Source organism: Eulemur rufifrons, chromosome 30, assembly GCF_041146395.1.
Source record: "Eulemur rufifrons isolate Redbay chromosome 30, OSU_ERuf_1, whole genome shotgun sequence".
Lineage (NCBI taxonomy): Eukaryota > Metazoa > Chordata > Mammalia > Primates > Lemuridae > Eulemur > Eulemur rufifrons.
In genome coordinates this window covers 123,239,671-123,383,849 of record NC_091012.1, presented here as the reverse complement: position 1 = coordinate 123,383,849, position 144,179 = coordinate 123,239,671, and positions in this window count along the sequence as shown.

Sequence of the window (144,179 nt, the reverse complement as noted above, 5' to 3'; positions counted from 1 at the left end):
CCCTCCCCCCACCCCCCACCTCAGTCTGATATCCGATTGGTGTCGTTCCCAGATGTGTATTTAGGTGATGATCAGGGAAACCAATTTTCTGGTGAGTACATGTGATGCTTGTTTTTCCATTCTTGGGATACTTCACTTAATATAATGGGTTCCAACTCTCTCCAGGAGAACCATAGAGATGTCGTGTCTCCATTATTTCTTATAGCTGAGTAATATATGGTATACATATACCACAGTTTACTAATCCATTCATGTATTAATGGGCATTTGGGTTGTTTCCACATCTATGCAATTGTGAATTGTGCTGCTATAAACATTCGGGTACATGTGTCTTTGTTATAGAATGGCCTTTTTTCCTTTGGGTATATGTCCAATAATGGGATTGCTGGATCAAATGGTAGGTCTACTTGAATCTGTTTAAGATATCTCCATAATGCTTTCCACAGGGGTTGCACTAGTTTGCAGTCCCACCAGCAGTGTATGAGTGTTCCTGTATCTCCACATCCACGCCAACATGTGTTGTTTTGGGATTTTTTGATAAAGGCCATTCTCACTGGAGTTACGTGATATCTCATTGTGGTTTTGATTTGCATTTCCCTAATGATTAGGGATGTTGAGCATTTTTTCATATGTTTGTTAGCCATTCTTATATCTTCTTTTGAGAAATTTCTATTCATGTCATTTGCCCACTTTTTGATAGGGTTGTTTGATTTTTTCTTGCTGATTTTCCTGAGTTCTAAATAGATTCTTGTTATCAGTCCTTTATCTGATGTATAGTATGCAAAAATTTTTTCCCGTTCTGTAGGTGGTCTGTTTATTCTCGTGACTGTTTCTTGGCTGTGCAGAAGCTTTTTAATTTAATCATGTCCCATTCATTTATTTTTGTTGTTGCTGTGATTGCCTTAGGGGTCTTCTTCATAAATTCTTTGCCTAGGCCAATGTCTATAAGAGTCTTTCCTACATTTTCTTCTAGAATTCTAATTGTTTCACACCTAAGGTTTAAGTCTGTTATCCACCGTGAGTTGATTTTTATGAGAGGTGAAAGCTGTGGGTCCTGTTTCAGTCTTCTACATGTGGCAATTTTCCCAGCACCATTTATTGAATAGGTATTCTTGTCCTCAGAGTATGTTCTTGCCTGCTTTGTCAAAGATTAGGTGTCTATATAAGGATGGCTTTATATTTGGATTTTCTGTTGTGTTCCACTGGTCTGTGTCCCTGCACTTGTGCCAGTACCAGGCTGTTTTAAGAACCACTGCCTTGTAGTATAGTTTGAAGTCTGGCAAATTAATACCTCCCATTTTGTTTTTATTGCTTAAAATTGCTTTTGCTATATGGGGTCTTCTCTGATTCCATACAAAGTGTATAATTATTTTCTGTACGTCTGTGAAAAATGATGTTGGTAGTTTAATAGGGATTGCATTGAATCTGTAGATCACTTTGGGTAGTATAGACGTTTTAACAATGTTGATTCTTCCGATCCATGAGCATGGTATAGTTTTCCACCTATTTGCAAGTTCTGCTATTTTTTTTCTCAGTGCTTCATAGTTTTCCTTATAGAGGTCCTTTACCTCTTTAGTTAGATATATTCCTAGATATTTTATTTTCTTTGTTGCTATTTTGAAGGGTATTGAGTCTTTAATTTGGTTCTCCAATTGACTGTTATTGGCATATATAAATGCCTCTGATTTGTGTATATTGATTTTGTAGCCTGAGACTTTGCTATATTCGTTAATCAATTCCAGGAGTCTCATGGTTGAATCCTGGGGGTTTTCTAGATATAACATCATATCATCAGCAAAAAGTGAGAGTTTGATCTCTTCCTTCCCTATTTGGACTCCCTTGATTCTGCTCTCTTGCCTGATAGCTCTCGCAAGGACTTCCAATACTATGTTGAAAAGTAATGGGGACAGTGGCAGCCCTGTCTGGTTCCAGTTCTAAGTGGGAATGCTTTCAATTTTTCCCCATTCAGAATGATGTTGGTTGTGGGTTTGTCATATATGGCTTGTATCATTTTTAGGTAGGTTCCATCTATGCCTATTTTGTTAAGTGTTCTTATCATAAAAGGGTGTTGAATTTTGTCAAATGCTTTTTCTGCATCTAATGAGAGGATCATATGGTTTTTGTTTTTGCTTCTATTTATGTGGTGAATTACATTTATAGATTTACGTATGTTGAACCACCCCTGCATTTCTGGGATGAGGCCCACTTGGTCATGGTGGATTATTTTTTTGATAATCACTTGGATTCGATTTGCTAGTATTTTATTGAGAATTTTTACATCTATATTCATAAGAGAAATTGGTCTGTAGTTCTCTATTTTTGTTGCATCTTTTCCTGGTTTTGGTATCAATGTTATATTGGCGTGGTAGAACGTGTTGGGGAGAATTCCATCATTCTCGATATTGGAGAATAGTTTATGTAGGATGGGCACCAGTTCTTCTTTGTATGTATGGTAAAATTCGGGTGTGAACCCATCTGGACCAGGGCTTTTCTTTTGGGGAAGGTTTTTTATTGCTGTTTTGATTTCAGTTCTTGATATTGGTCTATTCAGGTACTCTATTTCTTCCTGGTTGAGCCTGGGAAAGCTATGTGTTTCTAAAAATTTGTCCATTTCCTCCGCATTCTCCAGTTTGTGTTCATAAAGATATTTGTAGAATTCATAGATGATATCATGTATCTCTGTGGCATCAGTTGTGATTTCTCCTTTCATGTTTCTAATGGAGGTTATTAGAGATTTTACTTTTGTGCTCTTGGTTAGTCTAGCCAGAGGTGTGTCTATTTTGTTTATCTTTTCAAAGAACCAACTTTTTGTTTTATTAATTTCCCTTATGGTTTCTTTGTTGTCCTTTTAATTTAATTCTGATTTATTCTTAGTAATTTCTCACCTTCTGCTGGGTTTGGGGTCATTCTGTTCTTCTTTCTCCAGCTCTTTGAATCTATTCATTAGGTTGTCTATTTGTAAGTTTTCTGTCTTTTTGATATAGGCATTTATGGATATGAATTTTCCTCTCAGGACTGCTTTCGCTGTGTCCTATTGATTTTGATAAGTTGTATCTCCATTGTCATTTAATTCAAAGAAACTTTTGATTTCTGTCTTGATTTTTTCCTTTATAGAATAATTGTTCAGGAGAGAGTTGTTTAGCTTCCATGACTTTGAGTAGGAATGAGGGTTTCTGTTTGGGTTCATTATTACTTTTATTCCGCTGTGATATGAGAAGATGCATGGTATAATTTCTATTTTTTTGAATTTTTTAAGACGTACTTTATGTCCTAGGATATGGCCCATCTTAGAGAATGTCCTGTGAGCTGATGAGAAGAATGTATATTCTGTGGACTTTGGGTAGAATGTCCTGTAGATGTCAGTCAGGCCCATGTGCTCTAGCATTGTATTTAAGTCCATTATGTCTTTGTTTATTTTCTGTTTAGAGGATCTGTCCTGTGCTGTCAGTGGGGTGTTAAAGTCTCCAGCTATTACAGTATTGTTATCTATCATTTGGTTCAGATCAAGTAGGGTTTGCTTTATGAATCTGGGTGCACCTAAGTTGGGTGCACATATATTGAGTATAGTCATGTGTTCTTGTTGAATTGTGCCTTTAACCAGTATATAGTAACCATCTTTGTCTTTTATTACTTTTGTTGGTTTGAAAGCTAAGTTATTGGAAATTAAGACTGCCACACCAGCTTTCTTTTGGCTACCGTTTGCTTGAAATATCGATTTCCATCCTTTTATTTTCAGTCTAAATGCATCTTTTGCAGGTTAGGTGACTTTTCTGAAGACAGCAGATACTTGGTTTGTGTTTTTTTTTTATCCATTTGGCCAGTCTATGTCTCTTGAGTGGGGAATTCAAGCCATTCACATTTATTGAGAGAACTGATAAGTGGGACAGATTTCTCTTCAGCTTGTTGGGTAGAACTTCATTGCTATGTTTTCTCTCTTGAGCCATTGTGGTATCTGGGATTTGGTCTTTAGCTCTTGAGTAGTTTTACATTCATGGGTCTTTCTTGTGCTGATCCGTGTGTAACTCTCTTTTGAGTACTTCTTGGAGGGCTGGTCTTGTCTTGGTGAATTCCCTCAACCTTTGTTTATCTGAGAATGTCTTGATTTCTCCTTCATATAGAAAACTTAGCTTAGCTGGGTACAAGATTCTTGGCTGGGCATTATTCTGTTTCAGAAGAGTGAGAATGGGGCCCCAACCTCTTCTTGCTTGTAAGGTTTCAGTTGAGAAATTTGGTGTAATTCTAATGGGCTTTCCTTTGTATGTTACTTTTTTATTTCTCCTTACAGCTCGAAGAAGGGACTCTTTAGTGGATATTTTGGTCAGTCTGATGACTACGTGGTGTGGTGTTTTCCTATTTGCTATGAATCTCCCAGGGGTCCTTTGAGCTCCTTGAACCTGTATGTCTAGAGTTTTAGCAAGGCCTAGAAAATTTTCCTCAATTATGTCTTCAAATAGCTTGTCCAACCCTTGCTTATTATCTTCTTCACCCTCAGGAATGCCAATAACTCTCATGTTAGGTTTCTTCACATAATCCCACATTTCTTGAAGACTCTGATCATTTCTCTTATTTCTTTGTTCTATCTCTGTGACTGACTTACTTAGTTGGAAAGAGTTATCTTGAATCTCTGAGATTCTTTCCTCTGTTTGATCTACCCTGCTCTTGAGACTTTCCACAGTGTTTTGTAGCTCTCTGAGTAAATTCTTCATTTCTAGGAGTTCAGTTTGGTTTATCTTCAATATTTCAATTTCTTTAGTGAATTTTTCTTCCAAATTCTGTATTTTGTGTGTGTGTGTTTTCTTTGTGTTGGTTATCCATTATTTATTGTATATTATTCAGTTTGTTTATAATCCATAATTGAAATTCTTCCTGTAACATGTTGGTATTTTGAGTCTGGTTTGTGTCAATTGGTTGAGAGCTGGTATTTCTCTTTGGGGGTGAGATTTCCGTTTGATTCTTTGTGCTCCCCATGTTTCTTTGCTGGGCTCTTCCCATCTAGATTTATCGTTAGATCTTTTCTTACAGTTTTAGTCTGGTTAACAGCACACTTTGTACTCTTGTCTTAGGCTGTCAAGCAGTCTAGGTATGTTGCTTCCTTTGTCAAGAGGGGGAGACTGTTGTGTATTGTTTAGAGTTTTTTCTACCTCAGTTAGGGGGCTGCTTCTGGTGGGTCCAGCCCTAGAGGATTGGAGTGATCCAAGACCACTTTGGCGAGTTAAGACACTGTGTTGTGGTCTTTCAGTAATCAGGCAGGGTCCACACTAGTTGCAGGCAGAAATTCTCTCTGTTTGTTTGTTTGTTTTGTTTTGTTTTGTTTTTTTCCTTTGGTTCTTCCTCTATAGGGGAGGTTTCTGTCTCTTTCTGCAGGAAAGATACTAGCTACGGGGAGTGGACGGTGCCCTCGCTCGCTCAGCGCCCCAGCTGCTGCAGCTCCGATGGGCAAAAGTCTGCCCTCGCCCAATGTCCCCAGGGACCAGGCTCCACACTCTTGTGTCTGGAGAAGTACTCAGTGTTTATACAAGGGCGGGGTCCCTATAGAGGGTCTGTGGACCAGGGAGAGGAGGGAGCCGCCCAGGGAGCTTCTTGGCACCCTTTGGCTCCGCAGTGGCTAGGCTGTGGGCCCTAAGATGGTGACCGCGTGCCCGCAGATCGCCGATCCTGGGGGTGACTGCTCAGGGTCCGGCAGGTACCAGAGCCGGGGGCCTGGCGAGTTCCGAAGCCCACTGTGGCTCCCCAGCTAGAAGGCAAAAAAAGAGAAAAAAGAAGAAAAAGAAAAAAAAGAAAAAAAAATGTCAAGGCAAGGCAAGGCAAGGCAGGGCAGGGCAGAGCAAAAAAAAAAAGAAGAAAGAAAGAAAAAAATAAAAAAATAAAAAAGAAATAAATAAAAATAAAATAAATAAAATCTGTAGTTCAGCGATCCTTTGTTTTTTTACGCCTTAGAGCAGCTCTGTCCCTCCTCGCCGAGGGCGGCCCTGGCTGAGATTCCCCCAGGGTCCAAGCTGTTTTCCCGGTAATGTCTCCTGCCCACCGTGTTTATGTAAATCCCGCGCTCTTGGCGTGGGTTCAGAGATTTGCGGAGCGAGCTGCCCAGGGAGCCGCGGCACCTTATGGCTCTGCAACGGCTGCGCTGTGGATTTCAAGATGATGCCCGCGTGCCCGCAGAACACCGGCACTGGTGGGGATTAACGTTCTGGGTTCGGCAAACACCAGAGCCGGGGCCTGGCAAGCAATGACGCTCACCGGGGGTCACCAGCTGGAGAACCGCCAAAAAAAGAAGCAAGGAGATACAAAGAAATCCATTGTTCGGGGACCCTTTGCAGCTTTCCACCTTGGCGCAGCTTCGTCCCTCCTCGCTAAGTGTGGTCTCAGCTGAGATCCCCCAGGGTCTAAGCTGTTTTCCCAAAAATGCCTCCTGTCCGCAAAGCCCCACGTCTCCCGCGGTGATTCTGCACCGGCTTCAGGCAGGCCTCTAATTACGTGGGTGTGGAGGTCAGTGGGGAGAACAAGCCACTTTCCTAAGCAGCTGCCCCCGCCCCACTCGATGGTGAGGCGGGTGTAGCCATCCCGCACTCTGCTGTCTATTGTCTATCCCGCACTCTCCAGAATTTTGTGATCCTATTTCCTGTTCACCTCAAACTTTTCTTGCTCTGTGTGTCCCACGTTGATTCTCTGTGGATTCACACTGCTGTTCTTGTGGGGGAGCGGTCCTCTAGCATTGTGGTAGGTCCAGATCCATGCCTTCCTCTCTGGGAGCACGAATCCAGGCATTCACCACCACTCTGCCATCACCGCTCTCCCAACCAAATTTGAATTCTGATTTTCCTCCCAAATCTATTTTTATTTTAGGTCAACTTACTTCAGTGATCTACTCAGTTGTGCAAGCTAGAAACTCAGAGTCATACTTCATACTTCCCTATCTATGAATTCCATATGCAATCCTTCACCAAGTCCTCTTGATTTTATTTTCCCAGTGTCTGTTGAGTACTTTTGGTTTTCTTCATCCCAGACAGCAATTGGTTTCTCTCCAAATTGTTCTTCACATTGAAACTATTCATTTTTTTCAAATATCATTTTTTTCAAAAGTGATAGATATTTGATCTCTCTGCCTAAAACTCTTCAATAATTTTTTAATTCTTTTAAGAGAAAGACAATTTTTTTTTTTTACCGTGATCTATAAGCTCTATATGGTATGGCTTCTACATACCTCTCTAGTCTCATTTTCACTTGTTTTTCCCATGATCTCAGGGATCTAGCCACATGGTCCTTTCTTCTGTCAAATGATTTTGCATATGATGTTCTCCCTGCCTGCGACATTCTTCCCTCCCTTATTTCCATAGTTAATTCCTTCCCATATTTGAATCTCTGCTTTTGTCATTCTCTCAGGGAAGCCATTCCCAGGGGAGTCATTTCCTTGTCTCTTCTCAGGAGCCTATTTTTCTTGGCCTTGTATGCTTTTTTTTTTTTCTCAGAATTTCTAGATCTTGGATCATTCTTGCTACATATCACCACCTTCACTGATCTTCTTTTCATATGTGAAGAAATTTAGGTTGGCTCTACCTAATATCTCTAAGCTAAGCTGGCACACATTCTGACATTTTTTAGAGATGAGATCTTGTTCTGTTGCCCATGCTGGCCTTGAACTCCCAGACTTGAGTGATCTTCCCATCTCAACCTCCCAAGTAGTTGGAACTACAGGCCTGCCACTGTGCCCAATTTCTCCAGCCATTTTTAATAGAGTTGTTAGGCATGCTGAAGCCCAAAATGATGGGGATAAAATGTCATTTGTTCTTAGCAAATTAAAGATCCTAGAGCTGCACAATGTGTCCTTCTTAAATGATAAGGTGGTGTTGGAAAGATATGGCATTATCATGAATAGTTATATAAAACATCTATTTCTAAAAGATGGATGAGACATGTGTATGGTTAAACACTAACTGGTGAGGATCTTGTTAAGAGGAAGAGATGAACATATAGAGGAAGATATTCAATTGGGGTAATGTTCTTGAAAATGAGGAAGGGGATAATATTCAAGATGCAGGTGGCATGGTTGGCTTTTCATGTTAAAACATTAGGAAAGGAAAAGGACCATGTGTAGTTGTGGTAGGTGCTAGAATGCTCATATTTTTTTGATAACCTCAGCATTTTATGTGAATTATCAGGCATGGTCATCTGTTAAACTGGAAGGAATGTTGGCGATCAGAAGCTTAAGGAAGATGGAGACAGTTGAAAAAACCTTTCCTGAGCATAGGAGTTTAGCAGAGAAACATAAGAGGATTTTTAGTAAGGGTGTAGGTTTCCACTGAGGTTGTCATTGGGAATTTATTAAAGTACAGTTTGCCCCATTGTGTGACCCTCTTCTGCAGTGAGCTGGTGCAGGCTTGGAGAAAACAAAGCATCTAGTCTATTCAGATCGGGAGTTTACGTAGATGGGTGTAAAAAAATTGCCTAAGTGTTTTTGAAATGCTGATTGTGGATTCTATGCTGGCCAAAAGGAAGATGAAAAAAGTAGGAGGGCTTATTGATTGGGAGAAAGTAGAAAGGTCAATGGCTTTGTCTTCCTAATGAGGTCAAGTACAACAACTAAAAATTATTTCATTTCCCATCAATGTTTAGAAATGTTTCCACTGTTTATCTAAAATTTAAAAAATTATTTGTTGCAAATCTCTTATCAACATACTGTGATTTAGTTTCCCATCTGTGGAGAATGTTACAGGAAGTGATAATTTAATTCAATAATGTTTTATCCAATTCTAGATGTAAAGAACCTCTAAAAAGGTTCTTTGTAGAAATGTCTTTTCTTACTGACTAATTTTGCTTGCCTTATACTAGAAAAAACAAAATTAAACAGTCAAGGGCCCAACAACAAACAAATGGCAAATTATAAAGGAAGGTAATTTTAAGAGGGTTTATTTAGAAAGGGGCTATTTACAAAAGTGTGTCTGGGTGTAGAGAAACTACAAGGGAAATTTCTAGTAACAGCTGAGCTTTTACCATCTAAAGTATAAAAGGATGAAGGGAGGATACAGTTCTATCCACAAGGAGAGGCAGTCCTATTGAGATGCAACCTTGGGAAGTGCCATTATCTTTGGTTAAGGGATATGATCAGGCCATGGTAAAAATACCTTAACTTCACTTTCCTTCTTCTTTCCAATCTCCAACTGGCTGAAATCAACTAAAAGGGAATCCTGTTGATGTGATACATACAAGCTAGCTCTTCGAGGCATAGAACATGGTGGTGAAAGGTGGAGCATGGATCTAGATGGCCAAATGAAAGATATCTGGTACATGGAGGAAGGGAACTAAACTTTTAGTTATTTTTTGTAAGTCAAATCCTGTTTTAAACACTTATGCTTTAATCTCTTCATTCATGCATTCAAAGCTTGCTGTCTATGTGTAGATACTTTGTTAAGGACTGGGTATATAAAGATGCAATAGACATGAGTCCCACCTTTGAGATGCAATATGTACTTATAGAGATAGATATAGGGAATGTATCTATATATATAACTATTATATTATGTTTATTACTATTTATTATGTTTACCATTGTTTGATATCTAAAGTCCTATGGTAGACTGAAGAATAGAGGACATAATTTTTTTCCTGTATGTGTTTAATTGTGTATATGTATGTGTGTGTGTGTGTGTGAAGGTTGCCTGAGGGGAAGGAATGTGATTTCTATCAATCACACATATTACTATCTGACTAATTTAATTAAAACATCACTTTCATTATATCATTCTCTTTTATAAGAATTCCCAAAAGCTTCTTCCTGCTTTTCAAAGGCTTCCATCCTTTGGTCCCATCCTGACTTTCCAATTGTATTTCCCAGCACCCTTTATTTGAGATCAGCAGATCTCCCTATCCCTCCTGGCATCTTGCAATAATTTCTATGATGATTATGTACTGTTGATCTCCTCTCCTCCCCAACTTAAGTACCTTTTAACCTTCTGTTTCTTGTCATTCAAAATTGTGCTCAAATCCTCCCTTCTGCAGTTAAGTCTTTCTAAATGTTTTAACTCATAATCAAGCCTTTGCTCAACTTTGCTGGCCCTAATAGCCTGTTCCACAGTGAAATTAATTATTCTTTAGATGTCTTACATGTGCTAATTTTCCTTCCACAGGTATACTATGCACATTTCTATCACTTACTGTGTACCTCCTCTAGCACTTAGGAAAGTGATGAGTGAAAAATACTTGATTGAGAGTCTTATGTGAAGGTACTAGGCCAAATGTGCCATTGCTATTGGAAAACTAACTTAAAGAAGATGCTCTGCCAATTGAGGGGCCTCATTTTTAAAAGACAAAGCAGTATATTATTTGTTTGAATTATTTATTCATAATTTCTGTTTTATTGATGTGATATGGTCATTATATCTAAATAGATACTCAATAATGACTTTTAGCTGTAGTCTGTGTAAACATAGCTAACTTCCAGTTTTGGATATAATATATTACCAGTGTGGAGTATCATCAACCCAAAATCTAATCAGCTCACATTTCCTTTTGCTAGTGTTATTGGATTCTATATGAAATACTCTCAAAATTCCTTTCTATTACTCTCATATTTTGAATCTCTGTGTGTGAGGTCTATCACCCAAGGCTCCATTAAAAGAACCAATGTGACTACTTCCTCTGTGCAGGCCTGGTTTGCATCCTTCTGTCCTACTATTGGAGACTTTAGCTCCATGTTGAAGTTGCTCCTCTCCCACATATATTTTCTTATTTTCTTTTAGGTCTTCCAATTCATTATTCCTTTGTTATTCTTTTCGACAGAATTAGAAAGAACTAAAAGTTCAATAGTAGAAGATTGCTTACAAAAAATATGTGACATCTATAGGATTTAATAATGTATATTAGAATGTTTCATAATACTGAAAATACTTATGCTAAGAGAAAAACATCAGATGACAAAACAGTATGCATAATATAGACTAAATTATATAAAATATTATAAAATACATATTCCTTCATAAAATATAAAAATAATATTTACAAAATATAATTAGTGGGTAATAAGTGTTTTTAGCAGACATTAATGCTTTTCAGAAAATATTCCTGACTCTCTGCTCTCTGGATATATGGTAGGATTGTACTTCTTGATTTCCTTTGACAGTAAGTGTGACAATGTGACTTGTTTGGGCCTATGAAATGTGAGTGGAATATGTGTTATTCCAAGTGGCACTTTAAGAGAAAATTTGAGATTTTCCTTGCCTTTCTACTGCTACTATAGTTGGGGAAGTACTTGTTCACATGATGCCTCTATTAGCCAAGTTTCTGAATGACCAATAAGCAGAAACACTCCTGCTGATGCAGGTTGGACATGTGGCATATGTAGACATGTAAAAATAACCTTTTGTTTTGCTAAACTACAGAGTTTTGGGGTGTTATTTGTTAGGGCTGCATAACCTAGCCCATCTTGAGTAATTGAATATCCATTTTTTCAATTTTTGGAAGATGCAGATAAGCAAGAAAGAGAAAAGGAAAACCACTTGTGCCAGCACACTGTAGGTGTGCAATGCATTTTTCATGCAGTTTTCTTTTTGCATAAGCTATGGCAACTTATCTGATTTTTTTAAATACTGAAAATAATTGTGATTTTTTCACAAGCAGTAAGAAAAACAAAGTCTTATATGGAGAACCCTATTCCTTTTATTTTATTATACTTGTCCCTTACTAATATTGATGCATCTTCAGGAATACTGTTACTTAGGGTTGACTCTAAGCTAAATCAAAGGGTAAGAGGTTTGTTGCACCCTGAGCCTCTCCATTCTGTTTCCTTCATCTACTTCTTCCTTTACTTGCATTATACTTACTTACTTAAGGCTATCCTTAAAAAAAGCTATTATGTCCTCTTTAGGAGGGGATAAGTACATTTGATGCTTTTCTAACTAAGTACTCTTCATGCCTGTTTCAATTATTGTGCTTAATTATATCTATTTTCCTTAGAATACTACCCAATTCCTAAAATATTTCATAATAAAATGAAAGGTTAAAAAACATTGCTTGAACAGTTCTCTTCTTGTGTGCACATACAGTACATTAATATAGGAAATGATAAACTTTGTGAGGCTTTGAAATAATCATTTGTGAATATTAACTTAGCTCATTTGAGCAGTGAGCTCTCAAAGATCAGTATTAATTTATTTTGAGATATATGTAGGAGGCAAATAGTTTGCAAAAACCATTCTATATCATAACTAATTGCTCTGAAAGAACAGTGAGAGAGTTTTAGTGTTTATTACATTAATATTTTCTTTTATTTTGCTTTTCTCTAACTCTTTCACCAACCTATTTCCCTTCATACATTATAATACATAAGTTTATGCACCCAGTACCCTGAAGACTAACATCAGTTGTAAAAGTGTGGCATGGCATTTTACAAAAATTGCAAAAAACATATTATGCAAATTCTCCTTACCATCTCAAACATTAAAAGAACGAAGAATAATATCTTTCTTTATAAATTCATTTTGTACTGTCAGAGCCAAGACTCATGTGACCTTGCAGCTCACAATTAGGTTTGCAAAAGAACTAGTTTTGACAGTCAACTCCATAAAAGAAAGGAAAAAACAATTCTAAAAGTGAAAAACAGGCTGTTAGACTGGGGCACGTGAGGAGGAGATGACTCTTCCTTTGCAAGCTAAACTCATCATTACAGAATGACACCTTTCCAGACTTAAATTTTAAAACCTAGAAAAAATAATAAGGTGAAGTTGCCGAACAAAGATCAGGCTTTCATGCAAATGTCTTTCATAATTAAGGGGAGGGTGCTAAATGTGCAATATTCCTTCTAAGCAGAATTGTTTCTAAATTCAGGGGTATGTTCACACTATAGTCTATGAGGCAACAGCTGTTCTTAAGAGAACGCTGTCAATGTTGATAAGTTACTTTTAAAACTAAATCTGTTTGCTGAGCTCATGTTGTTTGGAAAACTATAAAGAACGAAATTTTAATGCATTTTTTTCTTTTGAAAAAGGGAAAAAAGTCCTATCAATTGCAAGCAAAAGCAGAATTCTAAAAGCCCACAACCTAGTGAGAGCCTAGGGTAAGCTCATTTATATGAGGGAGGGAGAAAAACACAAAGCAGATTGGAATTCTGAGTCCCTAATCTGTGGGTAACAATTTTAAACTCTGAAAATGCGCTGATTGCATTCTTTTAGTCCTTCTTTTGGAGTGGCTTAGTGTAGGACTGAGAGCTATTTTGAATAGCTGCCCTTTTGTTTGTTTTCCAGGACATACTATTTATTATGGGTCTATTTGTTGTTTGTGATATGCTGGCCAAAGCAGCCTTGGACATCACTCTTCTCTTTATTTCATGTGGTACTTTGGGCATTGTTTAACCACTAGGGTAAAACAAAGCATGTAGTCTAGTATCAAATGGGACTATACAACTTTGGCCTTAGGAAAAAAAATTGATGTGAGAAACTATTTTCTATCTTTAGTATGATAACCTCTTAATTCCACTCAGCTCCGTAATTGTTTATAATCCTTTTTATTTCAACATATTAAGGGGGTACAATCTAATCATCAGGGAAATGCAAATCAAAACCACAATGAGATATCACTTAACCCCAGTGAGAATGGCCTTTATCAAAAAAACCCAAAACAACACATGTTGGCGTGGGTGTGGAGAGACAGGAACACTAATACACTGCTGGTGGGACTGCAAACTAGTGCAACCTCTGTGGAAAGCATTATGGAGGTATCTTAAACAGATTCAAGTAGACCTGCCATTTGACCCAGCAATCCCATTACTGGGCATATACCCAAAGGAAAAAAGGTCATTCTGTAACAAAGGCACGTGTACCCAAATGTTTATAGCAGCACAATTCACAATAGCAAAGATGTGGAAACAACCCAAATGCCCATCAATACATGATTGGATTAGTAAACTGTGGTATATGTATACCATGGAATACTACTCAGCTATAAGGAATGATGAAGATACAACATCTCTATGGTTCTCCTGGAGAGAGTTGGAACCCATTATATTAAGTGAAGTATCCCAAGAATGGAAAAACAAGCATCACATGTACTCACCAGAAAATTGGTTTCCTTGATCATCACCTAAATACAAATCTGGGAACGACACCAATTGGACATCAGACTGAGGTGGGGGGTGGGGGAGGGGATGGGGGTATGCCTACACAATGAGTGCATCGCGCACCGTTTGGGGAGTGGTAACACTTGAAGGTGCTGACTCGGGAAAGGGGGGGTGGGGAAAAAAAATATGATACTATTGTTTTTAACTTGCACTGTTCACTTAATAATTTATCATGAATATTTCCCATATTATTTCATATCATTGTACAAGAAATAATGTATACATTATGAGGAAAAAATAAATAAATAAAAAAAAAAATAATAATAAAAAAAAAAAAAATGTTTTAGGTTACGTGGATCACTTTTTTAATGCTTGAGTCCTGGGTATAGGTGTGCCCGTCACCCAAATAATGTTCGTAGAACCCATTAGGTAGTTTTTATCCCTCTTTACTCCACTTTCCTCCCTGCTGGCTGAATTCCACTGAGATTTACCTCCATCTGTGCATGTGTGGTGTTTGTTTTCCCATTATTGAGGTACTTCACTTAAAAGACTAGTCTCCAGTTCCATCCAGATTGTTGCAAAAGATATTAATTCATTTTTATGCCTGAGTAGTACTCCATGATATACATATCACATTTTGTTAATCCACTGATGAATTAATAGGCACTTGGGTTGATTGCTCATCTTTGTAATTGTGAATTGTGTTATGATAAACAATTGGGTACAGGTGTCTTTTTGATGAAAAGTCTTCTTTTCCTTTGGGTAAATACCCAATAGTGGGATTTCTGGATCAAATGGTATATCTACTGTTATTTCTCTGAGTATTTGGTGCTCTGAGTAGTTAGTGCAGGGCATGTCTGGTCATGGCAAATTCCCTCAGTGTTTGCTTGTCTGGAAAGGACTTAATTTCTCCATCGATTGTTAAACTTTGTTTTACAGGATACAGAATTCTAGGCTGGCAGTTGTTCTGTTTAAGTTGGTTGAAGATGGGGCCCCAATCCCTTCTGGCTTGCAAGGTATCTGTTGAGAAGTCTGCTGTTAGCCTGATGAGTTTTCCTTTGTAGGTTATTTGATGCTTTCGTCTTGCTGCTTGCAGAATTTTCTCCTTCGTTTTGACTTTGACTAGGTTGATTACTATGTCTTGGAGAGGACCTATTTGCTTGAATCTTCTCAGTGATGTTCATCTTGTATCTGTATGTCTGAATTTCTGGTGATATCAGGGAAGTTTTCCTTAGTAATTTCCTCAAATAGGTTTTCCATGCTTGTAGCTCTTTCTTCTTCTCCCTCAGAGATACCTATAATTCGAATGTTAGTTCGCTTCACATAGTCCCGTATCTCTCTCAGTGATTGCTCAGTGTCTTTTATACTCTTTTCTGCCTCTTTGAATGACTGAGTTATCTTGAGACCTTTGTCTTCAAGCTCTGAGATTCTTTCTTCTCCTTGGTTTAGCACATTATTAAAGCTTTCTGCTGTGTTTTGAAATTCCCTAAATGACTCTTTCATTTCTTTAAGTTCTATTATCATTATTATTATTAATATATCCTTTCTTATGTTGTCTAGATCTCTAGAGACTTTTTCATTGATTTCCTGAAATATTTTTTTTTTTTGGTTTCTTTTTGTTGGTTTTCAACTTTCCCTTCAATTCCATTCATTTTATTTGTCATCCACATTCTGAGTTCCACTTTTCTCATCTCAGCAACTTCCTGGTCAGTGGGGTCCACTACTGTAACTCCATTGTGTTCCCTTGGGGGAGTTGAACTATTTTGTTTTTTCACGTTGCCAATTCTTTTGCTGGTTTCTTCTCATCTGGCTCCTCTTCTCTTGGCTCTGGGTTATTAGGATTACAGGGCATCTGTTCTCCTTTGGTGGGGACTCTCTCAAACCAAGTCCAGGAGCGATTGCTGCTCAACTCTGGGAGGTCGTAAGTGAAGTGTTGGACCTTGGGGAGGTTCTGCTGGCTTAGGAATAGTGATGGGGACTTGGAAGTGGGGCTTTGGGGTTCAGGAACGACTCTGGAGTCTCAGGGGTGGAGTTGCAGGTCCTTTGGGGGCCCTGGAACTACAGGGGCAGAGCCTCAGACTTGGGCACAGCTAGAGGTTCATAGCTGGCTCTGGGGATTTCAGGGGCACAGCCACCCATATGGGGGACTGTTCCACCAGTGTGGGGACTGCTGATGCTTAGTCACACAGGCAGGGATTTGTCTCCTTGGCTCAGGGTCTATGTAGGTGGGCCAGAGATGCTGGTTGGCCAGGGTTCTCCACTCACACCTAGGACCCACTGTGGAAGTCGCCCCAGGCTTTCCAAGCAGTGTCTGTGGTGTCTGGGGCTCCCCTTCTGTTTGGCTCCCACACCAGGGAGGAGGCGTGCTCAGCTCCTAGTCACAGGACATGACACAGGGGAACATCTGTTCCATCCCTGGCCTGGCAGGGATGATGAAAAAGCTACTGCTGGAAGGCAGGGTCCTGAGTGGACCCTGCTCCATGTACCAGAATGCTCAGGATGGCGTTGGTTGGAGAAACCTGGGATTGGCAGGCACCAGATCTCTTCTGCACCTACTCTCCAGTGGAATGTCTCTTCACAGACTCTGAGCAGCTCCCTGATCATCCCAGAGGTCTGCAGTAGAAGAGGGAGATGCCACACAGATCAAATTGCCTATAAGTTTTGTTTCTCTCCTAAAAAGCAGCAAGCCCTTGGGTTGCTTCTATCCTGCTGTCTTCACCTCTTTCCAGCAGTGTGAATTGTATCTCTGCTTAATCTCTGAGATGGTGTCTGATGCTTGTGAGTAAGAATGAGCCACACCTTATTTGATTGAGTTGGTAGATACTGTAATGAGCTATAGAGTTGTTCCGCCTGTCAGTGGTGGATGCTTGCAGAAGAGAGCCAACTGCAGAGATTTTCTTTTGTGTCTGTGATAAGCTCTAGTCCCTCAAGTGGAGCACTTGAATGCCCCCAGCTTTGGGAGCAGCCCTATAACTCCCAAGGGGTTGCTTGATCCCCACCACAGCAGAGGTGAGTGGAGGAGCAAGGCTGGGCATGGTTAGGTTGTGTAAGCCTGGAAGACTTTGCAAAACCTTGGCAGGGCTCAGAAGTCATTTTCCCAGCTGCTAGGGAAAGCCACTGGGAGGAGGGTCAAGGCAGGCTCTCCAGACGGTTGTTCATGGGAAAGTGGGCCTTAACTCCCCGACTGGCTGTCTGAGCTCCGCCCCTCTTGCATTACCCCTGTCCCCCAGTGTCTAGTTGCAAAAGGGTGCACCTGAACATGCCTCACTTGGTTGCTCTGACACTGTCGGAGGACACTGTCGGATCTTCCCCTCCGGAGGACCACCCTGGTCTAACAGCCTGGCTTTCTTGTGAGGGGATGAGTGCTTCCCCAGATAGCCATGTCTCAGACCCCCACAGTATTCTCCCATTAGTTCTGCCCACGTGGGCTCCCTTGCTTCCCAAGTCCAATTTCCAAACCTCCCCCCCGTGTCCCCCAGCAACCTGCTCATGTCCAGGGGGCACGAGATCTGGCCTGCGTGTCTGACCTGATGGTGTGCATCTCTGAGAAACACCAGTGGGCATGGGGCTCCCATATCAGGTACCCTGGGTCCACTGCAGGTCTTCAAAGGGAAAGGTGTGGGCCGCACTCTCTGTGGAAACCTCACCAAGGTGTGCCAGCTGGGGAGACGCAGGCACTTGCCCAATTCTTGGCTCAAACTGGTCTCCTGGTTGCAGTGGATGGGGGAGGGGCAAGGAAGCACAAGAGTCTGAATGGAAGGAAGGCAGCTGTCTGCCCTCTTGCATCACTCTCCTTGGAGGAGAACCCCACACAGAATGTCCAAGCTCTGGGATCATGCTAGTTCTCCCTACAATTCCGTGGTCACCACAGTGCTTGGGCTCATGGGGGTGGAAAAGCTTCCAAGTAACTTGGTAGCCCACTGATCAATGAAAGAGTGTGGGAGGGAGAAAGGAACCCCCCTCACCCCTTCATTGGGCTCCAGCCTCTCTGTGTTTGATCCTTGCCCATATTTTTTTTTCCTTTATCCTCTTCCTTCCCTGCTTCACAATTTTTCTCCGTGAGGTCCCAGGCAGCCTCCGGCATTTCTCTCTGTGACCTACACCTGACCTGAGTCCCCTCTCCCCTCTTCTTTATCTAAAACCCTTCCTTCCCTCTGGAAAGTCTGACAAACAATGTCTCTAGTCATCCATCTTGCCCCCCTCCCCGGTTATAATCTTATCCAGGGACTCAATACCAGGTCCAAGAGACTCAGTCAGCCACTTTCTGATTTCTTCTAATTTTTGTTTTCTTTACAAACTAACCATTTCCTTGCCTCATAAGCTTGAAGGACTTTGACAGTTATAGAATCAGAGTGTTTGAGAGTATTTTAAAGGTTTCCTAGTCCAACTTCTGTGAAATACAAAGTTCTCTCTCCTATATCTGACTAATGACCTAGTCCCTACTTGAACATTACTTTTGGGGGTGGTTTTATTTGTTAGAAAAATCTCTCTTCTATTAAGTAAAAATAGTTTTGTTTATGAATTTTACCCACCGGTTATAGTTTTTCCCTGTGGACTGCTAAATAACCTCACTTGGTTGCATAGTTACGGGTGTGAACACAGATTTTAACACAGTGAGGATATCAAGAACTCAACTAGAATTCAGCATTGGAGAGTTGTAGCTTTTTTTTTTTTAAGAAACAATTGAGGTTATTCATCTTGAACACAGTAAGGATTGAGGGGGACATGATCAATTTCGTGTATTTATCAAATATTTGAATGGCTATCATGTGAAAAAGTAATTAAGCTTTTTGAATATGGCTCCAAAAGACAGAATTGGATCCAGTGGCTGGAATTAGATATAGGCAGATTCTGGGTTAATCAAGTGATGAAAATAGAATGACTACTTTAGGACATGGCCTGTTCTACATTAGGAGAGCACTTAAGATTAGATAGTTGGATTTGGTGACCTTTAAGGAGTTATTAAATTTTGATAAGTCTGGTATTTAACAGGAAAGTAAAATAAACAATAATATATTTGGAAGATATAGAATACTGTATGGTTATTGGAATAGGAGGGGTATAGAGACGAGAGCATAATGAAGAACTGTTAGATGAGGCTAAAAGGAGAGAAGAATCAAAGTAATTTGGGGAATTTAGGATAGATTATCTGGTTTTCACATGAAAGGTTATGGAACAATATTTTTTTTAAAGTCAACTTTATTGTTATATAATTTACATACAATAAATAGACTAATTTTAAGTTTACATTTTGATGAGTTTTGACAGACTTGTGTACTTATATAATCATCACCATAATCAAGATATAGGAAATTTCCATATCTGCCCCTAAAAAATCTTCTTTGTGTACCTTGCTTTTCAGGTCTCACTTTGGGCCCTGTCTGGTCGTCTTTTACCCAGCATTACGTTTTTAAGATTTGCACATACTGCTTTTTGTATCAGTAGTTCATTCCTTATTATTATTGAGTAATATCCCATTGCATGTATATACTGCAATTTGTTTTTTCATTCAAATGGACATTTAGGTTGTTTCAAGTTTTTGGTTATTACAAATAAAGCTGCTATGAGCATTCATGTCCAAGTCTTGTTGTGGACATATGTTTTCACTTCTCTTAGGTAAGTAAATACCTGGAAGTGGAATATCTGAGTCATAGAAAAGAGTAGGTTTAACATTATAAGAAAATGCCAAACTATCTTCAAAAGTGTTTTTACCAGTTTATATTCCTACTAGTAGTATATAAAAGTGCTAGCTCTTCTACATCCTTGCCAACACTTGTTATGGTCAGTCTTCTTCATTTCAGCCATCTAATGTGAGTACAGTAGTATCGTTGTGGTTTTAGCTTAACATTTCCCCAATGGATAATGATGTGCATCTTTTCATGTACTTATTGGCCATTTACATGTCTTATTTCATGATGTTATACCAATCTTTTTCTAATATAGCTAGCACAGAACAAACATTGTAGTGATACGGTACTTTTATTATCTAGAGCAGAATCAGCAAACTTTTTCTATAAAGGAGCAGATAGTAAATATTTCCAGATTTTAGGCCCATACAGTCTCTGTCTCAATTACTCAACTCTGCCATTGTAGTATGAAAGCAGCCATGGACAATGCACTCCTGTGTTCCAATACAGTTTGATTTACAAAAAACATATGGTGGGTCAGATTTAGCTGATCCCTGATCTAGAGAATAAGTCTATTTTAGAGGAAGTAGTGCCTCTGCTTATAATATCACCTTCAGTAGTTAGAGACAGCCTTGAGGGAAAATGCTACTCTGAACTTAAATCTGCCAAACAAATGAGAATTGGTAATGGTGAGAGCTAAGAAAAGGAGGGCTGAGCATTTTCAGGATGACCTTTATATATCTTGAATAGTTTTTTTTAAAGTGTTAGATATTTATAAATGCAGCTTTTATGAGAAGCCATAAGAGTTAGCATCAATACCGCAAAGTCCTTCTGGGTTGGTCCTAGGAGAAAAGTTCAGGGGCATGTGGGTAGCTTTGCCTTTTATCACTCCACTGCCACTTTGTAATATAGTGAAAGGGGATTTTTTTGCTGCAGCTTTCAGGTAATATGCATTAGAACTTTGTCTCAGTAGTGAGAAGTTGCTATTACCCTCTTGGTGATTCATTTGCAGCATGTATTGCAAACTGAAAATCTTGCTAATGGTGAGTTTGGGCCCAAAATATTCATCCCAAGAAGAATTTAGTCAAGTCTAAATCAGGGTTGGATAGGAGAAGAAACATTTTCTCTTGAAAGGAGGAAGATCTATTTGGTTTTCATTATCTTTCAGGAGATAGACCATATTTTTCCTATTTGATGTCTAATAGCTTTTCCTCTTATCCATTTACTAGTTTCACATTTATTTGAGCAAATACAAAGTTGAGGTAGAGTAACTAATAATGTAAACAGTGAAAAAGGAGATATATAGTCATATAAACAGATTTTATGACAAGCTTAAATTACCCTTTTAAAAATGGAAACCAACAAATTGTATCTACTCAGACATTTTCAACATCCCGAAATTTTTCCATTGGCCACATGCCTACCTATTTGGCCATCCTTTCATCCTGCCTGCCATGTTCACCATTTTCTTCTATAAGATTAAGAGAATGCTTTTATTTGCTGGCAGAAAATGCTTTCAGATACTCCTCTTTCCTTCCGCTTGAAACTACAAAGTTCCCTGACAATTCTCAGTTTAAAACTACCTGTCAAATACCATGTGACCAGCACTGTACCCAAATCTGTGGGGGTATATGAAGATAAAATAACACTTTATTTCTGTTTACCCAGTGTTTGAAATCTAACTAGCAGTGAAACAGAGGGTGTTAGTCATTAATTTTGTTATATACATTGATTGATTTATTTCCTTTAGGCTTGTTGTAATTTTCTTTGCCTATAAAGATGTTAATTTGGAAGTTTTGTGTCCAACTCATTTCTATCATGGTAAATTTTCTTTTTTTTTCAATTACCAGTGAAGGGTATTGACCATCTTCAAGGTGGAAACATATCTTACACAGCTTTATTTACCAAGTGCGTGGCTCACAGTATATATATCTCAAGATGTATTTCTTGAATTAAGTTGAATTTGCAGAAGTGTCAATGAAAAACATAGGCTTGTTTTGGATAAATTAATTGGGTTTAGAATACTGTTTAACTAATTTATTGGGCAAAAGAGGGAAAGTATATATTTTTAAAAAACGTTTTTTGTGTGCAATTAAATCCCATGGTTAAAGCATTTTCGGAATTGCTACTTAATTAAAATATTTTGAATGATTTAGGGAGTTAGGAGAGAGTAGCCAAAGTACTAAATGCAGAAATAGTAAATATAGATACTGATAAAATATAGAGAAATTGTTATAATTTAGTCAGAAAAAATTATTTAGTCAGATGGAGGAAAAGAGGGTGAGAAAAAATGAAAAACTTCCTCATCTATGTTGTCCAGTTGCCAGTTTTAAGTACCAGACCCAGAAGCAAACAGCCTCTGCTTGCATGACTACTGTGGATGGATCAGGACATCTCAGTGAGCATTCTTAGTAAGACTTCTTTAAATTTACTTCACCTCACCTTCAGGACTCTGACATTTTCCTTTGATTTTTACCATGTTGACTCCGAACATTTCAGATTATAGAATTTCTACACATTGTCTGTGGAGTCTAGGTTAAAAAATATATAATAGGTCACTTCAAGCTTATAGGTGTATATATTTACCCTTTCAAGGGATTAATAACTCATAAAATGCAAGCATCTCTTTCCCCTCCCATCTCTCCCACTCCCCCAACTCCTCACTGCCTGACTTCACCAATGTTATGAGGGTAGGAAAGAGGCTTTGTCCTTCCTCCTCCTTTTTTATTACCATCCTCATTATTCATATCTGTAATCATAAGTCAGAGGAGAAGGTATATATTTTGCCTTATAAATTTATCTATTCATTTTATCTTTCAAGTTCCTGGTTTAACATTGGCATTTCAATACAGTCCATCTTGCATTGGAGGTGTAGAACATGGGAAGCTTTGTTCATTATATTTTTCTCTTCCAACTCAATGTGGGAGGTCAGTGTGGGTATAATGCAGAATGCATAAACACAGGTATAGAAATGTACAGAATAATATTAGCAATTCTACAGACATGAGATTTCCATGCCTTTGTAGCATAACGTCCTTGAAATTGTCATTGAGTTTTGAGTAACCTTTCAGAATGAGATTCTGCTGCCAATGAAACATAATTGGTTTTATGTCTTTATTCTACTTTATTAAAATGAATATAAATAATCTCTTCTAATGCCTTGCCCTTTCTTCCAATGAATATACTTGACATGGGTGAAAAGGGTAAGGAAAAATACCCTTATTTGCTTTTTGATAAATACAAAAATAAATCTTTATGATGAAGCTCCTTTGAATAAGGATGGCACAGATATCAAATTATTATATCTAATTTTCCAATTCAACTACATTATTATTAATATATATGCACAGAAAATTATTTTGAGATGTATAGTCAAAAATACATTTCAGAAGTGGAGATGCATTTATATTAATAGATGTTTAAGTGATTTGGATTGTGGAAGATTGTTTTGGGGAGCTATAACGCAAAATTTTTATTTCTTTATTAACAATGCAGATATTTAATAAAGTATGACTGGGTAGATTGTAATGTCTGAAAGTACATTAAAGACATTTTTCTGGGTAAAAATATGATTTTTCTTTGACAGTTTATTAGTTTCAGGGTTTCATATGTGTTGTTTAGATGAAGCAATGGAATTGTTTTCAACTTGACTTAAAACATTACAATGCTCAGAGAGCATAAACTTGACTTATGTATTAGAAATCTTATCCAATTGCAATAAGGGGGTATGGTGGTCACAACTCTGAAATCAAGATGAATGAAAGCTGAAATAATCTGGAAAACAGAAGTGAGTAGTGAGTGGATACCAAGGGGCCAGAAGGCATGAACTCCACTCTGACATCCAAGAAAGCTGGAGTGGATAGATTTATGTGCAGAGTCAGGGAAGGCATCTTGAAACCCAGTACTATATTGTACCTATTAAAGGACCCTGAGCAAGCTCCAGACCAGCAATCCCTCTAACTTTATTATACATACGAGTCACCTAGGGATCTGGTTTAAAATGCAGATTCTGATTCACTAGGTCTGGGATGGAGCTTGAGGGGATGAGTTTCTAACCAGCTCCCAGATGCTGCTGATGCTGCTGGTCCTCACACCAACTATGGGCAGCTAAGGCCCTTTGAGCATTTTCCAAACCCTCAGGGAAGAGGTCTCTAGGCATTGAAAGAACCAGCAAGCATTTGGGTTCTTAAGCCATAGTTGCATTTCCTGGCTGAGGAGAAACACTTCTCCCTTCTTAGGCACCTTTATAACTGCTGAAAGAGAACAGAAGCAATGACAAAAATGCTAACAACTCCTGCAGTGGCAGCACTGGGCTTCCTCACAGGCTGATTAACAACAATAACAGCAACAACAACAGCAGCTAATGTTTATATGGGACTTACTGGCTAAGCATTCTGCTAAGTGCTTTCTATGGGTGTGTCATTTTAATTCTCACACCCACCCTGTGAAAGAGGTACCATTATTATCTACAGTTTACAGATGAGGAAATGAACTTAGATGTTAAGTAATGTGTCAAGATCACATACAACTACTCAGGATTCAAACCATGATTATATTAGGTCATTAAATATGATATATCTGATTTCAAATCCACAGTGAAGTTTGTTATACCTCAAACAAGAAGCAGCACAACTAATGAAAGTATGCACCTAAATAGTCAACACAGTGTTGCCATATTAATGGTAGCTTGTTTATGCCAGCAGCAAAGAAGCCTGGAGGGAGAGCGAGTGGTGATGAAATCACAAAAGGTGTTTTCTACAGCTTGTTGAGAATTGAATATTTTTCCTTGCAAGAAGTGGTCCAAAGCCTGGAAGAAGTGGTAGTCAGTGGGTACAAGGTCTGGTGAATATGGTGGATGACAGAGAGTTTCCAAGTCCAGCTTGTGTAGTTTGAGCAGCATTGTTTGTGTGACATGTGGTCAAGCACTGTCTAGCAAGAGGATTGGCCTGTCCCTATTGATTAATCTAGGCTGCTTAATCACAGCATCCTCATCATTTCATCCAATTGGTTGCAGTAGACATTAGCTGTGATGGATTGACCAGGTTTTATGAACCTGTAGTGGATAATACCAGCGCTGGACCACCAAACAGACACCATTAGCGATTTTTTTTATGAATATTCAGTTTTGGACTGTGTTTTGGGACTTCGTTTTTATTCAACCATTGTGCTGAACACTTGCAATTGTCAAAAAGAATCCATTTTACATCACATGTAACAATATGGTGTATAAAAGAAATGGTTCACCTTTATGTTGTGACAGCAAAGAAAGGCAAGCTTCGAGATGATTTCTCTTCTGATGCTCATTTAATTCATGTAGAACCCATCTATCCAGCTTCTTTACCTTGCCCATTTGTTTCAGATGGTCCAATATTGTTGGATTAGTAACACAAACCTTGCTGCTAATTCACGCACAGGTTAAGAAGGATTTGTTTTCACTGCAGCTTTCAGCTCATCACTATCCACCTTGGTCTCAGGTTCCCTACGTGGCCCAATTTCAAGATTCAAATCACCAGATTGAAATTTCTCGAATGATCTACATACTGTGTGTTCATTAGCCACATCCTTCCCAAATACTTCGTTGATATTTTGTGCTGTCTGTGCTTCATTGGTTCCATGATGGAACTCACATTCAAAAATAACATGAATTTTTGACTTATGCATGGCTTCACAAAAATTGCTTTAAAACATTTTTGAAAGATAATCACAAGCCAAAATGTGCATTTGAAAGACTGAGGATGTACCTTCACAATAAACATAAAACAAGAGTGTCAAAGAGAAATGTCAGAGATACCAACTGTCAAACTTAGTATTTAAGGAAATTGGACATTTCACATTTAATAACCTAATATGACTACAGAATCTATGCTTTCACTCATTTTATAAGTTCTACTATGTTCCAGGAACATTGAATTAAACCCAACATTTGAGAGAAGAAAAGGGGTGTTATTGGAAATGGAGAAACTGAGGTCCGGAGACAGAAAATGGCTTAACCACAGTTGAGTTATATGAGCAGAGATTCAAATTTAAGCTGTCTGGCTTGAAAGCAGAGGGAGGTTGGGGTAGTAGAAGTGAAAAAAACTCCAGTAGCCACAAGAGAGTGTTTATGAGTAATTTGAGACCCTCATGAAGGAGAGTGCCTTTAGAACTTATAGTCCAAATAGCATTATTTTGGGGGCGCTCAAAAACCAAACACATTTTGTTATCCAAGCCCTTGCTTTTCTCCCCAGTGTTGGTATGGCCTTGGAAAACAATGTTTTACAGTATTATCTAAAAAAGAATTACATATTTGAACAGCTATATATAGAATTTAATAATTCCATTTACAGCTTACTTTATCAACTGAAAATTTAACATTAACAAGTATTCTAGGGAATACTATGCTTGAAAAACCAGATGAACTTTTGGTGTCTTTTTCAGGTGTTGTGTTGCTTTTTATTGTGGCAGTTAAAAGGCACCTGAAGAAGTGAGACTGGCCAAGCAGAAGCAAGTGCCTGAGATAATGTGTGAGTAGACACTGTTATGGGCTGCCAACACATGCATAAAAGCACAGGGAAGAATTACAATGGAGCATAACAGATCTGTGTGTGGTGAGAGGGGATGCCTTAAGGTGATAAGTCAAGTGTGGATCATGTGGGGGTAGTTGTAGGTTGGTGGAGAATACCAAGAAGAAAGTTGAGTTCAATTGTGCATTGCATCGTTGTCACTGCTTCTGCTTTCACCTTGGTGATGGCAGTGTGGGTCCTTCCTCATGAGACATACTTTTTTATGATCTACCTTCTATGTATTACTTATGCTATCTATACTAGAACCCAGAATAATCACAGAAGTCCTATCACTTTTAAGGGCATTTCAAAGGACCTATTATAAATTCAAGAATATACCAATGAAAAAAATTATAAAATGTTTGGTACAAAGGAAGTATAAATTAAATAGAGATATAGATTCCCAAAGCAACACTTAGACAGCAGAGCTATGTTTTCATTAATTCTTAGGGATGGCTGCTGAACACTTAAAAGCTCCTTTCCAAATTTGAGGATTTATGATTTTATGGTATGTCTATTTTAAAAATCAGTTGTATTTCTGTAGAGCCATACATTGTGTTACTCTATTACCAAATATTTTATGCTGCTTTATCAAGTGGGTTATGTGTTGGCAAGTGTAAATAGCACTGAATCTGAGCATTCCAACAAAGCATAAAAACTTATGTATTTATAAAACTCAGTAGTGGGTGAGAGGAAGCCCTAATTCTTATTGTGGACTCATTAATTAATCTAGGTATCAGAATTACTCTTTTATGGGAATCATTTATTTTTACAAAATTAGGCAGGTAAAGAGAGGAAACATCTTTTTTGGGGGGAGAGTGTAGGTTGTACTTTGTTCTAAATGTAGAACTTGTGAGATATAATCCCAATGGGGAATTGAGTTTATAGGCAAAATTTTGAAACTAGCCACGGTTGTTTAACCTTGTTAACAGATATGAACCTAAGGACTGAAGGGCTGGCTTTTGTTGTTGCTGTTGTTGTTGTTGTTGTTGTGTGTGTGTACATGCACGTGCACATGCAGAATTTCAGAGCACAGTATTTTTCTGTAAAAATAACCTGCGATTTTACTAGAACCGAGCCTAGCCTTCAATATTGGTGTTATCTTTCCCTGTGCTTGGCACTAGAAGACTTCCCAATGCCAGAGTACACCTCTAGGGAGGGATACTTGTGCATACCTGCACTTCTGCCTCAACTGGGCCTGGTGAATCATCTTTGGAATAGCAATTGACCAATGTTAGTCAATGAGTTTTCTGGCATCATCATGGTTCTGTTGAAGAGTGATTCTGCAACTTGCTGGAAATTTTTAATCAGGTTTATTCTTTGGCTATGGCTGTAGAAATGTAGGCATTTCAGGCATTGGTTTGGATCCATGAGGCCTCATGATAGTGGAACTGGTTGTCTGGGAGATCCTAGTTCTGGCTGGACCATAACAAGTTCAATGGGAACTGAACCAGTTTGGGGAATGAAGCAAGTCTAACAGCTGTTTGACTTCCCATGTTCAGCTAGCTGTGAAGCTTCCAATTTACCTGGCAGTGTGTGTTGAATAAATAGGACAAATTTGCCCAAAATTTTAATCTCTGAGTTAAAATTCCCAGAGAAATAGTTAGCTTTCCAGAAATCCTCTCCAAGTTGTAATAAACCACCTGCCTCTGTAGGCATAATACGCAACACAACTACTCACATTTAATTTAATTTAATCACTTACTCTAGCCTCCTCTCAGAACTCCATATACAGGTGAAGTGGTCATCTTCTTAGTTGTTAAGGCATCAGCGTTAGGTCTCTTGAGTTATATTTATTTATCTTCAGGAAAAGTGGCTATGATAAACTCATTTGAGGATGAATAGAAAGGAAGATATCAAAGCTCTACTTAGAGTATATTTGATACAAGAAATCATTTGAGGGACTATGAGATTGAGTACACAGATCACTAACTGGTTTTAAGGAAACCCAAGTTTTATATAATGTAACAGAGGTTTAATATTCAAACAGAAATTGAAAGAAATTAGGCAGACTGGAAGGAAAATTTTGGTTTGCCTCGTTATCTGTCAGGGATCTGACATCATTTAAGCAGAATGTCCTGATTGCCAGATATCTGCATAATATATATTTTTCTATTATTCCTTCTGTTTTTCCAGTTAGTGATTTTAGATGCTATAAAATCATGTCATTTGCAGCAACATGGATAGAACTGGAGGTCATTATGTTAAGTGAAATAAGCCAGGCACAGAAAGACAGATGCCACATATTCTCACTCAAATGTGGGAGCTAAAAAGACTCATCTCATGGAGATAGAGAATATAATGATATTTCTTGTTTCTTAAATTGACTTTTGGCCCTTCATTGTTAGTCTTTTTTGTGTACTAATTTAAAGGAGATATGAGAGGTTAGTACACACAAAAAGGATCAGCAAATTTGAAATGTTATGGTTCAAAAGTACACTCAGTCATACTGTACAGAATGGTAGATCAGAAAGGTGATTGCTCCCCCCCTCCTTTTCCCGGAGCCCTAAAAGACAGACATTAAAACCCTCTCTCCTGCTGTTCCTTGTGGGAGAAATGTCTGTGGATTTTCATAAATATGGGCCAAAATACACTATTTTGAGGCAACTTTGAGCCATCACATGGTTGTCTCTTGAATTGATTGAGATTTGTATTTTATGATGCAGTGGATATGATATTTTCAAGTACAGTTTCTATGCATACAATATTATGACTATTTTGCTGTAGTTCATCTTATTTCTCTTTAAGACCCTAATCTTTACAGTGGGAGAAAACTTAAATGTAGTACATTCTGGAAAAGCAATTATTTAAGGTTTAAATGCACTTAATTAAGAATTTCTCCCCTTTTCATCTTTCTTTTTGAGATCACAGCTAAGTTCCAAAATTTATTAACATTATGGCTCTGGGTGGTAAAGGGGGGTTACTTGGGAGTGGATGACAGTGGATGGGGAAGTGGCACCAGGCCCCAGCTATGGTCATGTGACCTACAGTGGTACCTATTGAGGTGGAGTGTGTTGTCTGTCCTTCTCATTGGCATAAAGCAAGGTGTCTGTGTTCCCGCTAGTGCTCTGGGTCTCATTAATGCCACATGGGAAGATATTTGGCTTCTCCCCAGGATGGTGGGAGGGAGGAGCCATAGGGTTGCAAGGCTGATTCAGGCCTATTGCACATCATGCAATGGTGGGTCAGGGAGCTCTTGCAACCAGCTCCCTTCTTTTTCCAGCTCTTAAAACCTTGTCTCTGGGTTTTATTATACTCTGCACTCACGGGGACTGGTTATCTTTTGACAATCACTCTTGCAGGGTAATTGTAGCCTCACATCTTGTATGTTTTACAACCTCAAGTCATGAGAGCATGGGGGTCATGTGGTTAAAGATGGGGTGCAAGTGTGTAGAGATGTTCATGAGCATATTGATTAATGCTTAAAAAGTTAATCCAATTATACATAGGAGGTTATCTAGTGGAGTCAAAGAGGTCTTAGCTGCCGCAGGGAAGGATCCTATTACCAGAAATAAAAACAAGTAGATTGGAATACATGTGTGGATACAGAGGATATCATGTGGAGGTGGGTCTTGACTTAGACGTTGGGCTGGAAGACAAGGGTCAGGTTTATATAGGTAAGGTGGAGTGGCTGAGTACTCCGTGCAAGAACGAAAAACAGATTAAATGAAAGACTGCAAATTGAGACTGAACGTTTGTATTACTTCTAAGTATGAAATGCACAAACTCATACACATATGTGTTATATCTATGTGCACATACATATATACACACATATATCTATAATACATCTATACACATATTTATATTTTTGCTATTGTAAATGGAATTTTTGCCCATTGTACTTTATAGCTGGTTACTACTAGTATGCAGGGAAAGTACTAATTTTTTATACGTATATAATATAAATGATAGCTTACTCAACTCTCTTTTCATTTTTAATTTTTTGGAGTTTTCTGGGTAGACAGTTCTGTAAATAATTATAGATTTGTCTCTTTTCCCTAGTTTACTTAAAATTATTTTGTTTTTTATTTTATCAAAAATAGGTGTTAACACTGTTGACTTAGTAATTATGTGGATATGCATGTAGTTCTTGTGGAAGAGAGTCTTTATAGTAAGGAATTCTTGAATTCCTGAAATTAACTTTATTTTTGAGGATCTTCCTTTTAAAAATGTATATTTTAAGTAAGGGTATATTTTAAATTAAATTTGCTAAAAATTTGCTGGGAATTTTTATTGACTATATTAATACTAGTTTGTTAGGGTGTGTTTTTGTGTCTGTGTATATGCATGTACTACTTTTTCAATTTTTTGGAATCAGAAATGTGTTTGATTTATAAAGTAAATTGAGAAGTTTTACTTCCTTTTTTCTGATTGAATATAGTTGATAAAATATAGAAAATACTTATCCCTTGTAATATTGAATGAACATAGCTGCACAATCATCTGATATTGGGCTAGGTTTTTGAAGTAATTATTTGATTGTTTCAATTGCTTTAAATTTTTTGTTTCATAAGATCTCCTTTATTGTTCTTTTCAAAGAACATATTTTTTGTTTTACTGATTATCTATTTTCTTAGTTACCATTATCAATTCCTTTCCTCTTTCATGGGCATTTTGTTGTTCTATTTCTTGTTTTTGTTAAAAAAAATATTTTTTTTTATTGAAAATGTGCTCTACATACAAAATGGAATAATATTCAGCCACAAAAAAGAATAAAATCATGTCATTTACAGCAACACGGATGGAACTGGAGGTCATTATGTTAAGCAAAATAAGCTAGGCACAGAAAGACAGATGCCACTTGTTCTCACTCATATGTAGGAGTTAAATAAAATTGATTTCATGGAGATAAAGAGTAGAATGATATTTTTTGTTTCTTTAGTGGACTTTTGGCTCATTGTTTTTAATCTTTTTTGTATAACAATATGTGTATATTTTTCTAAATTTGACTTTGGTTGCCTTTCATAGTGTAATGTGTGCTTTATTCACATTAGCCTTTTCTAGATAAAGAGATAGTAATTTATTTTGATCTTTTCTTTAACCTAAGTTATTTAGAAGAGTGTTTTAAATTTCTGAATGTATAAACCTCTATATCCTTTGTTTTGTAAATTTCTTTTTTATGCTTAAATTTGTGTTTTATTTATTTATTTGTTTTTTAAATGTAGAGGTACAAGTATTTCTTGTTACGTGGATAAATTGTATCATGCTGAGGTCAGGGCTTTCAGTGTACCTGCACCAGAATAGTGTACGTTGTACTCGATAGGTAAATTTTCAGCCCTCCTCCCCACTTTCCTTCCTTCTTAGTTTACAATGTTCATTACTGCTCTTTATGACTATATATATATCCTTTATCTACCACTTATTAGTGAGAACATATGGAATCTGATTTTCCATTCCTTAGATACTTCACTTAAGATAATGGTCTGCAGTTCCATTCAAGTTGCTTTGGAAGACATTATTTCATTCCTTTTTATGGCTGAGCAGTACTCCGTGGTATGTATTTATAAAAAATACCACATTTTCTTTATCCACTCATCAGTTGATGGGCAGTTATGTTGATTCCATATCTTTGCAATTGTGAATTGTGCTGCAATAAACATTCAGGTACAGGTGTCTTATTTATAAAATGATTTCTTTTCCTTTGTGTAGATACCCAGTATTGGGATTGCTGGATCCAATAGTAGGTCTACTTTTATTTTGAGTAATCTCCATACTGTTTTCCATAGCACTTGTGCTAGTTTACATTCCCACTAACAGCATAGAAGAATCCCACTTGATCATAGTGGATTACTTTTTTGATGTGCTGTTGAATTCAGTTTGCTAGTATTTTGCTAAGGATTTTTGTATCTATGTTCATAAGGGATATTGGCCTGTAGTGGGTTTTTTTTTTTATTGTGGTGTCTTTTCCTGGCTTTTGTGTAAGGGTAATACTGGCTTGATAGAATGAGTTAGGGAAGATTCCCTCCTTCTCAATGTTATGGAACAGTTTCAGTACTATGGGTGCCAATTCTTCTTTGTTATTTTGCTAAAATTTGGATATGAATCTATTTGGTCCAGGGCTTTATTTTGTTGGGAGAGTTTTTATTACTGTTTCAATCTTGTTCCTCATTATTGATCTGTTCAGGATTTCTATTTCTTTCTGATTCAAAATTGGGAGTTCATCTGTTTCAAAAATTTTATTCATTTTCTCTAGATTTTCTAGTTTATGTGCATAGATGTTTTCATAGTAGTCATGGATGATATTTTTCATTTCTGTGGTATCAGTTGTAATATCTCCTTTTTTATTTCTGATTGCACTTATTTGGGTCTTTTCTATTTCTGGTTAATATAGCTAGAGGTCTATAAATTTCATTTATCATTTGAATGAACCATCCTTTTTTTCATTGATCCTTTATATTGTTTATTTAGTTTACAGTTTGTTTAGTTCTGTTCTGAGCTTTGTTCTTTCTTTTCTTCTGCTAGCTTTGGGTTTGGTTTGTTATTGTTTTTTCTAGTTCCTTGAGGTGTGACATTAGGTTGTTAATTTGTAATCTTCCTGTCTTTTTGATGTAAGCATTTAAGGCTGTGAACTTCCCTCTTAATACTGCTTTTGCTGTATCCCATAGATTTGTGGATGCTTGTGTCATGATTCTTGTTCAACTTGAAAAATCTTTTGATTTCCATCTTAATTTCATCATTGACCCAAGGATCATTCTGCAGCAAGTTGTGTAATTTCATGACTTTGTGTAGATTTGAGAGTTCTTCTTGGAGTTGATTTCTGGTTTTAGTCTATTATAATTCTTATATTTGTTCATTTTGCATAATACCATATTTCTCTCAGTGATTATTCATTCTTCTTTGTTCTTTTTTCTACATTTTTTACTGACTGGGTAACTTCAAAATCCTTGTGTCCAAGCTTTGAAATGCTTTCTTCTGCTTGGTCTAGCCTGTTGTTACAGCTTTGTGCTATATTTTGAAATATATGGAATGACTCCTTCATTTATTTTATTTTTTTTATTTTATTTATTATTATTTTTTTTGAGACAGAATCTCGCTCTGTTGCCCGGGCTAGAGTGAGTGCCGTGGAGTCAGCCTAGCTCACAGCAACCTCAAACTCCTGGGCTCAAGCAATCCTACTGCCTCAGCCTCCCGAGTAGCTGGGACTACAGGCATGTGCCACCATGCCCGACTAATTTTTTCTATATATATTTTTAGTTGGCCAGATAATTTCTTTCTATTTTTAGTAGAGATGGGGTCTTGCTCTTGCTCAGGCTGGTCTCAAACTCCTGACCTTGAGCAATCCACCCACCTCAGCCTCCCAGAGTGCTAGGATTACAGGCATGAGCCACTGCGCCCGGCCTCTTCATTTATTTTAGTTCTGTTATATGTTTTCTATCTCTTTAATGAATTTTTCATTCATGTCCTGAATTATTTCTTTGGTTTCTTTGGGATGGTTTTTCTACCATCTCCTCAATTCCATTCATCTTACTTGCCACTCGTAATCTGAATTCCATATCTGTCATTTCAACCATTTCCTTTTGGTTGGAGCTCATTGCTCTAGAACTATTGTGATCCTTTGGGTGTGCTGAGACAGTCTGTTTTTTTCGTGTTGCCTGCATTGTTATGCTGTTTCCTTCTCATTTGGGGCCTCTTCTTTCAGCTAAAAGAGATAACAGATATGGTACACCTGTTTCTCTCTGCTGGGACTTCTGCTGCTTGGTGAAGATAGAGATGGGTCCCTGGATGGAATGCTTGGGTCCTACTCCAGAAGTTTGACAAAGCAGGAGAGGGGCAGATGCACTGTGAATCTTTAATGCTGCTGCTTTGCTGTTTCTCTTCTGCTCCCCTGTGGTTGTCACTGGGCTGCTGTGGTCGGCCTGGCTCCTGATGCCAGGTGTGCATGCAAGGTGGGGCTGGCTGGCAAGATGGGGCATGCACATGGGATGGAGGAGATCTGCTAGGTGAGGTATGGACACATGCAGGCCTGAGCAGCTGAGACGCCAAGTGTGTAGGCAGGGTAAGGTGTGCATAGGGTGCAGCACAGGGCATAGTGGGCCTGTGGGGTAGAGCAAGTCCACGGGGCATGGGGCAGAGTGGTCCCCCAGTGCAGAACTCAGGGTGGAGCAGGACCCCAGGATACAGTGGACCCCTGGGGAGGGGCAACTACATGAGATGGAGCAGGTCTGTGGGGTGTGATACTCATGCATGTGGGCCAGGGTGGCTGCAGTGTAGGGCATGTAGACAGGCAGGACACATGCAGGGTATGGCATCCAGGGTGCCTGTGTAGGATGACATGGGTCTGTGGTGTGCAGTCTTCCGAGATCCAATGGTGGTGGCTGCACTGGCTTTTGTCCTGCTCGGGGCCTGTCAGCCAGTAGTGGTAGCGGCGGTTGTCCAGCTGCCCTGACAGTGGGCAGTGGGCACTGAGGGATACAGATTCATGCTCTTTCTGGGTCCTATGGTAAGTGTGGTTTAGCGGGATCACCCAGGCCACAGCAGCAGGTGCCAGGCCTCTGGTCTCCTTCTCTGCCCAGGGTCCCCAGTGGTGGTGGTGGTGGCAGGGGTGCATGCCACTCTCCCATGTGAGTGTGGGGACTCCCTGCTCCCTTCCCACCTGGTGGGGGCAAGGAGGAGGCAGCAGTCACAGATCTGACCCATGGGCAAATGTAGCATTCCAGGGTTGGGATGTTACAATGCCACCAGCTGCAGTACTCAGGGCTTGCAAGCCAGTTGTCTCTTCTCTCTAGAGCAATGCAGTTGCACAGCATCCAGTCAGTCTGAAGGCCTGCTGCAGTGGAGGGGCCCTCCCATTTCTCCAGTTGCAGTATTCTCAGAGGAAGTGTGGAGTCTGGGCTTCTCTCCTCTGTCCCTTTCCCATGTCTGGGCACCTTCCCTAATTACCTCTGGTCCTGCTGAGCAGCTCATCCCACTTCTATCTTTTTCATTTCACTCCTGCCTCCTCTCCGTGAATTCTCAGTGCTCTCACTCAGGTGATGAATTCAAAGATGTATATCTATTTGCCAGTTTCAGTCTTCCCCATGAGAGTGGCATTGTGCAGGCTGATTCTACTCTGCCATCTTGGCCCCCTCCCTGTTTTGTAAATTTTTTGTTCTACTGCTTGCTGTGAGTGAATGAATCCTGCATAGTTTCTATTTTTGTAAGGCTATAGTGAATTTTTGGTGAAACAAAAAAAAATTTATAAACATTCCCTGTTAATTTGACAATTTGTTTCTATTTTGATTAAACATTTTGTGTATCTGTCAAGTCACTTACCTATTCAAAATAATTAATAAGCAATGTCTATCACTTACATAAATGGAACTAGTCTCGAATGTATTTTCAGATAAAAGCTCAGCTACCTGTGATATTTTCCCACAGGCCATGCTCCATGAATTCATAAATTCCAGTTTTGTTTACCGTAAGCAACCAAGACAGACCAAGTGTAGCCTGTGAAAAGCATTCTAAACTCTATTAGCAAATACCATCAAAACACAAGGAAATTTATTCAGATTCTTCAGTTTTCTCCACAGAAAAAGGGCACTGGGATACAGACGAGCTATTAATATCTTGCTTCCTAAATGTTAAGAAACAATTCTAAATAAGCAAATGCTATTAAAATCTGGCAATGAAATTCTAGATTCTTTTAAAATGAATTAAAAGCAGGAATAAAAGAGGGAGAAAGACTAGAGATACTAATTCATTCTCAATAATGATAGAAAAAAACAGGTTAAAATATCTCTTACTTCTAATCTCATCATTTCTCTTATACCCTGCTCTCCCATCACCATGGCCTACTTTTTATTTATTTCTCAAACATGTCAAGTTTCTTCTCTACCTTACCCTTTGCATTGACTGATCCTTCTACCTGCAACATTCTTCTCCCAAGTCTTCAGGTATCTAATTATTTTTCTTGTAAATGACAATGTAGTATAGGGAATAAAACTGTAGACTCTGAAGCTAAACTGGAGGGGTTCAAAATCCACTTCAACCACTGGGGTGATGTAGGTTATCTATGCCTCAGTTTTGCCACCTGTAAAATGAGGATAATAATCCTACCTCCTAGAGTTGTGAAAATTAAATGAGTCAGCCCATAGTATGTGATGCATGATAACTATTAATCATTATTGTCATTCATGTCTTAGTTATTTGTTCACTATCTGTCTCATTCACTGTGTAATTTAAATATTCAAAGAATATTTATATCTCTATGAATTATTATTTTTTTCAATTTAGAAGATAACTAACCTCATTGTTGGCACTGCCCACCAAATTAATTAGATGTTGATGTATATAGTACCCACTTTCATTATTCTGAGAGTGAAAAACATTCTAAAACAAGTTAATGATATTATTGCAAAATGCTACATCAGCATATTCCCGATTGCACTTAAGGGTGTGTTCAATTATTTTCTTTGGGGTTGAATGTCAACATTAATATGCTTTTACCTCAAGCTTTATTTTTATTCTTAGTGGCAATGTTCCTTAACAAAAGACATATTTTATAGGTTATTGTAAGCTTCATTACATTCCACTCTGGCTGCTCTTTATAATTTGGATCAACATTTATTGACCAACATAGTCCAATTGACTCATTTGGATTCAGTCAATATGATCAAACTTCTGTTTATCTCAATGGAAGTCAATAAATTTATATTCTGACATTAATGACTTATTAGATTGAAAGCTTTATGAAGCAATGCAAGGCAATATCTTGTTAGCTACATTAGTTCTGTCATTCATTTGACTTGGAGGTTCTGGCCCCGGGTAAGTAGAAGGTTGAAGCAGACTTTAGTGAAGTTTTAATAATCAAATTGAACTCAAAGATATTCTGGTAGGGCTTTTTACATTGAGCATTGCAAGCCACAGAATGGATAAGTATCCACAGACTAGCATTTTAAAATAGTGGGAGATACACATACATTTTGGGAATACTGACAGAATAAAGGTATTTGCACTCAATTATATTTTTGTGGCTTTTTGTTTGCTCCCAATATTTTTTAATAAGAATTTTTAATTTTCTTCCTCTTGAATTGACCTCCTTTATGAATCGTTTAGGTTTATGGTTGCAAATATACATTCTTCTCGGCAGAGTTTTGTGATTTGAATAGTTATATGCATTCGATATTAATAAAGAGTTGGTCTTTATTAGGTTTCTCCACCTCTGCATCCCAGAACACTGCTTTGTGTATTGTATTTGTCAAGATCCTGAAAGACAAACTATCACAAGAGTTAGACACTTCTCTGTAATTCTTTTTTTATCACATTATGTTTATACCTTATTTTTCAACTTTTTATATGATTTGAAATAGAATCTAGACATTTCACTAGCTTTGATTCGGAGTGGGGATTTGAGGAGAATGATGTTACAGTTAACAAATAGTGTTTCTTTCAGTGTTTTTGGATTTAGGAAAGAAAACAAATAATACTGGAATCAAACTAGAAATGTAAATAAGGCCACCATATGAACTTGGAATAAATCCATAAAGTTCTGCCTTCCATTAGACCAGTAGTTCGCAACCAGGGGCAATTTTACTTCCCCAATGGACATTTAATAATGTCTGGAGACATTTTTGGTTAATACAACTGGTGTGCAGGGTGCTACTGTCATCTTGTGGGTAGAGGCCACTAAACACAGGACAGCCCTCTACCACAAAGAGTTATCCGGGCTCAAACTGGCAATAGTGCTGAACTGAGAAACTCTGCTGTAGAGGAGGCACTGCACCTTTGGCTTTAGTTCTAGTCATTCTGAAAGAGAATCCAAGATTCATTTTCCAGCTAACTCACATTATGCAACTCTGTTTTTAAATTCCAATCTCTCTGTGTCAGAAGCACAGCAGTAAGTCTGCTTCTCTGTATGAGGGAAATTGTTTTCTACTAACTGATGACCTCAGCTTAGCAGTTTCTTTTCCAGCACATCAAAGCTCACAGTCAGACTTGCTGCAGCAAGTGTACTTTTGAGTGGCTTTATGACATATAAAGACCCTCTTTGGCATTCATACTGTGCTGCTCTATTGTTTACAAGCTAGCAGTAAATTATTTATGGATATTGCCAGAGATAGGATTCACTCACTCTCCCCTTTTTTAACCCCAAAGCTATATTTTATCTGGTAGCAAGATTTTATGTGGAAGCTAGTGTGTGTGTGTGTGTGTGTGTGTGTGTGTGTGTTATGTCCTCTTTCCATTTATGTGATGTCCTCTTTGCATTTATGTGATAGGTTTTATGGTACTAGTCCCATCGACTTTTTATTACTTTAAACCTGTTTTGGAAATTATTATTAACTACATCATGGACTCAACAAATAGTTTTTTTTTCCAGAATTCCCATTTTAGCATAATTTCAGGAAGGCTCTTCCTGAATAAGTTTAGAGGAATACTGTGAGAAAACCTCCTTATGGATCTAAAGCAAAGCAAAAGATCTTTAGGTCATTTTGGAGAATTGATCTATAACTGGATTTAGCATGTGTGAGAGTGTGTGTGCATATGTGTGTATGGTCAGTTGATCACTAAAGGAATTATTGTAGGATGTGCAGTTATTTTTGCCAGCATCAATGTACTTCAGCTTTTTAAATATGCAGAATATTATTTCTGGTTGAGTTTACATTGACATATTTCCAATCACTCCCTCTGATTTTGGGACATATTTTCTTATTTTTCATCTCTCCCCACATCCACAAGTGGTAATGTTTTGTTCTTAAATTTGCCAGACATTTATAAGATTGCCTATTTTCTAAAAAACAGTAATACTGAAAGTATGTGTAGAAGGGAATACTAATCAGAACACACAGCTCAGATCAGCCCCACAGCTCTCTCTAGTACAACTTTGCTTTTATTGGGACTGATAAATTATCACTTATAAATTTAAAAAGTGAATTATTAATTAATTAACAAGGGACAAACTGTTGGATGTTGATAAGAATGTCCTTCCGAGTGGATTTCACTGGTAGACAGAAACTTCATGCCAGTAATTTAGACTCTAAGGAAACTCTAAGATCTTGTTTGAAATAAAGGACAAAAGATGAAATCTACTTAGAATCAAGTCATTAGTCCATGGGTATGATAAAACTATTGGCAACAAGGAATAAAAGAACTAAAGAAAAGTTAAATATGATAATATTATTTTTAATTGATTTCTTTGTTTTATAGAGGCATCATATTAGGGACTTGAGATTTCCTAGTTTAGAGGTGGGGTTAGTTAAAAGCATATCATGATTATGAGTTTCTGGTGTAGAGAGGTTTATGGCGTTTATGACAATGGTTAGCCAATCTGACATATTGGATCCTGTAAGAATCTTGGTCCTTGCATGCAGCTAGATTTTATAGGTTATACCTTCTTCTTGATGAGAAAGTAAAATTGGTAGGTAAAGACTTTAGAAAGAAAGCACAGTCTCATGAAAATTGCATTTACAAATTTACATGAATTGGTCAATATATAAGGTTGGTTTATATATGATTATAGGGCTCTAGGTCTGAGGCCTTCAAAAAAAAGGAAAAATAAACAAAGCAAATGACATGAAAAGGAAAAGAAAGAAAACCAATACAGTAACAATAACAAAAATTCAAGTTTAATATTTCAATATATTTAACAACATTGGGTTCTTTCCATACCTTGGCTGTTGTGTATCATGCTGCAGTAAACACAGGAGTTCAGATGTCTTTATGAGGTGGTGATTTTATTTCCTTTGGGCATATATCCAGGAGAGGAATTGCTGGGTCATATAGTAGTTCTATTTTTAATTTCTTTAGGAACCTCCATACTGTTTTCCATAATGGCTGCACCAATATATATTCCCACCAACAGTGTACAAGGATTCTCTCTTCTTCACACCCTTACCAACATTTGTTATTAATCTTTTTAAAAAGTCAAATATACAGAGAGAATAAAACAGTGGATACCAGGGTCAGGAGAAGGAAATGGGTGTCAGAGGATACAAAGTTGAAGATATGTAAGATGAACAAATCTAGAGATCTAATGTAGGACATGAGGATTATAGCTCATAAAATTGTACTGCATTGTAGATTTCTGCTAAATAAGTAGATTTTAGCTGCTCTAGTCACACACACACAAAAGGGATAACTATGTGAGATGATGGATATGTTAATTTGCTTCATTATAGTAGCCGTTCTACTGTCTATATGTATTCCATAACATCATGTTGTATACCTTGATTATATGCAATAAAACAATTTAAAAAATTTCCTTTGGATGAAAAAGTATACAGTTACCTGAAGGAACATGGATAAACCCTGTAATTTCCCACTCATTTCTTAAGGTAATTCAGTTCACCATAACAATTCCTTTATCTTTGATAAGGATAAACCATCTTTAATTTGTTAAATGATATTTAAAATCATTTTATATAATCCTGTCATATTTAAATGACTTTAGTTATTTGAATGGGTTCTATAAAATATAAAATTGTAATTTACTTTGTGACAGATAATTATTTCTTCTGTCCTTGCAAGGATTTATAAGATTTTCCTATGCTGTAAAAATAGTAACTAACAAATTGTTGCTCAATTGATTTTGAGAAATTGATCTTTTAAATAACTTATGCAGGAAAATTATATTTCAGATTACTGATACTACCTGTTACTGAGTTGTATTAGAATCAATGGTTCTTTATTTATTTTGAGTCCCATATCATCATACCCCTTGAAAATTTGATAAAATATAAGATTCTCTTTCCAGAAAATAAAATCATGCACCCATAAAATTTTCCAAAAATTTTAATGGGTTCAAGGACCCCCCAATGTCCATCAAAGCATTTTAGTTTAAGAAATCCAGCCCAAGACCATGAGACATTGGTGGGTAGGAATTTTGTTTTTTTTTTTTCTTCATTTTTCCCCATCTTCTCTGAATCTCTGGTATTTAGTAAACAGTTATAATCCATAAATGTTTGTTGAATGACAGAATAAAAGGGTGCTTCATTTATCAGTATGGTTGGGGTCTGAGTTGGATACTTTATATCTTTCCCCAGTTTTCTTTCTGTGCATTCTCCTTATTTCATTTTCAGCATTGGCATGTTATTTGTTGGAAAACGTTTTCCATTCTGTAAAATTTATGGCAGATCAAAGAGCAGAAGTGTTAGATCCAACATTTACGAGCTGTGTGTCATGGACCATTTACTTAGCCATTTTGAGCCTCAGTTTCTTCAACTTCATCAGGCATTGGGAATCCCTTTGGCTCCTATAAGCTCTCTCAACTACCTGTCCACAGAAAATGAATTTTCCCATCAAACCATGTTTTGCACTTATGAAATTGAGTTACTCTTCTCTTTCTTATTTGGTCTCATACAGAAATATATATTAATAGAATTGCTAAAGAGCTTCTCATTTATCACAAATCCCTCATATTTTTTGATAGGCAGGGTTGGTGTGTTTTAAGAAAAGCTGTACTATACTCATTCCATTTGAAACCTATATATCTATACACACACACACACACACACACACTTTGGGATTTTTGTGTTAATTTTTATTCTTAATGGTATATAATAGTTGTATATCTTTATAGGGTACATGTGATGTTTTGATGCAAGCATACAATGTACCAAGATAATGGGATATCCATCACCTCAGGCATTTAATATTTCTTTGTGTTAGGAACATTCCAGTTCCACTCTTTTAGTTATTTAAAAGTATACCCTAACTTATTGTTGATTGTAGTCACTTTGTTGTTCTATCAAATATTGTTCATTCTATTTAACTAAAGTTTTGTACTCATTAACCATCCCCACTTTATCCTCTGCTCCCCACTACCCCTCCCAGCCTCTGGTAACCATCATTCTACTCTCTGTCTATATGAGATTAATTGTTTTTAATATTTAGCTCCCACATATGAATGAGAACTTGTGAGATTTGTCTTTCTGTGCTTGGCTTATTTCACTTAACATAATGTTCTCCAGTTCCATCTATGGTGCTGCAAATGGCAGGATTTCATTCTTTTCTTGGCTATATAATATTCCACTGTGTGCATGTACCACAACTTCTTTATCCATTCATCCATTGATGGACAACTAGGTTGATTCCAAATCTTGCCTGCTGTGAATGGTGCTGCAATAAACATGAGAGTGTAGATATCTTTTTGATATACTGATTTCCTGAATTTTAGATATATACTCAGCGGTGGGATCGCTGGGTTATACAGTAGTTCTATTTTTCATTTTTGGGGGAAACTCCATTCTGTTCTCCATAGTGGTTGCACTAATTTGCATTCTCACCAACAGTGTATGAGGGTTCCCCTTTCTCCACATCCTACCCAGCATTCGTTACTGCCTGTCTTTTTTATAAAGGCCATTTTAACTGGGGTGAGAGGATATCTCATTGCAGTTTTCATTTGCATTTCTCTTATGACTAATGATGTTGAGCATTTTCTCATATACCTGTTGGCCATTTGTATGTTTTCTTTTGAGGAATGTCTATTCAGATTCTTTGCCCATTTTTAAATCAGATTATTTGATTTTTTTCTATCAATTTGTTGGAGCTCCTTATATATTCTAGTTGTTAATCCCTTGTCAGATAGGTAGTTTGTAAATATTTTCTCCCATTCTGTGAATTGTCTCTTCATTTGTTTCCTTTACCATGCAGATGCCTTTTAGCTTGATGTTATCTCATTTGTTCAATTTTGTTTTGGTTGCTTGTGTTTTGAGGGTATTACTCAAGTCCTTGCCCAGAGCAATGTCCTAGAGCATTTTCCCTATGTTTTCTTTTAGTAGTTTCATAGTTTCAGGTCTTAGATTTAAGTCTTTAATCCATTTTGATTTTTGTTATGGCAAGAGATAAGGGTTTAGTTTCATTCTTCTGCATATAGATATCCAGTTTTCCCAGCACTATTTATCGAAGAGATTGTCCTTTCCTCACTATGTGTTATTGGCATCTTTGTCGAAGATAAGTTCACTATAGATGCGTGGATTTCTTTCTTGGTTCTCTAATCTGTTCTTTTGGTCTATGTGTCTGTGTTTATGCCAGTACCATACTGTTTTGGTTACTACAGCTCTGAAGTATAATTTAAAGTCAGGTAATGTGATTCCTCCAGTTTTTTTTTTTTTTTTTTTCTTTTTGTTCATGATGGCTTAGGCTATTCTGGATATTTTATGGTTCTATATAAATTTCAGGATTATTTTTTCTATTTCTTTGAAGAATGTCATTGATATTTTGATAAGGAGATATGTGGCCTTTACAAAATTAAAGCGCTAATTTTGACTAAGAAGTTTGGTTTCCTATAAATTAAATTATTCTTATTTATCTTTAAACGTGTTTATTTTACAGTGATTCTCAACTCTGGCATGTATCAGAGTCACATTATGTGCTCTTGAAAAATGTAGATATATATGACCATTTTTCATCTGTTCTTTAAAAGTTCCCTAGATGAATCTAATTACGTTCTTGTGAATTATTATAGGTTTCTTACATACTTTATTCTCTCTCCCGCCCCCCTCTCCCCACCCCCGGTTTTCTAATCTCTCCAATAGCCAGATAGAAATGAGAGTGAAACTAATAATTCAACGGTAGCTTCACCACCACCTCTATTTACTACTAGCGTATAATATGCGTTAATGTCTCCTATTTTATTTGTTAGTGCTCTTTCAAATTCAGCCTCCACAGGTGATGAAGAGCTCGCAATTATTTTTTTTTGCTTCTAATGGTGATGTTGAGCTATGAGCAGCATTCATATTCAGATGTGATTGGCTTTCTGTGGAAACCTGTGGATATATTCAACATTTCATATCTACTTGCTCATGCAAATTCTTTATCTGCCTGATAAACTAAACATTAAGAGCACATTCTTGATAGGAGATTCAGGGAACATTTTTTTTTTTTAGGTAAAGAATGGGCTTTTTTATACTTTATTGTTCTCAGGAAACAGGGGATTGACCAACAGAGGGTCTCTTGATTTGCAGAAATTACTGCACATCAATGATAAGGTGCAGGCAGAATCATGGGTGACCTCTGACTGTCAAGGGAAGAAGAAAAAGTCCAGTGGTTAGTCTTTCCAGGATCTCAGGGGATGTCAACCTGACTCACAATGACTTTGTTGTGATTGTCAACAAAAGGAGAAGGCCAAGGAGGAATGTGAAGAGGCTGTGCCAGGACCATGCCAACAGCTGTATGGTGAGCAATGATGATGAGATGATGAGAAATTGTCCAGGGACAGAGACATATATGTGACCATCCACACTCCCAGAAATGCCATGGATGAGGGACATATAGGACTCAGGCTTTATGGTACAGTCAGTTGTCTGATTTGCATGGAGGAATACTCAAAGATTGTGCAGAGTATACGTTTCATTGTTTCTACAGAATGTAGCCACGTCTTCTGTAGCCAGTACCTTCGTGCTTCCCTTAAGAATTGTCCAGCTTCCCTAATACTTGTCCAACTTGTAGGAAGACAGATCAACCACAAACAGTACACTCCATTTATTAATATATATGAAGTGTTCAGAACTGTTCAGGAGCAACAGATGGACAGCTAGCCAGCCTGGCTGGGTTCTCCACAGGGTACCTCCCTCCATTTTCCTGAGCTCAAAAAGACTATTTAAAAACCAACATCTGATGTGTAAATTGCTCCTTTGTTTCCAATCCCCTCTTAGCTCCTTTTGTTATCTCCAGTTTGATGCTATGGAGCTGGACCCAGGGACCTCCTAGGCCAGGCTCTCTGTTTCTGTTCATCTAGGGTAGGAGAAAGGGAGTCAGGCACACTGGAATTGAAAATCATGGTTCCAGTCTGTTTCTGGAACCTGCACGATTGCCAAGAAATTTTCCCTGTTTGGAGCATTTGCCTCAGCTCTCCCGGGCATGCCTCTTTTCATCCCAAGTGTCTACCAGTTGACCAGTCAACCTGCTACACACTGACCAAACCAGACACAATACACCCATCTTGGGGATCCCAGTATCTTCATGTCTTGGAGCTGGTTTGATCCGCAGGTGCTGCTGCCAATGCACACTAGAGAGGAAGCACCTTCACAAGCCGCCAAGGAGAATCGCCTTTTTGATTCTTAAAAGACTGTGGTTAAGCTTCAGATATTTAAGGATGAGATTCTTGTGCTCAAAATATTGCTTGTTCTCTTATTTGTTAAGGTGGCTAAAATATAAAAGCAGTAGACTCAATGAAGAAAAACACCATACGTCTCTATAATATAAGAGCTAGAAAAGTATTAACCTGCTCTCTATATAGAGCAGACTTCGTGATGCCAGTTGAAAATAGAATTAAGCATATGATGAAAGGCTTTAAATGAATCTTTTGGATAAAGATATTTTTATTATTTTCTTTGCCCTACTTGGCAAGATTATATTTGGTTTATTGTTTTTTATTTTCATTTTGCTTATTATCATTTATGTTGTAGACACATAAGTAAATAATTTATTATCATAATTATTTTCAAAGTATAAGTTATTTTTAAACCTTTTTATTGAGGAATTTTTTTAAACATGCACAAAAATAGAATAATGTAATAAAATCCAATATAACTTCCTTCACCAATTTCCAATATTTTGCCATTTTTCATTTATTCTCTTCTTTTCCAGAGGTATTTTAAATTTTAGGTATTGTGTAATTTTGTCCTTGAATACCTCAGTATATTTCTGTTACACTAATTGATTGCTAAATAACAAACCACCCCAGTACCTAGTGCATGATTCTGTGATTTGGCCTGGGATTAGCTATGTGGCTTATCTCAGCTCCATGTGATGTTATCTGAGCTTACTCATGCATTACTCAACTAAACTCGGACTGGGGGATTCAAAATGGCCCCACTCAAATGTCTGGCATTTGGTGCTAGCTATAGGCTGGAGCACCTTCATTTTTCTCTGTATGGCCTCTCACCCTCCAATAAGCTAAACCTGGCTTTTTCACAGCAAGGTGGTCTCAGGGTTCCAAGAGAGAGAAAAGAGGATTCATAAGCTTTATCCTTGGAAGTCACACATCGCCACGTCCTGTTCCATTCTATTGGTCACAGCAAGTCACAGGGCCAGCCCAAGTCAGGGGGAGCGAAATATACTCTACCTCTGGATGGCAGGAGGAGCCAAGTTCCATTGCACAGAGGCATGTGGGGGATGGAAGGAATTGTTGTTGCCATTTTTACAAGCATATCTAACTTATCTTTTGGTTTTTAATATCATATCATCATCATGACACTAACACAGTTAACAAATTTAATAACACTTCCTTTTTAAAATTATTTTTTAAAGGTTTTCTAACATTTTAATTTACATGCAGTAAGTTTGTGAATTTTGTGTGTGTGCACACTTCTCTTTTTATGTTCCACTTTTTGTGTGTGGTTTTGATTTGCATTTCCCTGATGAATAATGATGTTCAGCACTTTTTCACATACTTCTTAGTCATTTGTATATCTTGTATGTGAGTGTTGTCTGGAGCCTTGGTCCATGGGGGTCAGCTTGGCATTATGGCAGGCCTAGAGCCAGGGTCCATGTGTGTGTGTGTATGCGTGTGTGTGTGTTTGTATGTACACTTCTATGAGATTTGACAAATGCATAGGATTCTCTAACAACCTCCATGATTAGAATACAGAACAGTTCTCTCAGCACCAAAAATTCCCTTGTGCTGCTCGCTTGTGACCAAACCCTCCTCCCATTCCTAGCCCCTGGAAACCACTGATCTGTTATCAGTCTCTATAGCTTTGCTGTCTCCAGAATGTCATATAAATAGATCCATATAGAATGTAATTTTTTGAGTCTGTTTTTTCACTTAGCATAATGCATTTGAGATTCATCAATATTGTGTGTGAATCAATAATGTGTTCCTTTTCTATTTTTTGGTGAGCAGTATTACATTGCAAGAATATACTAGAATTTATTTTTCATTCATCTTTTCCATTCATCAGATGAATGACATTTGGGTTTCATAGTTTTAGGAGAGTATAAATAATGCTTCAATAAATATTTATATACAGGTTTTTATGTGAACATACATTTTAATTTCTCTAGAGTAAATACGTAGGTGTTGGGTAATATAGTAGGTGTATATTTAACTTTTTAAGAAATTGCCAAACTATTTCCAGAGTGGCTGTACCATTTTACATTCCCACAATTTATGAGATATGTAATTTCTCCTCATTTTCATCTGCACTTCATATTGTCAGGCTTTTGTATTTTTATTTTAGCCATCCTCATAGGTGTATAGTAGTCTCTTCTTGTAATTCTAATTTGCATTTTGCTAATGACTAATGATGCTAAGCATCTTTTGATATGTTTATTTGCATTTCATATATCTTCTTTGGTGAAATATCTGTTCAAACCTTTTGCCCATTTAAAAAAAATTGAGTTGTCTATCTCCTTATTGTTGAATTTTTATATATTCTATTTAATGTATGTAATTCTTCATTGGATAAGTGATATGCACATATTTTCTCTCAGACTGTAGCTTGCCTTTTTCATCTCATTATATTGTCTTTTAAAGAGCAAAACAGAGAGTAGAAAGGTGGCTACCAGTGGGTAAGGGGTGGGAGGAGGGATGGAGGAAGTTGATCAAAAGGTACAAAGTCTCAGTTATACTGGAGGAATAAGTTTTAGTGATCTGTTGAAGTGCATGGTGAGCACAGTTAATAATGATGTGTTGTATATTTCAAAATTGCTAAAAGAATAAATTTTTAGCATTCTCACCACAAACAAAATAAGTCGGTGAGGTGATAAATATGCTGATTAGCTTGACTGAATCTTTCTACAATGTTTACATACGTCAAAAAATCATATTGTACCCCCAAAATCTACATAATTGTCAACTAATAATACTTTTTATAAAGAGCAATAGTTTTCAATTTTGAGAAAGTCCAATTTATCTCTTTTTTTTCTTTTATGGATCAGAACTCTTTGTCTAACCCAAGATCATAAAGATTTTCTCCTCTGTTTTCTTCTGAAAGTTTTATAATTTTAAAATTTACATTTGTGCCTAAGATCCATTTTGAGTTGAGTTTGTATAAAGTTTGAGGCATAGGTCAAAGTTTTTTTTTTGAAATTGCATGACCATTTCTTTTTACAGTTTTTTTAAAAAATTTATTTTTAATTTTTATGGATACATAATAGTCATGTATACTTAAGGGGTACATGTGATATTTTGTTGCAAACATGTAGTGTGTAATAATCAAATCTGGAAGCATAATGGTAACCAAAATATATAAAAAACTCAACTCCATAACAAAAAAATATCTGACTAAAAATGGGCAAAAGATATGAATAGACATTTCTCAAAAGAAAACATATTAGGTCATTAAATATGATATGTCTGATTTCAAATCAACAATGAAGTTTGTTATATCTCAAACAAGAAGCAGCACAATTAATGAAAGTATGCGCCTAAACAGTCGACACAGTGTTGCCATCTTAATAGTAGCTTGTTTATGCCAGCAGCAAAGAAGCCTGGAGAGCGAGTGGTGATGAAATCACAAAAGGTGTTTTCTACAGCTTGTTGAGAATTGAATATTTTTCCTTGCAAGAAGTGGTCCAAAGCCTGGAAGAAGTGGTAGTCAGTGGGTACAAGGTCTGGTGAATATGGTGGATGACAGAGAGTTTCCAAGTCCAGCTTGTGTAGTTTGAGCAGCATTGTTTGTGTGACATGTGGTCAAGCACTGTCTTGCAAGAGGATTGGCCTGTCTCTATTGGTCAATCTCGGCTGCTTAATCACAAGCATCCTCATCATTTCATCTAATTGGTTGCAGTAGACATGGGCTGTGATGGATTGACCAGGTTTTATGAACCTGTAGTGGATAATACCAGCGCTGGACCACCAAACAGACACCATTAGCTTTTTTTATGAATATTCAGTTTTGGGACTTCGTTTTTATTCAACCATTGTGCTGAACACTTGCAATTGTCAAAAAGAATCCATTTTACATCACATGTAACAATATGGTGTATAAAAGAAATGGTTCACCTTTATGTTGTGACAGCAAAGAAAGGCAAGCTTCGAGATGATTTCTCTTCTGATGCTCATTTAATTCATGCAGAACCCATTTATCCAGCTTCTTTACTATGCCAATTTGTTTCAGATGGTCCAATATTGTTGGAATAGTAACACAAACCTTGCTGCTAATTCATGCATAGGTTAAGAAGGATTTGCTTCCACTACAGCTTTTAGCTCATCATTATCCACCTTGGTCACAGGTCACCCATGTGGCTCACTTTGAGAAGTAAAATTACCAGAAAGGAACCTCTCAAACCATCTATGTACTGTGTGTGTTCTTTAGCCACATCCTTCCCATACACTTAGTTGATATTTTGAGCTGTGTGGACTGCATTGGTTCCATGATGGAACTCACATTTGAAAATAACACGAATTTTTGACTTATCCATGGTTTCACAAAATTGTGCTTAAAAATGTGAAAGATAATCACAAGCCAAAATGTGCATTTGAAAGACTGAAGATGTACCTTCACAATAGGAAATAAAACAAGAAGTGTCAAAATGAAATGTCAGAGATATTAACTATCAAACTTAGTACTTAAGGAAATTGGGCATTTCATACTTAATGACCTAACACATGGCCAATAGGTATATGAAAAAATGCTCAACACCACTATTCATCATGGAAATGCAAATCAAAACCACAATCCTCTCACCTCAGCGACATTTCTTGAAAAGACTATCCTTTCTTCAAAGACTGACTTTGAAACTTATCAATTGCCAATAGTATTTGTGTGGGTCTATTTCTGTGCTAAGTTGTTTGATTGATCTATGTGTCAGTCCTTTCACCAATACCATACTCTTGATTATGGTAGCTTTATGGTAAGTTTTAAAATAAAGTAGTGTGTATCCTCCAACTTTATTCTTCTAATAGTAATTTCTTAGTATAATTTAATATTCACTGTATATTGTTTTTCCCAAATGTCTCAAAGTTATCTTTGTCTAGTTGGTTTGTTTGAATCAGGATCTAAATAAGTTCCACATATTGAATTTTTTTTGCATGTTTTGTTTTCTTTCCTCTTTAAAAATTTAATACATTTAGGAAGTACAAGTTGAATTCCTTTACATGTATGCATTGTATAGTGGTGAAATCTGGGCTTTTGGTGTACCTATCACTTAAGTAGTGTACATTGTTCCCCACAAGTAATTTTATCCCTCCCCTCTCCCTGTGAGTCTCCAATGTCCATTTTACCACTTATGTGCCCTTGTGAGTCACCAGTGTCCATTATACTACTCTGTGTGCCCTTGTGTAGCCATAGTTTAGCTCCTGCTTATAAGTGAGAACATGGGGCATTTAATTTTCTGTTCCTGAGTTACTTCATTTTGGATAATGGCCTCCAGTTCTATTCAAGTTGCTGAAAAAGACATTTCATTCTTTCCAATTGCTGAGTCGTACTCTATGGTATGTGTACACACATCTTCATTATCCACTCATCAGTTGATGGGCACTTAGGTTGATTCCGTATCTTTGTAATTGTCAATTCACAAATTGAATTTGGTTGTTTGTGTCGAGCCTCTTCTATAATGGTGCCCCCCTTTTGTCCCCTTCCTCCCACCCCCTCCTTTCCATGCCATAAGAAACCTGGTCATTTGTCCAGTAGAGTGTCCCACATTCTGGTTTGGGCTGATTTTTTCCCCAGTGTCATTTAAATTGTTCTTGTACCCTTTATATATCTTGTGATCAGATGATTAGATCTTGATTGGATTTGGGTTTAAATTTGAGGTAGGCAACTTTGTAGGCTACTTTCTAAGTATTATGTCAAGGACATAATATTTTGGTTTTCCTACTTTAAAGTGCTGCTATATTTGATCAATGGGTTCAAGAATTTTCTCTTTCATCTAATCATTATAAAGTTCCCCATCAACTTTTTATCTAATGGCGTTAGTAGCCATTGATGCTGTTTCTCTAGACCCATTATTTTATTAATGGCTGCATAATGGTAGTATTCTGATTTTAGAATTTATTTTGCATTAATTAGCCAGAAGGCTTTTATATAGAAAGACTTTCACTCATCAACTGCTTAGTTACCCTGAAATATATTTAGCATAAGAAAGACAGGATAAACATTTGATTCTTTCCTTTATTTATGAATTTTCAGAGTAATAAGTTGGTGCCCTGGCAACTTCTAATTGTGAATAATAATTATTTTTAGTATCCTTATGAATTTATGGATTTGTATGCACTTGATATATTTAAATCCATTGAACTTGTTATTTTTTTTTTTGATGCTCAAATTGTCTCATCTTAGTTCATTGGAAGTTTCTTCACCATGACATTAACTCATTAGTTTTCAATAGCTTTCTTGCTTTCTGGCACAGTAATGTCCTAAGCCCATCTTGAGCATTTCCTGTCCTATTCCTGAATTCAGCCATTTTCCCAAGGAATCCTCGGACCCTTTAATGGAAGACAGAATTTGGAGGCCACATTTTGGGGACTATGGCAAAATATATAGACTTTGAATGTTGGTTGTTTGGTAGTTTTACACTTTTAATCCTAAAGCACCATAACACTCTCAAAGGTTATAATCATAATCTCTTCATGATGTATTGCTAAGACCCAGTTGAAAAGCCTTGCCCAGTGGTAGGAATTTACCAGCCCGAAGTCTATGATGGCTACCTTGAATTTCTATAACCCTTTGTTAGTCTACCTGTGATTTGAACATTTGGGGGAACAAATTCACTGAAGGAGTTCTTTGAGGCAACAATTCACTACAATGTAAATGCAGGCGACCCTGTCAACAGGGCTAAAATATCCTTATGTTATAAGGACCACTTTTAACTGTATATCAAGGATTGGTTTGTGTCAGGTCACCAACTTACCTTTCAACAGTGTCATGTCTACTTTCCTGTCATATTTGCTCACTGGAAATTGAGAGAAAAAGACATGCCCCGGGATTAAATCTGCTGTGAGTATACAAATTTTTATTAAGCTAGACAACAGTGTGAATGTGAAGACTTTACAGTGACAATTTTTGTATGGAACTAGCAAGACATCTAGATTTAATTACCTTGAATAAAGTTATGCTCCACTTTGCATAAATGTGTTTATTCCCCTATTTGCATTTAGAAATGACCTTTCACTCAGTACTGATGCCAGCTGCAATGCAGAAAGCACTCTATAACTTAGTGATCCTGTGACAATATTCACAGGTACTGTATATTGCCTCAGTCTGTCTACTTTCTCATTTTCAAGAAATGAGAAAGGTCAAAGATTGGTGCATTCTATGATTTAAAATTCAAATGAGAAACTTTCTCTTGCTACATGAACCCAATCATTATCTATGATCAGTTATGTCCTTTGCCCACTTGATTTTTTTCTTAGTATTTTATCATTTGTGCAGGATGTTAGAATAAATGAAAAATGTATATGAGAAGGTTCCCCAGCATTATACTCTCTTTTTCTGTATCTATATCATGTCTACATCTATAGCTATATCTGTATCTACATCTACCTTTCTTTTTTTTTTTTTTTTTTTTTTTTTGAGACAGAGTCTCACTCTGTTGCCCGGGCTAGAGTGAGTGCCGTGGCGTCAGTCTAGCTCACAGCAACCTCAAACTCCTGGGCTCAAGCGATCCTACTGCCTCAGCCTCCCGAGTAGCTGGGACTACAGGCATGCGCCACCAGGCCCGGCTAATACATCTACCTTTCTATTTAGCTAACTAGATTAGTAAGAATTTGGTGAGGTCTTCAGTATGTTTCTTTTTCATTGTTGCTAGCACTTATCAACCAACATTGTACAGTACTAATATTTTCTTCTAAGCCATTTATAGATAGTATAGAAAATAACTATTTACAGCCATTTGAATGCTGACATATATAAGTACTTGATGTTGAAATAGACACATGATGTAAAAATATTTGCCTAAATAAAGACTTGTATAGTATACTCTCCATCCAATTCTCCATCATAAAACTTAATCACTGGCCTATGCCCCTTTAACTTAAATAAGTTTTTATACTCATGGTTACATGGTGACGTCAACCAAGTAGTTTTGTAGGAAGAACAGAGCATATCCGTTTATTGTGCATCTTGGTGTCAAAGGCCTTTATAAATATTTTGGCTCTACATATTCCAACCAAATAAAATGCACTGCAGTTAAGGCTGTAAAAACAGCTCCATTGACTTAGCCTTTATACCGCATGACAGTCCATTGTATAGCACGGGGGCACAGCATTCCCCTTGTCTTTGCATTTTATTTATGAATTTTACATGAAATCATTACCATTTTTGTATTCAGTACTTCTGCAGTGGCGGAAGCAGGAATCTAAACAGGCTGTTACATCTCAAAGACACATTCATTAGGCCTGAATTATGAGTTCAGCACATCCTGAAAATAGGAACTGCTCAGAACCTCCTCGCAGCTGTCGTTTTGCTTCTCTCTTACAACTGCCATCGCCCTGCACAAAATGACGACTCCATTCCACACCCACCAGATGTTTTTGCCCCCGTTTTATGGTGTCAGCCTTGAATACAGAAATCTTGGGTTTTATCAAAACCAAAATAGGCTGCTTTTAAGGAAGATGAAGGAAAGAAAAGACAAGGTTGTTGACATTAGTGTAAAGGTTCTAGAAAAATCTTGTCTACTGGCTTTAATCATTCTTCAGATGGTAGAAAAACATGAGTATTTTATATTGTATAAATTAATTTAAGAGATCTGACTAATATTTTTAAAAGATGGTGGCTTATACCTACAAATATCACTATTTTTCATTCTAAAGAGAAGGTGATAAATACTACCACCAATCCTTTTTGGAACCAATCAATTAAAATAATCTTCATTATTAATTTTTATTATAATAGTAATATACAGAGTATAGCGTCATCATACAACATTATGAGAATCTCATTATTCAATAGGGATACCTCTTGGAAGATGCCAATTATATATCTATTTAGGTCACCTATATTGCATAAGCTTTATCAAATCTTTTATATGTAAAGTGTGCTGAGGGCAAAAATGGAATAAATGAGTTCAAGGTTCCATAAAAATGGGAAAACAAGCAAAAATAGTAAGGAAATTAGAATTAAAATCTAGCCCTCATGGCTCCTTATTCATCCATGTTCAGTTTTGCTAATATAATTAACACATATTCAGTTAGTGTTTATTATTTGTCAGACACTCTGGTAGATATTGGAGATAATTATATTACGATGTGATGAAAGTAAGGATAGAGGAATGAAAATGAGTCTTTATCATATGTCTGATGTATTCCAAATACATTTTTATGTAGCCTACTTTATTTAACCCTTATTAAAGGTAATATATGAAGGAGGAATTTACATCCTAAGGCTACGAATGAGGATATTAGCTTGAAGATGATTAACTGACTTTTTCAATGTTGCAGAGCAAAAATATGGCAGAACACATTCTCTCCAGATCTGTCTGTTTCTAGGAAATGATGCTATTTCATCTGAGCAATGTCATGAAGAATAAATAAGAGTTTGCCAAGTACAGAAAGAATGAAGGACACTCTAGCTCAAGAATCATAGGAATGAAAGAATAGTATTATTTCTGGAAATTGCCAGGAGTTCAGGAAGGCTTGAGTCCAGGGTGAATGAAGGGAAATAGGGAGATAAAGCCTAATTCTTTGGCTCACAACTTAGAAAGTATTTTAATAACAATCAATTTTATTCAGAAAAATCATATTGAATAAAGTGCATCAATTTTAAAGGTACAGTTGCTTGAGTTTTGACAAATGTATACATTTGTGTAACCATCATAACAATCAAGATGCAGAACATTTTAATTATTCAAGAAAGTTCCCTTTAGCATCTTTGCAGTCAATACCTCCACCTCATCCCTGGCCCCAGTAGTTACTGATCTGCTTTTTATCACTGTATATATATATGTATATGTATATGTGTATATATATATATATATTAGCTTTACCTCTTATAGAATTTTACATAAATGTAATTGTATGGCATGTATTCTTTTTTGTCTGACTTATTTTGCTTAGCATAATGAATTTCAATCATGTTGTGTCAGTTGTTCATCATTTTTATTCCTGAGTAGAGTTCCATTGTATGAATGTACTACAAACTGCTTATATATTCAATTGTTGATAGAAATTTGGGCTTTTTCCAGTTTTTGACCATTATAAATAAAACTTCTATTAACGGTTGCATAGAAATCTTTGGGTGGACACGTTTACATTTTTCTTGGATAAATCCGTAGTTATGTTTGCGTGGTATATATTTTTCATCCTTTTACTTTTAAACAATCCGTGTCTTTAAAGTGAGTTCCTTATATAAAGCACATACATAGTTAGATCTTGCATTTTTAAATCCAGTCTGACAATCTGTGCCTTTTAATTGGAATATTCAGATCAGTTTTTTAAATTTAATTCTAGATTTGGCTGGGTTTAAATCTGCCGTCTTGCTATTTGTATCCATTTGTCCCATCTGTTCTTTGTCCTTTCCCTCCACTTTTTCTATTTTATTTTAGATAAATTCAACATGTTTTTGTTTTCCATTTTATTTCCTCAATTGGTTTGTTAGTTATAACTTTTTGGTTTGTTTTCTTAGAGGTTGTTCTAGGGCAGCTGTCCCCAACCTTTTTGGCACCAAGGACTATTTTCATAGAAGACAATTTTTCCATTGACTAGGAAGTGGGGGATGGTTTTGGGATGATTTAAGTGCATTATATTTACTGTGTACTTTATTTCTATTATTATTAAATTGTGATATATAATGAAATAATTATATAACTCACCATAGGTTGGGGATCCCTGCTCTAGGGTATGTAGTATACATTTCAATTCATCAATTTATCACAGTCTACCTTCAAATAATATTATACCATCTTGCAAATAATGTAAGACCCTTATGATACTATATTTTGATTTCCTCTAGTGTCCTTTGTGCTATTGTTGTTAAACATTTTATTGTGTTTTATATGTGTTTAAAATCCTACAGCAAATACATTATTATCACTGTTTTTCTGGTCATTTTCTCACATAAAATGAGAAAAAATCATTTATATTTGCCATAATTTTCCATTTTCAATAGTCTTCATTTCTTTGTGTAGGTTGTTAACTTCAATAAGTGACTGAAAACGAGAGAATCATACTCAATTGAGGTTTATTAAGCCAAGATTTTAAGGACATGCCTGGGAAAAGCACAGCCCACAAAGTATATGTTGTGGACTGGGCTATCCATAGAAAATGTTGAAAACTTCACATTTAAAGGAAAAAGAGGGTCACAGGAAAAAGGGAGGGGTGAAGGAGGTGAGCAGTGAAGCAACTGATGGTATTCTCCTGAAGTTCTATTTGGTGCTCAGTAAAACTGTGTTAAGATAAAATGAACATTTTAAAAGGGGGTAGAGGAAATAGTCTATGTTGTGAATCTTCTCAGAGTGGGTAGAAGAGTGGATTCCTTGGTTTGCATCTGTGGAAATAAACTTGTAATCAATATTTAAGAGTTTATTTAGGCTACAGTCCTAAGGTTATAATTGACGTGCACTCATTTATAGGGGCTGTATATCTTGAAGGTTTTTTTTAGAGCTGAAGAAAATAAGAAATATTTTAACCCAAAATATATTTCTTTGATATATTTTGAGATGGCTGCGGGCACACAGGAGTAAAGGTGTAAGGCGATCTAGGTGGGGAGGCTGGGGGAGAAATGTGCGTCTGTAGAGAATATCTGTTAAATGCAGCCAGGCCCCGCCTATTTGACCTAGGACAGGTTTGTTGAGAGTCTGACACCCTTAAAGGTCTGAATAAAAACATTTCCAGGAGGGCTGTTATTCTGAGGCTTATCTGCATAACAAGACCACCTTGCCAGCCAGGCTTCTTTTCTCCCTCCCTCCCATACCCTGTCTACCAAACAAACAAACAAACAAACAAAAAAACCTGTTCAGTCATTTTCTAAGCCCCTTCATTTCTCAAAAGAGGACCCCTGTACTTCACTGGGGGGAGGTTGGCGGTGCTTGTGTGACTCAGTTCTCAGGCTCAGTTCTCCCTTTTGGAACAATGAATTTGAGGGGGGTGCTGAGATTTTTATTTTTCCTTTACAAGGTCCAAGTTCATCTGTTATCATTTTCCTTCTGTCTGGAATGCTTACTTAACATTTTCTATAGTATAGGTCTGTTGGCAATGAAGTGTTTCAACTTTTGTCCAACAAAAAATATGTTTATTTCACTTTTGTTATAATTTTTTTTATTTTACTTTTTAAATTGACAAATAATTGTACATATTCATGGGGTACATAATCATAATGATGTTTCCATACATATAATTATGATCAGATCAGGGTAATTAGTATATCCATCATCTCAAACATTTATCATTTCTTTCTGTTGGGAACATTCAATGTCTTCTTTCTAGCTATTTGAAACTTTATAATATATTATTGTTAGCTATAGTCATCCTACAGTGCTATAGAGCACTAGAATTTATTCTTCCCTATCTAGCTGTGATTTTGTATCCTTTAATGAATCCCTCCCCATCATCTTTATTTTTGAATGGTATTTTCATAGTGCACAGATTTCAAGATTGACATTTTTTTCTTCAACATTTACAAAATGTTCAATTTTCTTATGCCTTGCATAATTTCAGATGAGAAGTCTGTGATATTTTATATCTTTGTTCCTTTGTATATGTCTTTCTTTTTCAGCTGCTTTTATTTTTTTCTCAGCTGCTTTTATGATTTTTTCTTTATTAATATTTTTCATAAATTTATAAGATGCCTTGCTGTGATTTTCCTTGTGCTTTTTATTGGATTTGTTAAGCTTCTTGGACCTGTGGGTTTATATTTTTCATCAAGTGGAAAATTTCTGACCATCATTATTTCAGATATTATCTCTGAATCACCCTTCCTCCACATTCTTTCTGGGACTATAATTACATATGTTAGACATTGCTTTATATTGTGCCTCAGAGTACCAAAGCTAGGTTTATTTTTCAGTATTTTTTTTGTTTTGTGCTTCATTTTGTATAGTTCCTATTGCCAGGTCTTCATGTTTACTGATCTTTTATTCTGTAGGATATAATTTGCTGTTAATCGTCTCCAGTGAAATTTTCATTTCAAATATTGCATTTTTCATCTTCTGAAGTTTCATCTTGTTCATTGTTGTATCTTCTATTTCTCTTTTCATTGTGTTCAAGCTTTCTTTCAAATTCTTGAGCATGCAATACCTGTTTTAAAATCTTTATCTGTTAATTTCATCATCTATGTCATTTCTAGGTCTTATTTTGACTTATTTTTCTCATTGTTATGGGTTATATTTATCTGTTTATTCACATGTCTGTTAATTTTCTATTGATTCCTGACATTTTAAAATTTTTTTGTTAAGTGTTGGACTTGTTCTGGTAGCCAGTTTAGGTATTTGCAGATCAGCTTGATCCTTTCAAGGTACATTTTTAAGCTTTTCTTTGGGGAGGTCTATAGTAGTCTTTATTCTGGGATTAGCTTAGCCTCATGAAGAAGGCATACCCTTTTGGGGTTTATACCAAATACTTCATGCATTTAACAAGATTTCTCCCCTCAGGCTGGTGGATAATTGAACAATTTTCAGCCTCGTGTGAGTCCCCTAGTTATTGCTCTTTGCCTAGCAATTGTGCTTTGCCTGGCTTCTGGGAGTTTCAGATAAAGATTCAAAAGGACAAACAAAATGATTTATGGAGGATGTTCTCTGTTCTTTATGCTGTGGTACTCTGGACTCCAAAATTCTAGCCACTTCAGACTCCCTGACTTTCATTTTTGTTTCTTCAAGTCAGTGAGACTGTCAAGCATTGTTTGGTTCCCTCTCCCTTTTCCACGATTCAGAAATTTCCTCCTGATAAAGAGCTAAATCAGGATGGAGCTCATCATATTTATTTTCCTTCCCTCAGGGATTACAGTCTTGTGATGCCTGTTGTCTAATGTCATAAAGCAGTTATTTCATATTTTTCTAGTTTTCAAATTGTTTGAGGTGAAAGTGTACTTCTCATGGAAGATATTCCTTCTTAGGTAGAATCAGAAATCCATGAAGTGATTTTAAAATAGAAGATCAATGTATGTATTAAAATGACAAAGTTCTGAATGATAATAAATTGGCATAACTAAACCATAAAAATTGCTTGAACTTTTGATTTTGGAATTATGGGATAGTAAATCAGACCAACTTTATAACTGAGGAAAACTAGAAAAAAGTACTAATCAATGAAAAAAGCTTCTTATGAACATTGAAGAGGTAACAAGAGAGTGAGGAGTTATGAGGCTAAGATGAGTGAAAGTAAAAACTCAAAATGTGCCTTTGTACTGAAAGCATTGACTAATGTGGAAGAATTAGCTCTTAAATTGAGTGTAGCTTTTATGGTCTTGCAGAAGGATCAAAATATAAGTCAGTAGTTGATAGAAAATGAGCAAAAGACTTAATAGGTAGTTCAGAAAGAGAAAATTCTATTAGACATATGCAAACCTGGCCTACTACCTTGGTGATTAGAAAAAGGCAAATTAAAGCTACGAAGAGATACTTGTATATACCTACTAAAATGGCAAAAAGTAAAATGCATAGTTGTATTAAATGTTGGCAAAAATAATGAGCAATGGTACACTCATACTTCACTGGTGGAAATATAGTTTGCATATAACCACTTTGGAAAATTTTTTTATTTAGCAACTGAATATATGCATGGTCTATGATCTAGTAAATTCACTCATATGTATGTACTTAGAGAAACGTGTACATATTCTTCAGGGTACATGTATAAAAATGTTCATAATAGTGTTATTTATAATGGCAAAACAATAATAATAATAGTAACCCTGAAAACAGCTAACATCTATCAACAGGAAAATGAATATGGACTCTGGGGTAGAATCATACAGTAGAACACTGTGTAGCCACAGATATGTACAGATACATTAAATATCTTGAATGAATATTAAAAATATATTAAAAAGAAGTAAGATCAAGAGAATTACATACAGTTTGATTCCATTTACATAAAAGTATACAATAGACAAAACTAAACCATATTGTATAGGGTTACATATATACATGGTAAAACTATTAAAACAAACCCAAGACTTATGACTACAATACAAGGATATTTACTACCTTTAGGGGAAAAGGGTATTCTCTTTTTTTGAATAAGAGGGGGCACGTGGTAAATTTCTGGGATCCTTGAAATGTTTTATTTCTTGATCTGGGTGGTGGTTGTAAATGTTCCATCTATAATTATTCATAAAATTATATGTTGTGCACTTTTGTGTACATATATTATTTTCATAATAACAAAAAGTTTTTTAAAATGGTATTGGTATCAGTCTAGGCCAACTCTTTCCAATAAAAATATAATATGAGTCCCAAATGTGAGCCACTTACGTAATTTTAAATTTTCTAGTAGCCATTTAAAAGCATAAAAAGAAACAAATGAAATTAATTTTAATAATATGTTTACTTTACCAAATATATCTAAAATATCATTATTTTCACATACAATCAGCCTAAAAATGCTGACATATTTTACATTCTTTTTATCATACTGAGTCTTTGAAATCCAATGTGTATTTTGTACTTATGGCATATATCAATTTTCACTAGCCATAATTCAAATGCTCAATAGTCACATGTGACTAATGGCTACTGTACTGAACAGTACAGGTCTAGATGTGGGAGGCAGTTAGCTATGTGTGCTGTAGCAAAGGCAAAAGGATTTATAAACTGTGCCTAGTTTATAATTTGGGCACAGTAGCCACTAGTTTAAGAACTGAGGGTGGATCATGGTTTGGTGGATAGATTAATTGATCATAAACTCTGGCAATCAATTGAGTAGCTGAATCTAGGACTAAAGTTTAGGTAAAGAGAAATTAACCTGAAGCTATAAAATGGAAGAAAAAAAACAGAGAAAGTCACATAGCCTGGACTCAAATTCAACTCTGTCACATAGGAGAGTTCACATAGGGAAGTTTACTTATTCTTCTCATTTGTAAAATGGGTTGACAATACCTATCTTATGGGATTATTATAAGAATTAAGTGAGATAGTGATTGTAAAATAAGTAACACAGAATCTGAAAAATAATATGCCTTTAATCCATCCACTTGACAAATACATTTTGAGCACCTAATCTGTGCTAGGTGCTGCTTTAGATGGTGAAGGTACAGAATTCAATGAACATTAGTTTTTGTTTTCATAACAAAAATAATCAAGCAAATAAAAATTTAAGGCAAATCTCTACATTCCATCTCACTTTCTGCAATTTTCCTATTGAGCTGGTAGAGAATGAGGACATTTAGAAGCCTTATTAAAGGAGGTAATTAAAAACACCTTGCTGGAATTAAAAAGTGTGGAGACAAGCCTTTTATTTCCTGACTGGATCTAAGCCTTCATTAAAGTAAATGTGTAAGACATAATAGAGATTTTAGGAGACAAAAGTTATGGAAAAATATTTTTAATATCATTTCATTATGTAGTGAAATTATTATTTTAACTGTATGCCTGCTAAATGTTTTTCATGAAAAATCAAAACACCTCATGCAAAAGTCAGTACCTGTGTTTTCTTCAGGAAATATTCATTTATATTTCACTCATGTTTACCCAACATTTCATCCTTCCGTTTTAGAGAATTATTAGTCATTAGCTCTTCAAATATTGCTTCTTGGGGGTGGAGCAAGACGGCCAAATAGATAGCTCCAGCAATCATCCCTCCACATGAACAACAAATTCTACTGTACACGCACAGTAACACTTCAGAAGAACAAAAAATCAGGTGAGCAATGACAGCACCTGGTTTTAACATTATATCAAGGAAAGAGGAATGAAGAGAGCAGAAAAGACTTCCTTGCATTGCCTACACCATCCCTCTCCTATGCCTGAGCAGTGCCATCCCAGAATGCCAAATAGAGAGAGAATCTGTGTGCCTGGGGGAAGGAGGGTAAAGTGATTGTGGGACTTTGCATTGGAACTCATGGCTGCCCTGTAACAGGGGAACACAGCACAGGGCAGAATTCTGCCAGTGAACACAGAGGGAGCATTTAGAAAAGTCTTGCCAGAGGGAAATCCTCTGCCCCCAAACCCAAGTTCTGGCTAGCTCCACCACTGGCTGACAAAAAGCAGCCTGGGGCCTGGAATAAATTCATATGGCAGTCAGGCTACAAAACATGCAGTCCTTGGGCAATTTCTGTGGCTGTGTTGGCTTATAGCCAGTGGACTTGGGGTGAATGTGAAACTGCCCTTCAATAATGGGGCGTAAGGCAAGAACTGTGGTAAGGGCCAGGCTAAAAATAATGCACAGGCCTAGCTAAAAATAATAATAATAATTAGTAACTGTTCCCCTATAATTGCCACTCCAGAGCCAAACAGCTGGTGGTCATAAAGATTCCTACCTTCTCCCCATAGCTGCTGTCCATAAAGATTCTTAACTTTCTCCGTAGATAACATCACCTTTTTGAAACCTAAACATAGTTTTTAAGATACCTTCTAGGCAGATAAATGTTTAACTTTATAAGAAACTGCCAAACAATTTTTCAAAGTGGTTGTGCCATTTTATATTCTCATATGTGAGTGTTGAATGGCCTTTTTCTGACCTATCTTACAATTCATGAATCCTCCCTCATCGTGTGTTTAAACTCATCAATCGAGTATTGAGTTCTTAATGGGTGTGTATGTGTGTGTGCATATGTGTGCTTGTGTGTGTGTGCATATGGGATTGAAGTTTTTACCAAAAGACTTATAATTTATGTAAAAGTGGGAGGAGCTGAGGGAAGTGAAGCTCTGAAAGAGAAATCAGAGGATTAGAGAAATTCACTAACCATGACAGTCTGAAGCATAATCATGAAAAGGTCAAGATTTGTGGTAAAATCTAAGAAGCCATGGATGTTTGACTGCTGAACTGGTATCACAAACAAGAAGAGGTCTGTGGAAGCTGGTGCCACTGTGAGGTTGAATCTTGGCCAATGTTGGTCAGTTGGGTCAGAATCTGGGAAATGTAAGCTGGAAGTCATGTTTGTTTGTCACCCTGCAGGTCTACTGCAATCTTCTGCGAGTACTGTCTGTTGCTTCTCTTCCATCTTCCAAATATCACCAAATATCACCTTGTCCAAATCTAACCTTCCCTATTAGAAGAGATTTCTGAGAAGTGTGCTTAACCACATGAAATGAAGAGTCAAGAAGCAAAGTCGTGTTTTTCTGGTTTAGGCTTTCTTTTTAATTTGTTTCAGATCTCCTCTGCCATTTTTTTCACACATACTGTGTTTCCAGATGTCTGTTGAAATTTATCATTCTGTTTTATCTTGGTTAATCTGATTGGGCAAAAGTTTTTCACCGTTTTCCTATTTGATTACAGGTTTGTTTGAAACTTTTTGATATATTTTATGCCTATTTATATTTCTTTTATGAATTACTAATTTATTTTCTTTGTCCATTCTTCTATTAAAGTGTTTACTCTAAAAATTGATTTACAGGAGTTATCTATATAAGAATGATTTTCCCCCTTGGTCTATTATATATATTGCAAATATTTTTCCCAGATTATCATTTGCCCTTTATGTTTACTTATCTGTTAATGTTTTTCATAAAGAATTCTAAATTTTTAGATAGTCAGATCTGAATACTTTTCCATTATGACTTCTAACTTGGGGCTCATTCTTAGAAAGGCCCTTCCCTAATCCCCAAGATTATGTAAAAATGCATGTCACTCCTTTAAAATACTTTTTAAAATGTTTGTAACCATTTTAGAAATATTTCTGCTAAAGTTTCAACCCAAAGAGGAATTTTCTGTTATTTAATTGAATTCAACAGGCATTTATTAAGTGCCTACTGGATACTAGATATTTTGATAGGGATATATAAGTGAATAAATTTCCTAGCCTTGAGAAATTCATAATCTAGTGGGGGGTTCCAGACATGTAAACCATCACCATATGGGACTTGATAAAACTGTGCTAGAACTGTTACAGGAACACAGAATTTGGAGACGATTTTACTGGAGGCCTGAAAAGGCTGTTCAGCCACTAACATTTACTTACTTAGTTTTAATTGATTAATTGATTATTTTAATTGAGGAAAAATTGTATAGTGTAGAAACTAGGAGAACATGATGTTTGGGATATGTACATGTATAACTTGAAATAGTTATTTTTTTTTTTGTGGTGAGAACACTTAAAAGCTACTCTGAGTGATTTTCAATTGTTATTAACAATAGTCACAGTAGCACATTAATTAACGGCATATGTAGAAATCTTTCACAAGGTAAAAATGTGCTCATGATAACACAATATATAGAATCATAAAATAATCACTCTTACCAACCAGCACCAAACTAAATAATTCACAGGATACAGGAAAGCATTAGGCACAGGTTAAACATTCTGTTTCTGGAGGATACCAAAACAGTTCCAGCCTCCAAACATGTACTTTCTTCTTTCATTAGCCAGTTTTTGATTCTGGGTTAATACATATGTATTGGGCAATGTACGTAGAAACACTGCCCACAGAAAGAACCCAGTTGAGTATGGAACATTTTTATATTTTTATTCCATTAATTACATAGCTTATTTGACTACCCCTCATCTCCGGGTAGCCATGCTTCACAAACACACAAATTCCAGGTTTATTTACATTTTCAAAATCTGGTAGTAAATATCATTAGCATGTTTACAAGGCGGTCTGGTCAAAGTCATTCATTCACCCAGTAGGTAGAGAATAAGTTAAGGGCCTGGTTTTAAACCATTTTTCCTCCAGGGCTTTTTCTCTCAGTTCTTTTACATCATTTCTTCAGTGGCTCCCTCATTGACTATATATGATTTGGAGCTAGAAAGATTACAATTTGTTTCTGTAATATAAAATTTTACATTTGAAAGCCTTTCCCTAGAGGTAGCTTTGATGGTTAATTTTTGAATTGCTCAATTATTGATATTTTACTGTCCTTGTTCAGTGTTTTTCTTTTTCTAAGCATGTTATCTGAGAGCCTAATAGACTGTAGGCACTACGTTAAGTATTTTTCATAAGTCATTTCAGTATAAAATTATATATTCAACATTTGCAATCTTTAAGATAATAAGTTATTAAAATAAAATCTTCAGAGAATGAAAATAGGTGGCGATAACTTTGACTTGATATTATGAATAGAACTGGCTTTTCTTTTGAGCGCATCTATTATAGGCAATAATAGTGAAATTGGAAACATGATAAGAATATTATCTTTTTGCATTTACCTAACACTTTTAAGAAATAAAACTCAAATTGGCTTCTATCAGTTATCTATTACTGTGTAACAAACCACCCCAAAATTTAGTGGCTTAAGACAACCACCATTAATTAGGCTCATGATGGTGTGGGCTGGCAATCTGGGCAAGGCTCAGCTGTGTAATTCTTTCTTTCTTTCTTTTTTTTTTTTTGGTCGTAGCTGTGATTACTCATTCATCTGCATTCAGATGCAGGTTAGCAAGGTAGCCCTGCTTCTTGGGTTGGCTGGCTGTCAGCCATGGTGATATGGGACAGCTGGGCTATGTGTGAGGTGGACGTGATAACCACTCCACACAGAAACACATGCTAACTGGGCTATGTGTCTCTCATTATCCAGCAGCTTAGCCCAGGCTTTTTCACATGGCAGAAGTTTCTAAGAGAAGGAAGATAATCTTAATCTGGAAACATTTTTCAAATCCCCCAAGGACCAAAGCAAGTCATATGGCCCCTCCTGAGTCAGTGTAGGAGGGGGACTTCCCAAAAGTATGGGTATAGGGAGATGTGAACAAATTGTGGGCCATTATTGTAATAATCTACCATTAAATCGTACTTTTGTTTTGAGAGTATTTTCTGAGTTTTTCCAGGGTCTCAAATTAATATCTCATCTATTTCATCTCATTTCCTCATCTCCTTTTCACTCTTGCTCTCGCTGTTACACACACACACACACACACACACAGCCCATACCCTTCCTGTCTCCTAAAAGAATTAAAATATCCTTGATGAAGAATGTATAGGCCAGTAGTATGCTTCAGAATGAAGGCAGTTTTTTTCACTTCTTGTCCTATCCTAGCTCTCCGAAACACCAGTAGGTAGGTATTGGAGACTATGCAACTAGATTGCTATTAAAAATAAAATCCTTAAATTAGCTTTTTAAAGGGAACAAACACTGACTGTGGACTAGATGTCAACAAAGAACTGCTGAACACAGCAGCTCAAGCAGTGAGACACTGCCGGAAAAGAGCAGCATACCAAATTGCCTTGCCAACCTTGCTTCAATAGCTGTTCAACAGGGTTCCCAGGCAGCTTTCAAGTCTTAGTTTCTATTTGTGCTTTGCTTCAGTGTTAACTTCCAATTTAGGCTTTTAAAATGGAAACTCAATCTTAAAATCAATTTGGATGCCAGAAAAGCACTTTTTGAAGAAGCAAGGAAACGAAGACATTATATTTATATAAAATATGGGCAGATGAGGAACTGTAATAAGAATTTCAAGAGTGATTCTTATTCTAGGATGCCTTTTTTTCCTACCACAGTTTATTCTTTACCATTAGATAACTCACAAGCTTTGATTAAAAAGTTTTATAGTTTACCCCTAAAATGAATATTTAGAAAAACAAACGTATGATCAGTTTGTATGTCTGAAGGTGAATTATCTACTTGATTTCTAACTTGACATGTTGTTCATACATATGTAGAGTAAGACCTTCATTTGGCACACTCTGAGGCCAAGCACCTTCATATTCAGGCTTGTGTGCCCCCAGGTATTATTCCATTAATTAAAATGGGAGCTTAAAAATAATATATATGTATTAGAGAAGGTAGGATATAATTCAATGGAAACTGGTAGCCCAGGCTAAATAGGATATGCCTCTTCTAAAGACACTTAAGAAAACAAAACAAAATGATGTGTGTCAAACAAATCATATCTATAGATATTAATTTCTAACTTAAACTCTCTTTTGCTCTTCAGAACTAAATGGATTTTATATTACTTTCTCTGTTTTGTTGGAGAAGAATCTAAACAACAAAGGAGGTAAGCATTAGTTCTTAATTGATGAAGGGGTGAAGCCGGAATTTGAATTTGGGACTACCTCTCTGACTTTAAAACCCATATTTTTTTATTGCTAATTACTTGTTTCCCTTAAAAATCAATATAGATATCCTATCTTTCATATGTAGAAGATGTTCAGCACCTGTTTTTTAAACTGAATTAAATGTTTGCATTTTCAATATTTATTATCTGGGATGAGTTAATTCACGACTTTTACTACTTTCTACTAAGATTATTTCTTTAAGACTTTGTAATTTCAAACGTTTAAAAAAATACACACAGAAGTTCTTGAACAGTAGCAAAAGAACAGGATTTTCAAAATCAAATTCATCATGGACACATATATTTGTAAAATACAATAAAAATTATCACTAGAAAAGTGAAATAATAAAGATATAAAATGTAATTCAAATTTTTTAAAATTCTTAGGTTCAACTGACATAAAAGTACTTTGCCAGATTGATAAGAAAAGTTTGCAAGCATACTTACTTTCAATTTCTATACCTATCTTGTTGAGGACTGGTATAGTTGGAGGACATATACTTGTCTGCTAGTCCATGAAGCCATTTTAGGTAGCACTATCCTAGAAAATTATTGACCTTACATGCAATAACTTATTTAGTGCTCCCCTTGGCAAAATTTATTCTAAAATTGGAATGCTATAGGAAAAATATAGCATTCTATACATTTGTAGACTGATATGAAGTGGTTTCTAGCACCTATAATAAGATGAAAAACAAAGTGCAAAATAAGCATGAATAGTATGCTCCATTTTATGTAAGAAAAATAGAGAAATAAGAAAATATACAAGTATTTGCACATTATTTTAAAAATTTACCCAAGACAAACTAGAAATTAACAAAATTATTTACCTGTAATAAATAATTACTATTTACTATTTATAATAAGCTCATTCCTGTGGTAGGCAGGAATGAGGTTATTAAACCAAATGGCAAAATTTGAAGATAGATTCTATATTAAATATTAGTCTTTGAGTGATGTTGAATTTCCTGAATTTTATAATTGTACTATAGTTAAGTAATAGTATGTCTCTACTCTTAGGAAACACACACTGAAGCATTTATGGAAATAGGGGCCTGATGTCTGCAACCTTATTCAAATGGTTAGGGGAAAAAATGTTAGCAATTGATGTATCTGGCTGAGGGCTGTATAGGAGTTTTTTTGGTTTCATTCTTGCAACTCTTCTCTAAGTTTGAAATTATTCCAAAAAACAGACAAAGGACACCTTGTTAACTTAAAGGATATATATTCAGAACTGGAAAAAAGGAAGAGAAACATAAGCACCTAGCTTTTTCATGGAATTCACTAATTTCCCATACTTCCTACTTTTGATATACTTTTAACCTTGAGACCTTGAGAAAAATAGTGCAGTAATTTTTTTTAGCCTGTATTTACTCTGGTAGAGTTGTGAGAAATATTTAAAAATCATGCACTAGACATTGTATCTAATTAATCTCCTGCCAGACGCTTAATCTCCTGTGAAATTCAGCTGCTATAGAAATAATTTGACAAAGGGGCTTCAATTGGTAATAGTAAAGCTATTTGAATATGAGGAACAAATTATATATGCCTCCATTTCATCTGTAGGTCAGAGGTGGCTTACAAAGCAAAACTCATGTCCAATAGTGGCCAGTTTTCGATTTCTTTGGATTTATTTGTTACTTGAGGAAATACCAGGCAAAGCTTTCTGCCACTAAATTGGATCTCTCACACCTACAGTTTCTAAGAGTGTACTTCGGATATTAATATTTTAATTCCTTAATGTCCTCTACTAAAATGAGTAAAACAAAACTATAGAAAATATATGTACTTTCAGCCAACACATTTGTTGGCAATCAGCTAAAAACAACACATTTTGAGAATGGAAAATGAAAGGTCTAAAAGTGGGAATTGGGCCTTAGGAATACCTGACATTTTAACTGGGCTTTTAGGGCATGGATGAGGATCAGGGACAGGATGACAATGAGCAGTGGGGCTGTGTTCAGGAATAGGGTGAGGTGCCTGTTGAGTACTTGATATGATAATAAAATGAGCTAAAAGTCAAAAGCAAACAAACATACACAAACAAAACCCAGCACTATCAAAACAGCCAGGTCAAAGTATTTGTTTTGTGGATTAGGAGAAAGAATTAAGGCCCAGAAGGGAGGAAAGGGTGTATGTTTTTTAATGTGTTGAGAGAAACACAATGTGTGAAAATCATGGGGTTAATTGTATATACTAAAGGATGTGAGAACAGAAGGGATCAGTGTTGGAGAAACCGTCTGTGGGGTCTGAAAGGGTTGCTTGCATGGCTCTTTGCCTCTCATTAGCAGTCAGATTACAGTTCACAGCCATCTTTTTGCTAAAATAAGGGGGTCTTCTCATGACTTACCGGGTGCACTTACTGGGTTCAGATGGTTTACACTGTTGTTCCTTTTCTTGTATCTGGTTTTATAAATTTGCTGGGGCTTATCTCTGAAGAAATTTCCTGCCCAGATTCCCATCACAGAAGGGGTCTGCCTTTAACTATTTGGTTAATGTCTTTAACATTTTAAACAATCTCAGCTCTGTTCATTCAGTATAATTTAAACAATGGAAGCCAAAAGTTTCAATTAACTAGCATAAATTGTTTCCTTACTGATAAATTCCCTGGAACTCTTTTAATACATACTTTCTATTAATAGCTTGAAGTAGGGTACTGTTTTGGAGATATTGAACCAATCTATTTTCTGTGTCCATAACCTTTAATTCAAGATCACCCTACAGCTTCAAGGACAGGAGCCACCCTGTAAGGATCTCAGGTCATAACGTTTTTCCTATTCGATAAAGAAGATTCCCCAGGCTTAGGACATTGGTTTTGAGGTGTGTTTCTTTAGGGTAGGAGTGTAATTTAGATGATCTCTTCTGGCTCCCATGGATTATGCAGAGAGATAGTAGAAAGTGAATGCAGCTGATTCAGGCTCTAGATGTTTCTTTCTACTTCATATCATCCCCTATGTTCCATCAAGGGAGTGGAGCCCAAGCCATAACTGACATTTCCCTATGGGTTTACAGCTTCCCACATACCTCATTATTACAGATAACCATTCCACCTGATGTTTCTAAAGCCCCTGTTTCCTCTAATTCCCTTGAGTTTGGATTGAGTTGGGGGAGAGGCTGAGGTGAGTGTGGATACGAAACTTCCCTCGTTTTCTTCTTTTTCCTTCTCCCTCACAGTATGTCAAAACCTGAAAGGGTGGTGTATTAGTTTTCTAGGGCTGCCATAACAAAATGCTAGACTGAGTGATTTAAAACACAGAAATTGATATGCTTACAATTCTGGAGGCTATAAATCCAAGATCAAGGTGTCTGAAGAATTGATTTCCCCTGAGGCTTCTCTTCCTTGGGGAGTAGATGGTCACCTTCTTGCTGTGTCTTCACATGGTCTTTCCCCTTTGCATGCACACCCCTGGTGTCTAAATGTCCATATGTCCAAATTTCCTTGTATAGGGTGTCTAGGGAAAAGGAGTCAAACTCCATAAAATAATTTAGAAAGGTTTATTCTGAGCCAAATTTGAGGACCATGACCCGGAGCCATGCCCAAGAAGCCTTGAGCAAGTGGACTCGATATGCCTGGGTTATAGTTTGGCTTTATACATTTCAGGGAGACAGGGATTACAGGTAAAGTCATAAATCAACACATGGAAGGCATACATTGGTTTGGTCTGAAAAGGTGGGCCATCTCTAAGTGGGGGCTTACAGGTTATGGGTGGGTTTAAACACTCTTTGACTTGTAATTGGTTAAAGAAATGAAGCTCTTGTCTAAAGGCTTGGAATGTTTTAAGATAAGTAAGTCTGTTAATCAGAGACAAGCTACCCTACATATTTGTTGTGTAAATTGAGTACCTGTAGGTTTGTCTTGCATAGCCTTAGGCCTGTTAATGAGTTACAAAGGATATCTCCAAGAAGGGAGGGAGGCATGAGGAGGCATGTCTGACCTTCCTACTTGTGACAGGCAATTTAGTTTTAGGATATCCCCTTGGCCAGGAGGGGTCCATTCAGTCAGCCAGTGTCAGGGGAAGCCTTAAGAGTTCATTTTGGTTCAACAAAGGATACCAGTCAGATTGGATTAGGGTCCAACAGCCTCATTTTGACTTAATCACCTCTTTAAAGGTCCTGTGTCCAAATAAAGTCACATTCTGAGGTACAGGGATTATAGGTTCAATAAAGAACTTGTGTGGGGGGGCACAATTCAGCCTATAATAGGTGGGATTTGTTTTTGTTTTATCACATCCTTATACTATGGGATAGTAAACTTTATGGTCATGAACAGAAATGGTATTTTCTTTACCCTATGAAAGGAACTCTGTCCTAGCTCTTGAACACAGAGCTTTAAGACTGAGATTAATTAAGATGAAAATACATCAGTTTAATGTCTACCAATATTATCTCCACTACAGCCTTAGTACCACCTACTAGAGATTGTGGCTAGCACCAGATCTCAGAAACCTCCAACTGAGGAGGGGGAAACAGAGGCAGGCATTTCCAAAGAGATACTAGATGGTTTATTAAGGATTAAGGCTATAGAGAGAAGAAATTTTTTTTATTTTATGTAGTGGAGGCTATGTGCTCTTTTGCTCTATATCTTGTTTCTGCCTGTAGAAGGAAGCTTAGGCCCAAGTTTTTCCCTGCCTGAACAGGAAATTCAGATTCATTCTATTTAAAGTCACGTGACCAGAAATAGGAAATGAACTATCATGAACTATCAACATCCAATGAAACCAAGATCATTGGGCTGAATAGTCTAAAACTGAACAATCTCTTAGCCACTGGACACCTAGTCATGCATTGAGTGATGTTTCAGTTAACGATTGACCACATATATGATGGTGGTCCCATAAAATTATAATATCATATTTTTCCTGTACTTTTTCTATGTTTAGATATGTTTAGATACACAAATACTTATTATTGTGTTACAATTGCCTACAGTATTCGGTGTAGTAACATGCTATACAGGTTTGTAGCCTAGGAGCAATAGCACATACCATATAGCCTAGGTGTGTAGTAAGCTATACCATCTAGGTTTGTGTAAGTACAGTCTGTGATGTTCACACAGTGATGAAATCACCTAACAACACATCTCTCAGAATGTATCCCCGTTGTTAAGCGATGCACAACTGTAATTGAATAAACAAAATTAAAATAAATTTCTTAATTCAGTTTCTCAGTTTCACTAGCCAGATTTCATATTCTCAGTAACTATACATGCCTACTGGATACTTTATTGAGAAGCACAGATAAAGGATATTTTCATGATTGTAGAAAGTTCTGTTGGACAGCACTAAGAAGGAATTTGTTGACATATGGTAAAATTAGTGTCTACATTGATTGGAGCTCTGATTATCTGTGTTAAGACTGAATCTTCAGTCCCCTTCACTGATAATAAGGTTTCCCAACAAAGAATTTCCAACAACTGTGTAGAAATCCCCTACTCCTATGGGAATCAAAAGTCTTAGGGGATTCAAAATGCTTGAAGAACCATCTCTGTTCATGAAAAAACTAGGAGTCAGATAATATGTTATTTATCTACAACATGAATTGCTTTTTCAGGCATAAAATCTTGTGGTCACATTATTGTTTCTGAAGAAGAACAAACTGACATTAGTTTGGTTAAGAGCCCACATGTGTTTGCTTGACACTAGGGGGAAAGTTAACTGCACAAATTATCCATCTTTACTTAAATAGTTTCATTTTAAATGTCTCTTCATAGCTACCAGACAAGTGAGTTTGATTCCCAGTAGGCATCTAGCTTTTGAGTCTTACACTATAAATTCTTTCAACTCAGCCATTTCATAATCAATGCCATCCAGAGTAGGCTTATCCCTGCCAATGGGGATCCTCCAAGAAGAACAGAGTAAATGGAGCTCAATGCTCTAGTGCCTTAGAGAGTCATAAAAGTCAGTGCTTGTATATTTCTGTTTTATAGAAATTTCTTGTTTATCACAAACTGCAGGCTGTTGAATTAGCCAGCCCTCCTTCCTGCCTGCCTTCTTTTCTCCTGGAAATATTTGTAAGAACTTACTGTGAGATGGTACATTATTAATTAATTATGTCTTAATGCGAATGTCATCAGCCATTACCTTTTCCAAGCATATTAGTAGTTTAAGTGTTATCTCCTCATTGTGGAATAATAAAAGTGTTGTAGCTCATGCATTAAAGCACTTTCAAGTAAAAGTAAATATGATAGTTCATTTTTCTCTTGTTTTCTTCTATAAGTTTTATACTATTAGTTCTTACACTTAACTCCTTGATTTCTTATTAACAATAAAAGAATTCCTTCTAACATTTCATCATTTAATGAGATATCTGTACTGCATTAAAAAAAGCATCTTAATACAAAAGAATTTCCCTTGTCTTCCCTGTTTGCCTAATGGGCACCTTTGAATCCTTATCTGCTTTGATGTCTCAGCCCCTTTTAATAGGAGACTACTCTTTCCTTTTCCTTCTAACTCTCTAGCTTCTCATTGTCTTTCATATGATTCTCCTCTTTTCCCAACTTCTATTTTCTGAGTTTTTTTATTCCTTTTCTTTCTCAACGCTGTAATTTATTCTATCCTCATGGTCTTAAATGTGGGTGTAATAAGTAATCATGGATATCATGGTTTGTTCTGTGCTAAAATCAGACTTCCTACCATTGGAACACTGAAATAGGGAAGAGAATATGTTTTCAAGTCAGAAAAATACCTATCCAGCCAGCTTCAAGCACTGATGAGAAACACGGGAAAAGATGGATCACGAGACATCCTTCTTGAAGTAGACTTGGGCTTGACCCAGGTGTATCAGAACACTCAAGCTCTTCACGTAGTCATCTGAAAAGACAGAGCATTTCAAGAATTTAAGCTATATGTTCACACTTTGTATTCTAATTCCATCAATCATAAAAGCCATCTTTCCTTCCTTGGAAAGAAATGAAGGTAGGAAATGGGTATGGGGCCAAGTTATTGTCCCAATATTGTTCTCTCCTGGGAAATGGAGCAGAAGTTAAGTTTGGAAATATGAGGAAAGGGGACTAGAATTCCTATTACAATCATTCCTGTGTTCATTATTTCCAAGTACATGTCTCTAGCACAGACCTGTCTTCAAATTTCCATATATCCAACTGCCTATATGATTTTCTCCCTGACAGCACTGGCAGCACAAACTTAGCATGTCTAACCTTTTAGCATGTGTCCTGGTCTACATCACAGTAAATGGCATCCTCACCTACCCAAGTACTCGAGCCAGAAACCTAGGAGTAATCTTTTATCTCACTCTTTCTATTCTATTTGTTCTATATCCAAAATATGTATTAGTTCCATCCATTCATCTCCATCCCTACTGCCACCTGTCTAATCCAAGCAATTATGATCTGTCATCTGGACTATTGTAGTATCTTTCTGAATCCTTCCCTTCCTCTACCTTTACCTCCCTCCAACCCATGACCCACATAGCAGCCTCAGAAAACTTTTAATAATATAAGCCAGATTTGAATGAGCCTCTGCTTAAAAAGCTTCTATGGCTTCTCATTTTCCTCAGGATAAAATATATACTCCCACCACCATTCCTCCTCATCTCAGTAGCTTGTCATTCCTTTTTAACCCTGTGTATAGTAATTATTTTCTTCAAATAAGTATCTTCATTATATATTCTCCCCCTCTCTACTGCACTGTAAATGCCATGAAGGCAGAAGCTATCTTCCATCTGGTTCATCAATGTCCTCAGAACTAGAAACCTATATTCCCCAGGCTGTGGGAAATAATAATCTTTGGATATATTATTTCATTTGATGCTCACAGCATCCTGATAAGGTTGCTAATATCTCCATTTTGATAAGAGGAAAAATATCCTGAGACCTAGTATAGATAAATAATTTGCCCAAGATCACACAGCTATTAAATGACAATTGTCGCATTTGAACTCACATTTGTCTGGCACCAAAGCTGAAGTGCCTCACCTCTTGATCTTCTGTTCTCTTAACTACATAAACTGGGAGCAAAGCTAAATATCTGCCCAAATGTTTTGTTTTCCCAAAGGAATTTATCCAACAAAGGGCTAGGCTCAAAAAAAAAGTCAGAAAAATAATTTTCTTCTTTACACAGAATATTTTATCAGGTCAAATAATTAAATTTTGGGGGCCATCTTTCCCTGTGTGAGTTAAACAGGATTTATTTGCCATTTAAAAGAAACAGCCAGAAGCACAGTTTAATACAATGGACTATTACCACAATATGCAGGAATGAGTTCACCATCAGACATTTAGAACCTAATCCATTCCTTGATTTATAATTAAGTAATCAGGAAACGGTTTGGGGGCACTTACCATGTGTCAATCAATACAACATTGTATTACAAGAGTTACAAAGACACAGTTTCTGCTTGTGAAGAGTTTAAAATTGAACGGGAAAGATAATGTAAATAACTAAATGAAATACTAGTCAGAATAAAATAAGAACTAAAATAGCTCAGAGTCTTTTTGACACAATTTGTAGTCTCAGTACTGTGTATACTTATGCATTAAATATCTGAAAAACTTGACAATTTTTGAACAGTCATTTTACTGAGTCAAATGGGTAGCACCCTACTTTTTTATTTGCCGCATATATATAGATCTATGAGACTGAGAAAATGTGGAATAGTGTTTAAGAGGGAGGCTTGTAATGGCATCAACCAGCATTTCAGTTCTAGCTCTATGGTATCTACCAGTCATGTGTCCTTGGACAAATTTAGTTAACTCTCTAAACATTTCTATCCTTCTTGGTAAGAGGATAATAACAATGTCAACTCCCAGGGTTTTGGGGAAGATTAAATGAGACAGTACCTATAAAATTCTCAGGGTTTCTGGCACCTAGTAAGTTCTCAATGACATCAGCTATTATTATGAGGGTGTTGATGTGGATTGCAGGTGCTATTATAAAACATAGAAACATACATATTGTGTTAACAACAAAAAAATACCTAACAAAAAATCATATACCATTAAGTTCTACTTCCTACTCTGCTGCTTTGCACTCAAGTTACTGTAGACAATGTTAACTATTTGTTCAAAACAGATATTTTAGTAATAAGTGCTGTTTCTCTTCATGTTTCAAGGTAGTTGTGGGAAGGCAGTGAAGGTAGAAACTATTCCACACACATAAGCACACACCGAGATTTGTTTGATAAGCTATTTCTCCACAGACAAACCAAAAGCTAATTGATTAAGCATGTATTTTTAAATTTGTTTATGATAGGTTACAGATTCTGGAAAGTAAAAAACAAAAGACTATATATTTCTAGTGTATATGATTGCTTTATTCTCTTAAAAGTTCAGATGGCCTTCATAAATTTCATGATTGAAATGTGTTAAAAATGCATCAGATAGCTTCCCATGCATTCCCAAAGTGATCTCAATTTCTCCAAGAATTTCAACTATGTACCAATGTCCTTAAATGGAATTCTCCAGCCAAGGTTCTCTGGGTTCCCTTCTTGTTTATATAAACAACTTTTCTACAATAAAACTTCAAATTTCCTATGTCCAAAGTGGCACCCATTGTTTTGCTACACAAGTCAGTTCTTTGCCTTATGCTACCATGTTAGGCATTGGTTCTCAACTGGAGGTGATTTTGCCCCACACCCCCGAACATTTGAAATGCATGGGGACTTTTTTGTTGTTTTCACAACTTGGAGGGGGGGCTACTGGTATCTAGTAGTAGAGGCCAGGGATGCTGCTAACTATTGTACAATGCACAGGACATCTCCCCCCAACCCCCACGGATGACAAAGAATTATCTGGCACAAAATGTCAATAGTGTTGCAATTCATAAACTCCGATATTTAAAGGATTTCCACCTGATGGCCCAGACAAGAAATTTGGGAGGCATCCTTGATTCCTATCTAATCCCATTATATATAGGTTATATATACGTGTGTGTGTGTGTGTGTGTGTGTGTGTGTGTATAGCTTAACTCTCTCTATATATAGGCCAATCCACCAAGAGGAAATTTTCTATCTACTTTCCATTACCATTTCAAGCCAAAAATAACTTTTGACTCAAACTTCTATAATTTCTTCTGAACTGGTCTTCATAATTTGCTCCTTCTAATCCACTCCTTTTTATTTCAGAATTACTTTCCTAAAATGCAAGGTTGGGGATATACCTATTCTATTTGTAATATTTCAAGATTGAACTAAAACTGCCTAGGAAAGACTAGAAAGCCTTTCATCATTAGAAACCACCAGTCTACGTCTTCAGGACTATCTCTGGCCAAAACTCTATTTGAGCTTTAGGCACTAGGCATATTGAAAGACCTGCCATGCTTCAGATCTCTCCCTCCACCTCCATCCCTTGCTTTCTCAAGACTATGTGTCTTTGGCACCCTGGGCCTTCTGATTGAAATGCCCTTCCAAACAACTCCCATGTCATGCCCAATAATTCCTGTGAATCCTTTTAAGGCCCTGCTCAGGCATTACCTGTGTGTGGAGTTTTCTCTGAGTCTTGTGTTTGGATTAAGTCTCCGTCTTCTGTAACTTCCTCTATAATAGTATTTATAAAAAATATATTAATGTCCTAGATTATGAGTTTCTGAAGGCAGGGCCATGCTTTATCTCTAGGTGTCCCTGGTACATAGCTGTGTCTGGAACATGATAATTATACTTAAGAACTGTTGTTGAAAGATTAAAAAGTCAAATTAAAATTTACAGAATATTGCCTAATAAATTAAAAAGAATATGGCTATGTCAGAGTGCCAGCAAGAAACAGAAGGAACATTAAGATTAAAAAATTTGAAGATAATGTAATAAAGGAAATATTTGCATAGGGGTTGGTACCAGGAGAGAAAGTACAGTGTATTGGGGAGGTATTGCCACCATGGCCTAAAAGAGCAAGGAGTGGGGAAGTGTTACTGTCATCTAGGGAGGCGGGGGAAGAGAGAGAGAAAGAGAAAGAGTGAGAGAAAATGAGCAGGTTTGCAGACGGTGGCCGCAGAACTCCTTCTGGGACTTCTTTTGGCCCAACTCCACCACAAGCAAGAAGGCAAGGTGGGGCACGTTGATGTAGTGCATACAGATCAGCCTCCATGGACCAAAAGCAGAATGGAGCAGGGTGGAAAGTAGATCTGGCTGGGGCGAATGGAAAATATCCAGCATGATGACATAATGGAAAGAAGTGTGGGTTTTGAAATCTGACAGAAGTTAGTTTCAAATCCAAGTGTTTCTATATTCTAGTTGTGTGACAACGAGTAAGATGCTTTATGTATCTGGACCTTAGTTTGTAGTAATGGCAAAAACACCTTTTCAAGGTTATGATTAAGATGAAATGAGGTAGTACATATACATGTCTTATAAATTGTTTAGCATATAGTGGGGCTACTGAGACCAAGATTAAGATTTCAGGATTTTTTTTTTTTATAAAAAGTTAGATTTATTCTATACTAAGTGAAAAAAAAAAAAAAAAGATCTCGTGCCTAATCTCTGACAGTCCTCTCACAGATGGTGGAATCACAGCAAAACTAGTCCTACTAATGGAAAAATTTCCCAAATCATCCTGAGTCAGTATTATTCTCATGAGCTTTTGTGTATATGTACATACAAAATGAGGCTGGAAAGCTCAAAACTGCCTGCATCTGTACCTTTGCTAGCTATTTGTTATTTTACAGCGATGCGAAATTTGCTTGAGAAGTATTTACATTTTCCTCATATAGACTGTATCTGCTTTCAGATGTAGTCCAGTTTAAATAGCAAGAATTAATCCATTGAAGATACACAATTTGGTTGAAACATCTGTTTGATATTCTGTACGACCAACTTCATCTATTCGCCATACAAAAAAGAACACAATCTTACTTATAATAAACATTTTTTTGTAACAGCAATCATGCAGCTGCAGAAAACATGGTTTATCATTAGATAATCACATCCTTGGGGGATTGGATGCACCCGACTGTATCTTCTGCTTTCTATGTTGGAAATTTAATTTTCTCATAAATGTCAGAAATGTTGCCTTGCTACATATTGCTTAATTAATAATTAAACCATAATTCCATCCTCATAAACTATATTTAAATCTATATGCTATATGTATGTATACATAATATAGGCAGGACTAAACATAGATAACAGAGCCTTTTGTATCTTAGATAAGTTCATTTACATTTCATACCCTAGTATTAACTTGTACTAGTTGGTACATTTATTCCCTCAGTGAAAACATCAGCTCATAAAAATGGTTTAATTGAAGAAACATAGCCCAATTCTTAAAGCCCCCCCATCATCAGCCAAGATTTTTAAGAAATCAGGCAAAGAAATAAAGTGAGTAATAAGTGAGAGCTAACTAATCACTTTTGAGGTTGAACCTGAATCCTAGTAATCATTAGTGATGAGCTAGAAACATTTTGATAACTCAGAAAAGATTGGCCATTTGTGTTGTTATAGTAGCAAGAGACATGCATTTTTTTCTCTGTAAAGTTGAAAATATCTTTCACTGCTAATCCAGTATCTCCTGTAATAATGTGGTCAGACTGCTGATGGCATGGAGATCTGTGATGACTTATTATATTATGTGCAATTTAAATCACTTTTTGAGCAAGGTGGCCCTTGAACAAGTGCCTCCAAGGTGAATTTCTGTCACTAGGAGGCAATATTGGGAGTTCCGAACTGACCAATGGGGTTTAGAGATGGATTCCTAAGGCTGCTTCATACTGGAATTAGTTTTAGTTAGTATGAAACCAAGTAATATATTACAACAAAGTCACTTTTCTTAACTATTCAGTACTCCTCTCTTGAGCATCTCTCATTCACTATGGAAGAAATATACTGGTCCCAGGAGGAAGATGAGAGCCACATGGAGCAGAGCCACTCCCAGCTGACACTGGCCTAAATCAATTGAGTTTCTGGCTGGCAGCAAACACAGGAGTTAGCCCAGACTAGATCAGCCTAAATCAGCTGACAACCAGCTAAATAAATATTTATTGTTGTGTGCCTTTCAGATTTTATGGCTGTTTGTTTTACAGCGTATTTGTGACCATAATTAATTGTCCCTTGGCTTCTTGATCTTAGTCTCCCCTGCTGACATTAGTGTAGTTTTGTTGGATAATAATGGTTACCATTCACTCTACTGATTGCTTACTATGTGCCAGGTGCTTTACATCTCTTTGATTCTCAGATCTCTTAAAGATAGCTATTATGACTCAATTTTATAGGTAAGTAGAACAAAGTTCAGAGATGTGAAGTTCATCTAATTGCTCTCTCAACATCTCTGCCTTGTGTTTCAATAGGCATCTCAAACATTAGTTTAAAATCTTCCCCACACGATCTGTTAAACCCACAGTCTAGTCCATCTCAGTTAATGAAAATTCTATGTTTCCAATTGCTCTGGCACAAAACCTTGGGGCTGTGTTTGATTTCTCTACCATATCTTGAATCCAATTTATCAATAAATCATATTGACTCTACAGTCAACATATTTACAGAATTAGACCACTTCTCGTGACATCCATTGCTACCATATTGGTTCAAATCTCCATCATCTCTTGCCTGGATTATTGCTTTAGTCTTTTATCTAATCTGTTCACTCCATTCATGCCTTTCTGAAGTTGATTCTCTCCCTAGAATCCAGAGTAATCTCCTAAATAATGATTTCTAGATCACGTCACTCTTTTTTTATTTATTTTTTATTTTTTGTTTTTTTATTTTTTTGATTTTCAGCTCATTATGGGGGTACAAAAGTTCAGGCTATATATATTGCCCATGCCTCCCCATCCCCCCGGGTCTGAGCTTCAATTGTGTCCATTCCCTAGACAGTGCACATCACACTCATCACATAGGTATGCACCCATCCCCTCCCCACACCCTATCCCCCCCAGTCAGAACTTCAAGCGTGTCCATTCCCCAGGCAGTGCGCATCGCACTCATCAAGTAGGTATACACCCATCCCTTCCACCCAGCCCCGACCTCTGTCTGATACCCAGTTGGTGTTATTCCCAAATGTGCACTCAGGGAAACCAATTTGCTGGTGAGTACATGTGGTGCTTATTTTTCCATTCTTGGGATACTTCACTTCCGTTAAAAATATTCTCAATAAAAGCCAAAGTCATTTTGCAATGGCATACAGGACCCTGCACAGTAAGCTGCATGAGGACAGGGGTTATGTTTTGCTCACTGATATTTCCACAGAGGCCTGAACAGTGCTCAACACCACAGTAGGTGCTCACTAAATATTCATTGGTTGAATCCATGAAAGCAATATTTGGTGAAATATTATCAGTTAGTAAATATCTGAGATAGAATTTAAATTCTGTTTGATTTAACTTCAATGGCATGCCTTTTTTTCATCATTTACCCAGTGTTCAAATTTTAGGTATTGAAGACTCAAGTCTTTTGGTTCTTTCTCTAATGCCTTATCTGTCTTCTTCTTTCTTCTGTGCTTTAATAAATTTTGATTGGATAAAAAATAGATTGGTGGTTGTGGTGGTGACAGGGGGTGGGTTGCTAAGGTGTTTTGTTTATGTGACATTAGTGAAGAGTGTGACTATTACTTCCTCCCTAGTGGCAAAAATGAAATTATTAATATAAGGTAAGATGGAAGGAGTAGAAGGAACTATACAGGGGAGCTTGCCTTTCTTCTTTGACAGTAATTTTTCTGTGACTTTAAGATTTTTTCATTCTACAGCCTGAAAGCAGTGTTTTCTAAGCTTGTGACAGAATGTATCACAGCATTCCACCAGAAAATAGCAGGTCTACTTATCTTTCAATATTTCTTCTTATTCTGTCAATTCTAGAGATGGAAAACCATTCCTTTTGTAATAATCCTTAATGATTTGGAGATCATTATTAAAATACCTCATGCCCTTCTTTTCCTTAGGTTTAAATAATGTCAAATCATTTAACCTTTATTTCTAAATCCTATTTCTGAAACTTTAATCATTTTTATTACTTTTCTATAAGTCCTCTTCACATTCTTCATGTATTAAAAGTTGAAGGGCCTCTACTGGCATCCTCCAATAGGGATTTTTTTTGTTTGTTTTAATGTTGAATATATAAGCACAGGAGTGATTAATTACACAGACTTTTCTAGACCAAATGCTTAACCAGAATACAGATATATTCCTACTGTAAATACTATTATAATGATGCTTTATATCTTAGTGACATTTCTGACTTTTGGTTTTTATAATATTATTAATTCAACTTCGGATGACTTTTAAAAAACTCTCCTTTATGTACATACCATACTCTAAAACTATTTAAAATATAGTCCCTGCTTTTCAGAGCTTTATGATCTGTGTACCATTGTAGTTTTTAGATTTAGAGCAGTCAGCTTTTAATTTATGAGTGGAATGACTATTGCAGTATTGCAGGGAAATTGTGAAAAAACCTTTTGGCCTTATCCCCCCAAAATGTAATTCCATGATATTTGCATTGCTTCCACATATATTACCAAACCACTTTGTTTCCACTAGTCTAAGAGACTACAATCTAGAGGAAGAATTATCAGAGTTTTGTTCTAAGTTCCCTCCCAAAATAACAAAAAAAGACAATGAGTTAATAATTTGTTCATGCTTACCTTCTGATCTCATGTTTTTAAGAATTAAAGAGATCACTGTTACAAAGGTCAAGTATAGGCTAATCTCTTTTATATACATTTAACCAATAAGAAAATTCTTAAATTATCCTTAAAATGCAGGAATAAAATGCACCTGATGCACTCTGGTTAGCGATTGAGATTTGCAAATTTGTTTCATGGCATGAATGTAATCTGGATGAATTGTCCATTTTGACCTCTATGTTCTCTTGAATAGAAATAAAGTAAGAACTATCATGATTTTGGGGAAAGGGAAGAGATATTTTTTCCTAAGTTCTTCTTTGGCATTGAAGAGATGTTTTCTAAGAAAGATGCTTTCTTCTTTTTCTAGAAGAATTATTCTACTTCTTTTTCAGAAGAAAAAAATTTCAACCCGATTTTCTGTCATTGAAATTGTCATATGTCAAGTGAGTTTACTTCAAAGGCAATTGATCTTATGTTGAAATACCTTCCTACTTAAATATCAATGAATTGCCATCAGGTACATCCAGGAAAATTTTGATTAGCCAAGGCCCAACTAATCATATCCATTTTTAGAATATATAATGTAAATTGGTTTTAGAGAACAAGGTTGATACTGTACATTTTGTTGGTTTTGGAGAACAGGATTTTTTGTTGGTTTTCCAAAAAAGAAAATTCCAAGACATGGACTGGATCCAATGCAATCTTCAATCTACTGTAACCTTGAAATTTTAGTTTACTTTTAAATTAGTAATTTTCAAACAAGCCAGGATCTTTTGTCTTCAAAGGGTAGATGGAAAGTGTACTTGAATAAAAAAAGAGAATTTTGCTGGTTAATATTAGATAATTAGAGCAGTGCTATTCAATAGAAACTTCTGTGAAAAAGGAAATGTCCTTTATCTGTGCAGTGCAATATGTAATTGTGCATTGTAATACGGCCTCTGGCTACATGTGGCTACTGAACATTTGAAATGTGAATATTGAATTGAATTGAATTTATACTTTTATAAATTCAGTAAGTCAAATTTATTTAATTCAATTTAATTTAATAATTTGAATTGAGGAATTGAATTTATAATTTAATTTAATACATTTAATTTAAATATAAATAGCCATATGTGGGTAGTGGCTACCATAATGGACAGTGGAGAACTAAAGTACTGAATTATAAGCATGTCAGTGAACAATCTTGACCAGACATTTTTATTTAGAACTCACATGTACCTTCCTGGCAAAAGGTTTTTTAGAATTATTTAGGGTCCCTTTGTTGACATGAGCAACATATGGGGCATGTGATTAGTGAGGGAGAGAGTCTCAGAGTACTTGGGAAAATAAATAGATAAAGGAAGACAGGTTAACTGGACTCTGGAGTGACCTTCTAATTGCAGAAGATAAGGATTTAGCTATAAATAGTATTTTAACTTTACAGACTACCGAGCTGCATAGCATTCTACAAGGACATATTTTATCATCTTGAGTTCTAGAGATAGTGGGTTTTTGACCTGAGGGATGATGAGATACCAAGGGCTGCTCTTGACATCGAATTTTCATAAGTTTTTCAGGGTCCAGTGGGAAAAGAAAGGAAATGAAACCTGCTTTTGTCAAGTTCCTTGTTTTCCAGGTTTGGACATTGCTAAAAAAGAGGTTACACTTCCCATGACAACAGTGAGAGGGAATTTTCAGGCAGTTGTCCTTACTTTGGGCTCATCTGTTCTGGTTATCTATTCCTACGTAACAAACTGCCTAAACTCAGTGGCTTAAAGCAACAATAATTATTTCTTTGTCTCACAAATCTGCAGTTAGGGAAGGGTTCAGTGGTGACATCTCATCTTTGCTCCCTGTGATATAAGCTAGGGCAGCTGGAAGTCTAGGGGTGACTCAAAGCTTGGGGGTCTGAAATGATATGAAGGTGCATTTTTCATACTTGGTGATTGACGCTGGCTATTGGCCAGAACACCTCTATGTGGCTCCTCCATGTGGCTGCTTGGCTTTCTCTCAGCATGGTGGCTAGTTTCCAAAGCAAGCCAAGGAGTCCAGGCAGAAGCTGTGTTGCCTTTTATGATTTAGCCTTATAAGTCACCTAGCATCACTTTTGTGATAGTCACAGGCACACCCAGATTCAAAGGGAGGGAACATAGATCCCACCTCTTTATGAAAAAAGGATGGATGCTTTGGGGACATCTTGAATGTATAGGCATTTTTGTTTCTATGTACTTTTTTTTTTTCTGGGGATAGGATATGATTTTCAAGCTAATTTAGAGTTCTAAATGATTTTCCTGACCTACTGGGCAATTCAGGCTTCGTCATTACACATGTTGTGGCATAGCCTTGGAAATTAAAAAATAGTATGACATGTGACATTGCTTAAATGTTATATAGGTCAGTGTTTCTCAAGCTTTAATGTGTATGCAGATTACCTGGGGAATCTTATTAAAATGCAGGTTTTGATTCAACAAGCCTGTGTGGGGAGAAGGTCTATAGTTGGTCCTGAGATTCTGTATTTCTAACAAGTTTCCGGGTGATGCTGATACTGCAGGTCTGTGGTTGACAATACCTTGAGCAGCAAGAATATAAGTGTTTAATCCTATGCTACTTTGGAGCTTTGAATAGCTATATATTATCATTTATTATATCATAATTATTAATAAATAGTAATTATAATTACTAATAATTGCACAATCAAATGACATAACAGGAGCAAAGTGCCCAGCACATAGTAGCTACAAATAGTTCATCTATAAATCCTTGATTGGCCCACATTTTCTCCTGAAGTGACACCACCAAAGTCAGTCCTGTATTCATGTCAACCACATACAGTCTGGGCTATACACAGCACAACTCCAGGGAGTATCAAGTGCATAGTCCAAGATGTGAAATTGACTCTTGTAATTGTGAAATATGGTGGCCCTGAATGTTCTCAAAAAAACAAGTAGAAGAGAAGCAATATTATTTGGAAAGGTCTTCCTGATTTTCTCAACGGTTGTTCCTTTCATTTGTTTTGTTGTGAATCATCATTAGTGATTTAGGTCCTAGTTCTGTTAATTTATTGACTTCTAGCATTGGGTGATACTATCTAAAACCCACCCCATACCCCTACACACACTAGCCTGGTTTCCGGTTACTTTCTTTTAGTAAAAGTTTTTGATTGAGGATAGCAGATACTTAAATATTGTTTGTACAAGCAATAACAAATATAGAGAGGGGCTTCTTTTCAACCCCTACTCTAGGTAACATAGGTGACAGAGGATGAGGAAATCTGTAGTCTTGTTGATGACACTACAAGCTGCACATTCTTTGCTATGGTCTAGGGTTAATTTCACATTTTTCTTTCAGAAGCTACCCATTGTACACAGAAGGAATACTCTCATTTTTTTAAATTAAATAATGTGCTATGGAAACAAGACTTACAGATTTCTTGAAATAATTATCTTTTTGATTCAGAAACCATTAGTTACACCAGGTGCTGTGGTCTCTGAAGGACATGGCTGCCTAATGACAAAATTAATTTCTCTGGAGCAGCTGCCTCACTAGTATAAGTGAAATTATTTTAGCAGAAATGTAACCAGTTTACAATTTACAATTGCATCTCAGAGATGTGTGCGTGTGTGTGAGTGTGTGACTTTCTTTCATACTGAACTTAAGTTAGTTCACAAACCCCATGTCTATCAATCAAAAGTACAGGTTATTAAGTATAAAATGTCCAATTTCTTTAAATACTAAGTTTGACAATTGATATCTCTGACATTTTACTTTGACACTTCTTGTTTTATTTTTATTGTGAAGGTACATCCTCAGTCTTTCAAATGCACATTTTGGCTTGTGATTATCTTTCAAAAATTTTTTAGAGCAATTTTTGTGAAAAGTCAAAAATCCATGTTATTTTCAAATGTGAGTTCCATCGTGGAACCAATGCAGTGCAGACAGATTGAAATATCATTGAAGTGTTTGGGAAGGATGTGGCTAATGAACACACAGTACGTTGATGGTTTGAGAAGTTCATTCTGGTAATTTTAATTCTGAAAGTGAACCACGTGGGTGACCTGAGACCAAGGTGAATAGTGATGAGCTGAAAGCTGTAGTGGAAGCGAATCCATCTCAACCTATGCGTGAATTAGCAGCAAGGTTTGTGTTACTATTCTAACAATCTTGGACCATCTGAAACAAATGGGCAAGGTAAAGAAGCTGGATAGATGGGTTCTGCATGAATTAAATGAGCATCAGAAGAGAAATCATCTCGAAGCTTGCCTTTCTTTGCTGTCACAACATAAAGGTGAACCATTTCTTTTATACACCATATTGTTACATGTGATGTAAAATGGATTCTTTTTGACAATTGCAAGTGTTCAGCACAATGGTTGAATAAAAATGAAGTGCCAAAATATAGTCCAAAACTGAATATTCACAAAAAAGCTAATGGTGTCTGTTTGGTGGTCCAGCACTGGTATTATCCACTACAGGTTCATAAAACCTGGTCAATCACAGCCGATGTCTACTGCAACCAATTAGATGAAATGATGAGGATGCTTGTGATTAAGCAGCCAAGATTGATCAATAGAGACAGGCCAATCCTCTTGCAAGACAGTGCTTGATCACATGTCACACAAACAATGCTGCTCAAAGTACAGCAGCTGGACTTGGAAATTCTCTGTCATCCACCATATTCACCAGACCTTGCACCAACTCACTACCACTTCTTCCAGGCTTTGGACTACTTCTTGCAAGGAAAAATATTCAATTCTCAACAAGCTGTGAAAAACGCTTTTTGTAATTTCATCACCACTGGCTCTCCAGGCTTCTTCACTGCTGGCATAAACAAGCTACTGTTAAGATGGCAACACTGTGTTGATAGTTTAGGCACATACTTTCATTAATTTTCCTGCTTCTTGTTTGAGATATAATAAACTAAACTTTTGATTTAGAATTGGACATTTCATATTTAATTACCTAATACCTTAATTACTTCCAGATTTAAATGTGGTCAGCTCAGGATTTAAACTCAATTAATTCAATACTTTCCTACCTTTCTTTATTCTACCCAGGGGTATTATAAGATCCTGAAGAATTCATGCAGAATTCATACATTTTCCTGGGTGTATCAGTTATTTATTGCTGTATAACAAGCCACCACAGAACTCAGTGGCTTACAAAAATAAACATGAGTTATTGCTCACAAGTCATCAGTTAGGTGTTTCTTATGGTCTCAGCTGGGTTCATATAGGTATCTGAAGCCCTGATGACTTTTCTGGGGTTCACTTACATATCTGGTGGTCATCTGTCAACAGTCTGGTCTAAGATGGCTTTTACTGGGATAACTGAGTTCTCCTGTGAGTGATCTTTCATCCTCTGGCTGGGTAGCCTAGGCTTGTTCATGTGGTAGTGACAGTGTGCCAAAAGAATATGTAGAAAAACGCACAGTCTCTTGAGGCTCTGGCTCAGAACTGGCAAATCACCACTGTGCTTCATTCTGTTGGCCTAAGTAAGTCATAAGGCCAGGCCGGTTTCAAGAGTTGGGGAAATAGATTCCACTTCTCTATGGGAGTTGCTACAAAGTCACACTGCAAAGAATGTAAATATAGATAGGGGTAACATATTTTAAACATTTTTGCAATCAATCTACTATGCAGGTATTAGGGGAGAAGCATAAGGTTTGTCTGAAAATCCCTGTCATTGCTCACCAGGGCAATGTACTTTAGTCCACCAGGTTGTTGCACATTAAGCTCTTTGCTTAGATCCACAACTTCCTATGATGGTCTTTGATTGTGATGGCTACATACTCTGTGTTCTCATCATCCTGAAACCAGATTCCTTTGGGTGTCCATTTTATCTCTTAGTCAGTTTTGAGCTACTCTTGCACTACATCTATTAACTTCATACTTGTCACCACATAACACACTAAAGATTTTACAGAGTTACCTCATTTTTTTCTCAGTCTCTACTAATTAGAATGTGATCTCTTTGAGAGAGTGATTTTTGCCTATTTTAATTATTGCTATACCCCCAGCATCTAGACCAGTGACTGGAACATGATAAGCCCCTAGAGAACTTAGTTGAATGAATAAATGATTAAATGAGATGATTCAGTGAGTTCTCCCCCTCGGGTGCATCTGCCTACACATTTCCTGATTTTTTGATTCTCTGCTACTACTCAAGTCTCAGACTGTTGAGTCTTAATACACATGACAAGTCTCTATAATAAAAATAAATCAAAGACAAAACAATTTGTATCTCTCCCAAGTTTATGGCTCTTGAGATTGAAAACCATGACTTTCAGAAATATTGTCTCTGCTATTTGTCTGTTTTCATTTTTATTTCCTTCAGAAGCTCAATTGACTTCTTGACTGTGTTCATACTCTCCTTGAAGATACTAAATGGTCAAGAGAAGAGTAATGGGCTAAAGGAAACTTATAAGGGGAAAAAAACCTCAACTGATATCTCAAAATATTATCTTGCTTCACAAGTTAAAACTGCCATTTCCAGCTGATTCCAATTATGGTGATTACCCAGAAGACTGAAAATTTAGCTGAGCCATGCAATTTCATTGAATTAATTTCACTTTTCATAATCTAAGGTGGAAATATTATGTCTAAATTAATTTGTAATGGATAAGATTACACTAAGTTGAGTATCAAAATCACAAACTTGTGTTGTTGCTATTTTTAACATAGTACCTTTGTAAAGCTTCATTAACACTAATGAAAAGAAACACAAGTCTGAATTTCTGGGAAAATATCAATAACTATATTAAAGTAAGCCCAGGTATGCCTGAATAATAGATTAAATTACCTATGTACCACATTTCCCAAAACCTAGTCCCAGAATTATTAAGTCATTATCTAGGTTCCTCTTCCTACTTTATTTTTTTTTCTGATTTATTTTGAAGGTTATCGGATTACCTCTCCCCAACCTTATACAATATCAGGACACTGGTTAAAAATTAAAAGTTACTCACTGTTACCCATTAGATATAATGCAAAATTCTTCTGTTGGTATTCAAGATTTACTACAAGTCCAAAGTTGCTATAAGTCCAAATACCTTTTCTTACTTTATAATCTGTTTTGAGCACCTCTGTGTGACAAGATTACTAAAAGATGTCTATCATGAAACAGGAAGCTGAAACTCAGCCTATAATGTAGATGGGCAGTGGTCCAGGGTTAAATAATATTGGACTGAACCTAGCAAAAGATGTCATACCAGTGTAGAGAAGACCCTAGAATCAGACTCTATCATAAAGCCCATCAAAATTGATACAACAGGGAAGGTATGCATATTACAGTGGTTGTATAGTCATCCAGCCAAATGCATATGGGTAGATTCTCTCTTCATTGCCTAAGCCTTACCACTGCTCACCACGTTCATGTATGGCACCAGGCATCTTATTCAGTCTGGATCATCCATATGAGCCTGGTAAACCAACCAGATTCTTCTCCTCATTATTTTCAGAAGCATTCTTATTTATTATAAAAAGGAAAGAAACTGACAGTTTTTGAGAATTTACTGTATGCCATTTTCAACCCCATAGATTTCTCAGAAACTATGCCTTACTGTAGTAATAGGGAGCCTGTTCTTTTTTCCTCTGGTTTATTTTTTTCTTGTGGTTACCATCAGCACAGATAAGCTGTTGATGTTAAGATAAATGTTACTTGAGATTTAGATTGTAAAATACCAATTCATGTTCTGAATTATGACAAACTCCCAACTCTTAGAGGATTCATGTAAATTATTGTTCATGAGAATGTTTAGTTTTGTATAAATAAACGTGGTCAAGTAAGATTTTTTTTTTTTTTTGAGAACAGGGAAAAACGTTTGAGTTAGCTGTTCCATTCTTGTTTTTTTATTTCAGCATATTATGGGGATACAAATGTTTAGGTTACATATATTGCCCTTGCCCCACCCGAGTCAGAGCTTCAAGTGTGTCCATCCCCCAGATGGTGGGCATTCTTTATAATTTTTTTTGTTTGTTTTTGGCCAATCATCATGCATGTTCTATATGATATCAAATAGTTAACTTTTAGATTTTCCAAGAGGTTAGCATTTTTTTTTTTTTTGTAGATTTTAGCTGCTGTTTTTGTTTTTGGCAAGATGCAGTGGAAATGGCAGGAAAATATAAGAATGATAGGGGAAAATAATTCTAGTTGTTAGGTGCATATAAACAGTAGGAAGGGAAGTACTTTTAAAACTGAAATCTCTACACTCAAAGATAATATAGAGCAGTAAAGGCTAAGAGAAGTATTTGAGAGAATTATGGACAAAGACAGATCTCCTTGTATATCATTTAAAACAAGAAAGAAGAATCACAGAGTATATAATGTTGTTAGAGCTATAATGTATACTCTATTTCAGAAGAAGAATTGATTTGTATCATAGCTCCTGAAACTAAAGATTTATTGTGTAAGAATTTAACATTTTTGAAGCTGGGCCTCTGCTATGGACTGAATGTCTGTGTCCCCCCCCCCATCCAAATTCATAAGTTAAAAACCCAAACCCCACCATGATGGTATTTGAATTTAGGGGTTTTGGGAAGTAATAAGGCCATGAAGGTAGAGCATTCATGATGAAATTAGTGCCCTAATAAGAAGAGATGAGAGAGATGATCTCTTTTTCTACCATGTGAGGATACAGTAAGAAGATCTCCATCTGCAAACCAGAAAGATGGCCCTCACCAAGAACAGAGTCAGCTGGCACCTTGATCTTGGACTTCTCAGCCCTCAGGACTGTGAGGAATAAATTTTTGTTGTTTAAGCCACCAGTCTATCATATTTTTGTTATAATGGCCTGAACTAAGATAGCTTTGATAAGAATTTTTGCTCCTTAAGAACAGATATCACATCTTTCCACTAATTAATTGTCAGACATCTACTGAATACTTTCTACATATAAGATTCTACAGGAGACACTGGCACTAATTACGGTGGAAAATGCTTCTCCTCTTGAGGAGTTTACAGTCTTCTAGAGAGGGTAACCTGAACAAATTGTCCCTTGGTTTTTAGAATAACATTTTTTTTTAGTCCCCCTCCTCAAGTCTCTAGATACTTTTTGCTGTTCTCCTTTTTTGGGACCCTCTTCTTCCACCTTTCTCTTAGTGTTGATATTTCCCAGTTTCCATTAAAATCACCATTTGCATGATCCCATCTTTGAACCCAGCTTTACTTAATTACCTGTATAATCATGACACTAAAAATCTTATTTCTAAACTGAACACATATGCCACACAATCCAGTCCTATATGACCAGTGCAACCTTATAATTTATTAACAAAACTGGAACATTTTGGGGGAGTGAAAGGTGGTACTATTAATAATGTTTCTAGGGGCAATAATCATAAATAAGAACTGTCCTAGGCAAATCTGTAAATATGGTTACCCTATGTATATCTAACAGCCTATTGGATAGCTGTTTGAGTGTCTTTTAGGACCTAAAATATGGTGGGCTATGAGAACTCAACTTCCTTCCCTCCAGTATCTACTCATCCTGTATTCTCTTCCCCAACACAATCATCTCCTTTAATTGCCCAAGCCAGAAATACAGTCAGTACCCCTAACATCTCCTAATCCCTTACCTCTGCTCCATAGGTCACCAAATTGTCAACATGTTTTTTTTTTTTTTTTTTTGAGATAGAGTCTCGCTTTGTTGCCCAGGCTAGAGTGAGTGCCGTGGTGTCAGCCTAGCTCACAGCAACCTCAAACTCCTGGACTTAAGCGATCCTACTGCCTCAGCCTCCTGAGTAGCTGGGACTACAGGCATGCGCCACCATGCCCAGCTAATTTTTTCAATATATATTTTTAGTTGGCCAGATAATTTCTTTCTATTTTTAGTAGAGACGGGGTCTCGCTCAGGCTGGTCTCGAACTCCTGACCTCGAGCGATCCACCCGCCTTGGCCTCCCAGAGTGCTAGGATTACAGGCGTGAGCCACCGCGCCCAGCCAACATGTTTTCCTTAATAATGACTTCTAAATCTATCTACTGCCTCCATGGTCTCTATGCTGCTCTTGCTTTATTTGAGTCTCCCAATTTCTCACCTGGATTAGGAGATAGCCAACTAAAGGAGTTATAGACCTTCTTTCCTGACCTCCTTTAATCCATTCTTCACATTGCTGCAGATTGATTGTGTATGCATGTGTGTGTGTGCACCTGCTCATGTGAGTATCCCTCCTTAGTTGAAAATCCTCCAAGCCTCCTCCAAATATCTTTCAGGATAAAACACAAATTCTTTAGTAGGATGTAAAGACCCTTCATGAGGTGGCTCTTGTGTAACTTTCAGCCTTTTTTAATCACCATTCCTCACCTAAGCCACACCTTTATGTCTGTTCCTCCCTTAACACCTGGGATAACCCTCTCTGCTTCTCTGTCATTCTCTAATTCATATCATTATTCAAATCTATTACTGGCTGCTAATTCTCCTGGAAACTGTTCCTGACTCTTTCTTGAACATCTGAATTTATTCTTCCTTATATAGTAATTTTGGTTGTATTAATAATTTCCCCTCAAATATTTATTATAGTTATCTATATCTATTATGTTTTTAAAAATTGATGTAAATTTACATACAGTGAAACACACAGGTCTTAATGGAATTATTAGATGAGTTTTGACAAATGTATGCATCAAATTATCCAATACCCCAATCAAGATATAAAATCATTAATCACCTCTGAAATTTCTCTCATTCCCTCTTCTAGTTCACCCCCACAACCCATAGGTGGCCACTGTTCTGATTTTTATCACCATGGATTAATTTTGCCTGTCCATAATTTCATATAAATTACTTATTTTTATTAAACAATCAACCAGTATTTGTGTTTATAAAAGACATCACATAATTAGATTTGTAGTGAACACAGTTGATTTAAATGTCTAACATTGATGAAGGAAACTTTCTAAGTATTTCATAGTGTGCTTGCTATAAAAGTCAGAAATCATGGTCACTTTTATAGGCTGGTTTTACATTTTTATAGACTGCTTAATGCCTATATTTCTGGAATTCAATAGTATCTTCTTTTTCTCTTATAAAAATGAGGGTGAGAATGGGTGTCTGCCTCATTCAGCAAGATTCTGCTTAATAAGGCGTGCTTGCAATGTTAGAAAATATGCCAACTATGAACCAGAATGCATGTAAGTTGAGCAAGAGTCCTAATGAGCTCTGTAGGGGCAATTGCGCTTTAGAATTCCAAATAAGGAGAAGCTAATTGTCAGCCAAATTTACAGTCAAAGGAGAAGGATCGGTGACTATATTAATGTGGAGATTGGGAACTATATTGCATAGTCAGATGAAAACATACTGTGTTCTCACATAATACTTATTTATTGAGACTACTTTATAATAGGGACTTCTGCCTGGAATTCGGGGGGGGGGGGCATTCTTTGTCAAATTGCAAAGAAAGTGGACAAATGAGGGCAAGAATTTCATCTACTATACTGCTATAAATTGTTCCCCATCACTAAGAACAGAGTCTGGCATATAATAGTCACTCAATAAATAGTTAAAAAGAAATGAACAAATAATTTTGTTTTTTAAAAATGCATTGGAGTAGCTATTGGATTTTTGAGTATGCTATCATATTTAATAATCTTCTAAGGAAAAGAAGTACTTTCATTTCTTAAAATAATATCTGTTCAGCTCTCCTGTGAAATATTGTGTGGAGAAAATGGAATAGTTGAGAATTTTGGAGGGGCTAATGAGCCTTGCTAGTATTATCGAAGAAGAAGTTTTTATAGTTTTAAATGATGTGAAGTTGGAGCCAGACTACTTCTACAAGACATAGAGGTTAAAACATCCAGCAGTTTTTCAACTTTTGGCCAAAGCATTGCATTTCCATGCAACCATAGTTCAAGCCCCTTTCAGCAGCCGTCTCCCCACACAGTGCCCTTCAATTGTTAGCCTCTGAAGGGCTATATTTTGGGAAAAAATAATATTTTTCATTTCCCTCAATGTATATAAACCATACAAATATACCATATTTTTATGAAATTGTTACAGAACTGAGAAAATTGGTATGGACTAAGGCAAGGGATTAATTCTGACACTTCCTTTTAAGAACCGGGAGTAGTTTTTTGTCAGCCTATATGGAGTTGTAGTAAGCTGCTGAATGTTGCAGGTTGCAGAGTCACTTTGCCTCTAAGGATTTTTAAACAATAAATGTCTACCTTAATGGATATCATTGCAAGTTTTTTATCCCAATGAGACTGTGTTGTCAATTCAAGTGAGTGGGTTTTCTGTACATGCTTCACTGGGGACTTAAATCCCTTTAAACTAATAATTACACATGCTCATTAAATATGTGAAATATGTCATTTAGGAGTTTGATATGGAATATTGGATTGTAGAATTAAGAAAATCCGATTAATTATTTGAATGAAGGAAAGAAGAAAAGTAAGGGGTGTGGCTTGCTGAGTTACCATGATAATGTCATTTGACTTCCTTGGCTCCTTGTTTGTTATTCAATCTTTGAAATCCCTGTATCTCTAACTAGCTGTAGCATTGTAAGAAGTTTATCCTTGCAATAAGAAGAGGACAGAGGGAAAATGGCTTTTTAGAAAGAATTATCAATCCACTTAAAAAAATGAAGAGATTGAAGACCAGTGAACAGGAGGGAAAAAAAACCACATATACTCTTTTTGGAGGAAATTTGAAAGCCTATAAAATAATCAAAGGGGTTAATTCCTTGGATTCTGTTAAGCTGTAAGATGTTTTGTTTGGATCTCAGTGATGGTTAAATTCCCCTAAAATTTCTTTGAAATGAGGGTTGGGTGATTAAATATACTACTGTTACATTTCTCCAGTGGGAAAGTCATCAGAAGAGAAGAGACCATGGGAAAGAAGGTTGGAGAGAGAATAGAAATAGAAGATAAAATCCAAACAAGTTCACATCAAAATGAAAAGAGCTCGTTTTTAGGGCAACATAAATTCTTAAAGCACTTTAAGTACAACACAGGGCAACTAGTTACTTTGTAATTATAAATTCATTTTGGCCGGGGAAATGAAGTGTTATTATGGAGATCTTTTCTGCTCAGCAAGTAGAGTTGAAATGTAGGAAAACAGCAATGAAAGAAGCTCATGCTGTGTGTGGGGCTGAAGCACTGACATTACTGAGCACCATGGGCCCCGTGGGCTGGGGTAGATGACGCTTAAGCATTAGTTCATATTTTTCCAATTAAGTGTAAGTTGTGTTTGCTTATGTGCTACAAAACAGTTAGTCATTTAGTCCCCCAAAGGAGTATTTTATCAAAAGCAGTGATTATAGCCAGAGACAAAGGAGCCTGCAACTGGATTATAGGCTCCCCCCATTCTGACAGGACTCAACTCCATACATAGCTAATTGTGATGTAATAGTGATAGCTTTTGGAACAAAATAGTTGTCAATAAAAGCAAGTTGGCGAGGTACTGTGAATGAAATGATGGTTAAGGAGTTAAAATATAATACATTATAACTTTTACAAAACTATATAAAGCATAAACTAAATGATCAGATACATAACAAGCTTTTAATATTTAACTTGATTTTTTTCTTAGTCTTTTGTTCAGTTCCTGTAGGTCTGTCTTTCTGGATTTTACTTCATATTTATAAGCCTGAGACTTACTTGGATTAGGTACCTCAAATAGGTTTGATATCTTCAGATTTCAAATTAAATTTAAATTAAAGATCATTGATTATACCACAGTGTGTTTTAGTTTGAAATCTATGTTTTGTGTCTACTAAAGTCTCCAAAATATTTGATTGCCTTCAAAAGGAAAAGGAGCCTCCCATATATGTCATTCTATTCAAGATTGAATGGGTATCTCTAGGTTATGGAAGTGATAGGTCAGGTGATAATAATTCTCTAGTCATTTCAGGTGTGCTTATCTGGTTGATGCTTACAGGCTTTGCTCTTATAGGGCCACCAAATAAGATCCAATACCCAATTAAATGGGAGTACAGTCTGGTTGTGGCATCTTTCTCTCCCTCATTTGCAATAAAATGTGGTGGTGGTTGTGAATTTAATTTTGGAATTTCAAAACACTGGTGTTGGAGGCCCACAACTTCTACCAACTAGTTTATGTTTCTCAACTGAAAAGTAGAGATAATACTGTCATAAGATTGTTGGGGGGGAGGAATGGAGATAATAAATGTAAAGAGCTCCATAGAGTACCTGACACATAATAAATTCTCAATGGATATTAACTATTATTATTGCCAAGGCTAATTTGACAAGCCAGACATGGAGTTAACACTTCTATTAGGGTCCCTCCACTGTTCCATGTGTATGTGCTTCTCCAATTTGGGTCAAATCAGAAGTTCTTCCTTGTTAGAAACCTCATTAAGGGCACCAAGAGACGGATATTTTGTCCATTTTTTCAGAAGGCAAAATTAAATACAAAGTGGCTTGGCAGAGTTAGTTTAGAGTTGTGGATGCCTCTTCCTCATTCTACCTGATGGTGCAATGTTGATGGTCCATGTCATGTCCCTACTGTTTCTTTCACTGTGGCTGGTAGTGCAATGGGGAGGATGTGTAGTGCCATCTTACTACAAAAATAATTATGTAGCAGACTAATATTTTTGAACTGTTAACCTATGCATCTTTCTCTTGTAGTTGCTCCTATCCTTATACTTTCTTGTGTTTGGACAGTTAGGTTAAATGGCTAATTGTATTCACAGCACAAAGCAGCAGTCTGTTCATGGTGTTTGGATTCCAAAAACTTTAGTTTTGGAGGGGATGAAAAAATCCAGGGCATAAATAATCATTTTGGAAAAATTATTACTAGTAAGACATAGAGTTAATCTTGTCACCCCTCAAGATTAGATAGATGCCCAAAATGAGGCAGGGAGAGTCAGAGGGGTGACAAAATGAGCTTAATTTGGGGTTTCTCAGGGCAGGCACCTTGGGATCTACTGATACCCACCTTCTACTAAAATCCCAGGTGGAACCCAAGGACAGAGGACATGTATAGTTTATGCCTATCTTTTCCCTTTCCTGGTAAGAACACAGGGAACCATGAGACATGACTGTGAAGTAAGGATGGTGGGTTTGAGACCCTGTTCCACTTTCCTAGTGCTCAATGCAGGGTATGAGCAGCAGAATATGCTTCATGCCCCTAACAGTGGTATGAGCCTGGTGCAGATAGCTGATGCATCTGAAGAGGTCTTGTGGTTAAGACAAGGGGTTCAAACAGTGACCTGCGTGGACAAACCACAATACAAATGGATGGCAATGTGGATGTCACAGTGGAAACCAGCATGCATGAGTATTCCAGCCACCCCAATACCTTGTCACTGTGCGGGCCACCCACCTTTGGGGAGTTGCCTGACACTTTAATTTCTATCTAGTGGCAGACTGGGAACTCAAAATATAATATAGGTTAGATATAGAAATTCCTGTTTGTGGAATGAGATTGATGCCTGCTCAAGTACAAATATAGTTTGGGGACCTAAGCACCAAAGGGCATGTCATGAATAGAGCTGGACATGCAACCTGATTTAGATTTATTCCATGGCAGGGGCGGAGGCAATGACAAAAGAAGTGGCAGAGAACTGTCATTAGTGTGAGCACATACACTCTGGAGAAGATAGAACTGTCTTAGTGGCTTTGGTTCATTTAAAAGGTAGATGAAGCTAGGTACATCCTGGCCTGTGTCACCAAGAAAAATGTGAGAGGTAATGAAGCTCTGCCACAAACCAAATGCTAGCTGGGCTCTGAACTTTTTGGGTCAGATTTTTAGAAGGTGTGTGTGGAGATGGCATTGATATTAATGAGACTACTAAGGTGCTGCAAGCTTGCAGCATAGCTCATTCTGAAGGGGGTGCCCTAATTTGAAATAGTATTTTTCCAATCTGACTGATGACAAAAATCCCCTGGGAAATTCTTAGAAACATCCATTCCTGGGCTTGACCCCAACCTACTGTATCAGTATCTCTAGGAGAGGGGCTTTAGATTTATATTTTGTCATAAGCATGTCAGATGACTCTTAAGATAAAGCAAAGACAGGTTAAGTACAATTTGGCCTTACATACAAAATATTTCTTAGTGTATCAGAATGAGCAACAGTTTGGAGTAGGGCCTAAGAAAATAGCTCTGGAGAAGACTGAGTCTGAACCTGTGCCTCAGTTCTGTCTCCTATAAAATGGGGCCAGTAAACTCTTCCTCTTGAGGTTGTTGTGGAAAGCCCTAGATGAGCACCTGCCACTTGATAGGCACTTAATAAATGTTGGCTCTCATTATGATTTTTTTCAAACACTCCACCAAGAATGAAAGGATGAGGGCACACTCATTGAAAAGTAGCAATGGCTAGCATTTCCTATAGGTTCTTTATCATTTTCAAATGCATGATCTTATTGAATATTCATAACTTTGAGACATAGGCCCTGGGAAACACATTTAGCTAGGAAATTCAGTTTCATAAGAGTTAGGCAGCTCATCTAAAGTGCCCAGCTAGAAACCCTAGAGTGTGTCTTTCTGCTTGGAGTAATAGCATAATGGTAACAAATGCTGAGTTGCCCTTTTTGAACTTTTATGTTCATAGGAATGACCTGGGGATCTTGATAAAGTATAGATTCTGATTCAGTAGGTCTGAGGTGGGCCTGAGACTCTGCATTTCTAGCGACTTCCAGGTGATGCTGGTATCACCCTTAGGAGCAAAGCATTCCTATAAGATCATCCTAAGGTTTCTAAAGTGTATGCAGTGTACCAGCAGCAGTTATGCTTATGAGGGCTCCCTAAAGTGCAGTAGATCTTTGCTTCCTGGAAGCAAATACAAATGATCCTTCGAGACAATGTAGTCTCAGTGAAGAGTTATCCACTCGGTGAAAGAAATATCAGCTTGTTCTAATTAAGCAAGTTGAATGCCACTGCATGCACCATGTGTGATTTTCCAATGTTAGGAGCACTGAAGAACAGAAATATTCATGTAGCACAATAAATACACTGGATATAATTTAATATTACAAGTTGAAAGGTATTTTAGGGTCTTGTAGATATGCTGCAATCATTACCCTGGCAAAAGGAAGCAAAGCTGGTTAATAGAGATGTCCGATTGATAGAATGCCCCATACACCAGCTTTCAGGATACTTTTGGTGATGATATCCAGAGTAACTCAAGGAGATAACACACCAGAAATACATGGACCAATATTCCATTATCAGTCTTTAACCATCCAGTTAGATTCACAGTTTATTCTCTGTCGGAGAAGCCAAATGAACAAGTACAAGCTATTACCTCCATCTGTATTTAAAAGACTGTGTGGCATAGAGATTTACAGCGTATCTGCTAGAGTATCAATCATATTGAAAATAAATGCTCAACTACACACACTTTAAGAAAGCGTACTGGAAAAGAAATCAAACTGTGGGAGTGTTTATGTATGTTAAAGCCTTCACATATACAGGAAAATACATCTGAGTGTGAGAGAATCGAACTATAGTTCATTGGCCTTTAATAAAGTTATTTAGCTCTAATCCTTAGGTGGATATAAGAAAATCTGAAGTGCTTGATTCAGATAGACACCAGGTGAAATAAAAAAAAAAGTTTAGAACACAAGGAAAGGTAATGCTACACAAGCTTTATGAAATCCTCCCTACCAACACTATAATTCTCAATAAAGCGCAGCATGACAGTTTGAAATATACAGGGACATGACAAGACAATAACTCTTGGAACATTAGAGTAAGGTACAATAAGTTTCCTTTCTCCTCTTAATGCTCCCACTGGGATTCTCCCCAAGCACCTGAGGGAGCCAAAGACGTAATATAATTTATTCTCCTGTGTACAAGGACTGATTTTCTTTCCTTCCTTTTGTGGTCTCTTAAACCAGCCAGCATTGTGGTTACCAAACTTCTCTTTTAACACCTTAACTGTGAGTGAGAAGGGAAGTGTGTTACCTATGGCAACCATAGTGCTGTGTAACAAGCGGCCACAAAATCTCCCTCTCAAACAACAAATTAATACGCATTTATTTCACTCATGAGTCTGGCAATTGACTGGGAGTAAACTGTTCTAGACTGAGCTCAGCTCAGGTGGCTGCATGTACCTTACATCCTTCTGCTGGAACTTAAGGTGATGCGGATGTGCAAGTGGGCAAGTGGAAACACACACAAGCTTTCTTGATGTATAAGTTTGGAAATGACACACTGTCATGTCCATCCTGTTCTATTGGTCAAAAGCAAAGTAACATGACTGCACCCAAAGCCAGTGGGTGGGGAAATATACTCCAACTCTTTATGAGGATGAACTGCACAGTTACAGTGCCTGAATACAGCAACGGGGATGGTTTGGGTTGCTACCTTGGGAGAAACAAAGACCTGAAACTTAAATCAATTTTAAGTAAAAATGACTTGTGCAGGAAGGAAGAGAAGACAAAGATAAATAAAGTTGCCCAATAAAATATAGGATGCTTGGTTAAATGTGAATTTCAGATAAACAATAACTGTTTTACAGTATAAGTATGTCTCATGCAATATTTTGTGATTGGCTGGTGGTAAACTTGTCTACATTGGGTCCATGATATATTTGGGACATATTATACTAAATAATTATTCTTTATTTATATGTAATTCAAATTTAATTCAGTGTAGGACTAAGGTCCATATTCCCTTGATGGCTGTCAGCAGGGACCACTTTTCAGTCCTAGAGACCACCCACATTCCTTGCTATCTGGCCCCTTCCCCTTCCATCCTCAGGACAGCAAGGACACTTCAGATCTCTGACTTCCTCTTTTGCAACCAGTCAAGGAAAACTCTCTGCTCTTAAAGGGCTCTTGTGATTACGTCAGGCCCACCCCAATGCTCTCTGTATCTTAAAGTCAACTTACTGCAAAATTCCTTCACAGCAGTGCCTAGATTAGTGTTTGATTGAAGAACTGGGCGAAAATGAGTGTATAATAGGGGCTAGGAATCTTAGATCAATGTCTTAGAATTCTGCCTACTACATTGATCATGCCCTTCACAGCCTCTACCCCACCCTAGGAGACTGCTCTTCCATCCCCCGAACCCAAGTGTTCCATTTAGCCATTTAGAAAGAACTTTCCCAGAAATGATAATTTCCTTCTTCATAACCTTTATTTCCCAAGGATACTTCAAGGCCCCTTATAACTAATCCCCTGGACTAACCTGTTCCAAATGCAACTCTTCCCCACCATTTATTGACTCTCTATGTGGTTTGCTTGGTAATTTTCTTTTTCTTTTCTTTTTTTTTTGAGACAGAGTCTCACTCTGTTGCCCGGGCTAGAGTGAGTGCCGTGGCATCAGCCTAGCTCACAGCAACCTCAAACTCCTGGGCTCAAGCGATCCTGCTGCCTCAGCCTCCCGAGTAGCTGGGACTACAGGCATGTGCCACCATACCCGGCTAATTTTTTTTTTGTATATATATATATATTTTAGTTGGCCAGATAATTTCTTTCTATTTTTAGTAGAGATGGGGGTCTCGCTCATTGCTCAGGCTGGTCTCGAACTCCTGACCTCGAGCGATCCACCCGCCTTGGCCTCCCAGAGTGCTAGGATTACAGGCGTGAGCCACCGCGCCCGGCTCGCTTGGTAATTTTCTTTGGTGAGCTTCTTTATTCCACTTGATATTATATGTATCTTCAATGATATGCAAGAAGAATATTTTAGTTATTTTTTGTCCATCTCTCCCACTTTCCCATAGCAAAGGAGCTCACAATTCACTTTTTTCCAGTTGATTACTGAAATATACTTTTTCTCTAATTGTGTGTCATTTCCAGCATATAATATATGTTTTTAAAAAATCCACAATGACGTGAGCTACCCACACACTCTTGCTGGTGGAAGAGAGGTTTACTGCCCTTATGTAGTTGCTAGTTGGTGTCAGAAATTGGTTCCATGTTAATTTCTTCTGTTATGATTAACAACGGATAATTATTTGCAGGCTTTTCATTTTGCTGCATGCATGCAGATAATCTATTTTTCCTCAGGACTCTTGACTTTTAAAAACACCATAATTATTTCCCATTTCATTTATTCCAGAAGATGGCGCTGCTGCTGCTTCTGCAGCAAAAGAACGTCATAAAATAGGAAAAGGAAAGCCTCCGTAGGATATTTTGGCATTTCATAATAATATACCAAGCATCCATATTTGCAAAAATATATTCAAAAACTGACATTTCAAAATCTCTACTACATTATTTTCTTCTTTATGTTGAATTTTTAGTTTTATAAAAGAAATAATTGCAACTCACATTCATTAAAAGAAGTTATGTTGAGGCAGGAGTAGAGACTGTTCTGAACTGTTGTTAGAATCAGGGCTCAGCTGGTGACTGAACTGAATTGTTATTCCTTTAAGTATGGCAGTGACGTCTGATATTAGACACACAGAGGCACGATACAGGCCTTCTTAACTGTGTCTACTTTGAATAATGTCATCCCCAGTGCTGCTCCCTTAAAGCATGAACCATGCAGATTGCCATTAAGAGAAACTTGAGCTTCTGCTCTCAAATTATTTACCTTTTAAAGAGATTTTTGAAAAACTACATTAATACTTGTGAAATATTCAGTAAGTGTCAGAAATTGAACACTCTTTTATGTATATACATCTCATAACAAAATTTAAAATTTGGTATTCAGCTATTTGGGCGCTGAATGTCTTACCAGTGGATCAAATGCTGTTAACTAGTACTGTAATATTGTTCTCTTGTTTTCCTTTCACTTGAGGCAATAAAGAAGCAGAACTCAGGGAAATTAGGGACTAAAAGTTTACTAGCAACATAAAGTCAAGGAAAAAAAATAGTGATTTTCCTAAAATAAGAAGCTTGGAAACAAATAAGTGACATTGAATGCTTCAGGAAGGTAACTATCATAAGCTCTGTGGGGTAATATAAGTTACTGCTTTATCTCCAGTACCTAGAGTAGTGCCTGGCATATATTGGGTATTTAATAAATACTTTTTTGATTAATAAATATTATATGCCTGACAGTGAAGTGCTGTTAATATATTATCTCATTTTATCCTCACAAAGAAAATACCATGTTATTATCCACATTTTACAGATTAGAAAACCAAGGCTTAGAGAGGTTAAGTAAATTTCACAAAGTTATAAGAAGTTAGTAGCAGAGTTGTAACTCAAATCTAGGCAGTCTGTCTCCCAAGTCTGAGCTCTTTTATGTCTCCATTTTATAGATAGTATAAATGTTACAGAATGTTCATGTAATGTTTTAAAGGTCACAATAATAGAATGTAGTAGAGCTAGGGTTCAAATCCAATTTTGATTGATCATAAGTTGTTATTTTTAATCACTAATGTAATGGTGGTGAACCAAATATGTGGCTGATTGTTATTTTTTCTTTAAAAAAATATGGCGGAAAACACATAACATAAAATTTACCATTGCAACAACCATTTGTAAGTGTACAGTTCAGTAATGTTAATTGTATTCACATTGTTGTGCAACAGATCTCTTTTTCATCTTCAAAAAAAAAAAACCATACTCTATATCCATTGAACATAAACTGTTCTTCCCCTCCCATTACCTGTTAATCACCATTCTACTTTCTGTTTCTGTGAGTTTAACTACTTTAGATACTTCATATAAGTGGAACATAGGATTTGTCTTTTTGTGACTGGCTTATTTCACTTAGCATAGTGTCCTCAATGTTCATCCATGTTATAGCATGTGACAGGATTTCCTTATTTTCTAATGTTGAATAATATTCCATTGTATGTATATACCACATTTTAAAAATCCATTCATCTATCAATGGACATTTGACCTGCTTCCACCTCTTGGCTATTATGAATAATGCTTCTATAAACATGGGTGTGCCAATGTCTCTTTGAAATGCTGTTTTGAATTCTTTTGGATATATATCCACACACGGCGGATCATTTTGAAGGTATCATAGCTGATCCAAAAAGTATTAGTGGCATTTTTTAATTCCTTTTTTGGCCCTGGTTTTATTTTATTTTATTTAAATTTTTTCATCCCTTTGGTACTGTAGACTTCTCTTAAGTATTAATAGTCAAGTAATCTAACAGGCAGCCATTCTAAAATGTCAGACAAATCTGATTGTTCATTATTTATTTTCAAGGAAAAAGGAGTCACCCAAAATTCATTCTGCAGTTTTAAAATTTGTTTTAGTAGCTATTTAGTGTACTAACCTTAATATATATATTATATACTGTATTCTTATAATAAAGGAAGCAAGAGAAAAGAAAATGTTATTAAGAAAACAATAAGGACCAGAAAATATATTTACTATTCATTAAGTGGAAGTGGGTCATCATAAAGGTCTTGATCCTCATCATCTTCACATTGAGTAGTCTGTGGAGGAGGAAGAGGAAGAGGAGGGGTTGGTCTTGCTGTCTCGGGGATGGCAGAGGTGGAAAAGGAGGAAGAGGTGGAAGAAGAGGCAGGAGAAGCAGGCACACTTAGTAAAACTTTACAGAAATACTGTACATCATAATTTCTGTCTGACTTTTTTGTTTTTTCATTTCTCTAAAAATGTTACTTTGTGGTACCAATCCTTCTTCCACCATTTGCTTTAGTTTCAGAGCGTATATCACAGAAGGGTCCACCTTGTAAAAGAAGTCAAAAGCAGTCTTGAATATCAGAACCCTTCTGCCAGATTGTCTAATGTCAATTTGTTTTCTGGCACTGCTTCTTGTACATCTTTTTCCTTATCATCTGGCACTAGTTCAGAAGCATTCATTTCTATCAAGTCCTCTTCTTTTAATTCCCCTGGTGTGGTGTCTATTAGCATTTGAGCTTCTCCAAGATCTATATCATGAAACCCTTCATCACTCACCTTTTTTTTTTTTTTTTTGACATATCTACAATCTCTTTCATGATTTCCTTGATTGGCTCTGTCATAAATCCTTTGAAGTCACGTGCAACATCTGGACACAGTTTTCTCCAGCAGCAATTTATTGTTTGGAGCTTGATGGTTTTCATGGCTTATTCTGTAAAAGCCATGGCATTTTTAAATGGTGTAATCTTTGCAGACTTTCATGATGCTCTATCTGGGTTCTCTTTCATAGCACTGACAACGTTTCCATAGAGTATTATGTGTAATGAGCCTTTAAAGTTCCTTATGACCTCCCTGATCTAGAGGCTGAATTAGAGACACTGTATATGGGGGCAAGTAGACCACTTTGATGCCTTTAGTGTTGAACTCATGGGATTCTGGTGGGCAGGGGCATTGTGCAATATCAAAAGATATTTTAAAGGTAGTCCCTTTCTGGCATGATACTTCCTGACTTCAGGGACAAAGCATCTATGAGAAAAATCCAGAAAAAGGGCTCTCCTTGTCCAGGCTTGATTTTTATTTTATATTGGGGATTAGCTGTTTGTGGTATGTGAAAATATTTTTTCTTACTTTGCAATTTATCTTTGAATTTGTTTATACTTTTTTGCAAGAAAACATTTTTTGTTTTTATTTTCATATAGTTGACTTTATTGATTTCATTTATTGCATCTAGATTTTGAGTCGTTATTGGAATGGCTTTCCCCACTCCCAATTTATGAAGAAATTTAACTATGTTTTCTTCTAGTTCTTGTATGATTTTCTTATTTACATTTAAACCTCTGATCCTTTTATATTGTAGTTTATTCTGGTTTATGGTACAAAGTGTGGATCTGATTTTATCTTTTTTCCCAAATTCTATTTATTGAAAACTTTATCTTTTCTGTAGTGATTTGAAATTTTACTAATTTTTGTATAGTCTTGGGTCTATTTTGGAACCTTATGAATTTTAATTTTGATTCCTATGTCAATACCACATTGTTTTAATTATAAAGTTGTAAAGCACATTTTAATATTTGGTGTTGCTAGCAATCCCTGCCTTCCCTCCATGTCTTTGCTCTCTTGTTAAGTGTTTTTCTTCTTGTTCTTGCTTAATGTTATTTTTGTGATTTTTTTCACATGTGAATTTTATTATCAACTTGTTTAGCTGTAGAATAATTTTTCTATTGCTACTGACATCAAATTAAATTTATAAATTAAATTAAGGATAATTGACATCTTTACGATCTGATATCTTTCTGTCTGCTTAAGGGATTTTTTTTGTGTGTTTTTTTTTTTTTCAGGAGCGTTTTAATGTTTTCCTCAAAGACATTCTGCATGCTTGCATACTTCTTGGTTAAGTTATTTTCTAGGTATTTAATCTTTGTTACTATTATGAGTGAGGTATTATCTTCCATTATATATTCTGATAGGTTATTGTTTGCTTAGATGAAGGCTATTCATTTTTATTTATTAACATTCTGTTACCTTACTGAATTATCTTATTTTTTTGTGTTAGTTTTTCTTTGATTCTCTTGATTTTACAGTTATACTATTATATCATCCAAATAATAAAGATATTTGGAATTTTTCTTTTATACTCATATCACTGTAATTACTTATTGTCTGAATTTTATAATAACTCAAATAAAGCATTAAATAGTAGTGGTAAATGTGGGTATCATTGCTTATTCTTTATAGCATTGATGCTCCTGATGTTTCTTTATTAAGTAAAATCTTGGCTTTGGGGCCTTTGTGCATATGTATGTATGTATAATCATGTTTAGAAAAATATCCATTTGTTACTATTTTATTGAGTTTTTATTTTAATGAAAAATGAATCTTAAAGATTGTATTGTTGAGTATCTTTTCAGCATCTATGAAGTTTATTATATGATCTTTCTCCTTAGTCCTATTAATACAGTGAGTTATTTTATAGAATTGCTTAATATTGAACCATTCTTACACTTTTTGAATAAATCTCACTTGGCCATTTTTGTAATATGTCAATGAATTCTGGTTGCTATTTTATTTAAAATGTTTGCTTTGATATTCATAAGTGAGACTGGTCTATGGATTTCTTTATTATCTAGTTCTTATCAAGTTTTGCCATCAATATTATACTCACTTCATAAAAATAACTTGTAAATTTCTCTTCTTTTCCTATGCTGTAAGAATCAGTTAAGTGACATTGGATCAATTTGGCCTTTGATGAGTTGGTTGTATTCCCTTGTGTCTGGGCCTGACATATTTTGGTGGGAGTAGTTATTTGATAACTTTCTCTATTTCTTCTACAGACATTGATCTATTTAAGCTTTCTCTTTCTATAATACTATGATCAATTTTGGTAAATTATATTTCTTAGAACATTATCAATTTCACTTATGTTTTCAGATATTTTTGTAATGAATATCTTATGATTTCTCTATCAGCCAGAATCCTGGCAGAAGAAAAAGATATTTAACCTGGACACTTTGAGAAAAGATAAATAAAAGGACAATGTACAAAGATGTGGGCAAGGCTTAAGGAAACCAAAGAAAAAGAGTATAGAATCCAGGGCTTATAACAGTGGGGAGCCATTACCAACCCAGGGAAGGGGCAAAGAGAAGGAGTAATTACTGGCACACAGAGAGAATGGTTTTATAGTGAGGGCCACCTGCTAGGAGCTGTGGCTTTTGGAGAGGAATTCAGCCAGTTCAAAGTAGCCCAGCAGAGGGTTCTCTGGAGGTGGGGGATAAATATCCCATTCTCATTTCCTTACCATTGTTTGATCTTCCATTTGTCCAAACCCACATGGAAACGATAGGGCAAGGAAGCTAGAAACTTTTGAGTCAGCCCACCTAGAGTACAAAGCAGGGAAAAGAAGGTAGGTAAGGACAAATAGAAGACATCCATCACAAGTTTTTAAATGTAATCTTTTAGTGGTTATTTTGCCCATGCCATTTCTTGTTTATATGTTGTGCTTTCTTTTCTTGGTTAGGTTAGATATTGATTGGTTTGTTTTGCAAAGTTTTTTCAAAAAGCTTATTTATTCTGCTGCCTTTCTGTTTTCAACCTTGTTAAATTTTGCTTTTATTTTTATTATTTCCTTTCTACTTTCTTTTGGTTTACTTTTTGTGCTTTTTCTCACCTTCTGTTTGGATGACTAATTAAATTATATTAATTCTTTTAGTCCTACTTTTCAGCAATTAAGACTATGGACTTTTCTGTGTAGTAACTGTATCCCCAGACTACCATTTCTGTTATTGTTTCCTTTTCAAATTTCTTCCTTTGGACTTCCTGGGATCATAATTTTATAACTGCAGATGTTGTAAATAAGCCTTTTAAGGAACACTAAAAATCAATAATACTTTGTTATATGCCAATAAATACTCACAGAATGAATACAAAGAAAACACCAGTACTACAGTTATGAGAATTGCTGCTAATGGGCTGTGATACAATTACCAGTGACAACATTATAGATGGAACAAAAAGCTGCTATGGCTCAAGCAATCTTGGTGAATGAGACAAAAAAGTGTTCAGGAAGCTGCCTCCAGTGACATAAGATGCTAATATCAAAGTATAGCAATAAAAATTGCTTCCCAAAATGTGACAGAAAAAGGTATGCTATATTTCTTAATATTTTATAAAAATGGGTGATTTCAATTATATCTGTGCGTTACTATATTAATAAATAAAATATTAAAACTAGACATTTGAATATATGAACTCCATCTCCAAGAAGTTTTTTAATATATTCAAGTTGGAAGAAATATATTTTTTTAGTGTGTGTATAGAGGGGGTTTCTTCTATTAATAATTGAGAAAAGAAGATAATCACCTTAATTTCAGATTCCCTTAAAAGCATGACTTTAAATATGAGTTCTGTCCCTTACAAACTGTTTTCTTTGGGAAAGTTATTTAACTTCCTAAACTGTGGTTACCTCATTGGTAAGTTGGGAGTATTGATCACTTCTGTCCTATAAGGATGTTGTTATAATTAGAAGTGGTTTTACATGTAAAGTACTTATCACAGTGTTTGACACATAGAAGTTAATTAGCATATTAATTAGAGGTTAATTGGTATATGATCATTATTATGTGTTTCCTTCTGCTTTCACCATTTCCCCTACCGGGGTACCATGAATTGCAGGACCAGGACTTACTCTATCCTAATCTCCCAACACAATGCTGAGCACAGAGTAATTGCTCCATAAATATTTTTTGGATCATTTCTTTATTCCATGATGGTAAAGGGCAGTGTAGGGGACAAATTTAGGGAGGGGAAGGGGAGAAGGAAAATAAATTATATTGTGAAAATTAAAATGAAAATATAAATTAAGTAATTTGAGGGGAACTCAAGTTGTAGTCATCAGACTACAACTAATAGAGGAGTCTATGGAGGCAGCATGATGTAGTGGAAAGAACAAATGCTTTGGAGTTAGACCTGTATTTTAACTCAACTTTCTTACTTCTGAGCTGTGTGTCCTTGGGGAATTTATTTCACAACTCTGACCTTCCATTTTCATGTCTATTATAAGATTTAAAAATAAAATAAAAGGATAAAATGGCTGAAAATTAAAATGTCTAGTGCATGGTATTCTGAGGGTTAACTAAGATATTATGTGTGTGTATATGTGTCTATGTCTGTGTAGTACTAAGAGTAGTATTTGGCATATGGTAAGTATCCAATAAATATTTGTTGAAAGAACTTTTTTTGAACTTAAAATTTAGATCCCAGTTTTAGTTAAACCTAATTGACAAAGAAATGGTTCTATGAAAATGAGCTAAGAGACCTTTTTTAGTCATTTTTCATGAAGTTCCTTATGTGATTTTTATTCTATTTTCTATAGTTTTTCTTTGATCTACAAGGTGACATACAATTTTGATGAGAAAGAGTTTAATTTTTCATAATTTGAATGCTCTAAAGAAGAGAGAATATAAAACATAATGGACTTTTTATGAGTTGCATTGGAAAGAAAAGAAAGCTAACATTCTAGCTATTAACCCTAATACATGAAAAGTTGTGATCCTTTGAACCAAACGATGATGCTGCTAGGCCATAGTCAAAGATACATGCACATAGAGTTGCTTGGCATTAGCCATGTATGTTTGTTGAGCTCTCCTTGTGACCAAACATATTTTCTCATTTATTCCATTTGTTACTTAAAAGGTTTTGTGTTTTTTTTCTTTTTGAGCTATATTAGATATATAAATAGCTGCCAATATAGGCTTGCTAAATAAATATTTTACCCAAACTCTGATGCTGTTCTTTGAAAAAAAATAGCTCTATTGCTTTTTTTTTTTTTTTGAGGTTTTTTTTTTTTATTTCAGCTTATTATGGGGGTACAAAAGTTCAGGTTATATATATTGCCCATGCCCCCCCATCTCCCCCTAGTCAGAGCTTCAAGCGTGTCCATTCCCCAGACACTAGAATCACCCCCATCAAAAGATGATGATAAAACACTGTGTTAATAGTCTGAGCAACATTTTTGTCATCTGTGAAGTAGTTATGCTGAGAAACACCTGACAGAATGAACCACTTTATTGTAGTAGCTTCAACATTTATTTACAAAGCAAGCAAACTCTCCACAATTAAGCCCAACTAATGGGTATGTGTCAAAGAATGTGTTTCAGGAGCAGAATCTCAGGTGCTTTTTCTTTCTGCCCTAGGCAATTTTTTACCTCCCTTAGACATTTTTAATGTTGATGAATGAGAATCTGCCATTGTGCTCTATAATTATTGTCTGAAAAGTTATTTACTGACAGTTGAACACACTTCCTAATATTGATTATCTTGAAGTGATACAGCAAGTTCATAAAATGCTTTTCTGCTTTATTAACCTTTAGAAGTTTAAGAAATGGTAAAGCCAATTTCAGACTTAGTCAAGCAAAGAACATAGAAAAAGCTAAGATGTCTGATGTGTAAGGATTCCCAGGAATTCATCTAACTACTGAGGAATCAATATATGCTTATTAAATGAATGAATCTTCATAATTTGAAGTACTGATGGAGTAAAAGAATAAAAGAACAAGTGCATTGTGAAAACCTTAAGCGATGAAAAGTTGCAATATACAATATTTATCAAGAAAATGCAAATAAATATTTGTGAAGTTCATAGGAATATAATTTACGGTTGTAATACTAAGTTTCATAAGTTAATACAAAAACTTAGTAGTATTACTTATTTGAAAACAACTCAGAGAAATGGGGGTTTTAAAATATGTTTTTAGTTAGAGCTCTATATATTCTTGTTAAAAATTTAGTTTCTCAACTCAAGTCCAATGGGAATATATATATTGGAAAGCCTAGTTAAATTAAGGCTACATACACACACATATGTGTGTGTGTGTGTATCAGATTAAACTATGACCTTTACAATTAAATATTGAAATTTCATATAATATAATATTAGCTGGCCTATAAGGTCATATTAGTCAAATCTCTGATACCACTCAAAGATTATAGATTGATAGATTGTTCTCTTATTTTTTTTCAAAGTTTCATTTAAATTTTCTCTCCATGGGTTTGGCAGTGCTGGATTTCACCGATACACTGTTCTCTCTGAAAATTATTATACAGCTGCCTTTTTGCACTAATGGTATCATTTTCAATGTAGTCCTTTAGTTTTTTTAAAACTCCTACACATTGGCTTTTTAATATCAGCTATCTACCCTAGCTATCTATCCATAGCTAACCCAAAGGATTCATTTAGGTTTTTCTCCTCCTTAATAAGCAATTTGTAATACCACAATGAAAACTCCTAGGATATGGCATATACTTCATAGCCTCAGAGGGAGTGATATATGGACAAAATGGATTGGCATGTTCAACCTGGTTACCTAAGACAGGGAGCCTCTGAAAACCCTCAGATGGTTGATATTCAAATCAGGTCTGATCTCAAATATAGCCATCTAATCTTTGACAAAGCAGACGAATACATACACTGGGTGAAAGAATCCTTATTCTATAAATGGTGCTAGGAAAACTGGAGCCACATGTAGAAGACTGAAACAGGATCCACACCTCTCACCTCTCACAAACATCAGCTCACAATGGATAACAGACTTAAACCTAAAGCACGAAACTATAAGAATTCTAGAAGAAAATGTTGGAAAAACTCTTATAGACATTGGCCTAGGCAAAGAATTTATGAGGAAGACCCCAAAGGCAATCATAGCAACAACAAAAATAAATAAATGGGACCTGATCAAATTAAAAAGCTTCTGCACAGCCAAGGAAACTGTCACGAGAGCAAACAGACAACCTACAGAATGGGAGAAAATATTCGCATGGTACACATGCAATAAAGTGCTGATAACTAGAATCTATATAGAACTCAGGAAAATCAGCAAGAAAAAATCAAACAACCCTATCAAAAAGTGGGCAAAGGACATGAACAGAAACTTTTCAAAAGAAGACAGACTAATGGCTAACAAACATATGAAAAAATGCTCAACATCTCTAATCATCAGGGAAATGCAAATAAAAACCACAATGAGATATCATTTATCCCCAGTGAGAATGGCCTTTATTAAAAAGTCCCCAAACAATAAATCTTAGTGTGGATGTGGAGAGATAGGAACACTCATACACTGCTGGTGGGACTGCAAACGAGTGCAACCTCTCTGGAAAGCAATATGGAGATACCCCAAAGAGCTACAAGTAGAACTACCATTTGATCCAGCAATCCCATTACTGGGCATCTACCCAAAAGAACAAAAGGCATTCTATAAAAAAGACATCTGCACTAGAATGTTTATAGCAGCACAATTCACAATTGCAAAGATGTGGAAACAACCCAAGTGCCCATCAATCCATGAGAGGATTAATAAAATGTGGTGTATGTATACCACGGAGTTCTACTCAGCCACAAAAAAACAATGGTGATCTACCACCTCTTATATTACCCTGGATAGAGCTGGAGCCCTTTCTACTAAGTGAAATATCCCAAGAATAGAAAAACAAGCACCCCATGTACTCACCATCAAATTGGTATTAACTGATCAACACTTAAATGCATATATAGTGATAACCTTCATCAGGTGTTGGGCAGATGGGAGTGGGGAGAAGGGATACACATGTAATGGGTGTGGTGCACACTGTCTGGGGGATAGACATGCTTGAAGCTCTGACTCAGGTGGGGGAATGGCAATATACGTAACCTAAACATTTGTACCCCTGTAATATGCTGAAATAAAAAAAATAAAAAATAAATAAAAAACAAATCAGGTCTGACATCTAAGATACTTAGCAAAATGTTCAGTTATTAGCTTTTCTGCAAAAATTATCCAGACTCTTATAATGGGTGCACCTCAAGTGAGAGAATAGGTAGAGAGAGAGAGAGAGATAGGCAAAGATAACAGGATGAGGAACAGGAGGTGGTGGTTCCTGGAAGGCCTGGGCCCATACCTTGGGTGGGATTATTTGAGTTCTCTTCTGACTTGAAGTCTTGAATTTCTTCCCATACACATCATTCTCTGGGAAGAATATCCATTGATTCTGTGAACCAATTAATCTACAGCTTCTTTAATGCAGTTCTTACTACTACTAACTCTATTACTAATTTTAGCTAACACTTATAAGTATTCACTGTATGCTAGACTCTATTATAAGTTATTTATATATGTTAGCTTATTTAATCCTCACAAAAACTCCAAGATAGATGTCATTATAATCACCATTTTATAGGCGAGGACATTGAAATTCAAAAGGGTTAAGTTGCTCAAGTTACAGTGCTAGTAATTGTTTCAATAAAATCAACTCCTTAATCATTCAGATATACCACTCTTATGAAACTCATGAGAAGTGGAATTGTGATAGACTTTGTCATCACAATTCTATCATGTTTCTGTCTTGATTTTTCTCTCTCTCTTTCTCTCTCTCACACACACTGATAGAAACACTGTCAACGATGTATGTTCAAAATATGTCTGAGAATGTTTAGTTCAGATTATATTCTCACAGGACTTGTGCAGTAAATTTCTATGGTGAGCAGGACTGTGTTATCTGCACAATGGTTCCAGGAATATTCTTTCAAATCCTGAATTCTTGTTTCTCTATTCGCCTATCTCTCTTCCTCCTTTTTATCCTCCTGTTCCTCGCCTCTATTACTCTCTGCCATCTCCATTTTTGTCCTCTTGTATTATTTCTTCCTTTTTCTTTCCTTAAAAGTTTTCTCATCAGACTTCTTATGACCCTCTGTTCTAAATATTCCCTTTATAATCATCTGAGTCATTTTTTCTTTTTTTTCCCCATGAATTAATTTCTTAGGCTTTTTTCCTTACTGGATACTTAACGAAAACGCTGAATCAATCTTTCAAATAACTTGCTGGGTTTTTTTCTTTTGAATGTTGACATTAATTACAGTAGTCAGTACCCTGTCTTTAAAACCTTTAATCCTTATCTGCTCAAAACCATGCCTTCTGAAGATCAGTGAATTTGTTCACAATGCGGAAAAGCAGATGTGATTTTTTGCCTTTCCTTTGCTGTTTTTTTGGCTTACTCTGTTTAAGCATTTTAATGTGCTGTAGCTTTCATACAAAACTGTGCTTAAGGAAAGCAAAACATATGCACCATGAAAAGGACGAAAATGAAAAACTCTTCAAATAATGTTTCCTAAGAAATGGTGACAAGGAAAAAATCACTCAGAGGAAGATAACTCTTATTATATTAATAATAACTTACAAATATTTTGATAGATTTGAAGGTTGGATGGGGGAGATATTAACTCAAGACTGTTCTAATAAGGATGTGAAATAGAGAAAATGAGAATAGTTTTGAATTAATTACCATGTGATAGAATTTCTCTAAGAAAAATAATGCATAAATGTTTGTAAAGAGGTACCAGAAGTGGGAAATTTATCAGCTTGTGTCCTCTTTTGCATTTGCTTTCCTAAAACTGAAGTATTAAGAAATATCCAAAAGAGGAGATGAGATTATTCTTCAAATGAATACTATCAATCACTTTAAAAGATTAAAAAAATGGATGAAAATTCGTCAAAGGATTATGATAAAGAGAGCAAGGGAAGGGATAATTTGTCTTGAAATTATGCCTACAGGGAGAGATAATGTGGCAATTAGTGGAGGCTGAAATGATCTGACCTTTTGGAATAGGGGTGACTAAGGTTAGATACCCAGAGCTATTTTGGGGGAAATCAGTCAACAAATGCTTCTAGCATCATTAGCAAATGTACAGTTCAAATTGTTGCTTAGAGCTGAGGTGGGCAGCATTACAACAGAGAACAGAAATATTAGAAGTAGCTACTGGCCGCCCTCATCTGGAATAAATTTGCATAGGCGTCTGCAAGTATGTGTGAATTAACAGTTGATATACTAGTTTTTACAAACAGAGATGCTAAGGAGAACTAGCAACTTCTGGGGTTGCTGGTGGTGAGTGGAAGAGAAAAGGAAGGTTTAATGTTCCCTGTTTTTCCAGAACAAAGTTTTAGGACAGTGAATCTCTTAAGAGCATAATATTTAAAATTTTGTTTTTACACTTTATTCCCAGCTTAGAGACAACTTGTTAAATTAGAATTTTTAAAAGTACTTTTGAGAGATAGGAAGACCTTTATAATACAGATAACATCAAATAACCAAATGTATAAAAATTAATTTATGTGTTTATTTTTGGTGGGATTTGTTTTAGGAGAAATAAGAGACATCAAACATCTTTACTAATTTTTCAGAATATCTAAATCTAGAAATTAGAAATACTGAGATTTTATATAAGTAAATTTCTCATACTAATATACCATAAATATCAGGCAGTGAGTCTGAAATGTTCGTGAGGTACATACATGGGAGGTATAATATTTATTTTACCCAGAACGAAAGTCCTTGCCTGAAAATCACTTCTTAAATCAGTGGAACAATTGGGATTATTGTTGCCCAGAGCTCTGTTTCAGCTCTTACATCCCATTGTAATGTTATTACCCAGAGGTATGTTGTACCTGCCCAGTTTTAGAGGCTTTTGCCAAATTTAAAGGGCCAGGTGGAATAGCACATCTGAGTTGAATCATTTAATATTATTTAAAATCAGGGGATTCACCATTTCCATAGAGAGATTGCAATAGGAAAATGTGAATTTATAAAAACGTGAGATAAGCTGATTGAACTAAATAAAAACCTATTAGATAATACTTTCTAAGGCTGGGGACTCATGCTTTAGAGAAGATAGAATGTTGATATGGAAAATTAATATATTATAAAAATGGCACTGAAAATCAGTAGAAAAATACAGATTGTACAGTGGATTGTGTTAATAGAACAAGCTTATTTTATATAAAACAATATATGCAGGTATATGTATATGTCCAAACTCATCAAATTGTATACATTAAACATAAGCAGCATTTTAGTATATCAATTATACCTCAGTAGAGCTGTTCAAAAATTATATGTAGATTCTGCCAATTCATGAACATGTTATGTTTTTCCAATTTCCTTCCTCAGTGATTTGTAGTTATCTTTGTAGAGATTTTTTCACCTCCTTGGCTAAATATTAATATATTCCTAGGTATTTTATTTTCTTTGTAGCTATTCTGAAAGGTATTGAGACTTTGACTTGATTCTCAGCTTGATTGTTGTTGATGTATAGGAATGCTACTGATTTTTATGCATTCATTTTGTAGCCTGAGATACTGTTGAATTTACTTATCAATTCCAGGAGTCTCTTGGCAGAATCTTTGGGGTTTTCTAGATGTAAGACCATGTCATCAGCAAAGAGCAATAGTTTGACTTCCTCTTTCCCCATTTGGATGCACTTAATTTCCTTCTCTTGCCTGATTGTTCTGGCTAGGACTTCCAGCACTGTGTTGAACAGAAGTTGTGACAGTGGGCACCCTTGTCTTGTTTCTGTTCTTAAGGGGAATGCTTTCAACTTTTCTCCATTCTGTATGATGTTGGCTGTGGGTTTGTCATGCATGTCTTATAATTTTGAGGAATGTTCCTTCTATGTCTAGTTTATTGAGGGTTTTTATCCTGAAAGAGTGCTGGATTTTATTGAATTAGTATTGATATGTGGGATGCTGTTCTGTTAAACATGTTGGATGATATCTTATCATTTTGTTTCCCTCTTGTACAATGGTTTTATAAGAGTTGTGAGGTATAACTTTTGCATAGTTTTATACTGGTTGGTATCTGTTGTGCTTTTGCATGTCTAATGCACTTTGAACATTTCCTGTAGAGCAGATATAGTAGTGAAAAATTCCCTTTATGTTTGTTTCCCTGGGAAAGACTTTATTTCTCCTTCATTTATGAAGCTTAATTTGGTGGCATACAAATTCTTGGCTGGCAATTATTCTTTTTAAGGAGATTAAAGAAGGATAGACACACATTCTTTTCTGGCTTGTAAGGTTTTTCTTGAGAGTCTACTGTTAGTCTAATGGGGTTTCCTCTCTATTTTACTTGAATCTTGCCTCACAACTCATAGGAGTTCTTCCTTCATGTTGACTTTGGCCAGTTTGATGACTATATGCCTTGTTGTTGCCACTTTGCAATACATTTCCCAGGTGTTCATTGAGCTTCTTATATCTGGATATCTGAATCTCCAATAAGATCAGGGAAGTTTTCCTCAATTATTCCCTCAAGTAGGTTTTCCAGGCCATTTGCTTTTTTTTTTTCTTCACCCTCAGTGATGCCTATGACTTTTATGTTTGGCCATTTTACATAATTCCATATTTCTCATAAACTTTATTCATTTTTATTGATTCTTTGTTCTTTATTTTTGCCTGAATGGGTTCATTTGAAAGTTTTTTCTTCCACTTTTGAAATTTTTTCTTCTGCTTGATCTAGTCTATTCTTAAAACTTTTCACTGTGTTCTGTATTTCACTAAATGAAATTTTCATTTCCAGAAGTTCTATTTGTTTTTTTTTTTAACATGTCTATCTCTTTAGTAAATTTTTCATTTATTTGCTGGATTTTTGGGGGGGTTTCTTTGAGTTGGTTTTCCATTTTCTCTTGGATCCCATTGCCCTTACTTACAATCCACGTTTTGAATTCTTTATCTGTCATTTTAGTATTTTCATTTTGATTGGGATCCATTGCTAGAGAGCTGGTGTGTTCTCCTGGGGGTGTCCTTTCACTCTGATTTTTCATACTTCTGGAGTTCTTGTACTGATTCCTTTTTATCTGGAGCAGCTGTTACTTTTTGATTTTGATTTTTTTTTGTTTAGATGGGATTTTCTCCCTCCCTCTTCAGGATGTGTCTGTATCATATGTAGGGTAAGGACCTTTGGCTTTGCATGGGGGTATAGGTTCTGGGTGGATACCTTTGTTATAGATATCCTTAGTGGGGTGGTTTTCTCAATTGCTATTTATTTGTAGGCTGTAGCAGTGCTATACTATGTGCATGGGCAGATTTCTTTTCTCTTTTTGACAAGGGAAAATGGAGGTCTTTGAAATCCTTTCTCTTTCCCCAGCCTTGTGCTCTTCTTAACAATGTAAATTATATTGGTATGCCCATTTTAAACTCTGAGACAGTAAGTGGTACTTGTGGTTAAGAGTCAGCCACACTCTGTATGATTGAGTCCATAAGTGCTGTAATGGGCTATACAAGTTGTCCTCCCTTCCAGTAGGTGATGTTTGCAGGAGAGAGCCAGCTGCAGTGGTATTTTGGGGACCTGTGATTGGTTATAGTCAATTAGGAGAAGCACTCAGATGTTCCAAGTGGTAGGTGGGATCCTGGAGCTCCCAGGAACTCCTTATTCTGCACCAGAGCAGAGGTGGGTGGAGGAGTGAGGCTGGGTGGGGCTGGGTTGTGTGAGCTTGCATTCAGGCTCCACAAAAATGGGCACAAGAGATGTTTCAGCAGAGGTCAAAGGTCAGCTCCCAGGCCACAGGGGAAAGCCACTAGGGTGGGGCTGATGTGACCCCATCAAGCCAGAAAGTCTGTGGGAGAGGGACAGACCATCTGGCATTCACAGACTGGCTGTTGGGAGTGGGTTTTGCTCTTTTCCCTCTTCCCTTGCCCCATGCATCTCCTTTCAGTGTCTGGCTATGAGCAGCAGCCCAAAATATCTGAGCTCAGCATCAGTGATGCTGCAGACTGGGAGCTTCCTGCCAGGATCCCACTCTGGACTGAAAGCACAGTTTTCCTGTTGGTGGACGGTTGCTCCATGAGTGTGCTGTAGCTCTGACCCACACTACACTCTCCTTTTATTTCTGCCTAAAGGCTCCCTCACCTCCCAAGATCAGTTCTCAAATCTCTCTCTATGCTCCTGATCAACACAATCAAGTCCTGGGAGTACAGAAACTGGTCTGCAGGCCTTCCCTCTGATCCACCCTGTTCAATCCCTGACCATGCCAGGGAGAAATGTGCAGGTCTTGAGTTGCCCATGGAATGCTCAAGTAGGCTTACTGTCTCTCTTCTTTGGTGTATGCCCTGCTCTGCAGGAGCAGCCAGGCAGGCAGCACCAGGGAAGGCCATCAGGCAGGGAGCTCACAGTCCCAGGACCCACTGGTTTACTGAAGTTCTTTAAGAGGAAAGATGTGAACCCTATGCTTTATGGAAGCCTTAGTGTGGTAAACATGCCAACAGAGGGGAAGCAGCCACTCCTGAGAGCCCCAGCTCTATCATCCCTTGGGGCACCCTTGCCTACTCACATAGGAACTGCCACTTGGCAGCCTTGAGCAGGGGAGGAGAGGGAGAAGAAAAGAGTATGAATAGAGGAGAGCTGGTGCTCTGGTCCCCTTTGTCCCTCTCTTTGGAAGGCAGCCTGGAATTCCAAACTCTGGGGTCACACTGTTCCCCTGGGACCCACTGGCCCCTTGTAGCCACTGCCATATGGCCAGGAGTTAGAAAATGTTTGTGTGGGGACCACTGACAAGAAAACTGAAGGGCTAAAGCTTCCTGGGGAGGACAAAGGCACACAATGATTAGAGAAGCAGTATGGTGCCTGCTGCCTCAGCTCAAGTCAACAGTGGGCAGGAGCAACCCCAAGGGGGCTGGCAGCCCAGTGCTTTGTTTTCAAGAAGCTCCCAGTTCACTGGTGGCAGCAGCTTTTGGGCTCATGAGGTTAGAGAAGCTCTCCAGCAGCTTGGGAGACTGCAGTGTGCCAGAGGTATGAGGGGAGTAGGGAAAAAAGCCCAGCCTACCCTTTGCATGGGACTCCAAGTTTCTCAGAGGCTCATCTCTGTCAAAATCTTGCTCCTTCTTGTTCTGCTCTGCAGCTTCTTCCTGTGGGATCTCCAGTAGATTCTGGCACTTTTTCCTTCAGATTTACACTTGAGCTATGTTTCTTTTTATCTAAAACTTTTCCTTCTTTCTGAGATGATTTGGTGACCAATGTCTCTAGTCAGCCATCTTGCCCCACCCCTCCTAAATGTATTTTTGACTTAGAGATATTTTCAACTTGCAATGTGTTTTTCTGGATGTAACCCCATTGTATATTGAGGAGCATCTGTATTTGCCTTCTGGCTTAAATATCCAACAGACACCTAAAACCGGGAATGCCCCAAACTGAATCATTATTCTCTGCCCTTTCTAAGTGTTCTTCCTATTTTTTTCCCTATTTCAGTGAATGGTATTATTATCCACATACATCCTAAGACATACTCCTCAACATCTCACCTCTGTCTTTCCCCTCTCTTTTACCTCCTCTTCCAAGTAATAACGAAGTCCTTTTAATTATAACTTCTCAATTGCTCTTTGTCATCCTCAACAAAACTATCTTCATCCTGGCACCATTATCAATTGCTTAAATTACCTCAAAAAAACTCCTAAAATTGACCTCCTTTCCCAAAGCCTTTCCAATCCTTTCTGGAGCATTTAGGTGATCTTTCTAAATGCACATGACATCACTTCACTCCCCTGCTCAAAATCCTTCCGTGACTCCTATTCTCCAATGCATAATGTCTAATCTACATGGTTTATCATGATCTGATTATTGCCTTCAACCTTCATGTGAGTGTCTTTCAAACAGTAGATCATGGCAGTTTGGTAGCTCATGTCCTTTATGTCAGTAAGTATTGACTAATACTTTTACATGAAATACAATAAGAATAAAAAATAAAGTGCATTTTCTGTAGTGGCTAAGTATTATGCTGTGACATTTTGATTCACATATCCATCAACACACACACACACACACACACACATACACATACTAAGTCTAAATGTAAAATTTATGTCTTATCATGACACCCAGAAGCCTTTATCTTACTGCTGTTTCTGTGTGCTAACCAACCCCAGTGAACTGCTTGCAGCTCCCTCAACATACAATGGTTTTCCTTTCCTCAGGAGATTTCTATTCCTACTTCCTGAAATGCCTTGGCACCACTTGACCTGCATAACTCTTACTCTTTCTCTATCGATTTAGCTTTGGAGTCACTTCTTCTGGGAAGTTATTTTTGATTCTCACATAGTCCCCAAAGCAAGAGACAATGTCATTTCTAGGTAACCCTATAACATTCAGTGTTTATAACTATTTGCCTTCCACTACATTACATTGTAATTTCCTGTATAGCGATTCTCTTCTCTTTAAACTGATAGCCCCCTGAAGACAGGAGTGTGCATTACTATCATCATTTTGATTTTATCTTTTAGAAAACTGATGGATCAGGCAAGATAACCTCCAAAATCCTTCCCAGCTCTGAATTTGTAGATTAATATCATTCTTAGATGTGACATTCCAGAGGACATGTATGATAAATTGCATAGGTGTTGACTAATCCAATTTGGTCATCAGTATCACTATCCTAGTATTTATGATTTGGCTGTTTAGATATGTTTGTGTCTGTTACTGATTGAATCTCATACACCTGTGGTATGGGACAATTTCTCCAATTGTTCCTAATATCTAAGATGGAAGAAAACAACTCATTAAGTTTTCTAGGATTGGATGGGCTCTTCTAGGCTCTTTCTGTTGTCTGCAAACATGCTGATAAAATGTGAAAAACTCAGCCATGTGTCTCCAAATATCTATTTGTCTGGCATAATAAAGATATTATATCTCATTGCCATTTCTGTTTTAATCCAGATGTTCAATATTTTGTATGAATACACTAGCAGTGCCCTTCCACCAAAGATATTTTAAATGATAAATGATATCTTTCTTAACATCCAGTCATCTGAATACCTAATAAACTATCTTTTCTCTAGTATTTTCAATAAACTAAAGTTATCCTTGTTCTCTGAGGGAATTTTGGAACTATGGAATTAATGACCATGCCAGAACCACCAATTTTGTTAAGGCCAAAAGCAAAAGGGGGAAAAAAGCTTTAGAAAACTAACTACTTACCTAATGAAAACAAATCAATGGTAAGAGAAAGGACATTGTTATAAATGCCCTAGCTCTGCTGACTAACCATCCCATTTTTCTTTTTAGAAGGAAAAAAATCCAAGAGAATCCTTTGGGGCAGGCAATTTCTTTTCTGAATTTTGCTAATACATGTTTTTAATTCTAAACTTATATTGCCAGACACTGTTAGAAATCCATTCACTTTATAACTCTAGTTTTAAAATGCCTTTGTAGTTCACTTATCACTTTACATCTTAGATTTATTCAAAGTACTGTAGGAGCTTTGAATTAGATTTCTTGTCCCCTCTTGTCATCTTGCCTCCTGCAGCTGCCATCCTCTATCCAGATCTTTCTCCTGCTCATATCCTCTTCTCCTTCCTTCTGCAAGAGCTATCTCTTATCTTCTGGCTTCTCTGAAGTCAGGGCCATGTTTCCCTTCTTTGCAAGAGACAACTAAAAAATACTTGCTTCATTTTGCCTTAATATCCATCATTCATTGATTCATTCAATTTAAAAAATAACAGATTGAGCACCTACTGTGTGGTAGGCTGTGTTCTAGGCCCTTAGGCTTAGGGAAACAAATAAAAATGTCTGCTCTTGTGAACCTTACCTTCCTTCCACTGGACTCTTTGGCCTGCCTTTGTATAATCTAAATGTTCTATTAATGGACAATTCTTAAATGTAAGTGCCTATCCTGTGAGATAAATTCAGAATGTATTCAACTCAGGAAAACCAGATTTAGTGAAATCTCCAAAAGCTATATAAGTTAAAGTTGAGTGATATAATAATAAGATATATGAAAATAGATTAAGAATTCTTATTTGTATTTCCATGACCATGGTGCTAAATAGTTTAATACAACTAATGAGTATTACATATGTGACCATTTGGTTCAGTTTTTTTTTTTTTTTAAAAAAAACTTAGATAGATGGAACATATTTACAGTTAGAAGATCTGAATTCCAGTTTCAACAGTCCTTTTCATGATTAGACACTTTTCTGAAAGCTTTTTATTAATATTATATTTCTGTAAACTGGATTTCTCTCTCCTTATTAATAGAGTAATAAAATTCCTAGATTTACAAAATAATTAGGGGCACATTAAAGAAGAATTTCTGTTCACTTTATGAATTCTTCATGCTGCATTTCTGAGGACTTGAGAGGTCATAGTTGACTTCTTTTTAAACCAATCCAAAGATGAGAATTTTACTTTTTATATAAAACTTTATTCTAATATTAGCATTGATAGTTCTTTCCTCTACTGATTTGAAATATGCTTTTCTAAAATATTCACTTATTGGTTCAGGCTCTTCTCTTAAAGTATTCCACATGCCAGCTTATCTTAGTTTTCCCAAGGCTCTTCTTACTCAGGGTGGACATTCTCTATCTTCATCTTTCCTTTCCTGGCATGGTTTTTAGGTCTTCCTCATTCTGGTCACTTTCCTTTAGACATTCTAGAGTTCAATATTCATGGTAGACCATGGAATGTGGAACCGCACATATCATCCTAGCTGTGGTCTGTCTAATATGATTCTTACCACCAAATTCTCGACATTTTATGTGTGTTTATATCCTAATTGTGTGCTATATGTCCATAAATTTTTTGCTGACAAGTCCTAGCACATTGAGCTTGTGGTAAAGTATACATACACACAACACATACAAATGTTAGGGTATGTGGTGTCAAAATGCAAAGCCAACATTAGAGTTAAATTTATAAGGTCTGTGGTGACTTTATTTTAATTATTGTTACAGCGATTGTCTGTGCCAACTACCTTGTTGTTCAGGATTTATCAACCATGGCAAGTGTTCATGAGGAAATCTATACCTCCACCTCCAATAAAAGATGAAGTTGGAAAACAAAGTGTTTCAGTTGTACCGAAAGGGTGAGGAAGGTAAAAATTGTATCCTGTTAGGATACTCTCAAATTCAAGACAATGAAGAGACCAGCCTTACTCTTGAACTTGTTTTAGATGTTTTTCACTATGTTAACTTCATGTTCCAAAGAAAAACCCAAGTTTTGAAGACCAAATCAGAAGAATCCTGAAAAACCAATAAATGGCTGAGGAGTTGATAAGAAAAAGAAATGATTCTCCTTACATGAGACATGCATAGCATAACAGACATCACTAAAGTGTAGTTTTGATGGTCATCAAAATGACAAGACCCATGTGCCAATATCACCTTGATACTAAAGCCAGGAAAGGACACAACAAAAAAAGAAAACTACAGAAAAATATCTCTCGGCCAGGCGCGGTGGCTCATGCCTGTAATCCTAGCACTCTGGGAGGCCGAGGCGGGTGGATCGCTCAAGGTCAGGAGTTGGAGACCAGCCTGAGCAAGAGCGAGACCCCGTCTCTACTAAAAATAGAAAGAAATTATATGGACAACTAAAATATATATAGAAAAAATTAGCCGGGCATGGTGGCGCATGCCTGTAGTCCCAGCTACTCGGGAGGCTGAGGCAGTAGGATCGCTTAAGCCCAGGAGTTTGAGGTTGCTGTGAGCTAGGCTGACGCCACGGCACTCACTCTAGCCAGGGCAACAAAGCAAGACTCTGTCTCAAAAAAAAAAAAAAAAAAGAAAAGAAAAATATCTCTCATGGATATAGATGCAAAAATCCTCAACAAAATTTCAGCAAATCGAATTCAGCAGCATATCAAAAAAATAATTTACCATGACCAGGTGGGCTTTATTCCAGGGATACAAGGTTGGTTCTACATATGCAAATCTATAAATGCAATTCACCTCATAAATAAAAGCAAGAACAAAGACCATATGATTCTCTCAATAGATGCAGAAAAAGCATTTGATAAAGTACAGCACACCTTTATGATAAAAACTCTTAACAAAATAGGCATACATGGGTCATATCTTAAAATTATCAAGTCCATTTATGATAAACCCACAGCCAATATCATACTGAATGGGGAAAAATTGAAACCATTCTCACTTAGAACCAGAACCAGACAAGGTTGCCCACTATCTCCACTTCTATTCATCATAGTTCTGGAAGTCTGTGCTAGAGCAATTAGACAAGAGAGGGGATTTAAGGGTGTCCAAATGGGGGCAGATGAGATCAAACTCTTGCTCTTTGCCAATGATATGATATTATATCTAGAAAACCCCAAGGATTCAATGAAGAGACTCCTAGAATTGATAAATGAATTCAGTAAAGTCTCAGGATACAAAATCAATATACACAAATCAGAGGTATTCATATACACCAATAACAGTCAACCTGAAATTCAAATTAAAAATGCAATACCTTTTACAATAGCCTCAAAGAAAATTAAATATCTAGGAATATATTTAATGAGAGATGTGAGAGACATATACAGGGAGAACTATGAAACAATAAGAAAAGAAATTATAGAAGATGTAAACACATGGAAAAATCTACCTTGCTCATGGATTGGTAGAATCAATATCGTTAAAATGTCCATACTACCTAAAGTGACCTACAGAATTAACATAATCCCTATCAAAGCACCATCATCATTCTTTACAGATCTAGAAAAAATAATTCTATGCTTTGTATGGAACCAGAGAAGACCTCACATAGACCTCGCATAGCCACAGCAATCTTAAGTAAAAAGAATATACAGTCTACCAGACTTCAAGATGTACTACAAGGCTATAGTAATCAAAACAGGATGGTACTGGCACAAGAACAGAGACATAGACCTTTGGAACAGGACTGAGAACCCAGAGATGAAACCATCTGCATATGGTAATCTAATCTTTGACAAAACAGACAAAAATACACACTGAGGAAAAGAATCTCTTTTCAATGAATGGTGCTGGGAAAACTGGATAGCTACATGCAGAAGATTGAAACTGGATCCCCACCTGTCGCCTCTCACAAAAATCAGTTCAAGATGATAACAGGCTTAAACCTAAGGCATGAAAACTGAAGAATTCTAGAAGAAGATGTTGGGAAGACCCTTTCAGACATCAGCCTAGGCAAAGAATTTTTGAAGAAGACCCCCAAATCAATCACAGAAGCAACAAAAATAAATAAATGGGACCTGATCAAATTAAAAAACTTCTGCACAGCCAAGGAAACTATCATTAGAGCAAATAGACAGCCTACAAAATGGGAGAAAATATTTGCTCTCTGCACATTCCATAAAGGGCTGATAACAAGAATCTATCTAGAACTTAAAAAAATCAACAAGAAAAAAATCAAACAACCTCATCAACAAATGGGCAAAGGAAATGAACAGAAACCTTTCAAAAGAAAACAGAATAATGGCCAGAAAACATATAAAAAATGCTCCATATCTCTAATCATTAGAGAAATGCAAATCAAAACCACAATGAAATATCACCTAACCCCAGTGAGATTGGCCTTTATCAAAAAATCACAAAACAACAAATGCTGGTGAGGATGTGGAGAGATGGGAACGCTGTTACACTGCTGGTGGGACTGCAAATTAGTGCAACCTCTGTGGAAAAGAATTTGAAGATACCTCAAAGAGCTAAAAATAGAAATACCATTTGATGCAGCAATAGCACTATTAGGCATCTACCCAAAAGAGCAAAGGACATTCTATAATAAAGACATCTCCACCCACATGTTTATGGCAGCACAATTCACTATTGCAAGGATGTGGAAACAACCCAAGTGCCCGTCAATTCATGAGTGGATTATTAAAATTTTGTATATGTAAACAATGGAATATTACTCAATTATAAGAAATGACGATGATCTAGCACCTCTTATATTTTTCTGGATTGAACTTGAGCCCATCCTCTGAAGTGAGGTATCACAAGAATGGAAGAACAGCCTCCACATGTACTTGCCATGAAATTGGCACTAACTGATCAACACCATGGTGCTCACACATAGTAATATTCTCCAGGGATTAAGGGGTTGGGGGGGCAGTAAACTCACAACTAATGGATGCGGTGAGTATTGTAGAGGGGAAGGGCATGCCTCTAATCCTCGCTTGGGTGAGGCAAAGACATAAAATGTAACCAAAATGTTTGTACCCTCATAATACCCTGAAATAGAAAAAAAAAATGACAAGACCAAGAGGAAAATGAAACATAAGAAATTATAAGCTGTCATTGTTAAAAGGTATCCAAGGTATTGGCTGTAGAAAACATAATAAAAGCTGTGTAACTTTTGGGAAGAATTAGCTACTTATTTGTGAATATACTATATTAATTTGCAATCAAACAAATTGCCTCTCTGAATTATATCACAGAACTGATGTGATTGGGTGTGGTTAGATGTTCATTTTCAGTCTTTTTATTATTGCATTTTACAATCCAAAATATCAAACATATTGTATGAAGACAGCTGTACTAGGATCCTGCAGGGATAAAATTCTTGTAACCTCATGGCTAATCCTGAACTAGATCTCTGTGAGCATCTATTAAAGGGCATTTATGCAGAGGAAAGATATCTCTCTCTCTCTCTCTCTCTCTCTCTCTTGCAGAAGGAGGAGAGAGGATTTTCTTTTTGACACCCAAGAGTAGTAGTTGGCATAGAAGTGGTGGGTGAGGGCAATGGAGGGGACAGGACAGTGGAATTCCTCTTATTTGCTCTGAGAGATTTTATTTTTTTGATATTTTATTTTGTTATAAAAATAAAATACATGCATTAAAAAGTTCAAGCAATATAGAAACTAATAATTAAAAAGCATTGAATCAACTCCAATTGTCACCAGAATTCATTAGTGTTAGTATTTTGAGAATCATGACAGACATCTCTTATACAAACATCGAGATAGAAAAGTAGGTAGAGAGATTGAAATTATTATATAAAAACTGGATTATATTATATATTCTAATTTAGCTGAAATATTAAAATTTGATTGGATTTATTTGATTGAAGATGAAGAAAATTAAGTGAAACTGAACCTATCACTTGTATTCTTCAATAAAAGATGCAAAAGATCTATTTAAGACTAAGCTAAAAGGTTATATAAGTGAAAAAATTTGCATTCATTATGCCCTTCTAAAAAGCTAGGTTTCAGTTTTAGGTGATATTCGTTTACTCCCTTCTATAAAGATGAGGTACATGTATTTTTTTTTTAGGTTTGAAGCAAAGTTTTATTTTACTTTCCAAGAGAGGAAAGGGCATGGCAAGAAGGAAGGAAGGAAGGAAGGAAGGAAGGAAAGGGGGCAGGGAGGGAAAAGGAAAGGAAAGGAAAGGAAAGGAAAGGAAAGGAAAGGAAAGGAAAGGAAAGGAAAGGAAAAAAGAAAAGGAAAGAAAAGAAAGTGCTGGTCCTGATGATAAGAGATTTGGGCTTTTTACCGGTATAAAGGATAGAACAGTTATAGTTGCAAAATGATAACAGGAGGCAATTTGTGCTTTTTTTAAAAATTTTTTTCTTCTCTCCTAGCCATGTAGATATACTGTCTAAGGAAAAAGTTCAAAGACATACTAGGTTTTCTAGGACTCCAGCTGGTCTCCACATATTATGTTCTGTTCTTGTGCACATGTTTAAACTGAGGTACATATTTTTTAAACTTTATTCTACCTTTGTTTTTTGTTGTGCACATATTTTTAACTTTGCCAAGGCTTATAGTAGAATCTTTAACTTACTGATTTTACAAGATAATCTTTAATCTTCACAATCACAAGTAAATTTATTAATGTTTATTATGTTTACAGATCCTTGATATTTAAAGAAATTAGAGTAAATTCTGTAGGCAAGAAGAACTCTTTAGAATTCTGCTTTGGGAAATCACTCCCCAAACCATGCTTTCCTCTAAACTCCACAACAATCAACACAGAAGAGGACTTCTGTGACCATATGTGTGGTTTCTCCCCACACACCCAGCACTGTATACCAGCCTGGTGTCCTCTAATTCAATTCCAAAATTATCTACCTGGAAATAGTGTCAGATCCCACACAGTGAGGACTCAGTCCCCAAGACTGCCCTCCCACTCACCAGCCAGAACACCAGTCGCAAATCCTGGACTCTAGAGCTTTTGACCCACTGGCTTCAAGTTGGGGTTCCCATGACCCCCTCCCTCTTTGGGTTCAATTAATTTGCTAGAGCTCCCTATATAACTCAGGAAAATACATATTTATGTCTACCAATTTATTATGAAGTTTATTACAAAAAATACAGATGAAGAGATGCATAGCATAAGGTACGGGGGAAGAGGTGCAGAGCTTCCATGCCCTCCCTAGGAATGCTACCCTCCAGGATCCTCCACATGTTCAACTATCTAGAAGCTCTCCAAGCCCAGTCCTCTTCGGTTTTTATGGAAGCTTCATTACATAGGCATGATTGACAAACACGTAGAAATGTGATTGGACAAGAAGCGCATGATCTAAACCCAGAAAGGCCTGTCTGTTCAGATTCTTTCTGGCCTCTCTGTGCAGCATTCCTTCATCCAGTGTATGAGGCAGCACCCTCTCTGGAATGAGGGTCTTTTGAACCACAATCAGATTAGAGTTCTGCCTTGGGCAGGTGAAAGGAGAACAAGAGAAGGTCAGAAAGAGAGATTCTATTTCCTGAGGCCTAGAGCACCCCAACCTTATAACAAGGACTATGGGAGTTATGAGCCAGGAACCATGGACAAAAACACACACATACACACACACACACACACACACATATATATATATATATCATAACACCACAAATTCTCAATCACTTTTCCATTTACCATTGGATTTTATTTCTTTGAATTCCCAGAGAGCTGCATAGTGAATAAATGCATAATATTAAGACAGAATGGAATCAACCTTACAGGAGAGCAGAAATGGTTTTGAATTCTCTACCAATCCCCCATTCACAATAAGTATTTGATAAGTAGCTTAAAGGCAGAATTGTGTGAATATCCAGTTATCTGCATACAGATTTCCTTTTGTTCCTTCCATTTGTCAGGGGGTAGTTTTCAAGTAAGTGTTAGCATTTATGATATTTAATATATAAGGTTACAGACACAAAACCATGCATGTTGGTCTCTATTAGAGGTTGAAAGGATTTTTGAAGGTACTTTTTACATTAATATGACTTTTATCTTACATATGTATTAGCCCCCAAGTTAGGAAGTCACAGTTCTGTATAACATTTAATGGGTTGTGTGTGTGTGTGTGTGTGTGTGTGTGTGCGCGCGCATATAGTAATTGCTCTGGTCTTTTGAGCTTGGTTGTATATTTAGTGTCAATGTTTCCCATAGGTCCTTTTTTTTTTTTTTATCAGTTATTCCACTCTTGAAGTATTTTATTTTGTTTTATCTCTTTGTTTCCTGAGCTATTTTGTGGAATAGTGTTTTCAAAAAGTGTCTTGAGGAGCTAACTTCTTTAATGTTTAAAAATGTCTTGCTGTTACTGAGCTTCTTAAACAACCATGTGTCTGAGTATCTAGGCTTGATCCGCAGCACTTCTAGACAGTGCTCTATTGACCTCTGACATTAACTACTCATGTGAAGACTGAGGTCTGTCTACATTTCCCCCTTTATAGGTGACTTGATTTTTCTGGCTAGATGCCTGAAGAATTATTGTATCTGAAAGCTTATTGAATCTTTACATTAGAACCTTATCAAAGTTTTGCTAGCATGATCTTTCAATTTTCAGATTCTATTCTTCTCTCTTTATATATTATTTCCAATAGTTATCATGACTGCTTTTAGTTTTATGTTCAAATACAGTTTTATGTTTGAATTTTTAGATTCCTTCTTTTTGGAATATCAATTTTCAGACAGGAAATCTGTGGTAGTTACCCTCTGTAGATTTGAATATCAGATATTGAAATTGTATTTTTGCTATTCTAACATGGGAATGGCATCTTGGTTAGATTAAAATTTTTAAATATCACCTAACAATTCTTTTTATGTTGCTTTTTTGCTACATGGAAATAATCAAACATATACAACAATAGAGATATAATGGACCTGATGTATCCATTACTCAGTTTGAAAAGTTATCATCAATATATAACTGATGCTTCAGGCCATGATGGAGGAAGAAGGACTGGGACTTGTATTTTTTTCTGTAAATAACTAGAGATGGAAAAATATGTGTGTGTGTGTGTGTGTGTATAGTTTTTGGACATTGCACAACAGGAAATTCAGGCCTGTGATCTCTGTGAAAAGGAAAACAAATGAGATGAGTCTTATGATTACCCTGGCCTGTTACGTGGAAGCATATGCTGTCCTGCCCTATAATGAGGTAGATCCCAAGCAGAGCATAGAAGTTTCTCTGATTGGAAGAGACAGGAAAGTCTAGGTGGCTGAAACTTGCAGGGCAGAGTATGAGAGAGGAGGGAGATGCATGAAGAAAAAGCAACAGAAATCTGCATAGGAATACCCTCGAGTTTCTTCCTTTAAAGTAAGCTATGCATGTGTAGGGAGAAATTATGGCACTAAGGGCAAAACAAACAAACCAGAAAGCTGTAACCTAAACAGCTCCCAGAAGTCATGTAGGGATGATAGATACCAGGCATCACTGTTCCAGTCTCCAACTGTTTATGTATTCCCAGCATCAACCACCAGACATGTGAGTGAGCAAACCTTAAGATCATTCCAATCCCCAGCACTGAAGCCATCCCAGCTGATACTGTGTGAATCAGAGATAGGTTCTCTCAAGTGAGCCCTAGCCAGATTCCAAATTCATGAGCAGGATAAATGTTTTAAGCTAACAAAATGAGGTACTTTGTTACTAAGCATTAGATACTCAGAACACATACTATATGCTTTCAACTTGCAAATGCTACGTGTTTTTACTTTTTCTCTCAGTTGTGTTATTTCCAAATACTAAGGTAAAAATGTCTCTCCGGGGAGTGGTTCCTCACTCTCCTGAGGCTTTCACTTACCACCAATAGTTGCCCTTCTGGGTTGGGGGAAATCTAATTCAGGGAAGCGCTTCTCTACATTAGGATGATATTAAATAACTGGTGAGGAGATGTGCCTTTGTAAGAGCACTGCCAGAGGGTTTCCATTTGGTGAGACTCCCCGGGTATAGCAACCTCCGAATAAAATTGTCTTCAGAGGAAAAATGTACTTTAACAGTGTCATCCCCTTTCCCCCTGCAATTTTTCCAAGTTCAGAGGTATTGATGATGTTTTCCAGGATGTCCTTTACTCCTTTCCTACCACACAGCACCATTTCTCTTGGAATGTCATTGTTCCTAGGTGACTTTTCTTCAGTTTGAAATACATACCATCTATTTGAAACTATTTCCTAGTTCGAGTTCTAAGTAATAATGTGTCTTATTTTTCCCTTTTGGTCATAAAGGTAAATTTTCTCACCTACTTCTTATTCTGGCTCATCTAGAAAGGATATCCTCTATTTCCCAAATAATCTATTATGGCCATATGCTGTTCTGCAATGGAAATGAATTAGCACACACACAACTGTATGGCAAAAATGTTATTTACTTCCGAAAACCTTCTATAAAGAAAGTTTAAGAGCCTAAGATAAACTCAGAGAAATATTTTCTGCAAATATGATAGCTTTATGGCAAGCCCCAATGTAAGCACTATCAACATTTTGAGTCATATACATTTTTGTTGTGAGGGGCTATCCTGTACATTGTAGGGTGCTCAGTATTAAATAGTATCCCTGGTCTCTACCAACCAGCTGCTAGTAGTATACTCCCAGATGTGATAAGCAAAAAGATCTCCATACAATGCCAATATGCCCTGTGGGGTGTAAAATCCACCCCCAGTTAAGAAACACTGATTTATGGCTAATGTCCTTTATTGCCTAGGCTGTGCTATGTTGTATTAGTTAGGTTATGTAGGGAATTAACACAAAATATTCATTTTCACTCACTTCACAGTACTTTGCAGATCAGTTGGCTTTTCTTTGTGGTTCTTCTCCAAGGAAGGAGATCTAGGATGGGTTACATATTGCTGATTCAGGCCTCTATATTGAAACTTCAAGCTCCCTTATTGCAATTTTTCCATCTCAAGAGTGATTCACTTCTTGCTATATGGATGAGAGAGAGAGCTAAGGAGAATTTACAATGCTTTTACTGTCTCACACTACAAGTGATACATGACTTCTGCTCATGTTCCTATTGGTGACATACCTGCCATATCAACCCAATCTAATTGCCATGAGATTGGTAAACAAACTTCCTATGTACACAGGAAAATAATGGTATGATAACCAATCTCATTGTCTTCATCAAACATATCTTATCTGAAAACAGTCTCTTGAAATAATTTAAAAATCTTTACTGCTACATATCTAAAATGAAAATTACAAAATGTGTAGAGTAATAATTCACCAAAGAAATACAAATGAATAATTCATATATTGTTCAAGCTTGCTAATAATCAAAGGAAAAATTAAAATTATTTTCTCCTATAATATTTACACATATTTAAAAATGATAACACTCAATGCTGATGAGCATAAAATGAGATAGCAATTTCATATATTGCTGGTGAGATGGTGAATTATTGAAAATTTTGTGGAAAAACATTGTCAGTACATACCAAAAACCTTGTAATGCTCATACTCTTTGGTTCAGGAATACCACTCTGTAAACCTATAGTATGATAAAGAGGTAATCAGATATCTAATATGTATGTGAAATAATTCTTTATTAAAGCAGTTTGATAGGAGTAAATACTAGAAGCAACAAATATATGCAAGAGTCAGAGAATGAGTAAATAAAAACTCTCAGATATCCTCTTACCACTTTTAAGTTCTCATCAACTGAAAATAGTCACAAGGAATCCAAAAGGGTTCATATTTTCAGCTTTATTGTAGGTAATTCGTCTGCCCTCCGACCTCTATCTCCTAACCTAGATCTTGGATCCTTCTTGACTACAAATAATTCAATAAGTATGTCAGGAGTGGAACAAAGTGGCCGACACCAGGTATGGGCCGCCTGCCAGAAGCTTGAGGGTAGGTTGTTTAAGAGATGAAATAGATAGGGAGTAGCCTGATTTGCTTTTAGACACTAGTGGTAATTTGGACCAATGGCTTCAGGGTTCAAGCAGCCTCCATTCAGGTAATCCATTCCTCTTTCTAAAAGTGATCAGTGGATAACTGGATATAGTACAAAGTGAGAAGCTCTATGGTGATACTGCTCCCTCCTAGAGGATGAGGCAGAAATTTTCTCATAGAGTTGGCAGGGGATGGTTAGGGAAAGGGAGGGAGACAAGAGGTCTCTATCTAACAAAATTGGGCACATCCAAATGATGGGGCATTATGCAGTTATTGAAAATAATGTTTAAGGAAGTATTTAATTACATGTGAGGATTGCCATAATATAAAGGTAAGGTAAGAGAAAAATATTCATTTTAGAGAGTTATACAAACAATACTAAGTCAATTTACTTAGATCAAAAGATGGCAGTGGCACATACCTATAGTCCCAGCTGAGGACTCAGTCTCAGCATGAGGCTGAGGCGGGATGACTGCTTTAGCCTAGGAGTTCAAGACCAGGCTGGGCAACAGAGTGAGTCCCCACTCTAAAAAAAGAGGAAGATATTATAGATATTATCTCTGAGTGAAAGGATAAAAAATAATTAAAAGATTTTGCTTCTATGCTTTTCTGTTTTTTTCTTATATTTTATAAAATATATATTCAGTAATTTATTAAAATACTTGATATCTTTATCTATTGATTTATATCCAGCCACTACTAAAGTTTAGGGGAAGTGCATGTGGTCATTGGCATAGGTAGATCATACACCTAATTCCTATTAATACATGCACAGATTAGCTACATGTGGGCATCATACCAGGTTAAAGGTTGTATCAGGTTAAGGATTCAGAGAAGGAGCAAGGGCTGGGAAATGGTCACATGGAATATAAGTATCTCTTCAGTTGGAGGCCAGGTAGATAGGCAAATTAAAATCAAGACAATTCTCATTTGAGTGGGGACTGGGGAGGGCAGGAAGTATGTGCAGAAATGAGTTTCAAAGTTCAGGCAGTCGGCACTTGGCAGATCTATTATATAATAGAAACTAGGAGCACTAACACTGATCAAATAAGCTCTCATTCTAAGAATTCAGCATTTTTAAAAAAAATTATTTAGGCAGGTAGAAGTGCATATACAAGTTCCTATCAGAAAGGAAGACTCTGTTTGCCACACATGCCTCCAAACCTTTCTGAGAATCACTTCTGATAAGCCTGATACAGGTATCTATAGGTTGCTGATAATTGAGAACAGTTGGCTGCATAGTGAGTGAGGCCAAGGCACTGATTATTTTTGGCAGAGACAGTTAGTACACTGACACCTGTTGTGCTTTGTAACTTCCATGTCTGATTTTTAATAGTTCTGCTCCTCCCTCACCAATTCTCTGGCATTTTAACAGTATTTGTTTCTACCATTGTTTCTACCAGAGCATTAACTTTGCTTCAAATTTGAAGCTTTCATGTGTATAGGAAATCAGATAACTCAACCTATTCAAAATATATGTTTGAGTTCACATGTTTCAGAGGGTCCCTGCTTTAGATATTTGTACTTTGTGAGAGCTATCTTTGTGTCTTAAATAACTTTTATTTTTGTGTATGGTAGTCTTCCAATATGGCCTAGAGCAGTGGTTTTCAAAGTGTGTTCCCTGACCGGCCTCATCAGCACAACCGGGAATGCAAATTCTTAAGCCTCACCCAAGATCTAATGATAAGAAAACCAAAAATACTGAGTATCAGGACCTGTACTAAAGCTTTACACTTAACATCTCATTTCAGCTTCAATACACATGGATGGTCATGAAATATCTCCCATGTAAAGGTGAAGAAAATGAGGTTCAGAGATTAAATGCTTCTCCCAAGGCCATAGGGCCAATAAGTGGTAGAGCTTAGATTGGAACCAAAAAATGATTGACTCAAAACCTATGTGTTTAGGCAAGAAAATGAGGTTTTCCCACACCAGATGGAGGTGACATCCCATGTCCTCCTGGGCAGGTAAACCTCCTGTTTCAGGGTAACCCTGAGGCCACAGAAGTACACAGGCACTTTGAATGTTTCAGTTAGTGATGAATTTCAAATTACTGGGACTATGTGCAGGGAGCCACAGTTTAAATTATATTTTGTCAATATGTCTTGTTTATGGATGCTTATGTTCACATTTAATATGATGCCTCAGAATCCAGATCCCCAGATAGAACCATAGGCAGTTTCCTGGGATAGAGGAATGTTTGAAATATGTAAAATGTATAAGTTTCAATTCATTTGTGATGGGGCCTAGGTTTGGTTATGTTTCATTGTTTAAGCTTTATTGAAGCATAATATACATGCAATATACACACTGGACACCCTCTTAAGCCTTGGTATTTTTAAAAGCTCCCTCAGTTGATTGTAATGTGCAGCCAGGGTTAAGTACCCTTACTGAGAGGGGAAAACAATAAAAACCTTATGTTCGGAATAGCTTTATTCCTTTATCAAATGAATTCACATTTCAGTTTTTCTGTTCTTGTTAAAAGTCTATCTGCAATTCATGTTAAAATAATAATAACTTGTCTTTTCCCAAGAAGGTGGACACTAAGCACATACATGATTAGGATATTCTGAATGTGTTAACTGTTCATAATACTCTTTGAGAATTCCTTTCTTGACAGTGCTAAGGATTTGGAAAAATTTGCCTGCTCAACTTCATTAATATTTAGTGAAGTGCCTAGATTAAATTGGGCTGATCGCTGAACAGGTGCAAAGAGACCTGCTTAATAAATGAAGAATTTCTATGGCATCAACATAGTCATATTCTTTGTAGACAAATGAATATGATTTAGTTTGTATTCATGAAGCACAATTTCTCTGTTGGCCCAGATGTTGATTAGCAACACTAGAAGTAAGGGGGCCAATCTGAAAATCTGGATGGAAAACTAAAGTATATGTTCAGAATCAAAAATATTTGTAGCTCAAAGGGTAAAAAATACTATGCTGTTTAGCCTCTTTTCCACAGATAATAAGCACCAGAAAAGCAGTTCAGATTATGCAGCCTAGGCAGAATGAACAAAGAACAGCAGTAATCCAATTTATGTGGTTAAAACTGTGCCACTGATATCTTTGCTCATGCATGCTGTTGGGCTAAAAGTGAACAGTAATGTAAAACTATAAAATGAGTATCAGCCTTTGAGTATTCCCACCATCAGTATTAAAAGGGGAACAAAACAAACCAAACAAGCAGCAGTTATTTCTTTGAGTAGAATTATTTTTATAATAGTAAGAAATAAGCTACTTCAAACAATGGGAACAATTGTTACTGAGATCTGGATTCTGAGGCCTCATATTAAATGTGAACATAAGCATCCATAAACAAGACATATTGACAGAATATAATTTAAACTATGGCTCCCTGCACATAGTCCCAGTGATTTGAAATTCATCACTAACTGAAACATTCAATGTTTCTGTCTCATAATTTATGCAGGTTCTAAAAGCCTGACATTGCTAAGAATTATGAGCCTCATAGTTCTTTATTACTTTAAGAGAGCAATAGTAATGAGATAGATAAAGGCAGGTTGAGTGCTTGCTGGGGCTGAGGATGAATTGTGAGAGTGAGAAGCACCAAGAAGTCAGGATAGGCGCATTAAGCTTTATGCATTAAAATTAGGGGGGTATTTTCATTCTACAAAACTTTAAAAGGGCATGGGGGAAACAAAAGCCCAAGACAAAGTAAAACAAATATTTTGATTTTAGTGAAAGCAACATCTGCTAGTGAGAAGCTAATCATTTTTAATATGGAAATTAAAGATGAACTAAGGATTGGAGCCCTCATACATTGCTAGTGGATATATGAAATGATACAGCCCTTTTGGAAAAGTTTGGTAGTTTCTCAAAATGTTAAACATAAAGTTACCATATGACCCAGCAATTCCACTCCCAAGAGAAGTGAAAGCATAGGTCCACAAAAACATGGTTCATGGATGTTCATAGCAGTATTATTCATAATAGCCAAAAAAGGAAGCAATCAAACTGTTCATCAACTGATAAATAAATAAACAAAATATGTTGTATCCATACAATAAAATATTATCTGGTTACAAAAATGAAGTACTAATATGTGCTACAACATGGATGAACCTGAAAACGTTTTGCTAAGTAAAAGAAATCAGACACAAAAGACCATATAGTATATGATTTAATTTATATGAAATGTCCAGAATAGAAATCCATAGAGCCAGAAAATGGATTGGGGATTGCCTAGGTCTGGGTGGGGAGACCTTGTGGGAAAATGATGGGTGATTGTTGATGGGTACAGGGCTTCACTTTTAGGGTGATGAAAGTGTTCTAAAATTCAATAGTAAAGATGGTTGCATAATTCTGTGAATATGGCTGACCCTTGAACAGCAGAGATTTGAACTGTGTAGGTCCACTTATATGCAGATTTTTTTCAACCAAAATACAGTTTTATGGGATGCAAAACATGATTATATGGAGGGCCGACTTTTCCTATATGTGGATTCTGCAGGGCCTACTGCAGGACTTGAGTATGCACAGATTTAGGTATAAGCAGGCAGTCCTGGAAGCAATCTCCCAAGTGTACTGAGGGATGACTATATACTAAAAAACATTGAATTGTACATTTTTAGAAGGTGTAGTTTGTAGTATGTAAATTGTATCTCAATAAACAACCTCCTCCCCCAAAAGATGAACTACATAGTGATATCAAATACTGATTACTTCACAGAAGCTATGACTTGGGGAACAGTAGAAGTGGTATAGAATTCGTCTTTTAAACAAAGGCAATAATGGAGATGGATAGGGACTATGTGATTATGCTCAGCTGGCAAAAAAACAAATAAACTTTTTCCGGGAAAGTTTAAGCTATGTAGAAAAAGAGAAATTCAAATCATGTCTATAAGGTTGAGGTTTAAACCAAATCAAAAGAAAGAAAAAAGAAATTTAACAACTCATTGAAATCAACAAAATAACTGTTCTTTGAGGCTATTGTATGAAATTATTAGGTAATTAAACATGAAATGTCCAATTTTGAATCAAAAGTGTAGTTTATTATCTCAAACAAGAAGCAGTACAATTAATCAAAGTATGTGCCTAAACTATCAATACAGTTTTGTCATCTTATTGGTAGTTTGTTTATGCCAGCAGCGAAGAAGCCTGGAGAGCGAGTGGCAATGAAACTGTGAAAGGGTTTTTCCACAGCTTGTTGAGAATTGATTATTTTCTCTTGCAAGAAGTGGTCCAAAGCCTGGAAGAAGTGGTGGTCAGTTGGTACAAAGTCTGGTGAATACAGTGGGTGACGGAGAGTTTCCAAGTCCAGCTTCTGTAGTTCGAGCAGCGTTGTTTGTGTGACATGTGGTCGAGTATTGTCTTGCAAGAGGATTGGCCTGTCTCTATTGACCAATCTTGGTTGCTCGATCACAAGAATCCTCATCATTTTGTCCAATTGGTTGCAGTAGACATCCACTGTAATCCACTGACCACATTTCATGAAGCTGTAATGGATAATACCAGTGCTGGACCACCAAGGAGACACTATTAGCTTTTTTTTTGATGAATATTCGGTTTTGGACTGTGTTTCGGTACTTCATCTTTATCCAACCATTGTGATGAACGCTTGCAATTGTCAAAAAGAATCCATTTTTCATCACACTTAACAATGCAGTGTAGAACTTGTTCACCTTTATGTTGTGACAACAAAGAAAGTCAAGCTTCCAGACGATTTCTTTTATAATGCTCATTTAATTCATCCGGAACTCATCTATCCAGTTTCTTTACCTTTCCCATTTGTTCCAAATGGTCCAATATTTTTGGAATAGTAACATCAAATCTTGCTGCCCATTCACGTGTAGGTTGAAATGGATTTGCTTCCATTACAGCTTTCAGCTCATCATTATCCACCATGGTCTCAGGTTGCCCACATGGCTCATTTTCAAGATTAACATAACCAGAATGGAACTTCTCAAACCACTGATACACTGTGAGTTCATTAGCCACATCCTTCCTAAATACTTAGTTGATATTTCGAGCTGTCTGTGCTGCATTGGTTCCATGACAGAACTAATCTTTGAAAATGACACGAAGTTTTGACTTATCCATGGTTTCACAAAAATTCCTGTAAAAAGAAATTGACAGATAATCACAAGCCAAAACATGCCTTTGCAAGACTGAGGATGTACCTTCACAATAAAAATAAAACAAGAAGTGTCAAAGTGATATGTCAGAGATATCAACTGTCAAACTTAGTACTTAAGGAAATCAGATATTTCATACTTAATAATCTAATACTAATTCAAACGTAGAATTAGCAATATCTTTGTACATTTTCTAAATTCACCGAGGCACTTGTCGTTCCTTTGGTGTGCCTAAGAAAATTCTCAGGTAAGACAGATGTGTATGATATTCCTCTACAGGCAACTGTGCAGTACATGATTTACTTTATGAATTACCATAGTCAAATTGATTAATTAAGTATTATAAAAATTATCCAGCTCAGGGAATCCAAGGTATATTTTATTCAAGAATTATTTACATGAACTGATATACATATAAAAATTTTTGGATACTGAAGATTACTCTCTCTCCAACTTACTTTGGTCAATTGTTGTAAGTATTAAAATAAATAGTATAGTAGGTTTTCTACATTTTCTCACCAGTTCTCATATTCATTCTCATCCCTGACTTATGGAAACCTAGGAACCCAGAGCTGGATAATCAATGTTTTCCTATAGATATAGCTTTCCCAATCCTCAATATTTGTTTTATGAAACTAAAACAATTTCTGGAGATGGGCCAATGGAATTGGGAGCTACCATGGGATTCTAACTGAAATGTGCTATAATCACTTGTGGGTTTGCATTCTATGAGCTAAATCTGTGGAGCACAGTCATGGGGAGTAGTAACTATGAACATGTTTTGGATGGACAATAGCTAATATGTCAACTTTCTGATTAGAAGATTAAGCATTTACATGTTGTAATATTTGGCATATTTATTTGATAATTCTTAATGTTAATTTGGATGTTTTTTGAATATCTTTTGTCTGGTTCGAGGAGATTATGGTCATTAGTATATGCATAAAAGTTTCTGCAAAAATCAGAGTTGACTAGAATTCCTGTGCTCCAAATGAATATTGATAAAGGCAAAGGAATGAGAAAGTAGATTAAAATAGTAGATCTTAAATAAGAGGTTTCAAGTATATATTTTGGCTCATAGGAATAAAAACTAGAGACTTTATGCAAAAACCTTGAAACTCAGTTATTTATTGTTATTTTTCATATATGGATTTAGTTTGTTGATATAAATACTGTATGGCTTTAATATTTTGGTTTTCCTCTGAGATTAGTTTGGATTTTTTTTTCTAGAGAGGCTAGGCTCAGGTGAAGTTGATACAATAGATCCTCTAGACCTGTACAGTTTAGAGACAACTCCAGGATAGTTTGGACATAGGTCAAAATAAACAAACAGAAATACTTATAAAAAGATATTTAAAACTCTTCTGCAGTGGTCATCACCATAATTTAATCATATATACAATATATAAATATATTTAAATTAGATAACTGTGAATTGATAACTCAAAAGAGAAAAAGATGAAGTAATAAGCTCTCATAGTAAAGTATAAAAATAAGTAAAAATAGAACTAAGTTGGAAAAATCAATATGAACTCCTTATCATCTGTCCCTCTTCCGTTTTTAAGGAAACTCTTTCTTTGTCATTAAAGTGACCCAAGTAATCTCTGGCACCATCCTGGCTACTCAGTTTATGTGCACTGTAGGTTCCCATATTTTTTAACCCAACCTTATATTCCACTAAGAGAAAACATTTCTTGTTTGGGGAAGAAAAAAGTAAAGATGAGCTTGGAACATCTTATTACAAGAAAGCTTTCAGAGAAACGTGTACTAGTGTTTAAAAGGACAAAGTGGCCAGCATAGAAAAAGGGCTGCCAGTGACCAAGTAGTGACAATTTCATATTTAAACATGATAGAATGATTAAAGTCAATTACAACAATGGGTTTAGAAGAAATCCTGATTTCATGTCAATACTGTAAAGGGGAAGGACATTCAGAACTTGTTAAATGTAATTGTAATGCATAAACTGTACTACATGGATTATTAATAGTATCTATAAAATATGTCTATTAAAGCAAATTACATAATTACTACGCTGGACTGCTGGTAAACAATTAGGCTGTAAAATACAGACTTTTTTTAAAATAGAGAAATAAAAATTTTAATAATTAGAATACTGAGTGGGAAATTGGGAATGCTGAATGGAAAATTATAAAGGGGGATTTAAAAGGGTAACTTATTGTATAGGAGAAGGGAATAGCATAAATGATATCTTGTACAAGTAAAATGTGTGACTTTATACATTTAAAATAAATTTTAGAGATCAGGCTAACCTTTGGGAGGCGGAAGAGAGAAAGAAGAAAACAACAAGGAAAACTACTGAATGGTTTGTATTCCTTGGCCACGATAATGTAGGTAGTGAAAAACATAGTAAAGGTCAAACTAAGTGGAGTTATTATTCAGATTGAGGGTGAATTGTGTGTGTTTCAATTTTGTTACCATGGCAATAGGTCCCAACCCCCCATGGAAACATAATTAGGGGGAAAATCACATTTAAGTGGTGTTTGTTGAGCAGTGAGGACAAATGCCATCTAGTTTTTATGACCTAGATGGAAGGTCTACGGCCAAGTTTGACAGAGGTTTGTATGGGAGACAGAGAATTGATATCAGTTGGGGAATTTGAGTCACGTACAAAGAGATCAACATAAATCAGCACACCTAATAAAATTTCTAGGCACTGCAGACCTTCTTCTTCTCAGCCTGACTCTACTCACATCAGTGGAGTTTTCCAACAATGTTATAGTTTATGTATGTTGTCTTTCCCATTCCACCTGTTGACTCTACTGCTTGGGAGAATCCCTTAGGTCCTGAGTCTAGAGAAAGACTGGGTCAGTTGGTTTCGGATCTGAGTAATGTAAGTAAGCAGGAGAATTGGGTCTGATCATTCAAGATAGGGTTAAGTAAAATAGGGAAAGAATAATCGGTGAAAGTTTCATATCCTCATTTTCCATATGAGATCACTGAGGCCTGATGTAATAAAGCTGTTCATCCAAGGTCACTCAGATGCTTAATGGCAGAGCATGTCCTTGGACTTTTCAGTTCAGTATTCTATTTCCTGTAATGAACTGCTGTGGTGTTGAAAGAAGAAGTAACAAAGTGTATGATTGGAAGATGACATTTTCAATGGTAAATTAAAAATTCCCCACAAATAAATAATGTTCACATAGAGATAACCAAACCTTTAGGAAAAAAAGGGTAAATCAGGGGAAAAGAGTAAAAATATTAATGTGTCTTTTATGTCAAAAATGCATAGACAGAGTAATTTGTCTGAATTTTGCCAAAGTTAGTCCCATTCACCATGTTAATGATGTGTAGAAATACCCAAATGCGGCCGGGCGCGGTGGCTCACGCCTGTAATCCTAGCACTCTGGGAGGCCGAGGTGGGCGGATCGTTTGAGCTCAGGAGTTCGAGACCAGCCTGAGCAAGAGCGAGACCCCATCTCTACTAAAAATAGAAAGAAATTATATGGACAGCTAAAAATATATATATAGAAAAAATTAGCCGGGCATGGTGGTGCATGCCTGTAGTCCCAGCTACTCGGGAGGCTGAGACAGGAGGATCGCTTGAGCTCAGGAGTTTGAGGTTGCTGTGAGCTAGGCTAACGCCACGGCACTCACTCTAGCCTGGGCAACAGAGTGAGACTCTGTCTCAAAAAAAAAAAAAAAAAAAAAAGAAATACCCAAATGCAT